Source organism: Piliocolobus tephrosceles, chromosome X, assembly GCF_002776525.5.
Source record: "Piliocolobus tephrosceles isolate RC106 chromosome X, ASM277652v3, whole genome shotgun sequence".
NCBI lineage: Eukaryota > Metazoa > Chordata > Mammalia > Primates > Cercopithecidae > Piliocolobus > Piliocolobus tephrosceles.
Window position 1 is genome coordinate 34193686 of NC_045455.1, and position 144179 is coordinate 34337864.

The window sequence follows — 144179 nt, forward strand, 5'->3', positions numbered from 1 at the left end:
TTCTAAACTGAATATTATATTAGAATAGAAATTTGTGTTTTGTGGCATGTATTTCATAGGTATGTATATGAAGATGCACATAAATACACATATATATAAATATATGTGATTATATATAATGTGTGTGATTGTGTGTGTACAATGTCCCAAATTTGTGTCTTTACTATTACAAGGGACTTGTGACTATGAAAGTAAATTTGGTGTGATGCTACATCTCAAACTGCCAAAGTGGCTCTGAAAGTAGGGGAGGTCAACAACCACAGAATGTGAGCAACCTGTAGGATCTGGAAGGGGCAAGTAAACAGATTTTCTTCTACAGCTTCCAGAAGGGACATAACCCGGCTGATATCCTCGTTTTAGCGCACTGAGAAACATTTTGGACTTCTAACATCCAACAGTGTAAGGTTAAAAAGCTGTATTATTTTAAGCCCCTATATGTGTAGTGATTGTTACAGTAGAAACAGAAAACTAAACAAACTAAATCAAAACAAAACAAAAGAATGTATTGTCATCTGAAATTAAAATTTAATTGGGTGTCCTGTATTTTTATTTACTAAGTCTGGCAACCTAATATTTGTAAATACATTAGAAATTTAAAAGTGAAAAAAAGTGAATTTCTGAGCGCTGAAAGGTTAGTTAAGACTTTTTAGATAAAAACATATTTGGGATGGACTTTTTATTTTTAACATATAAATGTTATTAATTAGTGGATTAATTTTTGAAGTATGCCTCTATGTATGATAATTTAATACCAGGATTACATCCCAAACTCTTATTTCAGTATAGGGTAGGAATTAGGTCAATATGTTTTAAAAGATATGAAATAATTCTTATACACTGGTAACAGACAAACAGAGAGCCAAATCATGAATGAACTCTCATTCACAATAGCTTCAAAGAGAATAAAATATCTAGGAATCTAACTTACAAGGGATGTAAAGGATCTCTTCAAGGAGAACTACAAACCACTGCTCAGTGAAATAAAAGAGGACACAAAAAATGGAAGAACATACCATGCTCGTGGATAGGAAGAATCAATACTGTGAAAATGGCCATACTGCCCAAGGTAATTTATAGATTCAATGCCATCCCCATTAAGCTACCAATGAGTTTCTTCACAGAATTGGAAAAAACTGCTTTAAAGTTCAAATGGAACCAAAAAAGACCGCACATTGCCAAGACAATCCTAAGCCAAAAGAACAAAGCTGGAGGCATCATGTTACCTGACCTCAAACTATACTACAAGGCTACAGTAACCAAAACAGCATGGTACTGGTACCAAAACAGAGATATAGACCAATGGAACAGAACGGAGCCCTCAGACATAATACCACACATCTACAGCCATCTGATCTTTGACAAACCTGACAAAAACAAGAAATGGGGAAAGGATTCCCTATTTAATAAATGGTGCTGGGAAAATTGGCTAGCCATAAGTAGAAAGCTGAAACTGGATCCTTTCCTTACTCCTTATATGAAAATTAATTCCAGATGGATTAGAGACTTAAATGTTAGACCGAAAACCATAAAAACCCTAGAAAACCTAGGTAATACCATTCAGGACATAGGCATGGGCAAGGACTTCATGTCTAAAACACCAAAAGCAACAGTGACAAAAGCCAAAATTGACAAATGGGATCTAATTAAATTAAAGAGCTTCTGCACAGCAAAGAAACTACCAGCAGAGTGAACACACAACCTATACAATGGAAGAAAATTTTTGTAATCTACTCATCTGACAAAGGGCTAATATCCAGAACCTATAAAGAACTCAATAAAATTTACAAGAAAAAAAACAAAAAATACCATCAAACAGCAGGCAAAGGATATGAACAGACACTTCTCAAAAGAAGACATTCATACGGCCAACAGACACATGAAAAAATGCTCATTATCACTCGCCATCAGAGAAATGCAAATCAAAACCACAATGAGATAATATCTCACACCAGATAGAATGGCAATCATTAAAAAGTCAGGAAACAACAGGTGCTGGAGAGGATGTGGAGAAATAGGAACAATGGGACTGTAAACTAGTTCAACCATTGTGGAAGACAGTGTGGCGATTCCTCAAGGATCTAGAACTAGAAATACCATTTGACCCAGCCATCCCATTACTGGGGATATACCCAAAGGATTATAAGTCATGCTGCTATAAAGACACATGCACACATATGTTTATTACGGCACTATTCACAATAGCAAAGACTTGGAATCAACCCAAATGTCCATCAATGACAGACTGGATTAAGAAAATGTGGCACATATACACCATGGAATACTATGCAGCCATAAAAAAGGATGAGTTCGTGTCCTTTGTAGGGACATGGATGCAGCTGGAAACCATCATTCTCAGAAAACTATCGCAAGAACAGAAAACCAAATACCGCATGTTCTCACTCATAGGTGGGAATTGAACAATGAGCTCACTTGGACACAGAAAGGGGAGCATCACACACCAGGTCCTATTGTGGGGAGGGAGTAGGGGAGAGGAATAGCATTAGTAGATATACCTAATGTAAATGATGAGTTAATGGGTGCAGCACACCAATATGGCACATGTATATATATGTAACAAACCTGCACGTTGTGCACATGTACCCTAGAACTTAAAGTATAATTAAAAAAAGATATGAAATAACTATTGAAATAATATACCTTAAATAGCACATAGCAATTTATTAAAATTTATTTTATAGTGTAAACTGTTTCCTAGCAAAAAATGCGAGAAGGGAACAATGTTAAGACACATTCAAATAAACTATGGTTAACTAAGTGTCTAGAATAGACTCAGCTCTGAAGTATAAAGATGCATATAGGACATTGTCTCATTTGGCAGTTGGCTATTAAAACAAGTGCACGCAATTAATTGCTTTAGGCGTTATATAATAACTCCCTAACTGAATTGTAGTTTATTAATTGTTATTTAATTTAATTTTGAAGAATTTAAATCACAGTACACTTGAAAGTCATTCCTGCTCAAAACAAGAAAGGGGGAAAAGTAGCACTTTAACTTAGTAAAGACATCAAGCAATTGACATTAGAATGTAGATTTCAGCAATGATAGATTAGAAAAGATAAAAGATAATGAGAAAAATATTTCTATCCTTCATTAGAAAACAATAGAGAAGAGTCTGGTAGCCTGCACGAAGTGTCATGAGTCTTCTGAAATGTTTCCTAAATTATAAGACTTGAAAGTCAACATTACTCTTTGATCCATGGACTGCAGAATGGAAATTATGTTAGCAGGCATGAAAACAACATTAATCTCCTTGTATATCTCCATCAGAGCTCCTGGATGACCAGGTACATTATTGATTCACAATAATATTTTGAAAGGAATTTTTTTTTCTTAGCAGTAGGTCTCAACAGTAGGCTTAAAGTATTCAGTAAACTGTGATCTAAATAAATAAGATGTTTTTCAGGCTTTGTTGTTCCATTTATAGAACATAGGCAGAGTAGATTTCACACAATTCTTAAAAGTTCCCGGATTTTCAGAATAGTAAATGAACACTGACTTGAAATTAAAGTCACCAGCTGCAATAGCTCCCAATGAGAGAATCAATCTGCCCACTGAAGCTTTGAAGTCAGGTATTGACTTTGTCTATCTAGCTCTGAAAGTTCTAGATGACATCTATTTCCAAAAGAAGGCTGTTTTGTCTACATTGAAAATATGTTGTTAAACGTAGCCACCTTCACCAATTATCTTGGGTAGATCTTCTGGATAACTTGCTATGGCATCTACATCAGCACTTACAGCTTCAACTTTTATGTCATGGAGATGGCTTATTTTCTTACACCTCCCAACCCACCCTCTTCTATTTTCAAACTTTTCTTCTGTGGCTTTCTTAATTCTCTCTGCCTTCATAGAATTGAATGAAGAGAGATAAGCCCTTGCTCTAGATGAAGCTTTGATTTAAGGCAATGTTGGGGCTGACTTGATCTTCTATCTTGCTCAAACTTTCTCCATATGAGCAATAAGGCTATTTTTGCATTCTTTTCATTCTTGTAATTTCAAGAACTTATCTTTTGCATTCACAACTTGGCTGTTTGGCACATAAGACCTAGCTTTCTCCCTAAGCTTTCCTCAGTGAGCTTAATTATTTCTAGCTTTTGGTTTAAAGTGAGGGATGTGCAACACTTTGTTTTACTTGAACACTTAAAGGTCATTGTAGGGTTATTGATTAGCAGAATTTTAATAATGTACATCTCAAAGAATAGGGAAGCCTGAGGAGAGGGAGAGGGAAGTGGGAACCAGTGATCAGTAGAGCAGTCAGTACATACAAATCATTAAGTGATCTGTATATCCATTAAGTTTGCCATCATATATGAACACATTTTGTAGTGCTCCAAAACAGTGATAATAGTACATCAAAGATCACTAATTACATGACAGACATAATGATAATAATAAAGTTTGAAACATTGCAAGAATTACCAAAATGTGACACAAAGACATGAATTGAGAACATGCAATTGGAAAAATGGCACTGATAAAGTTGCTCAACACAGGGCTGCCACAAATCTTCAATTTGTAAAAAGCTCAATGTCTGTGTAGTACAATAGCATGAAGCACAATAAACTGAGATACGCTTCTAATTGATGTTCTACTTTTTGAAGAATACTCTCTTTACTGTTTTGTTTAACTAAACTCAACAGAGACAGACATCATCAAAGCCATGGTTTTATATAATGGGTAGCTGAATCTTGTATGCTGTAGTTTCATGTGAAATCAGACTTTTTTTTTTTTTTTTTAAAGTAGCCTAATTGTAGCTTTAGTAATGACATGTCTTCATTTCCTATATCAAGATATCCACCTATGTGATTTCTTAAATAGGAGATTCTCTAGGATTGGCAGAAAACTTAAGCTCGTAATTATGTTAGATAAATTGAAATATATTGACTAAACATATTTCTTTTAGATGAAAAACATAGTAGAACTTTAAATGGATATATGCAAATTGCTTAACTGAATCAGGGTAATATCTTTATTTTTAGCAAATACAACCACCTCTCATTAGAAAGTGCATGGATTTGGATAATCTCCATAAAGCCATTCATGTCAATAAGAGAAAATTTACTCAAAAAATTAGGGAAATATCACTACCAAAATAATGCAAGATGTAATTCTCTTTTGAGAGTTGTAATTTTTATGAAAATTTTCACTTTTAAAATTTTGTTTGTTTCCATGTGATTATGTCCTATTTGTCATTGTTATTATGTTTTGCTTTGTTTTCAGAGGATTTGAATGTTACCTAATCCAAAACCAGGCTAATCCAAAACCCAGGAAAAATATCTACTTTAAGCATATACATTAGTGACTATGGCTTCAATTAAGATTTATCTGAAGTCAAATCTAATTATATAGTAAGCAAATTACTGTTTGTTTCCTGATTGTCCTGTGATGACTGATTTTTAGATACATATCATCTTTTTATTTATTTATTTTTTTCTGAGATGGAGTCTTATTCTGTCATCAGGCTGGAGTGCAGTGATGTGACGTCCACTCACTGCAAACTCTGCATCCGGGGTTCAAGTGATTCTCCTGCCTCAGCCTCCCAAGTAGCTGGGACTACAGGTGCATCCCACTATGCTCAGCTAATTTTTGTATTTTTAGTAGAGACGTGGTTTCAAGAGATACATGATATCTTAACTTTAGTAAGATAATCCAAAAAATGCTATTTTTCTGTAGCATAACTTTATGCCAGCAGTGAAAATATTCACTCTCTGGAGCAATATTACTAGATCAGAAACACATCATATTTATCAGACATGAGGCACCATTGATGGACCAGGTAATATTATGTAATTTCAGAAGGAAGAAAGAGAACATAATCTTCATGCTGAAATTAGAAATTTTTCTCCAAAACCCTTTTTCTTTTTGATTTTACAAAACATCTTACACAGTTTCTTCTCCATATTAATTTAACTACTCTGTATTCCTTCATATTTCTTACTTTTCAAGCATATATTTATACAGATGGCTACATACAAACCCTCATATACAGGTAACTAAGTCTAGGATAGGAAGAGGTTAAGACCTTGGCTTTTAAAAGTTTAGCAACTCAATTTTGATTCAGAAAGCAACAATGACTTAAAATACTTTACTTTTTTTAAGAAAGACACCTTCAATCAACATTCAACTGTAAGCAGCAACCCTTCTAATTTGCTAAGCCAGAAAACCATTACTTCTTCCCCTTAAAAGTTATTCTCATTTTTTTCATATTTACCTAATTATCATTTATAAAGCACATAACATTTCTTATAGGGCTGATTCACATTAGGAAGAGATGAAGTGGTTATAACTTCACAATAAAAATCAGTCCTGATAATTACAGTATTCAGTCTGGATACATGGGTATTCATGCATAGCTTGTGAATAATTGGGGACAATTCAAAGAGTTTGCAGAATTTACAAAGACTTACAAGTGAAAAAAGTTCAGGAAATAGGAAGAGCCCAAGTTATTTGAATAATTCTATCTGCGTGATTTTTCAAATTCATATCATTTCTGCAAACATCACAGCTTTCAGGATGTATGTATGCTTTGGTTTATCTTCTTTGAGGCACAGACTCTATATCAAAGCAAGAAAGAATTGATAATCATTTACATTCTGTTTAGTAAAGAGCTTTACCAAATGATATGTAGAAAAGAAAATTGAATTTTTATATGAGTACTGCAATTATTAACAACAATATTAAACAACTCATGAATATGTATGACTCTTCTCCATGTACTTTAACAGTCTTTGAGAAGTTTCATTATTTAAATGATTTGTAGAGGGTAAAGTTCAAGTCAATTATTTGTTCTCATATGTATATAGATGCTGAGGCTAGAAGCTACATAGTTTGTCACAAATATAAAAAACATGGCTGCCAATGTTCAATTCATTGAAATATTTATTAAGTTTCTGGTGTATTCTGATAACTGCTTTAAGTCTGGGTGAAAATGGGAAAAATCAAAAGAATATGGGATCCAAAATATGAGTCAACATGTTCCCTACAAAAGAGAAACACAAACATGTTGACAAAAAGAAGATATGTTAGCAAACACATAACTAGAAAAAAAATTTTTTTCAATCTCTAAAGAAGGAAAGTATATAAAATTTGTGACGTTCAGGTTGTATTCATGAAGGGTTAAGAGTACTCATTTTTCCTGAATACTTTTATTCTGAGAAGTCTGCAAACTTTCGTTACAGATAGGCAAATTATTTCCTGGAACAGGTAAATGTATTTATCACAGCCTTTCTTTCTAATAATTTAGGAGTTCCTTGTAGGAATCTGACTTTAAAAAGCAAAGCAGGGGAGCTGATTTTCTGAGAATTTCACCTTGTGTTGTTTCTTTGGTTGTTTTATCAGCATTAATATCTGCTTAAATTGTCTGGTTAATCTCACTTTTAGTTTTTTAGCCTAGTCACATCAGATTTGCTTTCCACAATTCACCCTACCTATTATTTGCAATAGTGGTACAGGAAGATCTCACACCAAAGACCATAATTGCTTTTATTCATTTTCACAGCTTTTGCCACCTAGCTTATTTACAGCATTCATAGAAATTTTCCATAGTTTTCACCAGGACTCCATTTAAATATTAAAATTTCCTTTAAACGTGAAAACACACTCACACTAACAGACAAATTCTGTTCTATATACATATTAATTAACCAAAGCATCAAGTACTGGCATAGAATACCTGGACCTTGAATTTTTATAATCAAAGTATTAATTGCCTCTAGCATGACTTTCTGTAACTGATTCTTATATGCCACAGAATTTGTTATATGAAAACATATGTATGCACACACACATATGTATAATATGCAAATATGCATATACACACAAAGAATTACAAAACATTGAATTATGAAAATTGACTTTATATTAGTAAAATGACCTGCAAAACTACATTTTTAAGCCAATAAACAGTCTTTCTTCCTTGAAAAGTGAGATAGCTAATGAAGACTCAAAATGCCTATGATTTACATATCTGATCTTATGAAAATATTTTGAAATACAATGTCTGGAAATATTTACTTATCTTTCTGTCTAATGGAATGTGATGTTTTAAGAAAGATCAGCAACACAATTTTATATGAATCTTTTGAAATTAGAATATTGTGCTTTCTCAGTGTTCAAATTGATTAGGATTTTTTAAAAAATTACATATTGAGATCATGGGTGCATCTTCTGTGTTATGGTGTCTCCCAGATTTAACAAAATAACTGATACATAGAACATACCATGTAAAAAAAAAGGTTGTCAAATTGAATTTATTAACACTAATAATACATGAATACATTGGTATAAAATAAAATGATAACTTCATGAGATAGTTTTGAGTTTTCTTCAGATAAACTTAGATATAGTGAGATACCACTTTTTGCTACAACAAATAATAAATTTGATTCTTAGAGCTGGAAAACATCTAAAAGTTCATGAGTATACCATCCTCTCTAAAGTCACAATTCTGGTTTAAAAAAAAACTATCTGCTGTACAGGCTATATTGAATTCTGTAAATAATAGGAAATATGTTGCTGTGTTGAGAAGTCATAAATTATTAGACATCTAGTGTTACAGAGGAACTTATTCACACCTTGATACTAAAAGCCACTACCTAGGATAGGCTCCCTTTAGTTATTTCCCTGCCTTATTAATTGTGATTGTTAATTATTATGTCAACTTAGCTAAGCTGCAGCCACAATGCTTGGAATTTTTTTTTTACCATACGGCCCCCAGTTAATGTTGACCAGCAGCCAAATTTTTTTGAGACTTTGAGGTAGAAATAAAGGCAGTCTTATTTTTCTACTGTGAATATTAAAGGAGGGTGTTATCCACTATGGTAGCTTGCACATGTTGTCACTAATGTGTTTGGTCACCTTGTTGAAGTGGGGCATCAGCTGAACCTGCAGCAACTCCAGCTCCCACCATACCTATTCCTTCATCTTCTCTGATGCTGGGCCAGGTATATGTAGAGCTACACAGCAGCAGATATTGACCTCTCCTGCAGAGCCTCCACAGCCATAGTTGCAGACAGTGAGATAGAGGCACAGATTTTATTTTGTCCCCAAAATTTTTTGTTTGTATTTTCAAGCTTGAGTTTGTCCTTGTTCTCATCCACATCTATTGGGTTGATGTTTTCTGAATTCACTGGGTGTCATAAGCAAAATTCAAAGACAATCCCTCAAATTCCTGCCCCCGGCGTTCAAAACTTGTATAGCCTCCTCTCCCGATAGGTGTGCAGAAGTTGTAACTGTGATGAGATATCATTCCCACGATAGATAGACTTTTAAGCAATCAAAAGTAGATTATACTGGTGGGCTTGCCTAATTTGATGATTCCCTAAAAGAAGGTGAAACATAGACATTTTGCCTGCTGACCTTGAACAAGCAAACTGCAATCTTGTAGAGAGGGTCACAGAGCAGGGAACTGAAAACTGGAAACAGCTACAGCTCCTGGTTGACAGCCAGCAGAAAATTGCGAAGCTCAGGTCTACAACCACAGTGAAGTTAATTTTGACAATCCAAATAGGTTTAGGAGAAGGCTCCAGTCCTCGGATGAGAATGTGGACCCAACTGAGACCTTGATTTCAGCCTGATGAGACCCTGGGCAAAGGACCCAGATAATCTGTGCCCAGAGTCCTGGACCCACAGAAACTTTTTGATAATAAATTGTTATCGCATTAAGCCACTAACATTGTGGTAATTTGTTAGGAAACAACACAAAATTAGTAGAGTTTGTGTTACCTGGAAGTGGGGATGTTGCTATAATAAATGCCTATACATGTAGGAAAGGTTTTGGAATTAGTCCATGAGCAGAGGCTAAAATGATTTTCAAGAGTCTAAGTGAGAAATGCTAAATTTACTTGAAGAGACTGTTAGTGGAAACTTAGACTTGCAAGATGTTGCCCATGAGGGCTCTGGAAGGAAGTGAGGAAGTGAAGAAGAGGTAACATTGTAAACTGGAGAAAGGAAGATCCTTGTTATGTAGGGATAAAAAAATGTTTAGGAAGGAATAGGACACTGAAAATTGTAAAAGTCATATATTTTCAGATCTTGAATCCGTAAAATTTTGTTGAATCCCCTTTACCAGTGGAAGGACCTTTTCGTCTCTGTCTGAAGACTTTGCCTACTTTTGCCTGAAGAAACTTCGGTGTGCTCCCCCGTGGTCCTGCTATTACAAGGAAATGCTGATCCTTCTAAGATGTACCCCTTCATCCCTTATTATTCCTCAATATATAACTAGACTTAGGTCTCAAGAAATCCCAGAAAATAAGGTACACAGTACGATCCATGGAAAGGTGTGATACACACAAAAAAATTACATGATTTAAAAAAATTTATATAGAAACTTGGGGATCATATATTGTTAATTAATACTAAAGTTCTTAGAACAGGGTTAACAAATATTTTGTTTGATCAGGCTGAACTGACACTCCATAAATAAGTATTTCACATTCAATATTTATATCAATATTCAATAGATACAAACAGGCAATGTCTTAATTCAATTAGATGTGAGTGGCTATATTTTTATTGGTAGATTGATTTGGGCCTCAATGTGCATTACACTAAATGAAGGGGAAATACCAGAACTTTATTATGCAGAAGGCATAATGAATGCCTGTAGATGAAGACATCCAAATGTTGATGGAGATTGGAATGCATTAGTAGATTTATCATATAAAACGAACTGCATCTTATGGAAGTTATGAAGGACAGTCCTTCATAAGTTTAGAGAAATACATTTATGAGTGGAATCTCTCTATGTTTTAAAAGTCCTGTGATGACTATTCTTTACAAGCCAGGAATGATAGTCAGAACTACTTCTATTAAACTGAGCTCTCCTAATCCTCAAGGGAGTAAAGGGATCTGGTGTAAATTGTGACTCTTAATTGCCAAAGAGAAAAGATGCATGATTGCCATAATCAGTGACAGAGCCAACACAGCAATCAGAATAGTCTGACCTGCAGAGATTTTTGGCATTGACCAGTTGATTACTGCATCTCTAAAATGAAATATATGGATATCCTACTAAGCTTTTATGAGTAATTCAACTCCAGATTTGTTGAATGAAATTATTTAAATCACTATAATACAAAATCACAACCCCTGTACCAATTCCCAGACTTCAGTGGGTTCAACCCACAGTCTTTTGATCAAATAAGAGGCAAGGTTCATTCAAGGAAGAATCCTTCCATATATCCAAAAATGACTACTCAAAATTTCTTTCTACTTTCCTCCAAATTACCTGTGGCCATTTACCGCAGTGATTTTGCAATGGAAAAGAGGAAATGATTAGATACTTATGGGGTTACTGAACTCTGTCTCTGAAATGACCTTAATGCTTGAGACCTGAAATGCCATTTTGCTGTTCACCAAGATTGGAGGTTATGGAGGTCAAATGAGCAATGGAGTTTTGGCTTGTGTCCATTTCACAAAGAGCTTAGTGAGATAAACATCCCTTGTGGTTATTTCCTATAATTGGAATAGTCATACTTAGCCACTGGCAGAGTTCCCACATTCATTACCTGGGCTCTTATAATAAGAAAGGTCAATTGAAAGCCACTAGAATTGGCTCTATCTACCAATAGAGTACTTCAAACTAAATCATGAGAGAACTGTAGAGATTTGTGCCACTCTGAAAGACTTGAAAAATGCAAGGATATTGATTCATGCTACATTGTTATTCATCTTGCCTATTCGGGTCATACACAATCCAGATAGATTTGGAGAATAAGGATGGATTGTCATCATCTCAATTACATGTTGACTCCCAGTTGCAGCTGTTTTTATAGATGAAGTTTCATAGTTGGAAGAAATTAACATATCCCTCAGCCAGCACCTTGTATGTGCCCATTGATCTTGAAAATATTTTTTCTTGTCTATATTTATAGTAAATGCCATAAAAGCACTTTACTTTCAGCTGAACTTGCTAGTAATATGTGTTCTCTGCCCTAGCTATGAAACTGTCTAATCCTACATCATTTGGAGCAAACATAATCATCCCTTCATTCCCCCAGAATGGTATATTATATTGATTTATTTCATCAGTAATAATCATGCTGATTAGGCCTGATTATTCAGATGTAACCACTATTATAGACATCTTGTTAAAATATATACATATCAAAAACAAATTTCTCAAAAATTATAGGTTTGAAAAATGTTTTGAAATCATTTTCAAATTGAAGGACAACATACTTCAGGCATCTCCAACCACTAAGAAAGAGGACCTGTTTGGAACTTGGAGGCAATATGTACCCCCATCTGTGCATGCTATCCTGACTAGTTTGCTGAGTAATCAAAACAAAGCTCACAATTTTGAGTGGGTCACAAAACAAGATGACACTTTGCAATATGTCCAGGTTGTCATACTTGTGTCATGTAACTTAGCAAATTACATGGTATTTCTAGTATCTATGGCGGAATGGTATTACATTGCCCCCTCTCCCTCAACCCACATGTATGGTCTTTTAGGGGAATTCCCTATATATAGCAGCTAATGAAAAGCAATGGGGGCTGTTTACAGATGTTTTTGCACAATACACTGGCACTATACACAGGTGCAGCATTACAATGGAGTTACTCTGGGATCACCTCCAGGAAGGTGATACTGAAAGGTTATTACGTTAATTAAGGAAAATGCTCACCTTCAAACAGTATACCTGGTTTTCAATGTTGTGTAGTAGGAGAGATAGTCAGAAGCATGGATCTTTATTGATTCATGGACAGTGGTTGCTGATTTGGCTGAATGTTGTCGATTTGAAAAGAAGAAAAGGGAAAAACTGTGACAAAGAAATGTGGTGCATGGGAAAACATTTCTGAATAGCCTTGGATATGAAGACATTTGTTTCCCATAAGAAACTTCATCAAAATGCAACTTAGAAAAGAAGAATTATAATAATTAGATGGGAAAGGTGACCCATTCTAAGGATACCAGGAAATATTTCCCTTTAGCTATATCTACACTTTCCTGTTGGGCTCATAAACTAAGTGCTCATAGCAATAGTGATGAGAATGCCTGGGGTCAGCAACCTGGACTTTGACTCACCAAAACTGATTTGAATCCAGCTACACGTAGCGTCCACGTGCCTAAAGCGAGACCAACAGTAAGCTCTCCAGATGATATAATATCTTGGGTTAACCAGTTGCCTGGCGGTGGGTAAATTGAATGAGATGCCCATCACAGAATGGGCAGTACATTAGTCTCCCTGAAATAGAGCCTCATGCTGCATATAGGTTTATTTTTCTTGTACACAATGTTTATGCTGCAATCACCTCACGCATATGCACTTTACTGGTCTTTCTTTGTACTCCATGACCTGAAACAGCTGGCTTGAATAATGGTATGACTTTTAGAAGATTTATAGATGAATGCACCAGGCAATAACAACTCTGCAAAAAAGCAAGATAATATTGTTTATTTTAAAATGTCAGAAACCAAAAATGATAAATTAAGAATCTTCCAAAAGGCACACAGTTATTAATATTTGAGGTGGGTATAGAAATAAATATCTGTAACCCAAGCACATTTTCTTTTCCATTTACTATATCCCTTCTCTTATGACCAGAATTAAAATAACATTATTTTCTATGTACCTATATGCTTCATCTAGAAGAGAACTAACATATATTTTTGTTAATTACTTCATCTTTCCAAGGTGAATTAAATTTGTTTCTATTATCTGTATTTTCCTCTACTTTATGTACTTTACGTAGAAAAAAAATTAAACTACTTATAAGAACATCTGCTTTGAACAATTCAGTATATTTTAGCATTTCCTCTTTCTCCTCTTGGATATCATACAAAAGCAAAAAAAAATTTTAAATAATTCAGAAAATACATTTTTAGAGAATCTTGGACATAAATATAATCCAAAACCTCAAAAATACATTTCTGGCTGCCAACAGCACTGATGCTGAGCATAAGTCATGTGAAAAGGAGTGAAGACAAGAAGCATAGCAAATGATGAGAGAACTATCCTTGACATAGCTTAAAAAAAAAAGCTGCAGACAAAAAATATCTACAGTTGAAGTGCTCATTCTGAAGCTTAAAGGAATACTGGATAGAGTAACTAGTTTGACTCAAAGAAGCAAAGAACATACCACCACACAAATAATTACAGAGATGGACCATATTTTCAGGAAACAGTCTGTCTCTGTGGCAGCAAATAGTCTCCCAAATTATTGTCTCTGCACACTACTGCCTATAATAAAGACTAGCCTTCTCTGAATCATATTGCATGACCAAATGAAGAAATGCTGAATGAGAAAATGTAAGCTGAACTTCCTGGAAACTTCAAAACATGACTCAAGGGCTCCATTTGTGCCTTTCCTTACCCATTCCTCCTGTTTGAGATTCAGACATAGTGCCAGAGTAGTAGAACAGCAAGATAAGATCTTCCTAAGAGATAAATAAGCTTGTCACTTGTTTAAGCCAATTTCATTTTGGATTTTCTTTTGGACAGCAGCTAACCTTATCAAAATATATTTTTCCAAATATACATGGGTTTTAATTTCATTTGATGTCTTTTTTTCCAGAGAGAAAAGTAACAATTCTGACAACACTTAAAGAAGAAAAGCTTTATGTAAAAGGATAACTAAAAAAATATATGTAACCAAGGATATCATAAGCAGTGTCTAAGATAGGTCCCAAACTGTGTTGGCTTTAAAATCCTCTCATTGTCTGGTAAAGTATCACCATCTTCTTGAAAATCTACCACAACATCTAGATTTTAGAAAAGACAGACAGAGAAAGAGAGAGAAAAAATGTGATATCCTTTTGAAGAAGTGGCACGTAGACATCCAATGACATCAAGAATTTCTTTGAGTCAGTTAGTTTCTGCAGAATTGAAATGCTGTCTCTGATCATGACTGCTGTCATCTCCTTATTCATAAATTCAATAAGGCGATCGTACTGCTCTCCAAGTAACAAGCAAAGGAGAAATGGACAATGAAATCCAGTATTCACTTGAGTTTTTATGTAGGATTTGAAGGCTGTTGGCAACCAGGAATAAACACAGTAAAACAAAATGGAGTAGAATTTTTTAACAGAATGCCATGCATGTATGCATTGCTCTTAATACACACTACTGAGCAAGAAAAATTAAAATTCAATGAGGCTTATAGAAAAATATAACTTGTGTAATAAAAACAGATACATTCCTGAAACCATATTGTACAATTTCAGAGAAGCATACACACACACACACACACAATTAAAGCGAATGTCTCTGATGTATGGTGTGTTTGAAGAAGGTCATGGTGGGGATAGGGCTAAAGAAGTGGACGCCTGTAATCCCAGCACTTTGGGAGGCTGAAGCGGGTGGATCACAAGGTCAGGAGATCGAGACCATCCTAGCTAACACAGTGAAACCCCGTCTCTACTAAAAATACAAAAAAAAAAAAAAGTAGCCGGGTGTGGTGGCAGGCGCCTGTAGTTCCACGTTCTCGGGAGGCTGAGGCAGGAAAATGGTGTGAACCCAGGAGGCGGAGCTTGCAGTGAGCCGAGATAGTGCCACTGCACTCCAGCCTGGGCATCAGAGCCAGACTCCATGTTAAAAAAAAAAAAAAAAAAAAAAAAAGAAGTGGGCCAGAAAGGGAGAGGTATCTTGTTTAGTTTGTTAGTTCTTATGAGGTATGAGATGAGGGATGGATCAAATAATATAATTAATTTAATTTTGCCTTTGAATTATAGAATTAGAAATATACATATTTAAAAGGTTTTGTTTGTTTTGTAGAGACATCTGCCCAATACCACACAGGACTGAGAAACAGGAACATCTCCCTGGATTACAATGTCAGGGTTACTTAGGTATACATTTTAAATGGCAGATGCCAATCATTTGTGTGTGGGAGGAGGTGTGCATGTATACTTTGCATGAAAGTGGGCACATCAAAGGCTTTAAGAAGCATCTAAGTCTTGGTTTCTGATGGTAGACATGTATTCTGAACTCTTTACATCTCTGGAATTTTTTTTCTTTTGTTTCCTGTGATCCTAAATCATTTTTTTCTTTCTTTTCCTTCCTTCCTTCCTTCCTCCCTCCCTCCTCCCCTTCCCTTACCTCCCCTCCCCCCTCCCCTCCCTTCCCCTCTCCCCTCCCCTCCCCTCCCTTCCTCTTCCTTCCTTCCATCCTTCTCTCTCTCTTTCTTTTCTTTCTTTCTTTCTTTTGAGACAGAGTTTTGCTCGTTACCCAGGCTGGAGTGCAGTGGCATGATCTCGGCTCACCGCAACCTCCGCCTCCTGGATTCGAGTGATTCTCCTGCCTCATCCTCCTGAGTAGCTGGGATTACAGGCATGTGCCACCACACTCAGCTAATTTTGTATTTTTGGTAGAGACAGGGTTTCTCCATGTTGGTCAGGCTGGTCTCAAACTCCCGACCTCAGGTGACCCACCTGCCTCGGCCTCCCAAAGTGCCGGGATTACGGGCGTGAGTCACCGTGACTGGCCGATCCTAAATCATTCTTAAAGTCTAGGTTTTGTCCCAGATTATTCTACATCAATTACTGATCCTAAAATATAGATCCATGCACCTGTACTGTGTATTGTCCTGCTGCCTGTCTCACTATTATAATAATTTTTCTAATCAGACTTTTCATTACTGGTTTTCAAGGCAACTGAAACTAATGATGCAAATTAGTTATGTATTCAATTTAATAAAATTGTACTATATACCTACATTTGCAGTGTTTCTATCACGCCTGGATAATTATCCCTTCTTTATTTATTTAAATATTTTTTATCTTGAATGGTGGGTATTTTGTAAAGCTTAATAAAATTGGCTTCAGAATAAAGATAAATGATAAAAGAAACATGTATGTTGATTAAAATAGTTTGAAAAACATATAACAAATAAGAAAATATTAACATATGTTGTAATTTTAACAAAAGAAAACCTTCCCTACCCATTTTCCTTTGATATAAAGCAGAAAAAAATAAAGCTTAGGAAGTAGCGATTAATCAGAATTAGATAGGTTCTCAATTGGAAGAAATAGCTATGTCTATTTTATTCACCCTTCTATGCAACGCATGGATTGCCTTTCTAAAGTTTGGTGTCCAAACAAGATAAAATTCAGACAAGTCTCAGATAAAACCCTAAATGAGCTGAAGAAGAGTTATGCTTAACTTTTATAAGAACATTTCCTGGAAATCTACAGTGAAGACAAATAACAAAAGCATTGAGAATGCAGTAAAGCTTGCTGCACATCAACGATGGTGTCAGCAACTAGTGCAACAGAAATGAGGCACTGGAGCAGAATGCACAATGAAGCCTGAGGTGTCAGGCAGCAGGCAAAATAGGTACAAGTTAAACTGAGATCACCTCTGTGCATCTAGGGAATACTTCAGTGATAGTTTTAGCAGCAGTTGATTTAGAAAATGCATAGCAATTGTGTGATCAATTTTAGAACAAGTGTGATGTGGTGATGAGAAGAATGTATATTCTGTTGATTTGGGGTGGAGAGTTCTGTAGATGTCTACTAGGTCTGCTTGGTCCAGAGCTGAGTTCAAGGCCTGAATATCCTTGTTAATTTTCTGTCTCGTTGATCTGTCTAGTATTGACAGTGGGGGGGTTAAAGTCTCCCACTATTATTGTGTTGGGGTCTAAGTCTCTTTGTAGGTCTCTAAGAACTTGCTTTCTGAATCTGGGTGCTCCTGTATTGGGTGCATATATATTTAGGATAGTTAGCTCTTCTTGTGGCATTGATTCCTTTACCATTATGTAAGGCCTTCTTTGTCTTTTTTGATCTTTGTTGGTTTAAAGTCTGTTTTATCAGAGACTAAGATTGCAATCCCTGCTTTTTTTTTTTTTTGCTTTCCATTTGCTTGGTAAACATTCCTCCATCCCTTCATTTTGAGCCTATGTGTGTCTTTGCACATTAGATGGATTTCCTGAATACAGCAAACCGATGGGTCTTGACTCTTTATCCAGTTTGCCAGTCTGTGTCTTTTAATTGGGGCATTTAGCTCGTTTACATTTAAGGTTAATATTGTTATGTGTGAATTTGGTCCTGTCATGATGCTAGCTGGTTATTTCGCATGTCAATTGATGGAGTTTCTTCATAGTGTCAATGGTCTTTACAATTTGGTATGTTTTTTCAGTGGCTGGTACCGGTTTTTCCTTTCCATATTTAGTGCTTCCATCAGGAGCTCTTGTAAGGCAGGCCTGGTGGTGACAAAATCTCTCAGGATTTGCTTGTCTGTAAAGGATTTTATGTCTCCTTTGCTTATAATGTTTAGTTTGGCTGGATATGAAATTCTGGGTTGAAAATTATTTTCTTTAAGAATGCTGAATATTGGTCCCCACTCTCTTCTGGCTCGTAGGGTTTCAGCAGAGAGATTTGCTCTTAGTCTGATGGGCTTCCCTTTGTGGGTAACCCAACCTTTCTTTCTGGCTGCCCTTAACAATTTTTCCTTCTTTTCAACCTTGGTGAATCTGACGATTATGTGTCCTGGGGTTGCACTTCTCCAGGAGTATCTTTGTGGTGTTCTCTGTATTTCCTGAATTTGAATGTTGACCTGTCTTGCTAGGCTGGGGAAGTTCTTCTGGATAATATCCTGAAAAGTGTTTTCCAACTTGGTTCCATTGTCCCCATCACTTTGAGGAACACCCATCAAACGTACGTTTGGTCTTTTCACATAGCCCCATATTTCCTGGAGGCTTTGTTAATTACTTTTTATTCTTTTTTTCTCTAATTTTGTCTTCACCCTTTATTTCATTAAGCTGATCTTCAATCTCTTATATCCTTTCTTCTGCTGGACCGATTCAACTATTCATACTTGTGTATGCTTCACAAAGTTCTCGTGCTGTGTTTTTCAGCTCCATCAGGTCATTTATGTTCTTCTCGAAACTGGTTACTTTAGTTAGTAATTCCTCTAACCTTTCTTCAAGGTTCTTAGCTTCCTTGCATTGGGTCCGAACATGCCCCTTTAGCTTGAGGAGTTGGTTATAACCCACCTTCTGAAGCCTACTTCTGTCGATTCATCAAACTCATTCTCAGTCCAGTTTCGTTCCTTTGCTGGCAAGCAGTTGTGATCTTCTGGAGGAAAAGAAAAGAGGCTTTTGGAATTTTCAGGTTTTTTTGTGCTGGTTTTTCCTGATCTTTATGGATTTATCCACCTTTGATCTTTGATGCTGGTGACCTTTGGATGGGGTTTTTCGTGTGGACATCCTTTTTGTTGATGTTAATGCTATTCCTTTCTGTTTGTTAGTCAGGCCTCTCTGCTGGAGGTCTGCTGGAGTTTTCTGGAGGTCCACTCCAGACCCTGTTTGCCTGGGTATTATCGACAGAGCCTGCAGAACAACAAAGATTGCTGCCTGTTCTCCTCAGCAAATGCAAAAGAACAGAAATAATAACAAACAGTCTCTCAGATCATAGTGCAATCGAATTAGAACTCAGGATTAAGAAACTCATTCAAAACTGTACAACTGCATGGAAACTGAACAACCTGCTCCTGAATGACTAGTCAGTAACTAACTAAATTAAGGCAGAAATTAAGAAGATCTCTGAAACCAATGAGAACAAAGACACAATGTACCAGAATCACTGGGAAACAGCTAAAGCAGTGTTTAGAGGGAAATTTATAGCATGAAATACCCAAAGGAGAAAGTGAGAAAGATCTAAACTCAACACCCTAACATCACAATTAAAAGAAGTACAGAAGCAAGAGCAAACAAATTCAAAAGCTAGCTGAAGACAAGAAATAACTAGGATCAGAGCAGAACTGAAGGAGACAGAGACACGAAAAACCCTTCAAAAAAATCAACGAATTCAAGAGCTGGTTTTTTGAAAAGGTTAACAAAATAGATAGAAAGCAAGTCAGACTCATAAAGAAGAAAAGACAGAAGAATAAAATAGACACAATAAAAAATGACAAAGGGGAGATCACCACTGATACCACAGAAATACAAACTACCAACAGAGAATACTATAAACACCTCTATGCAAATAAACTAGAAAATCTAGAAGAAATGGATAAATTCCTGGACACATACGCCCTCCCAAGACTAAACCAGGAAGAAGTCAAATCCCTGGATAGCCCAATAACAAGTTCTGAAATTGAGGGAGTAATTAATAGCCTACCAACCAAAAAAAGAGTCCAGGACCAGATGCATTCACAGTCAAATTCTAGCAGAGGTACAAAGAGGAGCTGGTACCATTCCTTCTGAAAGTATTCCAAACAATAGAAAAAGAAGGACTTCTCCCTAACTAATTTTATGAAACCAGCAACATCCTGATACCAAAACCTGGCAGACACACAACAACAACAAAAAATTTCAGGCCAATATCACTGACGAACATTGAGGTGAAAATCCTCAATAAAATACTGGCAAACCGAATCTAGCAGCACATCAAAGAGCTTATCCACCACGATCAAGTCAGCTTCATCCCTAGGATGCAAGGCTGGTTCAACACACACAAATCAATAAACGTAATCCATCACACAAACAGAAGCAATGACAAAAACCACATGATTATTTCAATAGATGCTAAAAAGGCTTTTGATAAACTTCAACACCCTTCATGCTAAAAACTCTCAATAAACTAGGTATTGATGGAACGTATCTCTAAATAATGAGAGCTATTTATGACAAACACACAGCCAATATCATAATGAATGGGCAAAAGCTGGAAGTATTTCCTTTGAAAACCAGCACAAGACAAGAATGTCCTGTTTCACCACTCCTATTCAACGTAGTATTGGAAGTTCTTGCCAGGGCAATCAGGCAAGAGAAACAAATAAAGGATATTCAAATAGGAAGAGAGGAAGTCAAATTGCCTCAGTTTGCATTTGACATGACTGTATATTTAGCAAACCCCATCGTCTCAGCACAAAATCTCCTTATGCTGATAAGCAACTTCAGCAAAGTGTCAGGACACAAAATCAATGTGCAAAAATCATAAGCATTCCTATACACCAATAATAGACAAACAGAGATTCAATCATGAGTGAACTTCCATTCACAATTGCTACAAAGAGACTAAAATACCTAGGAATACAACTTACAAGGAATGTGAAGGACCTCTTCAAGGAGACCTACAAACCACTGCTCAAGGAAATAAAGACACAAACAATGGAAAAACATTCCATGTTCATGGATAGGAAGAATCAATAACATGAAAATGGCCATACTGCCCAAAGTTATTTATAGATTCAATGCTATCTTCATCAAGCTACCAATGACTTTCTTCATAGAATTAGAAAAAACTACTTTAAATGTCATATGGAAACAAAATGAGCTCATGTAGTTAAGACAATCCTAAGCAAAACTAACAAAGTTGGAGGCATTATGCTACCTGACTTCATACTACACTACAAGGCTACTATAATCAAAACAGCATGGTACTGGTACCAAAGCAGATATATAGACCAATGGAACAGAACAGAGTCCTCAGAAATAAAACTACACATCTACAACCATCTGATCTTTGACAAACCTGACAAAAACAAGCAATGGGAAAAGGTTCCCTATTTATTAAATGGTGTTGTAGAAACTGGTTAGCCATATGCAGAAAACTGAAACTGGATCCCTTCCTTACACGTTATACACAAATTAACTCAAGATAGATTAAAGACTTAAACGTAAGACATAAAATCATAAAAACTCTAGAAGAAAACCTAGGCAATACCATTCAGGACATAGGCATGGGCAAAGACTTCATGACTAAAACACCAAAAGCAACGGCAACAAAGGCCAAAATTGACAAATGGGATCTAATTCAACTTAAGAGCTTCTGCACAGCAAAAGAAACTATCATCAGCATAAACAGGCAACCTACAGAATGGTAGAAAAATTTTGCAATCTATCTATCTGACAAAGGGCTAATATCTAGAATCTATAAGGAACTTAAACAAAGTTACAAAACCAAAACAACCCCATCAAAAAGTGGACAAAGGATATGAACAAACACTTCTCAAAAGAAGACATTTATGTGGCCAAAAAACATATGAAAAAAAGCTCATCATCACTGGTCATTAGAGAAATGCAAATCAAAACCATAATGAGATACCATCTCACACCAGTTAGAATGGTGATCATTAAAAAGTCAGGAAATGGCAGGGTGCGGTGGCTTACACCTGTAATCCCAGCACTTTGGGAGGCCAAGGCAGGTGGATCCCAAGGTCAGGAGATCGAGACCATCCTGGCTAACACGGTGAAACCCCGTCTCTACTAAAAATGCAAAAAATTAGCCGGGAGTGGCAGCGGGAGCCTGTAGTCCCAGCTACTTGGGAGGCTGAGGCAGGAGAACGGCGTGAACTCGGGAGGCGGAGCTTGCAGTGACCCGAGATCTCGCCACTGCACTCCAGCCTGGGTGACTGAGCGAGACTCCGTCTCAAAAAATAATAATAATAAAATAAAATAAAATAATTAAGTAAACAACATATGCTGGAGAGGATGTGGAGAAATAGGAATGCTTTTATACTGTTGGTGGGAGTGTAAATTAGTTCAACCATCGTGGAAGACAGTGTGGTGATTCCTCTAGGATCTAGAATCAGAAATACCATTTGACCCAGCAATCCCATTATCGGGTATATACCCAAAGGATTATAAATCATTCTACTCTAAAGACACATGCACACATAGGTTTTTTTGCAGCACCATTCACAACAGCAAAGACTTGGAATCAACCCAAATGCCCATCAGTGACAGGCTGGATAAAGAAAACGTGACACATATACACCATGGAATACTATGCAACCATAAAAAAGGATGAGTTCATGTCCTTTCCAGGGACATGGATGAAGCTGGAAACCACCATTCTCAGCAGAGTAACACAGGAATAGGAAACCAAACACCACATGTCTGACTCATATGCGGGAGTAGAACAATGAGAACACATGGACACAGGGCGGGTAACATCACACACCAGGGCCAGGGCCTGTCAGGGGGTTGGGGGTTAGTGGAGGAACAGCATTAGGAGAAACACCTAATGTAGATGATGGGTTAATGGGGGGAGCAAACCACCATGGCATGTGCATACCTATGTAACAAACCTGCAGGTTCTGCACATGTATCCCAGAGCTTAAAGTATATTAAAAAATGTAAAATTCCAAATATATAAAAAATAAAAAATAAAATGCATAGTAAGTACATGAAGCAAAGAAGAACAGTAGAGAAAAAAATGGCAATGATATTGAGCAGCAAATTTTCATTCTCACTAAGCATGCTGTAAGGCTGTATAGCAAAGTTATTGATGGTGTTTACACTGTGCTTATTTTAAAATCACAAATAAAGTTGAAAATATGAGTGATTTATTGGTTTGGAGTTAAAAATGTAATGTAATCTGAGAGTCTCACATACATTCTTTCAAGGGTCCTAATAAAGAGGTCTGAAGAATACAAAAGAGAGGAGTTCACCCTCTGTTTTAAATGGTTGCAGTTGTGGAGGAAGCAAGCCACAAGTTTGATGTGAAATGCATATGTGATTAGGTCTTTTGTCATACTCTCAAATGTCATTTTTCCTAAACCATTTCCTTTTTTGGCCTTTGGCAAGGAAAGTATATATAACATTTCAGTAAAAATAGCTAACAGATATGCATCAGCAACAATTAATTACTGAGAGAATATAAATATGCTTTAACTATTTTACAGGTGTAATTGTGTGGGATAGGTAACAAGCTAATACAATGTTTTACACACTGATTTCTTTATCCCTAAAGCATTGACAATTATTTTACAGTACAGACAAGGACAAAGCATCAATTGTATGATAAGAAATAATTACTCTAGTATGTATAACTTGTTACAAATACATTATAAATCATTTCATTAAATTCTGAAGTATGAAAATAGCAATACAATATAATACTTATTTGCTTTCCATATTTAATAAGTACTTTCCTCTTATCTTCCATACCAAAGGAAGCATCAGGCTTTCATATGTCCTTTCCTAAAATGCTTTAGCAAGACAGATAGAGGAAACTATTGAAAACAAACCTCATTTTTGCATGCGTATGAAAGCTTGAGATTATTTATAAGCCTTTGCTTGGTGTCCCATTAGGGAAGTGCCTTACACTTTGGAATTCATTTGACTGTGAATTAATTCACCTAAAACAACCCATTATGCTTGCCGAGTTCCAGGTTATCAAAAACATGTTCTTGTTAAATATTTACAAAGTTTTTAAGCAAATTGTACACCATGCGATGGTTTCAACCACCTTTGAATATTTTTGAAGTTTTAATTCAATTCAGTTTTAATTTTAATGTGATTCTTTAAAAATCCCAGGCCTTTGATTTAGCTAATTAGCTGTGGTTTTGAGGGATAGCTGAATTGTATGCCAGTGTATATTCACATTTCAGACACTGAACATCTCATTTTTTTTTCCCAAAATACACAAAATGAACATCTGATCAAGTTACTTACATTTCTGGACTGAGACTGAAAATGTGTTTAAATTAGTAGCATTTCATATTTATAAAAGCATTGACATCCAACCATGGGAAACACTTGAAAATCAAAACATACAACAAATGCATTCCCAAATATCATCAAACCAATGTCTAGAAAAACTCAGAAGTGTACTATATTTTGTCCACAGTGAAATTAGTGTCATAAAACTGCTTCAGGCAAATTTTTAAAATTACAGTTAAAATTAAACTACACTGAAACTCTAAATTGACCAACTGTAATTCAGGAGGAAGACTCAGAAGCTACTAAAATTACCTCATTCTATATAATGTGTTGTGAACCGTATAAATACTTAAAATATGTATTGTGTAAGTAGGTAAACCTTTAAATTTAATAATCATGCAACTTAACAAATTATCTTTTAGCCAGTTACATTTTATTACAAATTTTCACAAGATATTTGGCCACACATTATATTGGCAATTGCACCTGGCAGGTGGTATATCCTAGGAAGGAATATATTCACTTATTGCCTAGGGAGACTGGACATTGGGCAGGTTCCTGTTCTCTCAAGAAGATCATAGAAACTGAAAACTTGGCACTGACTTTCAAAGAAGTAATTAGCATCCCATGTGTAAACAGCAATACAGGACATTCTCTGGAGCTTTGATAGATTATAAGCACTCCAGGATCTCTGTAGGAATCTGAAAACGTGGTATGACTTTTTTAAAAGCTGAAGTTATTTACTGAAATGAATTTTCCCTGTACATCAAGTAAATTTCTCTAGGAAACCAACTTAATATGGATCTGTAATTTGTTTTATATTTTTTCAAACACTATAGACCAAAGTGGCATTTCCTCCACATCTAGTTCTATGATTGTAACTTATACTTTCCAAATGATTTTTGCAGATGAGAGGAACCTAACATGACAGGAATTCTAAGTGATAACTCATTAATACTTGACTAATTTGTCCTATATAAAAAGAGACTCTTGATAGAAAGCAATGTTGCATCTGATTACTTACAACTATAGTTTTGTTAGTTTGAGTTTAATTTTATAAGCATATTCTAAATATTTTGTTGATTATTTTACTGTGTATTATGAACAGAGGCAAAATTGTGATATTTATATGCAAGAATTACTTTACTAAGTGCAAAAATAATGACCCATTACATGTTATAAAAGCCATGCTTGTTTTACTAATTTTATTTCTAGGGTTAATAAACTTTCACTACAGAAGCACTGTAAGGCAGTTTAATGACTAATAATTAGTAGTTTTGTTGACTACAACAACCTACGAGTAGATAGGGTAGCTATAACTCCTATGATGGGGGAGAGAGGCAAACTATAAAGGCACCAAGTCCTGGTCATAAGGTACAACTGGTGTACTTGTATACCAATTCCCTCAAAGTTCAGTGATGTCTTGAGCCTCATATAAATGTTTTAACTTGAACCAAGGTGTAGGTATTGTCAGAATTTCTGCACAATCTTCTTTTCGAAAAGACTTACTAGCATTCTATACAATTTGAAGTACATCTCTCCTAAGGAATACTGTATAGGCCTTTCGGGTCAGAGCGAAAGAATGGAGAAACAGGAAATTATTTCTATTCATTTTCTTGTCCATGGTACTAAACGATTACCTGTAATTAACTGCATGATGCTATTGGGCCACAATCATGATAAACCATTTTTTAATGACCCTAAGTTTCTTCATTTAGTCATAGTCTTTCTCGAGAAAATACACACATACTACACAGAGGATGCTGTACCCAACCTCTCTAAGTTTTCTAAGATTGAATTTCATGAAAGCAGCACCCAGATTCATTTATTTATTTATTTTCATTTGAGACAGGTTCTATGCTCTCTCACCCAGGCTGGAGTGCAGTGGCACAATCAGGGCTTACTGCAGCCTCTACCTTCCGGGCTGAAGTGATGTTTTTGCCTGAACCTCCCTAGTAGCTGGGACCACAGGCATGCACCAACACGCTCCGCTTAATGATTTTGCATTTTTTTGTAGAGACATGGTCCTACTACATTGTCCATATTCTGGACTCAAGTGTCTGCACACCTTGGCCTTTCAAAGAGCTATTTTCAGGGTGAACCAGTGCAGCTGGCCCAAGGTGCACCTGAGCCAGTTCACCTTGCTGGGTCTCATATCATATGACTTCAACTTCTTAAACACCGGTATACTTAGCATCTAGTATGGGCAAGGAATCCTTACAGACTCACCAACTGAGTGTTTTGAGATATATTTTTTCCTACCTGATAGGTAAGAAATTGAATTTCAGTGTTGTGGCCCTCTCATCACAGGCATTTGTCCTAAAGTTTTTTTTTTTTTTTTCGTTTGTTTGTTTAGCTTGCTAGGTTCCTTTGTTTTAGATTGCAATGTCTTAGCTGATGATATTTTTGTTTATGTTGGGGATGGGTGCTGTTTCTTCTACTTCAGTGACAGTTGTTTCTTTATGACTCTTGAATTCCAAGATTTGTTTCCGTTTCCTTCTTTTCAACATCAAGATTCTAAGGGATGCCTCATTTGTTCCAACACACTATCCTTAGAAAAGAAAACTTTCCAAGACTGTCACCTGTTTTGACACATTTTAGCTATTTCCCTACAAAAGTCTGGTCGCCAATGCTATAATAATAAACAAAAAAGCTTCAATACTGTTTCAGTATTCTATTCAGAATGGGATACTGAAATGATTAGAAAAACAGTGTAAACTTTAGAAGAGTAACACGGCAACAATTCATAGTGGCGGGGGGAGCAATATTGGCAAAATATTACTAAAATTTGTTGCTAAATATCTTAGAAAATAAAGCTAAAAAAGCATTTCCAAAACTGTTGACCTCCCTGGTTTTGCTACCCTTATTAAACACATGTAAACGATGTATTACTAAAGTATTTCTAGCCTAAGCAGATTTAGAAATGCCTCAGAAGAAAGTAAATATTCTATAAGTTTCATGTTAGTCTGAGAAACTATCTACCACTGGTAAGTTGGTGGTCTATACAGGATGCTGCTAAAACGTGTGTTGAGTGTTACAAGTTAAGAGAAGAACCGAAAACATAACAGAATGTTACAAGGGCTAGCTACCAGAGTGTCATAATATATGGTTTCTAGCAACAAGAAATAAATGCATAAATTTCAAAAAATGACTGAGGCTACATGTGGTATATTGTGTTTAGTTTGAAACTTTTAATTATGTGTTAAGTATAAAGAAACCAGAGACAGTTTAGAAGAGAGTGCCAATACTAAAAAAAAAAATGAAGAGCTTGTTCAAAGAAGATACATTATAAATATAAAAATTGATTAGTTGCTTTTCAAAGTCATAACTTAATATCTTAGTTTCAAAAGAAATTGACATTAAAATCTGAATAATTTAGAGATAATATTTGTGGCATAAGAGATAATTCTTTTTGGCTGAAGGATAATGAAGTAACTGAAATGGAAATAATAACATATTACAGGATACATAGCAAGAAGGCTGTACATATCATAAAAGAGTCTTTAACTTTCCATTTTGTTGTTTTAAAAATGCTTACATTTCTAAGACTATATTCATAATTATTGCACAGAAAGCAATTGCTTTACAGGTACTTTCTCAGATATGAACTAAATGGTCAATTCTTAGATATAGTAAGATCAACAACTACAATTAATTGCAACAAGGCAACTGGTTATTCTTCTAAACTTAGTTCCAATAATACCAACATTTTTTCCATGTGACATTTACAAAGCATCACAAACATAAGAGAGCATGGAAACGTACCTACATGGAAACAAAACATTTAATGCACTTCCTGGAGCCATACACAAGTCTATAATAATAAGTCCTGTTAACATAAAAATGCCTGAATGAGAAAATACTCAAGTTGCAGGCATAAAGGAACATATTTCACGTAAGTTTTGATACCTGCAAAATACTGTTAGTTTTTTTAAAACAATATTAATTATATAGTGCATTTCTATGAAATTTTATTTTCAGTAGTTTTATCAAATGCAATCAGTAGGCAGATGAAACAATTGAAACACATAGAAATAAACATTTTCTTTTCTCTTCAATTCCTATCTTTTTTTCCCTTATTTTCATAGTATTGAAATTGAACCAGGAATGCCCCAAAGCAAGTTAATTCTGTTTTCATGTTGACGATAGAACAAAAATTTGTAGAAGCATTTGTATAAGTTCTTGCACATACAAGAGAGAGTTAGGGACATAGTGATGATTGTTTATAGATGGAAAATATATATTATTACCATAACATTTTATGCAAATGCATGGAAGATCAGTTTGCAGAGCAAGAACAATAATAATTCTCAACAATAACTCTCAGAAAACTGTACACTGGTTTTGATGAGATTCCACATACATTTTATTAACTTTTTGTGTTGAGATTTTTTAAATTACATTCTGTTTCAAGCATTGTTATGAGCTTTCCTTTATTTTTCAAAGCTTATTTGTAGAAGGAAAACACCATTACCATATTTATATAAAAATCAGAACTTCCTGCTCTCATTTACTTCTCTACATCTTGGACTTTACCCTATTTTAAAATTTTCCTTTGAACTTGGCTTCTTCAAATTTGTCTGTATTTCTTAAGACATCATATATTTCATGTAAGGTTTCTTAATGTTACCTTTGTAACAAAGCTAAAAATAGAATTTTTATGTCATATTTAATATTAAAAATACCTTATAAAAATGTAATAATCCACTTTGCAACCAGTAAGTGAGTTCAGTGCACATGATAACTAAATTTTTTAAAGGTTATTTCAAATTGTATTTGAATTATAAAAACAAAAGATAAAATAGGACAAAGTAACTTTTATCAAAACCATTTTCTGCTGACAGGTTTTCTAAGTTATTGATTATCAACATGGGTAATTTGCATGCCCTACAGGGTTCATTTGGCAAGGTCTGCAGTTTGAGAGGGTAGCTGAAGTTATTTGAATGTAGCGGGTGGTGGCCAGGAATGTTACTAACCATCCTACGATGCACAGGACAGACTCCCACAATGAAGAGTCATCCAGTCCAAAATGTTAATAGTGCTGAATTTCTCTGCTTCCAAGTAGTCTTGAGATTAGTCAGTATTTAGAAAACATAAATTAGGAGGTTTACTGCACCTATTTGTCCTCCTCATTCAATTCCCACTTATAAGTGAGAACATGCAGTGTTTGGTTTTGCGTTCCTCTGTTAGTATGCTGAGGATAATGGCTTCCAGCTCATCCATGTTCTTGCAAAGGACATGATCTCATTCCTTTTTATGGCTGCATAGTATTCCATTGTGTATATGTACCACATTTTCTTCATTTAGCCTACCATTAATGGACATTTGAGTTGATTCTGTCTTTGCCCTTGTGAATAGTGCTGCAATGAACGTATGCATACATGCATCTTTATAATAGAATGATTTATATTATTTTGGGTATATACCCAGTAATGGGATTGCTGGGTCAAATTGGTATTTCTGGGTCTAGCTCTTTGAGGCATTGCCACACTATCTTCCACAATTGTTAAACTAATTTACACTCCCACCAACAGTGTAAAAGGGTTCCTATTTCTCCACAGCCTCATTAGCATCTGTTGTTTCCCGACTTTTTAATAATCACCATATGACTGGCATGACACGGTATCTTATTGTGGTTTTGATTTGCATTTCTCTAACGATCAGTGATGTTGAGCTTTTTTTCATATTTGTTGGCACAGCTTTACCTATGTAAGAAACCTGCACATCCTGCACATGCATCTCGGAACTTAAAATAAATTTTTTTAAGAAAGAAAATGTAAATTAGGAAATAAATTGATTTATTTTCTTTTCAAGCTGAGAAAATTTCAGGTATGATAACTAAATAATCAACACTTTCCTGAATAGACTTTGCCTATTTTGCTCTCCACTCATCAATTATATTTTAATAATTTTGTGAAGGACATAAAATATATATAAATCAATTTTAAAAGCTCTTACTAATATGATATAAACTGAATTCACTTTTTACAATTTTCCAGGTTCTCATATGCAAAATTACACATACACACGCATACACACACACACAAAGAAAAAATACTACCTAACATGTGTATAACCCCTGAAAATTTACTAAATTATTTCAGTGTCCTCATTATGCCTATGAATTCAGTTACCTCCAATGTGCTGATTATTTTCCAAATTGCCTCTAATGATAATCTTTCTTCTTTTATCTTCAGAAGTACTCAAGGACTATTGGTGCTTTCTCATAGACACACTTAGTACACTGTCCAGTGTAAAGTAAATTACACAGTAAACGCTATTGACAAGACCATAAATAGCATGAGATTATGAATAAGTCTACCTAATTCACCAATGTATCCAAATACCTTGCATAATACTCACCATATGTAGCTTACTCTCAATCAATATTTATTAAATGAATAAATGAATTAAATGGAAAGCATGTTGATTCATTTTTAATTCCATACAATATCTCTATTTTTTTGAGACTAATGACACTAGAGAAGCCAAAAGATACAAAGTACTTTGTATACAAAGTATTTTGTATACTTTGGAATGCAGGAAATATTTAAGGTGGAAAATAGTTGAAGTAGTTGGCCATGTGTGTTGATGTTACTTTAATTGTTGAGTCACACAATGTAAAAGTAGAGTAGCAAAGTTAATACAATGACAAGCAGATTATAGCACAACAACCTGTGATAAACAGTGAGAGACTGAAGGAGAACCTACTGACTTCTCAGGTTGTAAACTGCTGAGATAGCATCCTTTGTTAGAACATTTCTTTGACTTTAGAAAAAAAAATATTTCAATCTCTCACAGTATATGTGTGCTTTTTTGAGGGAAAAAAACATATTATTTTACATTTGTTTACTTAGTAAACGGAAACAGATTCAAATCAGACTTATATGATGCACCAAAACTTAGATGCCACCAAAGTCTATCCACAAAGTTAAGAACAAACATAAAAGGAACCTTCTATTTTTATTTACGTCTTGCAGTATTAACCATATTATGATACTAAGTAATACTGATTATACTTAAAACTAAAATAAAAAGGAAACTATACTTTACTACCATCAGAGTGAACAGGCAACCTACAGAATGGGAGAAAATTTTTGCAATCTACTCATCTGACAAAGGGCTAATATCCATATTCTACAAAGAACTCAAACAAATTTGCAAGAAACAAACAAACAACCCCATCAAAAAGTGGGCAAAGGATGTGAACAGACACTTCTCAAAAGAAGACATTTATGCAGCCAACAGACACATGAAAAAATGCTCATCATTCCTAGCCATCAGAGAAATGCAAATCAAAACCACAATGAGACACCATCTCACACCAGTTAGAATGGGGATCATTAAAAAGTCAGGAAACAACAGGTGCTGGAGAGGATGTAGAGAAATAGGAATACTTTTACACTGTTGGTGGGACTGTAAACTAGTTCAACCATTGTGGAAGACAGTGTGGCAATTCCTCAAGGATCTAGAACCAGAAATACGATTTGACCCCAGCCATCCCATTGCTGGGTATATACCCAAAGGATTATAAATCATGCTGCTATAAAGACACATGCACACGTATGTTTACTGCAGCACTATTCACAATGGCAAAGACTTGGAACCAACCCAAATATCCATCAATGATAGACTGGATTAAGAAAACATGGCACATATACACCATGGAACACTATGCAGCCATAAAAAAGGATGAGTTCATGTACTTTGTAGGGACATGGATGAAGCTGGAAATCATCATTCTGAGCAAAGTATTGCAAGGACAGAAAACCAAACACCACATGTTCTCACTCATACATGGGAATTGAACAATGAGAACACTTGGACACAGGGTGGGGAACATCATACACCAGGGCCTGTTGTGGGGCAGGGGGAGGGGGGAGAGATACCATTAGGAGATATACCTAATGTAAATGACAAGTTAATGGGTGCAGCACACCAACATGGCACATGTATACACATATAACAAACCTGCACGTTGTGCACATGTACCCTAGAACTTAAAGTATAATAATAATAATAATAATAATAGATCTTCACAAAAAAAAAGAAAGAAAGGCTTTCAGGCATTGCATGCTGTAACTCATTCTAACTAGAACATAATAAAATATAATAAAATGCTAACCTCGAAGACAGAGGGAGGATTCTCTTCCTCCAGGATGTGACAGCACCCTCCAGGTCTGATAAGGTAGAGGGTGGGAAAAAAAAAAAGAGAAAAGAATTCCGCATTCAAAGTATTAATTAAACCAATAATAAAAACAAAATAAAAATTCCGTAATTTTGTATTGGAAATTATACTTTCATGTTCTTTCACACTTGGGGGTTATAATGAGGATGTGTTGGAGATGGCATAGGCATGGAATTTATTCTTGTTTTAATTAGTTACTGGACTTATGACTTCATATTTGATAGGAATTAATTGTCATTTGAAAGCTACAGAGATATAGAAAATGTGCAGTGTATATTTACTGTTCTTTTTAAGAATATATACTTATTTTTCAGACACTCAGGGAAACATATAGTAGATTCTTTCTAAAATTTTCTTTAAAACATATTGTTCAATATTATCACATTTTCTCTCTAACAGTGGTATATTAGAACAGAAGAGCTATGCTATTTGTAATATCTACTTTACAAATGTAGATTTTTAACCACTTTTTCTAACTACACAATATTTATTTCAGATTGTATTATATAATGTGATTTTAAAATTATCCTTATTTTCATTAAATGTTTTAGCTGAATTTTTTTGTGCTTGTGTATGTAAGAGGATAAAGCTTATTTTATCAGGATTTGTCTTTTGGAAATAACTTGTCTTGGTTTAGGAGAATAATTTTATATACCACTTGTAAGTACGGAGTGCATGTTTTAGAAAGAAATAGCCTGAAGAGAGGTAAAAATCACTGTTAATAGATTACGGAGAATCGAGACAGGGATAGACAATTAAGTGGAACTTGTATTAGGGATTTACCACCACAAATGGTTTTCATAATTACATGTAATAAAAGTTTAACTGTGAGTGCCCCCAATATCCTATTCACAATCCATTCTTACCAACACACAAGAAGATGCAGTATCTCCAAGAAACTAGAAAGGCAACATGTCCCTGCCCACAATTACAAATCATTTCACCTATTAAAATACCCATTTGCCAAATTTGATAAAATCTTCACATTCATCAAGTTGCTCAGATTCATCAAGCAGTGTATTTAAAAAGATAGCATATACAGTTAGCCTGTTCTTTTCAGTACTTTAATTAAAATGTAATTCAGATTAGATTCCAGCTCTGCTCAAACTACTGGATGCTTCCAATTTCCATCTGAAGATATTCCAGTATCTTTACACAGAATATAAGATCCTGCACTGTCTTGGATATCTGCTCTTCTCTCAGACCTCATCTCACCATTCTGCCTCTTTCTAAATGGACTCCAAGCACAGAGGTACCTCCGCAATTAACAGCCTACCAGGATTTACACTTGTTCCTGCTGTCTGGGACACCCATTTCAGATATTTCCATGAATACTTTCAAGGAGCACTTGAAAACTTGAATAACTGTAGGTTTGACAAGTTAATAAGTACTTTGTTAAACTTATTTTGGAGTTTGGGAAGTCTTCATTTAGACAACTACTTCAATTGCACTGATTCAGTCAAAGGTTTATTTCCTTTTCCAGGAGAGAGTGGATATTTTAAACCATGAATCTGTTTCCTTAGAAAGATATCCATTAGCATACAGTTTGAAAAAATCCTCTGAAATATAGTTATTTAAAATGGAGAATTTAACAATTCTCTAGATGTATGATTTCATTTCCTGCAGTCAGATAGTGTAAAAGGGTGTTCTAAAAAGTAAAAAAACAAAATAAAAAGCTAAATGAAAATTCCAATGTAAGTATCAACAGTAGTTACCAATTTTTAGAAGAAATATGCTCTGAACTTCCTCTAAGAGACTTTTTTTAAAAAATTACTTCTTGGTAAAACCATATTTCCTATTCTTCTATCTTTAAATGCATATTAATTCCAGACTACTATATTAATATTGAAAATGTGATAGTTTTTCTTCTAAGTAGATTAATATTTGATTGCATACAATCATACATAGCTTTTTATATCTCATTACATACTGTTTTATATCTCACTTATTGTTTTTTGAAAAACAGTGGATAATTCAATTACATATTCAGCAACACTTTTGCAACAAGCAAACTGAAAAAATATCTTTTGCTCATTTAAATATATTAGCTCATTCTAGTGTATCAGGAATGTGAAAAGAGCTAAATTATTAGTGTTTCTTTATTTTTGTGGATATATGAGGTTTCACACATTATATATTCTTTACAAAAATAATGTGTTCATGCAAATACTTTGTTAGTCTTAAATTTTATTACCACTGATTTACTAAAAGAAAAACTACACTACTTCAAAACTAATTTTGAGTAACTATGATGGCATAATTTACACTCTATAAAAAAGGTTGACACCATGTAGAGATTTTAAAATTGTTTATTTTTGTTTTTAAATGTATGTATTTATTTATTTAAATTGACAAATTTGCATGTATTTATGTTATACAACATGATGTTTTGAAGTGTATATACACTGTGGAATGGTTAATCTAGCTAATTAAGATAAGCATTTACCTCACATAGTTATTATTTTTTTGGCGAGAACACAATATCCATTCTCAGCATTTTCCAAAAATATACCATACTGTCAGTGACTAATCACCATGCATTACATAAAGGGGTGTAATTCTCAGGTACAGTCTATGACAGCTGGATAACTGAGAAAGAAAAAATAAGTAATAAGCAACATTTTGTTTTAAGAAATTTTGAATACTGAATGTGCTGTCAATTTATCAATACTTAAAAATCAATAATTTAATTATTTTATTCAGTTACTTATCTGGAGTAAACTAGATTAGTCCTAATTTCCATCTTTGTGTTTTGTAGATATTGTTAGGACAAAAAATAATTAAGTAATATAGATATAAATTTTCAGTAAATATGTTTTTGACCCAGACGCATACCTTTCAAGCTCTTAAATCTTTTTATTGTGAAATTTTATTTTAAAAAGTGTATCATATATTCTTCAACCATAAAGACATTCTTTGCTATGAAATATGGGGGTTTTCCTGTAATTTGAATCACTGTAACTCTTGCTTAGATTCTGCTATAACCAATAGGTCACAAACAGCTAGGAACTTGCACTTAGGTCAGATAGAATATAAGATTTTAATATTTCTACAAATAGCAACTATTGTCTTTTAGATGCTCAGGTCAAAATATATGGTGACATTTATCACTCCTCTCATATTTTACATCCAATTCAACAATAAATTTCTGTTGACACTACTTTCAAAACAAATGCAAAATCTTATCACTTACTATTATCTCTACCACTACTCCTTTGGTTCAGGATACTATTTTCTCTTACCTGGTCTATTTAAAATGTGAACTATGCAAAACACTTAACAACTAGCCTGCCTGAGCAATGATTTCTTGGAAAGTGCAATTATCATAAACAACAAGTATGGTGACACTGGTAAATGGTAATGACATAAAATGAAGAGAAGTAATTAAAGTTTAAGAGAAAGTGACAACTGGATTTGGGAGTGTATTCTCCGTAGAGAGGAAGGAAGAGAGTTTGATGAAGAAGAAAGATCTTGGAATATTTGAATTCTAATAGACACTGCTTAAAAGTAAATTGTAGCTAATGCAGTTTTCCAGTGAATTCTATTTTATACTTTGAACATAAGTCTGATGGAAAAAAGGTCCCTGAATGTATTTAACAAATTTATGAACAGCACCAAATAACCCCTATTGCTAAGCAGTTGACTTTCAGTAGTAAATATACTAATCTTTCTTATGCATTAAAAATAGTACTGGTATAGTTGTCAAAACTCTGATAATACAAATAGAAATAAATTATAGAAATGTATATAAGACGTATCATTATTTCACTCATTCTTCACTCCATTTACTTTTTGTAAAACTCTCCTGGGTGCCAAGGTCCTGTTATATAGCAAATGTGATGTATGAAGTTAGTGCATATACAATGTAGGTGAAAATGTTTCCTGCTCTGCCTTTTAAAAAGTAGCAGTATCTTGAGGGAGACAGAAATGGTTTCATGTAATTTCAAAATTTTAGTAAATACCAAAATAGAACATAAAGAAGCTCAAAGTTCTGACAAGACAAAGTTAGTAACAGCCCAGAGAAATACGGGAGATGCCAACTAAGGGTAATATCTACTCTCAGTGTGGAAGGTACTCAGCGTGCAGGAAAATTTGATGTGAGGGGTATAGTAACTGTATCTGGTGAAGAAAATGTCAAAAGAATGTCAATAAAATTCTCACAGCCTTAATAGTATTTTAATGGAAATTTCAAAATAGGTATCAATATTTAAAAGCTAAAATAAATACATGATTTAAACGTTCTTTTTTAATTCTTTTCCAGACTTTGCATTTTCTAACCATTTACACTCAAAGGAGAAAGTAGGTAATAATATTTGCCTGTCTAATATTCACATGCTTATTTTATAGTAGTATGTATTTAATTATTCATATTCACTTATACCCGAGACTAGTATTTACTAGGCAAAATTTCCTTTCTTCTTGAAAAATTTCATTTCTGTATATTCACCAAAGTTTTTATAAATAAAATAAACATTTCAGACTTATCCTCATGAATAAATAATATTTTTTTCACTTGAAAAATTAGGATTTCCTTCTATAGATCACACTGAGTTTGGCAATAAAGCTCATTGCTACAGCTGCACTCACTTCAGTGAATTACTTTTTAATTACCAACAATTCTTTTCATTTGGCTTGGATGACCAGACTAGCATCTGGGACTTAAGGGAAAAAAAAATGGCTTCTCAAAACAACAAATTTTCTTAGCTGTACCAATCCTTTTTTGTTGTTATTCTTATTTTTAACTCAGATTTTAGTGTTATTACTTTTTCTTTCAATACTACTAATTTTAGGCAAAATACCAACAAAAAGCTAAAAACTTAAGTGCTGGCAAAACCTTGTAATTAAATCAGCAGTTTGAGATTTCTCCCCAATAGAATTTTCAAACTTCAATGCCAATTGGCACAACCTATTTTAGAAAAGTGTAAACCCAACTTTAGAGAAGAGTACTTTTCAGGTGAAATTATTTCTGTCATAGAGGTCTGGGTCACCTTTCAAGCTATAACATTTCTACTTCCTTTAGTCTCTTCCAAAATTCTGGGAAATAAGTTCCCTAGATCATCTACTAGACTGGAAATAACTAAACTAGCCAGCCTGAATAAAGAAGAGCTTCAAAACAGTGTTTTCCATATGAGAATCACGAAAAAGAGAGACAATCTCCCAGAGAGGTTTTAACATCTTTGGATACTCTGCTTATAGAAAAGTCTCACACAGAGTCTGTTGGTTAGTTCCCAAATCACACTCTGCTATAAGAGCTTTGCACTTCTCTGCTGTTCATAGAGGAGTCATTATGTTCAACCATTATGTTCAGCATCTGCCTGGGCTTCTCTCCCCTCTTTTATATATCTTCTGACTGCATTAAAAAAATCTTTCTAAAAGAAATCACGCCATTCTCTCTAGTATTTTCGAAATAATACATTTGATAAATCAAGTTCTAGCACAACATACAATATTTTCGTCAGTTCAATTTAGAAGGCAAAACAGCATTTACTATTTCACAACCAGGTAGAGGTATTTAACATTCAGGATTATTTACTGAATGGTGTCCTTCAGCCTCAAAAAAATTCTTGACAATGGAAGTTAAAAACCGTGTGTATTAGCAAAGATCTTAGTTCTTATAGATTCTACATTCTAGAGGGAAGCATTCAAAGCCAACAGAAAGAGAAAGAACAGCTTTGGAGACATGTATAATCAGAAAAATAGAATTAGGTTAAGGTTTAGAGAGGACATTCCAGAAAAGTCACCAAGAAGGAACTTCTGGTGTATTCAAAGAAACTGAAAGAATGTAAATATGGTGGAAGCCGAGGGAAGGTAAAATGTTACACTACCAGAGAAACAGCTAGTGGCAAGTCATAATGGGCCTTGTAGGCAAGGGATAAGGATTTGGTTTTTCTTTTAAGGGCACTGGAATTCAATAATTCTACACCCGAGAATAAGAAAACGTAAGTTTTATTAAGAAACATCAATGTATCTTCAGAGCAAGGATTGAAGCAAGAAGGTCATATAAATGCCAATATCAGTAGTCACCATAAGAAATGATGTTGGATTGCATTAGATTAAATTGAATTAGGATGGAAGCAATAAATTTGAATAAAAGTAAATGGAAAATTGGGTGTTTTGTTTGTTTGTTTTGCCTTTTGCTTTGAAAGTAAAGCTATCAAAATTATCTGATGGTTTATATGTAGGGGGATCAGTTAGGAGAGATCCATATTGAATTCTAGTTTTGCCTTTAATAGTTGTCTGGATGATAGCTGTCTTTACTGAGGTGAAAAATGCTTAGGTGGGAGCACATTCAGTTGAGGACAAGGTTCTGTTTTGAACATATTAATTCTAAGGTGGCTAATAGACTTGAAAATGAAAGTATTGACTAGTATTAGGAAATTTTGACTTGAATTCACAGGTGAGGCCAGACCAGAACATTTAAATTTGGGAGTAATTAATAAACGGATAACATTTAAGCTGTAAGATTGGATAAGTATACATATTTCAAACTATATTGTGTCATATAAACATATACAACTATGATATGTCAATTAAAATAATAAAGAAAGCAAAAGGCTGCATGAGTTAATCTAGGATAAGTTACAGAAAATAAGGGGCTAACAAGGCTCAAGCACAGCACATTCTATAATGTAGGATCCAGCAAAGAAGGTTTAGAACTAATAGTCAATGAGATAGATGTGAACTTTTAGAAACAAAGAGAAGGAATGATTAAAGGAGAGAATAGTACAGAGAGTTAAATGCTGCTGCATTTATTTATATATATTTATATATATTTAATCATATATTTATTTATTTATATATATATATATATATGTGTGAAGTGGCTAATAGATCAGGCAAACAAAGTTGACAAGAGTAGTTTTAATGGAATAGGGAATAGGGCTGGTATTCAGATGTGGTAGAATGAACACATAGAGAAAGTTTCAAAGATAACACTTTACAGGGGGCTTTATTCTGTTTTTGTTTATTTGTTTGTTTGTTTTTATAAGGAGAACACAGAAATAGAGATGGAAGGACCCAGAAAGAAACGTAGATATCAACACTTCTTACTGATGATTTCTGATAATATTTAAAATTAAAACATAACCTCAATTTTTCATATAAGAAAGTAACATTAATAGATATAAAAATAACTTTAGGAATAAGTATCCATTCTCTTCCAGAATAGCCCTATTATAATGAAACTCGATAATACTTATTAACCATGACCTCAATTCAATATAGAAAGTTACGCACTAGACTTAAAATGTAGGAACTATCATTCATACCCTTTAAAGACCTGCTTCTGTATATAGTACTGCACTTTAATAAAGTTAATGTTGTAACTTTTGCTATTCATGGAGAACACCAAAGTTTCAAGTGCAGATCTTTTCTTCCCCTTAATTTCTCAGGTTTTGATCCCAGTTAGCATGTTGCACCCAAATTCCATCTTAGCCAGTCTCTATTTTCAGAAGGCCCAGCCTGAGAAAAGAGTCTTGAACATAATATTTATTCTGTAATGTCAACACTATAGCTATTTTCTGCCTATGTGTTACTTTTAAAAGAAAATTAGAGTATAAATTATTATTCTTAAATATATATCATTTCCTGCAGAGTTAAATAAGTTCTTTTTATTATATTTTATTCTCCACAGCCCTACGTATCATGCCTATTGAATGATGGTATTCCTGGCATAAATTCAAAAGGAATTTTCCTTACATTTATTTATCTAAGCCACAATACATATTGACTTGTTTTATATTGAAAGTAGGTCTTTCCTATACAGTTTGTGATTTTATCTGAATTTTCTTACTGATGTTGTTTTATTATTGGGAGAATAAATAGGTTATTTGCCTAATTTCTAATATTACTCACCTTTATTCTAGCTATTGCTTGAAACCATTCTTTTATATTGAAATCATTTGTTTTATTTTTCAGTATGAAAGATTTGCTTCATGTTAGGTTCATGTATTTGCCCCCTGGAATATTCAAGTGCTGTGTATATACATGTGTGGATGAATGTGTACATATATGCACACATGTCTTATTTATTTTCTCATACTCTCTATTATATCTTACACATTTTTTCCAAATTGACTCCCATACTACCCAGTCTATGGCATCCTTACTACTTGATATGGTTTGGCTGTGTCCCCCGCCCATATCTCATCTTGAATTGAGACTCCCACAAATCCCACGTGTCATGGGAGGAACCCAGTGGGAAGTGATTGAATTATGGGGGCTAGTCTTTCCTGTGCTGTTCTCATCATAGTGAATGAGTCTCACAAGATCTGATGGTTTTAAAAAGAGGACTTCCCCTGCACAAGCTCTTTTTGCCTGTTGCTATCCATGTAAGATGTGACTTGCTCCTCCTTGCCTTCTGCCATGATTGGGAGGCTTCCCTAGCCATGTAAAACTGTAAGTCCAATTAGACTTCCTTCTTTTGTAAATTGTCCACTCTTGGGTGTGTTTTTATCAACAAGCATGAAAGCAACTAATATGCTACTCTATTTCCCCTTTAAAAGCAAAGCAAAACAAACAAAACCCACCTCTTTCCTGGAATTTTAATTTTTTTTTGCTTTAATCTGTGCTGAATTATTATCAGGTTCCTGCAAACCCTCATTGTTTCCTTCATTGGATACTTGTTTCCTTTACCCTTTACCTTATCTTGCTTCATTTGATCCCTCAGTTGTCTATGTATACTCCCTTTAATATATTTTTAATAATAGGTATTCAAAGTTAAATTTCTAATTCCCTTCAGCTCTGAAAATGTATGTCTAATCAGCCTGTTATCACTACTTGATATGTAATTTGGTAGGAGAAAGAATTTGAAGTGAAAAAGTGTATCTCCTTCAGTATTTGAGAACCAATCTCAACTGTCCTCTAGGATTTAGTACTATTAATGAGAAATCTAATACAGTAAGTCTTCACTTAATGTGATTGATAGGTTCTTGGAAACTCCGACTTTAAATGTAATGTTATATAAGGACACCAGTTTTATGTCCTTATATCAATTAAGCCTGATACACAGGCTAATTGACATAAACAAGAGTTAACCTCAGAGGGCATATTTCTGATCACAAAAGCATCACCAAAACACTCTCAATAAAGAGTCAAAAGTACTTTTAATATTAAATATTTGGATAAATGTGAGCTATACATTCATTTAAGAGAAATTAATAGAAACTAGTAAGATAATTATGTACCAAATTTTTTGGTGAATCAGTGAGTGATGGCAGTCATAGAAGTGTGGGGGTAAAACAAGGGATATGTTTGGAAAGTGAGCATTGCTAGGAGCAGCTCCTCCCACTATACAGTTCAAAAACAATCAACTATCCAAGGCTTGCTGAGCCTTGTCAGAGCACATTTATTAATTTATGTATTTATTTAGGCAAATACATGCACGTTAATAAACAAATAACATTCTAGAGGTGGCTGCATGCAAACATTTAAAACTTTTGAGAGATTACAGCACACCAGGGAAACTATTTCTATGACTATTGGAAGGATAATATCAAGAGTTTGGAGTATGCTCCTTACCCAGAATTCCCATAAACCAAGTGATCTAAAATCAAGTAGATCAAAGAATAAGCTAGATAAACAGTTTACTCACTTAAAGCAGTTTCTTTGTTAATTCCCTACAACTGAATCCCTATAATCTTCATTTGATGTATTTATCTACAGGCCACAAGGGCCAGCAGCTGCACAGATACTTCTTTGTTTAGCCAATTCTATTATTTAGCATAACTTTCCCAAGAAAATTTAAAGTCTGCTGTGTAACTAAAACCTTCACATTAGAATCTGCTATATAGCTTATCATGAGGAATACCTTTCTGATCATTGCTTATTTTACTCCAAACCATGGAAAAAGGACCTAACAAATGATGCCCTTCTAGAAAATTGAAGGCCTCCTGGAAATGTTCTCTTTAACCCATGATGTAGACCACATCATTTATTGTCATGAATTTGTATGATTATTGCCTACAAATTTTTGTTTTAAAATGATTAGAATTTATTCATTCACACATTTCTAATCTGCTTATTTCGTTTTAGGGTTGCAGGTGGTTGGAGGCAATCCAGGTAGCTCAGAGCACCAGGTGGGAACCAGCCTGGACAGAAATAATGTAAATACACCAACTTGCCTAACAGGCACAACTTTGAGATGTGGGAGGAAACCAGACACCCAGAGAAAACCCACACAGACATAAGAGAACGTGCCAACTCCACAGAGGCAGTGGCCCCAGCCAGAAATAATTTTCTTTTCTCATGAAAGTTACAACAAAACTACTTTATTTGACAACCTGCTTTATTACTAAATTATTGCAACTTTGTAGATTACCTATTTTCTCTATAAAACTCAAAACTTCTACAGGTTTATTTGTTGTTCTGGTTGTTCACAATGATTTTTATAGGTATTGGTATAGGCTATTATATTTATCCCATTTGGCAATTCTAATATAAAGATTGCTTTTTTATGATCTTTTAAAAAATTTCCTCTGAAAAATGTTTCCATTTTTTGGTTTTTCATTTTTACTTTGAAAAATATGTTCTCGTCAAGATATTGAAGCAATGGTGGAGTCTTCATCTTCTATTCATTTTGGCACATAGTAAGGACTTGATATTTTCAATCAGTATCTTCATCTTTTTGTTATTTTATGAGCAATTTCCTTGATGTTATTTAGCCCTTCTATTGATTTTTTAAAAAAGTTTTCTGATGAGCAAAGAAAATCTAGCAACTTCATTTTTTAAAATAATTGATTTAATTCTCAGAAACTCTTAAGGAATAGGTAAGGAGGGAAATCAACGGTGTAGAATGTAAAACAGAAATTCTCAGTTTTAGGACAGCTACCTTTAAATGTTCAGTTACTTTAATGGTTAATTCTATTATTGGCTGATTCTATTTCTTTCTCTTTCTCATTCTCTTTTACTTTCTCTTTCTCTTAGCCCAGATGGTGTGTGAGCACAGGGGTGTGTAGGAAATAAGCTTGAATGATCTCATACCAGCCATGAGAAGAGTCTGTAGAGCAGCATGTGTGCTCTGGCCCCACATTGTTTCCCACTGTGGTAGGGGTGGGGATAGATATGACTAGTCTGTTCCCCAAGGATGGTATCTGGCAACAATATATGTGGCTGATGACCTCCTTGTTTCTTACTCTAGCATGGTCAGAGCCTACCTAGATCCCACAAACTATCTTATTTTTACACCGTGCTGTGTGCACTCTCCTGTGGGATGACTGTGCTTCCTAAGAGGTCTCTGTATTGCTGCTGTAATGAAGTACCACAAGCTTACTGGCTTACTACAATAAAAAATTATGATTTCACAAATCTGGGGCTCTAAAACAAAGTTTAAACTTAACAGTGTTGGGTGGGCTATGTCCCTTCTGGGGGCTTTACGGGAGAACTGGTTCCCTTGCCTTTTCCAGTTAAAAGTTCCTTGCATTCTTTGATTTGTGGCCAGCAGGAGTGTATTATTTTACAGTCTCTCTCTGTCTCTCTCTCTGCCCTGTTTCTGTTGTCCTACATTTTTTTCTGACTCTGACTTACCCTTTTCTAATCAAGACTCCTGTGATTACATTGGCCCCCAACTAGATAATGCAGGAGAATTTCCACACCTCAGGAACCTTAACTTAATCACAGCCCCGAATTCCCTTTGCCATGCCATGTGGTACAGACTCACAAATTCCAGGCAATAAGTATCCTTGGAGAAAGTTGGGGAGCACATTTTCTATTTACCATTTACCATGGTCTTTGAGCTACTGGTAACCTTGCCGCACCAATAATGATTACTTCATCAGTTTTGCCAGGCAAAATTAGGAGTCACATGTCATATACCTCTATGGGGTACTGGAAACTGAAGCCATAAGCTTGGATGGCTCAATTTCTGTCCTGTTATCATTTATTATCATGTTCATTTTGTTCCATTTACTCAATGATTGCATGTATCATCTCCTGGAAAAATATGCTCTGAGTATCTAAACTGGGATCATGAATCAGATACAATCTTATTTCCTTTTAAATTACTTTATTTTATATTTTTAGAGACATGGTTTTGCTCTGTCACCTAGGCTGCAGTGCAGTGGTGCAATCATAGTTCACTGCAGATTCGAGCTTCTGGGCTCAAGCGATCCTCCTACCTCAGCCTCCCAGGTAGCTAGGACCATACACCACCAAACCAGACTAATTTTTAAAATTTCTCTTTTGTAGAGACAGGATCTTGCTATGTTGCTCAGGATGGTCTCAAACTCCTAGCCTCAAGCTATCCTTCTGCCTTGGCCTCCCAAAGTGCTGGGATAACAGGCATGAGCCACTACACCCAGCCTACAATCTGATTTTGATTGTCCCTTCACTACATCTAGAAGCCTGTTGCTTCCTACTCTAGGTGAAGGAATTATATAAGAACAAATGCATATTTCTAACAATTTGATTCCAGTTGCTCCCCACCCCAAAACTCAGGCTAATTCCTTTCCTTATTTTTGTTTCATTTTCTCAAGATGGCCTTCTTTTATATAATAACTTCTTTTGCCAGTGAGTTTGTGATCAGCTTTTTGGATGCATATCACTTGGTATTTCATAATCTCTCCTTTAAAGGACCTCAAATATTAATCCTGAGTTAATTGCCATTAATGTTTTTATGCATTTGCCAAAATTTCAAGATCAATTCTCATTTTATGTTACCCACACTGTGGAAATATCACAGCATTGGCAATCATATGATTTGTGTTCAGAGTCTAGTTTCAAATGTGTTATCTGACATTGGGAAAATCAATACATTTTTAGAGCTTTGTTTTTCTTTGGTATCAAATGAGGTTATCTAACTAAATATTATTTGAGATGCAAAGTTTTGATTCTCTGATCCTGAGAAATCCACTATATGTTTATTTGTAGCTAGATGTATGGAACTACTCAAATTAGAAAGAAATTGTGAGTAACCTTGGGGTATGTCAAAGAGAACCAGAGCTGAACACTAAAGTGATACTGATAGATTTTTTTTTAGAAACTATTGCAATAGAGGAAAATAGACTTCAGTATTTAACTGAGTTAAATCTCAATATAGCAAGGGCAAATAGGAATTGATAGCCAACAGGAGGGAGGCAATGGATAGAAAATTACCAAGAATAAATATTAAGGGGATTCTTGATAAACTGACTTAAGCAGGATTCTTGCTACAACTGGGCTATGTAGGCTTGAGGTCAATGGCCAAGGACAAGACCTAGTGCAAGAAAGGGCTCAGAGGAACCTGTGGAAAGTTCAGTCCCAGAGTCTTACTAACAACACCCACCAATGCTGTGCCTGGGAGAGAATGAAACAGTGTATTGGTAAAAAGTGATATTGGGAACCAAATATAAATACATAGCAGTACAATGTTTCTCAAATTGTCTTGGTTACAAACAGCAGAGAAGCTTAATAAGTATGAGTGCCTTGGCCTCCTATGAGAAATTAGCTTATGGCTAGAATTGAGAACTATTAATATTTGTGTAGATTATCATCAACATATTTTTAGCTCGTTTTAAATTACTGTACCCTATTGATTACAATGGCAACATATGCTTTTCTTTGTTGGGGGAGGGTAGAGAACATTAAAATAATACAAAATATAGAATATATAATTATCATTACCTTAATCTTATATCCCAATCCAGAAAATATTGCCCTTAGGGCATTCTGGTGATGAAGAGCATGTTTGAAAGAGAAATTACCAAGAGCATATAAAACTAACAGCATAGGGATTATACCCATAGATAAAAGGAAGTCCCATATTTTTTGCTAATCTTGGGTCCTAAGTTGCTCAATAGGTTCATTGTGGAAATTTGAAATTAAAGTTTTAAAAAGCATGTGATGATTATTTTATGTGTCTCTACCAATTATAGTTTAAATTATGACATCTCCGTGCATGGAAATAGCGTCCCTATCTTCTATGGATCATTGAACAGGTTACAGAAATGAACATAGAACTGTTATTCATGTGTTTGGAAAAAAAACTATCTGCATTGTCATGGTATACTTCTTTTTATTTTTTCTTTTTATTTTTTTTTGAGAGGGAGTCTCGCTCTGCGGCCCAGGCTGGAGTGCAGTGGTGAGATCTCGGCTCACTGCAAGCTCCGCCTCCTAGGTTCAGGCCATTTTCCTGCCTCAGCCTCCCAAGTAGCTGGGACTACAGGCGCCCGCCACCATGCCTGGCCAAGTTTTTGTATTTTTAGTGGAGATGGGGTTTCACCATGTTAGCCAAGATGGTCTCAATCTCCTGACCTGGTGATCCGCCCGCCTCAGCCTCCCAAAGTACTGGAATTACAGGTGTGAGCCACCAAGCCCGGCTGTCATATGGTATACTTCTAATGTGCTTAGAGCTAACTTTGGGATGTGATAATTCTTCCTAAGACTTAACTATAATAAAAGTACATACATGTGGTACCTAAAGCCATCACAAAAGCTTAAAAAGAAACAATTCATACCATTAATTTTGGGCTATAATTTTAGTGAGAACTAACGCATTAATTGATTCCTAAAATTGCATATTTTATACTTGACTATTAATGATGTATTATTTATATTTAGATATTCTGAATTACAAATTAAAAGCATGATTTGCTAGCATTTTTTTTACAATATTGTGTTGTATGAGTGTAATAAGCTATGACATACTTGTGTGATGTAGATCCAGTTTCATGTCAATTACATGAAAAGTAAAGCTGTTTCCAAGCCAAATGATTGCCTTTGAGTTCAAGCTCTCAAACTGTGAATACCCTGGGTGGTTTCTTGGCATGCAGATTTCTTCCACCTGTTCTTAGATGAAACATAAATGTGAACCATAGGAGATGTGATTTTCAGTGCTAAATAGAAACCATTTACTTTATAACTTTGCAATGGAAAACTACCAGTATGGCCAATTAGGTGTTGAATATTTTAAATATTTTTCTCTACCAACATGAGATTTTTGCCTAGAAAATGTCTTCACCAAAACAAACAAGAAAACAAATCAGTTGTTTAATTGGCATAATCAAGTTAGACAAATACAATAGAAAAAACTGAGGCAATAACAGAAAATTCAGGTTAAATAACATTCTATTGGGTATAGTGTTTAATCTTGTTGAGTTTTATTAAACTTTAATTTGAATGATTGGAATCTTCTGATGTGCATTTCAGTTCATCTATAGAAGCAGGTTTAAGGAAATAGTCAAGTAGATCCATGGTAACCTGAAGGAGTTCCTTTACCTTTCTCTTGTATATTATTTATAAGTAAAGATAATAATAAGAAGCGGTAGAATGAATTGTATCCCATCTTAAATTGTTAATGTAAAAATCAGAACATTCAGTGCTGAGTGCTTTGAATTGTCCTCATTTCTTTCATATGTGTAATGAGAGAATTGCCTTGTTGCTAGAATTGCTTGGACCAAGGGTGGTACCTGACTCAACTGGACTCAGAACTGCTAAGCACATTAATATCAAAAGTAATACTTTTCACTGGGAAAAGAAACTAAAAATAAAACTTGGAATTTTTGGTATCTCTCTTAGCCTGAGCATAAATCATACCTCAACAAAGGAAAAGCAGAAACTGATTCAACAGAAAAAATATATATATTTGGGAAAGAGTCCTTGGGAGCACACAGGTCATGGTTTCTCAGATGCATTGGCCCCCTTTCTCTTGTTAAAATGTTCTTTGAAGTGTAGGATTTGTATATGTCCATACTTTTTTTTTTTTTTTTAACAGTCTCACCTCTGTCACCCACGCTGGAGTGCAATGGCGCAATCTTGGCTCACTGCAACCTCTGTCTCCCAGGTTCATGTGATTCTCCTGCCTCAGACTCATGAGTAGCTGGTATTAAATGTGCGTGCTACCATGCCTGGCTAATTTTTGTATTTTTAGTAGAGACGGGGTTTCACCATGTTGGTCAGGCTGGTCTCAAACTCCTGACCTCATGATCCACCTGCCTCAGCTTCCCAAAGTGCTGAGATTACAGGTGTGAGCCACCGCGCCCGGCCTACCTCCATGATTTCTTAAGCTACCTTAAGGATTTCTATCAATTGAAATCAAGAGTACTAATATAATTAGCTTAAGATTAAACAAGGCTCAGTTCCCTTTGTTTTAATAAGAAATTATCTTTAGATTTGAAATGCACATCTTATCAAAACTAAGCATGTACCTAAATAATAAATAAACCTCATTATATTTACATTTGAAAATATTAATATTCTTAACAAATAAAGACACATCTTTAGGAACCATATTGGCAAAGTAAAAGAATAGGCAACACCAGACCATTATGAGGCTACAGAACTACTAAAACGAACAAAAAATAGCATAATTATATGAAAACATTATACTTTTTTCAATTTGGATGTGATAAAGATAATATGTCCAAATATCTAGTAAAAAATAAACCAAAAAACCTGTGATTAGCAGTATTACCACTGGAAATGGGTGGAAACATGAGGGAATCATTTTTAAGATAAGCATTTTAGTCATTAATTGCAAGAGTTTGGAAACATTTATTCTGAAAGCCCTTTTAAATAAAATGAACTGCTCAACCATGGAATATATATTTTTTTGAGGATGGAGTGAAAGAAGTAAGTAGACTCAGCTATTACTACTGGTAATGAAGACAGTATGGCACGGGTACTCTCGCAAAATTGTAATCAACTTCCTTGTGCATTTTTAGACCACTTCATCATGGTTTAGTTGACATAATAATCAATTGTCATATTGAAAACACTACACAACTACCTAACTAAATTCTGGAATAAATTTGTAAACACAATAATAGGTTTTGTGGGTTTTCCTACACATCCAATGAACTTCTTTATTTTTTTCTAATAATGGAACCCCATATTTACTTTACTTTACCATTGCTCCCAATTGTTTCCATGTTTTTTTCAAGCAAAGTCAATTTGATCTGTAACTCCAGAGACAGGGATATGGCCTGGTGTTGATAACTCAAATTAGCTGACCATGAAAGAGGTCAGGTAACCGAATCAGAGCCTTTGAGACACTGTTTCTGGATTTTCCTCGGTCTATGCATAGAGGGTGGCTCCACTTTTTATATAAGCTTGGAGTCTGGAGGCCATGAGTGGGAACTACATTGGTGTGACGGCCTGTGGTTACTGCATGGTAATGCCCTGTCTGAATGAAATGACTGCAATAAAACCAAACAGTGGGGCCTAGGGTCACATTGTAGCACCTAGATTCAGCTTCACTAAACTCTGGCTTTTGAGCAGCATAACTTCCAAGTTACATTTTACTTAAATAAATTTATATTGGCTTTTCCTTGACTTGAAACTCAAGAAAGAATTAATTGGAAACTTGAGATTCTGAAAACAGTGTGGAATCTAGGGGATAAATACGTAGAATTAAGAGCTATAACTACCCTTTGGAGTACTGACATCTCTTGCAACTCTCTCACTCTCTCTCTTTTTTCTTTTGTCAATTCCTGCTCCCAAAGGTCAGACCCTCAAAATCATATGTGTGTAAAATCTCCAGCTTCCTCAATGGAACTGGTTATATGACCCAAGCTGTTCCAAACATATTCAAATTAAGGAAAAAGCATATAATATTGAGAGATTTTGGATTATCTTCTGTTTGCAATATTGCTTAAGAAACATAAGCAAAAATGAAGGAAATGCGTAGAACTGTGTGGTTATAATAAGCTTATATCCTCCTTTTTACATATATGTACACTAAAACAATTTGGTACTAAATACTTATTCTGTCCTATCAAATATTTTACCAACTTAAATGCAATTTCCACAACTTTTGTGAATATGCTGGAAGAAGCAGAAACCATAGGATGTGGAGAATCTGTTTTTTATTGCTACATGATGACACATAACCTCCAAGTTCATTTTCTCTATTTTCCTGCCTTTATTTCCTTTGTTTTATTTTTCTTAGACTCCTATCCCATGCTGGGTTTGATCTATGATCTTCTAGCAGCATCAGAGGGAGTTGGAATAAAAATAAAAATTTTATAGTGTAGTAATTAGAGTAACAGGTAGAGAGATCAGTAAATACATGGCTCAGTGCTAAATTCTTGCAGATGTTTCTGACTGAATTCTTGCCAGGAATTTGAAAGCAATGTATGATTGTTTCTGGGAGCTGCAGACAATCAACTCTCCCTTTCTGCACTTTTAAGTACAAGGTACTTACACGCAACATAATGAAATAACTTACATCTCTCTAGTTTGTTCAGCCAGAGACAACATCTGAATCTTGATTTTTTTCAAATCTCCTTTATGAAACTTTTTCAAAAGCACCATTGTGTTACTGTTGTAAACAAAAGTTCTTTTAAATCATAATTATCTGAGTTTCAAACATCTGTTGATAGTTAGTACTCTTATTCATACAAAATTATTTTTAGTCCGGAATTGTCAGAGTCATTTTTGATTGTGAGATTATCTAGGGACTTTGGCAGAATTATGGCTATCTTTGGACCTGTCCCAACTCTAATATCTCCCAGAGATATTAGAATCTGGAGGGTCTTGTAGCCATAATTTGAATATGGCCTCCACACAATTCTTACATTCAGAAAATATTGTTAAACACTGACTTAGTCTTGACATAAATTTAAACCATATCGCTCCACTTATGCTGTACCTTCTATATCTAGTCAGTAATTAAATGCTCCTGTGTCTTTTGTTCCTCAATCTACTCCAAAGCCAACATCTTCCCCGATGTCCTTCACATAAATCCTTCTTCCTAAAATTGTACTCTTCCCCCATGACTTAGTTTGTGCTGACGTATCATAGCATAGACTGGGCAGCCTAAACAGCGAACTTTTATTTTTTTCAGTTTTGGAAGCTGCGAAGTCCAAGGTCAAAGGGCTGGCAGATCCACTGTCTATTGAGTGTCTTCTTACTGCTGTGTCTCTTCACATAGTAGAGAGAGAAGAAGCAAGCTATGTCCTCTTTTTTTATATAAGGGTATTAATCTCTTCACAAGGGCTTACCTCTTATGGAGTAGTTACCTTCCAAAAGCCATTATTTCCGAATACCATAACATTGGGTATTAGAGTTTCAACACAAGAATTTTGGGGAACACACATTTTTGTTTTCTTTATATATGATATATAGTTAACTTTGTGAAATTACATTCTATTCTTGTGTGCTACATAATATGAGATTAAATCAGTTTCTGACTTTTATATATTGACTTTTACTTCAGTTTTGCAGCAACTCACATTCTTTATTCTCCAAAGCAGTTTGGCTTCTGGTTTTGGAATAAGAGAAACCAACAGTAGCTAACTTAAGCAGAAAAGAAATTTATTGGAAGGATATCTAGCTGCTAAAGAATCATCAGAAAGACCAGAGGGACAAAGTTGAGAAAATTAGCAGAAAAAAGGAAAGCTAGGCCATGTAAGCTTGACAGTGTATCACAGAAACAGACTTTTTTTTTTTTCCTTTTTCTGGGATTCTCCCAATGGACACACTTTACTGGCTACCAATATTACATCTACCCTAATTTCCACACCACTGCCATTGGACGTATTTTCTCAATTGGCCATTTACTTTTCAGCTATTTCCTTAATGTCCAAGTAGCAAATAGGAGCATTTGAATGGGTGATTATTGGTCATGTGCTCATTTTCAACACTAGAGGAAATAAAAATAGATAATATTTGAACTCTTCTTCTCTCATAGTACAGGTAGAATTCAGAATCACATAATGGGAAATTAAAATAGGTAGTGTTTTCACATACTAACTGTTGATTCTAATAGTACACATGAGTAACTCTTCCAATACACAAATTTTCAAACTAAAAAATTGCCCCAACAAACATAAAACAACTATCCTCTGTTCAATGTAAAATTCATACACATCTGACAAAGTGACCTAAAGGGAGGCAACCCACAACATTTTTACAAACAATGCTAAGGCCCACATATCTTGGTGTTGTCTATTTTTTTCTCTAGTTCTGACCTGTTGTTATCTAAATATTGTCTCATGTACATAATTAAATTGCAAAGCTTGCCACAATCGATACACTCAATATATGGTTTGGGGAAAAGAAGTAGTAAAGACTATATATATATACACACACATATACACACACACACAGATATGAAGGAGCACAAATAATTTTAGAAAATAAATTTTCTCATTTTACAACTAATTTTAGGGGGAATTCATGACCTTTCTTCTCCATTAACCATACCATCTTCCCTATGATTTCAATAAAGTGCTCAAGTGGTCAGGTTCTAAGTCTTCTCTTGTAATAAAAACTTTCCTTTCTGAAAGACCTGTGTCCACGGTGGCCCTGCTTTTATACTGTTGCAATAGTCTTCCATTAACATTTACCATTAGATACAAAAAAAAATAGAGTCTGCCCAGAGAGAATTTGGACTCCCTTTGAACTCTCCTTGCTTCTAAACTTTGGAAATCACCCTAACCAAAATCAGAATTTCCATTTTTCCCCAAATGGTATCAGAAACTACAGAAGACAAGCTGCTGTTTCAGCTTTCAATTCAATGGAATCACGGAATAGGGGAAGTCTATCTGAGTTAGAAAAATCTCTAAATTGCACAAGATGATAGTCATGGAAATAGTAAGCAATTTTTTTTTTTGAATGGATACTTAAGGGTAGCCATGGGAAGTACCACTCCTTACTTCTGCTTATGGACTTCCAGATCCATGCAGAATTTATTCTATACCTTACATTGTGTTGCTTATAACTGACACCTGACTGGGGAAACTAGTGATCCCCATTGACTACTTCCTTTCTTATTTTGCTGTATAATGTATTTCTCTGTCAGAAGCAATGCTTTACAAAAGACTAAAGTGGTTTGTCATCACTTACTAAGTGCATAGATAGTAGTACTAGCAGAGGCATAAAGAGGCAGAGAAAGAATTTTTAAAACCCAAATGAGTAACTGAGTTATCACAAATTACTACCCTCTCCAAGGTAAAATGAATAAATAAAATTGAACCTTTTCAAGGTTATTCTAAGGATGTAATACAATATTAGGGGCTTCAGTCTTCTTACTTCTGCTAAGTTGAGCACCTGGTGGCAGCAATCATTAAAATAGCTTTAGTCGGCCAGGCGCGGTGGCTCACGCCTGTAATCCCAGCATTTTGGGAGGCTGAGGTGGGTGGATCATGAGGTCAGAAGATCGAGACCATCCTTGCTAACACAGTGAAACCCTATCTCTAAAAAATAATTAGCCAGGGGTGGTGGCGTGTGTCTGTAGTCCCAGCTACTTGGGAGGCTGAGGCAGGAGAATGGTGTGAACCCGGAAGGCAGAGCTTGCAATGAGCAGAGATTGCGCCACTGCACTCCAGCCTGGGTGACAGAGCGAGACTCCATCTCAAAAAAAAAAAAAAAAAAATACCTTTAGTTATGGGAAGACTATGCCATTGATTTTATGCATAGCCTCCTATTTACAAAATAATCTCCTTATGAGGTCTTTGTGAAAGTACTTCAGTGGCAGATGAAGGAGACATACTTACTTCCTTAGCTTAAGTAATCTTGCCATGTTGATTATTAACATTTCTTCTGTCATAATTGTTTTTAGGTGAGCATTCACATATGACCCAAATATGTTTATAGACGGGACCATTGTACAATATCTCTCTAAAAAAATCCTCCTCGTTGTTTAATAATATCTTTTACTTTCTTGACCACCCAACAAAATTGATTACTCGTGCTATGAATTGTAAGATACCCCTATCTCACACCATTTTCTTTCCAAGCAAAGTGGGCCAAACATATACTACTCTAAAAAATATCTCTGGCAAAACATTGCTTGCTCTCATGGCCTTCAGAACCACTCCTGAGAAAACTATACTGCTATCACAGTTCATTTTTCATTATTTTACTGGTATATAAGGTAAACTCATCTATAAAATGTTATATTCTGTTTCAAATTATCAAGGAAATCTCCTTATAGAAAAATTGTTAATTGAGAAAGGGGAGGTTATAAAGTTGGATAATTATAGTGGGAGATTAATGACTCAATCTATGATGTGCATCCAAAGTTATGTCAATTCAACAAAAACAATTCATAAAGAATATTTAGCATCATATAAAAATGTGGTAACCATTTGTATTAGTCCATCTGTGTTGCTATAAAAGAATATCTGAAGTTGAGTAATTTATAAAGAAAATATGTTTATTTGGCTCATGGTTCTGCAGGCTGTATAAGAATCACAGCACAAACATCTGCATCTGGTATTCGCCTCAAACGGTTGCCACTCATGGTGGAAGGGGAAGGGATGCCAGCACGTACAGAGATCACAAGGCAATAGAGGAGACAGGGACAGAGAAGTGCCAGGCTGTTTTTATCTACCAGTTCTTGTGAGGACGGAGTGAGAACTCACTCATTATCTTGAGGACAGCACCAAACCATTTATGAGCGATCTGCTCCATAATCCAAATACCTCCCATTAGACCCTATATCCAATAATGGGGCTCAAATTTCAACATGAGCTTCAAATGGGTCAATGAAACCAAACCATAGTACCATTCAAGGTTTCAGCTGTTGTACTCCTTCATGGCCTATCACCAATCTAAAATCTATGTCTGAAAATGATAATGGTTACATAAGAAAGGTGACAGTCTGGCTTCAAAACTAAAAAGTTTCTACTATGCTTTCAAATTGCAGGTTATTGTAGCCTCCACAGAACATTCTGAAACGTCACAAATGTTTGAGTTATACTAGATTTTCTGTTTCAAAGAGTCAAGTGGCAGAAGAACTTACTTGTCATGAAGGGTTAACTGGAGAAAATTCTCTTGCCTTGACATGAGTCTCATTCAATTTTGGTTGCCTTTCAGATCGCAAAATAAACAGACTGAGCCAAATCTCTCGTTCTTGTTTTTGTTTTTTCCATTTTTGGTGGTTGTAAGCAAAAAGGTAGAGACTTTTTTTTTCATGATGCGCAGAAATCATATAAGCCTCCCTAAAATGAAAGTTTTACATGTTCTGTGGGATATGTGTCTTTGTCTCTGCCAAATGTATTACCATATTATTTAGATTGTTTATTAATTTGAAGTGAAGTCAGCATGATGCATACAGTGGGTCCACTGAAATGGGAAGACATTAAAGATCACTAAAAATAAGAAGTGATACCAAGTTTGAGAAACAATCTAGCCCAGGAAAAATATTGAATGTATGTTTTCTTCTACTAGGTAAAAGAAAACTGATTGTGATGTTCTATGTTTATTAGGATAAAGGCAAAAACGTTGCCATATCAATAGTGTTGAACAGGAAATGAACTGATTTGCTATGAAACAAAACAAAAACTAAAACAAAAGCTGTAACCATTGGTCAATGTACTACCATTCTACAAGACTTCTAAGCTTTCATTTCAGACCAAACAAGGACATGTAATTGCTTTTAATGGACTATTCTGATACTGAGAAGGAACTGTTATTATTTTAGGGTCCTCTCTTAAATATATATGTATACCACATAAATTAAATATATAAATATACCACACTTATATTTATATATTATTTACATATTTTATACACACACACACACACATATGCATACACACACATAATGTTTCATAATTGATATAAAGTCGTATGTCCTGCTTGGAAACACATACTATATGCACTAGGAATCATATATGACAAGATGTAACTTTAGGACAGATGGAATATAATCAAAATAAATTTATATTATTGACAGACTGAGGGTCTATTAGGAATATTTCATCTTTAAGAAAAATTAAAGTGACATAAATAAGTTGGTTTAAAAAGTCAATGCATATATGCTTTCATATGCACTAAACGTTTTGGAATAATATTGTATTGAGAAAAACGACTTTCAAACCAAGTGAAAATGCATCAGAGAAGAACAAGGTAGTGAGAAACTGTGAAATCAGAGTTTGGGCAAGGAGAGAAGACTAAATGGGATAAAATGGACATTTGGGATATTTTCTCTTGTAGAAGAATTTAATAATGTTGGACACAACAGCTGAGAGTTTGAGAAGCTGAACAAAGCTTTCTGCAGAATCATGGACCTAGAGGGACAAACTTGGACTTCAAAAACACCTGAAAAATCCACAGGACTTGGAAAAGGGCCCACAAACAGCTACAATGAAGCAATAAAAGTGAACTAGAAAGAAACAAGATTTTCACCAAAACTGAAGACAGTTTCAGATTATCTCAATTTCATAATTATGCCAGAAGCAAGATAAAGTTACTATCATTGTTTAATGTATTACCAGAAGAAGATAAATACTCTCTAAATGAAGATTACATAATACAGAGCCTCAAATTGTTTTCATAAAGTGTAATATAATATGGCAAATGCTCAATCAAAAGGAGCATGAGGAATAAAATGTGAATGAAAGCCAACAGTAGCAACTGGAAAGAGACACTGACCTACAGAAGACACATATAATAGAGTTGTCAGTCACAGACTAAGCAATGTATGTTTAAGAAGAATTTATTGACAATAAATGGCAGTATTATCAGAAGACCAGAAATTATAATAAGTAAATGTGTAATATGTAACACTAAAAATTATAATAAATGAAATCAAGAACTCAGTAAATGCAGTAAGATGAAATTAGATGCCAGTGAAAAAGAATTATTAAACTAGAAGGTAAGCCAGAAAAAGAAATATTCAAACTGAAACACAGAGATACATGTCAAAAATTGTGAAAAATCTGAGATTATACTCTGCTTACAAGTTAACAAATTAGTCTTCCAGAATGTCATCGATGCTACCAGAAAGCACAACATTTTGGAATCAGACAAATAACTTCGATAGCATGACAGCAGAATGAACATCATGTTCATATCTAATCTGCCTTCCTCTATACACCCCACAAATTCCATGGGGATGAGGCTCACGTTGGGCCCAGGGAGATGCTGCACATAAAATATGTTTGTTCCACAAAACTGAAGAACACCAAGCTTAGAAAATCTCCAGTCTCATAAGGAAGCTGCAAGCAAACCTACCTACCTTTTTCTCAGGAAGGATATGTTATCTTTATTTTTCTGAACAGAAAACAAATCTTGTCCCAGTGTGAGACACTATCTTTATCTTTCAAGTTTATTTACTATGTAAATAAATCTCTTTGAAAATATAGTCTGAAACAAAATCTACTCCAAGCTATGTAGAAATACTATGGAGAATTGCTCACTAACAATACATATCTCTGTTTGCATCATCATGTTTTCTGAAAGATTTTTCAATGAATATGCTGATCCATCATCCACTTTGATTAATCTGGGATAAAGGACTTCATTCAATGAAGATACCATCAATAGAATTCTAAGCATCAGGCCACCCAATAGTATTTATAGTGATAGTATTATTTATAATAATCCCCAAATTGGAAATGGCTCAAATGACCATCAACAATAGAGACAATAATAAACTGGCCAGACCCGGTGGCTCATGCCTGTAATCCTAGCACTTTGGGAGGCCAAGGCCGGCGGACCACAAGGTCAGGAGTTTGAGACCAGCCTGGCCAACATAGTGAAACCCCGTCTCTACTAAAAATACAAAAAAAATTTGCTAGGCATGGTATCAGGCACCTGTAATCCAAGCTGCTTGGGAGGCTGAGGCAGGAGAATCCTTGAACCTGGGAGGCGGAGGTTGCAGTGACCCGAGATCACGCCACTGCACTCCAGCCCAGGTGACAGTGCGAGATTCTGTCTTAAGCAAAGAAAAAGAAAAAAGAAAATATAATAAATTATGGTGTATTAACCACAGAATACTTCTGTACTTGTAAAAATTGCAACTTTATGAGCCAATGGAGAGGAACCTCATAAAATAGTTTTGAGACAGAAGAAAAAAGGCAGAAACCAAAGGACGCATCCTATATGGTTCAGTTTACACAAAATCCTCAAACAGAATTGATGTGTTGAGTTATAAATTAGCATAGTTTGGTTAGTCAGTGGGAGGAAGGACCAGGTGGGACACAGGCCCAGTATACTTCTTCTTAATCTGTATACTGGTAACAGAGAGTCGCTAGTATGCAAATATTTCATTGAGTTTTACATCTAGGATTCATGCATTTCCTTGAAGGTTCAAAACCCTGATCATGGTATAATATTATATTAACAAAGTGAAGAGACTCCGTCTCTACAAAAAAAAAAAGAAAGAAAGAAAGAAAAGAAATCCTAAATAAAGCTTAGAAAGTTATACACATTAAGAGAAAGAAAAATATTGACATTTGGTTTCATACATTGGAATGATTAACTTATTTTCATTAAAAGATGGAAACAAATGCATGAAGAAGCAAGGCAAAGAGCTGTTTCCAACACATGTAATTGAAGAGAGGCTTATATCAAGAATTTAGCACAAATTCCTGCAAATCGATAATATAATGACAGACAACTTTAAAAATTACACAGGTTCTTCAGAAAAATAGGATATAGAAATGTTCAAAGTGGTTCGTTTTCAAGGAAATGCAAACGAAAGGGGCCCTATCACCAACACTGGCAGGACTGTTACCAGCAGACTCTGTACAAACTAGACCAAGAGCTTGGCTTTACAAAGAAACATTATCCTCAGGGAAGGAATCAGCAGAAAAATATGTTCTTGTCATGGGATTTGTCTGCAAAAGTTATAAAGTTTTCATTGACATAACACAGTTACTTATCCAAGCAAGCCAGAGTAATTGAAAAAAGAAAAAAAAAAAAACATTTTATGGAGCAACAAGAGAATTATAGTAGACTTGGGAATGATCCAGAGAAGGTCCAGAACACTCCAAGCCCAACAAGACAGGACTTTTATTGGAACACAATTTTCGAAAGAGGTGGAGGAGGTGGCACCATGGATGTGACCTGTGAATATCCTATAAGACTGCTATAGTGACTCTCTTTTATTATCACACTGGAATGGCAGCAAAATATTTATACATGTAAATAGATATCAATCAAGTCATATTGACTATAATTCTGAGAAAATTCATGAGTTCTAACTCATTATGAAAATTCTTACTATTTCTTTGCTCCTAAGCTTTGCTTTCATTTAGCCAGCTGACTCTAATTTGAAAGGAGCCCTTGGGAAAATCCGCACTCCTCAGGGTAAACCAGACTCACATTATGAGACATATTTCTTGCTTACTATGACGCTTTTCTGCAAAGGCCTTTGGCTGTTTAATGAACGAAGTCACGAAGACTGAATCACCCACAGTTTCTTAATCACCTTATTTGGACTTTCCTTCAGAAAAGCTAGTTAATTAATTTTGGAAAAGCAGCTGTTTATTTAAAACCAAATAAATTAACACTGTAAACCTTTTAGGAAAAGCTTTTTCTTTCTTTCTTTTTTTCTTTCTTATAAATGAAGCAAGAATTATTTTCTAGGATAAGTTTATCTCATGTCAATTTAAATATGTGACCTTAGTCTGTACTGAACCTAAAGAATACCATTTCAAGTATATGATTTCATGAGGAAGAATATTTTTAAAATTCAAAGGACAAGAATGGTTAAGAGTTGAAAAAGGTACTTTGGAAAACTGGGAGATGATGTGATTCTAAAATCAGACATTCTAAATCAACTCATACAATTGGAAAGGGATCATAAAAAATTCACACTAAAAAATCATGTATTTGCAGGATTTTAACAAAATCATTTTAGAAACTGAAAGTGGGACCAATTTTATACAGGACTGAAAGCCCCGAAACCTGAGTCTGTAACAGAATGTTTTAGGGATGATTTCTGGCTTCCACTTTATATTTTTCCATAAGCCCAAACCGATGTGAAAATAACTAAACCTAGGTTTACTCTGTGATTTATAACCTCTCCCCAGCGGAACACCACTCTTGTCCTGAATCTGAATTTCTTCTCCTCAGCTGTTGAACCTAATCTACTACTCTCTTAGTCTCCTTCAACAGATGACAATTTCTCTATCATGGGATTTCTGATTTCTAGTCCATCACGTACCTCAAGAGAGGTTTTTAGTCAGTTCCTAAGTCTCAGGACTTCCTCCAAAGGCAAAAAGTCAGGTGTGAATATTAAGTTAGAAAAGAAAAGCCTGGTGTGAATATTAAGATAGAAAAGAAAACAAGTATCTGAACTTAAAATAGTTTAGAATCCAGTATAGGGTGCCTTGCAAATATAAATAAATAAAATGTTTTTCATTTGTATTTAAATACAAATCTCATTATACTATTGAAACTCATTTCTGGAAAACTAGTTTTGGAATATTTATACATTTTAATCAATATGAATGAAATAAATGCTGAAATGAAGTTTCTGCCCATCTGAGCAAATTAATGTTGAGGTAATTGAATAAATAATGAATTAATATTGAAATGAGTTTTCTGCCAATTTAAGTAAAACCACAAGTCATTATAAATAATTCCAGCCATCCTGCACGAATCTCATAAACATGTCCAATTGACTAATTTAATGATATCATTTATGCTCCCATTTCTAAAATGTTTAATTTTAATGGAAAATAAATTAAGTGGCTCACTGAAACATCTATCTACCAGGTTAGAACAGGGTGGCATATTTTTCTTCAGTTGAAAGATATAGAAATAAGTGAAGACCACTCAAATGAGAACAAGCAAGGGCAATTTATGCAGAGCTTGCCATGGGTGACAAAGAGCCAAGCACCATCACTTGCATGTGGCAGCAATTCAAAGGCAGGCAGGTAGGTGTAAAAGCTTTATAGAGAAAAAAGAGAAAATTTTTAGTATGACCTGATAGGAGGCTGTTGGCAAGGGGAAGCTGTAGATGGACTTATTAGAAGTGGGGCACCCTGTCTGACTGGTTGGTGGCACAAACTTGGCTTTCTCTGCTTGGTCCAAAGTTGGAAATGGGAGTAAAAAGGGGAGAAAAAATAACAAAGCTGGCAGGTATCAATTTAGCCCTGACTATTTCAAGTGCTGCAGTGCTACAGAGCGTGAGGCTTGGCTTTCTGGTCTGCAGACTGTAGGACAAAATTCTATGGGTCAGATTTTTATTTTTATATGTGGTCTGGCCACTCTCCTTGTCCATTTGCACATTCAATCTCTAAGAGACAAGTGCAACTATACTAAAACTCAAGTTTTCTTCGATTAGATATTTTAATGCTACAAATATATGTATCGCTTTTTGAGATATTTAATCCCCCATATATAGATAACACTTATTAATGTAGAGAAAGCTGTTGAACTTCCACACATAGTTGAAAATGTCATACAAAATTGCATTCATTTTAAAGTCCTTAAAATATGAGGAGAAATATATATCATTTGTTTCAAATAGAATGAAATCATTTTTGACAGTGGATACACAGTCTTGGCAGACCTTTAAGTAGAAACTTGATTTCTAGAGAAATTAACATCTGTGAGACTGCAGTATGCTCTCATTGCTTATAACACGTATAGTTAATAAGCCTTCAGGAATCACCTTCAGTTCCCTCTCCCCAGTGCTAATGTTGGTGGCATTTTCCAAATTTAAAGGTACTCAGGCATAACTACTCAGAAAATACAGAGCAAACTACAAAATTTGTTTGGTATCAAAACAAATCTTCTGGGAAGTGGACTATGAAGGTTGTGCAGCTTCAATTCAGACTTAGACATGGAATAATAGACAAGATCCTTCTAGAGGGTGGTGGATCCACAGAGCAGAGAGAATAATAGTCAATGAAGGAGTTTTGTGAAAGAGCTTAATGAAAGTCTATCTCTGGTCTACGGTGGAGTGCTGGGGGATAGACTTTACCCATAGACTTTGGTAAAGGCCCTTTCCTGAGAAAGTTCCTCTCTATTCCTATTTTGCTTTGTGTTTTAGTCATTGACTTTTTCTGTGCTTTTCCAGCATCTATTAAAACGACCATATATTTTTTCATCTTTATAAAATGAGTTGGAAAGTGTTCCTCCTCATTAGTTTTGAAAATTTTTTAGAATTGGTGTTCTGGAATTCTGTTTAAGGTAAAGCTTTTGAAAATGAATTCAATCTTTTAATAGATACAGGACTAGTTAATTTTTTCCTTTGCATCTTAGGTTAGTTCAGGTAAGTTGTATTTTTCATGAGATTGGTTTATTTAATAAAAATTTTTGAGTTTATTGCCATAATGTTTATACATATACACAGTTTTATATATATATATATATATATATACACACACACACACAGTTTTTTATACACACACACACACACACGTTTATATAGGTAATTGCCTTAACATATGTAGAATTTGTAAGTATAGTTTTTTCCTTTTTTCTTTTTTTAAATCACCCAACTCGGGGCTTCTCAACTTTGTTGATCAGTGCAAAGACCTAACATTTGGCTCTGTTAGTTGTCATAATGGTTTGCCTCTTTTCTATATTGATTTCTCTTCCTGCCTTTCCTTTTTATCTCTCTTACAGTTTATTAAATTTGTTTTTTTCCCTTAGCTATTAGAGCAGATTTTAGATCACTTATTTCATAAATTTTTGTTTCTTCCCTAATACAAAAGTATTATGACCTATACAATTTTCCAGGTTTTGTTTTTGCTACTTCTAATATAATTTGTTGTATACAAAAATCACATAAGAAAAATAATAATTTACTAATGTTAAAATAAGGGAAGATACTCCATCCCCCCAACTTTAGGAAGTTCTTCTTTTGTCTCTTTGAAATGTATGTGAAATTTTATAAAAGTTAAATAAGCCTCTTGCTAGCTTTAGGAGCCAAAAATGTCTTTGTTAAGTACCTACAAACCATCTCCTTGAAATGCCATCATTAAAGAAGACAGCCCAGTCTTCAAGTTTCTGTGAGAGAATAAGCACATGACTTCAGTGGGCACCTTGTTCCAAGTTTTAGAACCATTTTCTGTTACAAAGATCTAATTTTATTTTTTCTTTAAGTAAAGTCAATTAACAGATGGCTACTCTAATTACTGAGTAAACTTAGGATAAATACGTGTGACAAATAATGTTACACATGCTCTTACTTGAGGACTGCATATTGTTTATTTTGAGAACACATATGTAACAGGTTGTATCTGCTTGGCTATATAAAAGGGTGAAATTTCTTTATGACTTTGCAATCTTTTTAGTGCATTGTCTGTGATATGTGTCATTAGTACTTATTCAATAAACTGTTTTTTTTTCTTTTCTACCTTTGTGGATAATTTTTCTAGATTGGAAGATTTTATTTTTAATTGCATTTCCCCAACAATCGTATGTTGGTTAACATTCATTTTGAATTTTTTAAGTCCCTTTAAAACATTATTTTAAAGTTTCATTCTTTAATGCATGCATTATTTAGAGGTATGTTTCTTACTTTGTAAATATTTGAGCTCAGTTATTTTATTCTGCTTCTTTATATATTAATGATTAAAATTCTGTCGTTATTTAAGATATTAAAATTGTAAATATATTGGATAAGATAGGATATAAAGTCAATAATTCTTGACTTCGAAATGCAGTTTTGCCAATTAACATGTGTGACTTTTGAAATGTTAGTATCTCTAAGCCTTAGTTTCTTACCTATAATATAAAATAATACAAAATTGATCAGTTTGATTGAAGATATAAATGTGTGTATGTTTGTATGTGTACTGTAGGTTAAAGCAAGTTAAATTACTAGTATTATTATATTGACATGGGAGACTCATCAGCCTTCCACTCTAAAACTAGTCATTGTTATTATTCAAAATTACCTTGCATCTTTGATGAAATCAGTGAACTCACATTAGTAAAGATGGTGGAAAACAACAGTGATAACATTATTCCTAAAGAAAAGAAAGTAACATCACAAACATCAGAGAAACAAGATTATATCTAGTAGGCATTTTCCTTAATTGAAATAACAAATTATAGTTTATACCACTGATCAGAAAAGAAGTTGGGGTATTCTCTTTAAATACTTTAATGATGACTAGATGGGTTAATGTATTTAAAGCTATCTGAGAGTGACTGAAAAGATGTGCTTTTCAAATGAATCAATAAATAAATGCATATGTACTACCATCACACCCAATGGCTTAAAAGTAAAGGAGTCATTGCTATAGCATAGGCATAAAGCTACTTTGCATTGTTACTGTAATATCTATATTTGCTTTTAGATATCATATGCATATAATCTGAAAAACACTGCTCTAGAGAAGGCGTAAGTTATTAGTCTAAGTTAAAATCTTCTGACCTAATAGTTAGATATCAAGGAAAAAGCACATAAAATCATCAATAAATAATTTATTATTAAAGGGCATGTATATGAGATAATTATACCTAATTTCTAGTCTCACTATTTACTAATGAATCAATATTGTTGGAATGATAATATATGAAAGATTGTAGAAATATTAGAAAATATTTTATCAGCAAAACCTTTCACTATTATGGTAGCAATGATATCATGCACTGGATTCTGGAAGAAGCTATACATACTACAACAAATATTTTCATTTTGTTGGTTAAACGAGTTACTTTTTTGCTGTATTCCATTGGTAATCTTAAAAACAAATTCAAACAACAAATAACATTGTACATCAGTTAACAGTTTAAAATGCAGTTTCTCTTTGTTCATCAAAAATCCCTATGAAAGAGATGAGTCTACATTGTTAGGTACAAGTAAAAAAATGACCAAAGTTTGTATAACTTGTATATAAAAGGCATTACTTATCTTTGTAGTCAGATAACTTCAAAAGTTTGCTACCTCTTTAATCTGCAATTCTCAAATTTTAATATTCTTAGGAATCTCTGAAATCCTTGAGAAATAAAATTTTGATCCCAGATTCTATTTATATTCTGTTAAGATTCATAAATCATCTTTTTAAATAGGCACCCAATATTATTTATAATTCGGTTGTCTATTGACCATACTTTGAGAAAAAACACTTTCTAGCCTACATTTTTGTATATGTCTAACTGGCATGATTGGCATCATGCATACACAATCTCCTATTAGTCTCCACCTTTGGAAAGAAACGAATAAAATACACATATTTTTCTTAGGTAATTGTTGAGTGTACCTGGAATACCCAACAAGGCCTTCTGAATGGCATATATTTGCTATCAAAACTTATTTTCTACACAAATAAATGGGTTATGCAAGTTCTTAAGTACTCTTTAATTAGACCTACAGCCTAAACTCCAATTATTTCTCTCAAATCTTGTTTGTATTTGATTAACATCTATTCTAATCCTACAAAGTAATTTCCACGCTCTGCTAAATGATTGCACTATAAATAAGAAATAATCGTTTAAACTTCAACCTTCTCTTCTCAAAGATTATGACACTCAGGTTTGATGGTATTATCACAGAAAATGTCAGCTCAATTATTTTTAGAATAATTAGCTTCATTATATATGGAAGGTACACAGATATAAAACTCAGTTTCTTGATTCTGAAGTACCTTCAATAGCAATCAAATCCTAATTGAAAGAAGCTCACACCTGCTACCTTCATCCTTTGTCACTCTCTTATGGAAAGATTTACTGTCACAGAATCTAAATAATTATTAACTATTCCCATAGAAATGATTGTTAAATATCAACACATATATCCTTAAGTTACTAGATTGAAATTACCTAAAATTATTTCTTATGATTGGAAAATTTAGTCTTATATAGGGTTGCTGTGTAGCTAAAGTATTAGAGGCACAGAGAGGCCATGCAATTTGATGAGGAAAAAGCTTGAAATAGGACTCAGGTGCTCAGACATAATCACTCCTGTTACATGAGTTCACTGCATTCATAGAACATAGGTGTTTACTTTGTCAACTGAAAATGCTTCTGGGATCAATGGAAATATTACTCTAGACCAAAAAACATTCTAATTTTTTCATGTGATTTTCCAGGTATACAATTTTTAAAGAACATGCAGTGACTAATATACAGTTTAGGGAAAAATAAGAAAGATTCGGTTTAGTTGCCAGGAAGATCAAGAAAAAGGATGACGACATGAAGACGGTCATGTGCAGAAAAAGTCAGGGGAAAAGAATAGCAGCTGAAAGCTATGAGAATGTACACATTAATTGAGAGGACAACTTGGGGCTCAGGTTTGGTACATCATTAGTTAAACAGGTTATGTTTCACATATGAGTAAACGATATGAAGATACACAATAGTTTTAAAGGTTAAACTTAGGTGTATACTCCACTCTTCACAAATATGCTCATAAAATAATGATTTTGTATGATGAATCAATTTTTGAAATATTTTACATCAAAAAAGTTGACAGTTTTTCCTTTTAAAATCTGGTTTGTTTCATAATTATACAATAATCTAAATTTGGATTTATACCAGGTTCAAATTATTTATTACATAATTATCAGACAATAATGTTAAATAATTTCTTTTTAAATTTTTAGTCTATTTATTTATTTGGAAACCAAGTTATGAGACTGGCTAATTTTTGCATTTTTGGTAGAGACAAGGTTTCATTATGTTGCCAAGGCTGGTCTCGAACTCCTAGGCTCCAGCAATCCACCCACCTTGGCCTCCCAAAGTACTAGAAATACAGGCATGAGCCACCGCCCTTGGCCAATAATTTCTTTACCTAAGAAATATTAGATACAACACTACATGCACTTTGATTTCTTTTCAATTGTGGTAAGAACACATGAGATCTACCATCTTAACAAATGCTTTAAGTGTTTAATACAGTATTGTTAACAATGAGCACAATGTTGCACAGCAGAGCTGTAGAACTTATTCATCCTAAGTAAAATTTTATACCCATTAGCTATTCCTTATGTTCTCCTCCCCTCACACCCTGAAAAATCACTACTTTATTCTTCGCTACTATAAATTTGACTATTTTAGATATCTCTTATAAGTGGAATGATGCAGTATATTTCCTTTTGTGACTTTCTTATTTCACTTAGCTTAATATCCTCAAGGTTCATACATGCTGTATCATATGACAGGATTCCTTTCCTTTTCAAGGCTTAATAATATTCTACAATGAGAAACCATGTCATCCCTGTTAGTATGAATATTATCATAAACACAAAAGTATTGATGAAGAGGTAGAACAATTAGAATCCTAGTACACCGTGAGAAATGCAAAATGGTGCAGCCACTATGAAAAACAGTATATGTTTCCCCACAAATTAAAAATAGTACTACAATATGATCCCCTCATCTCACTTCTGAATATTTATCCAAAAGAATAGGAACCAGGATCTCAAACAGATATTTACACTCCCTTGTGCACTGCAGCATTATTCCTAATAGTTAAGATGTGGAAACAAACTAAATGTGCATCGATGGATGAATGAATAAAGAAAGTAGTTTGTAACTTAATAAGCATAGTTACTATGAATATTGGAAAGATATTTATATTTTTATAAACCATTTAAAAAGCAATTAAATTACATTTAACTCTAATTTTTATATACTCTTGAAACTGATGAATACAAAGTATATGTAAAATGCATGTTTTCTGAATAAATGCATGTATGTTGTCCTCAAAGCATTATTATTATTAAGATCTCTGTGTGATTTATGAATGAACCAGTGGAGTTACTCAGCCTTAAAGGAAGGGCTTTTAAATTTTAATTGTATATCTGTTAAGTACAGTTATCATCCGCCTCAGACTTTAAACTTTTGTTCAATAGAAAAAAGTTGATCATTAAACAACTTAGGAAAGCTTATCTATATAGGTTTTTTCCCAGCAGGTTTCTGTTGTCAAAGATCTAGTTCAACCATCTGATGAAACGTGGTAGCAGAGGATATTTGTCTAATGGTACAAGCATTCAGGATTATTGAGAGGAATTTCTCTACAAATAAAATTTTTTTAAAGATTAATGTTTGAAACAGGCTATAAATCCAGTTTCCAAATTCAGAAAGCAGTCAGGTTTTTTAGATGTTGGACTCAAGGCATCTTTAGATGGTGGAGTGAGTGAGTGAGAATGGTAGTGGCAATCAGATAAATATCCCAGTTACTATTCTGAATGTTTCTTGTGATGGCATAGACATCCGAGAGGATTTGAGACAATGATGATAACACTTAACTTTTTGTGAGAATATGATGTTAAAGAATAAAGATAAAATGTTTTTTGGACATAACAAGGACTATGTCAAATGTATCATTTCATAAATGATTAGTATTTTGTTTATATTATTAATAAACTAAATGGTAAACAACATAATCATAAAACTATAATGTGATTTACAACAGCTCTCCCTAAACTTCTAATTTAAATAGGAGCTTTATAACAGGATATCCTGACTTGTAAACTTTTTCCACAAATTGACATTTCTTAGGTAGCAGGAATATATTTCTACATCTCTATAAAGGCTTGCATATAAGCAAGGAATTTATAGTCTCCCATAAGAGTATCAGCCTATAAACTGCATGGAGCGTCACACTCCTGAACTACTTTGTTCCTTCTCCATCGTTCCAGCAGTGAGCATAGTCAGAGAAGAAAATATAGTCTCCATAAACTAAGGTCAAATTGTTAATTTTTCATTCAGCTCTTATTGACATAAATGGCATAGTAAATGCTTAGAACACTGACTGAAAATAAAAAGAACTGTTTAGTAAATTTAAAAAGTGTTGAGAGATTTACTAGAAGCCTGGTAAGAATAATTTTTCTTGAAGTGAATTTCAGAACAAGATATAAATCACTGGATCTTATTTAGAGTAGTTTATCACAGATGCCACGAGGTCCTTTTGTAAGATGACCTAACCTCAAATTTCAGTGCCTGTTTTCTAATAGCATTACATAACCATATCTGGGGTAGTATTTATTAGATAGTAATTCTCTGAAATAAACCTCCAGCTCTGTGTGCTTATTTACCGCATTTATAAGATTAAGGCGTGAGCTTAAATAAAGCAGGTTGGATCAGTGCTTACAGACTTGTGCCCTCATGTCTCACGAAAGGATGAAGACAGGAAGATAAACATGGACTGGTTTACCAAGAGGACATCCTGACTCTTCGTAAGTCACTTTGGAATTTTTCTGACCACTTGATGTCTAACACTTTGCCACCTGTAAACCAATGACTGTTAGGTTCCCAAGACAACAAGATTTGTCCAAAACTTGTAACCAGGAAAAGTATTGCATCCCATGGAAGGAGCTTAAAAAATATAGTGCTCTCTTTATCCAGAAAAACTAAGAATTATTTTAAAACTTTTATTTTAAAAGTGCTTACAGTGATCAGTATGTGAGGAATGTTTAGGGAGAAATTAACTATATATTCCTCTTATTTTTTTTTTTTTTTTTTTGGTAAAGAATTTCCCAAGTCAACTTAATAATAAGAATCATAAGGGGCACCAATTTAAAATGAAAATAACTAATAAAAGTAATAAAGCACGTATCTGACAACTTCTCCTTTATTCTAATTCATTAAATCTGGGGCTCACCAAAGAATCTATCTTTTTATGAAATAGTTTTAATAAGATTTTGAGAAACATAAGTAATAACTGAAAAGCTATTTAAAATGCCTCTTCATAGCATATATTTCAATACAGGTATTAATACAGTTCAAAAGAAGAAAACACAGCATCAAATCATGGGGGTAAAAATGTAAAGCAAATATAAGAGAAGAAAAATATATTTGAAAATAATGTAAAAATAAAATTTAGAATAAATGGCAAATATATATAGATTGTGTTAAGCAACAAAAGAGAATTTATGATATAAAAATGATGTATATCACTTAGCATTTGTAGATGGTCTGGACTATAGTCTGTCTTTCTGGTGCTGGCCTAAAGATCTAGAACTTATTTCTTTCCTATGTTTTAGTTCTGGGGATATTATTCACACCCAATTAATGCTCTCTTCACTCTTATTTTAAAAACCACCTAAGTGTATATAGCACAGTCACAAATTTTAACCCACACAATAATTTCTATATCTAGAAAATTGTAATTGCTTTTGACCTACGTTGAGCTTTCTCAATGACAGCATGCACTCCAACATACACACATAATCTAATTGAAAATGTATTCCGATGCAATAATTTAAACTTTAATTTCTGTTTGTCCTAGAGAAAATTCTCAGTTCTCCGTGAAGAAGCATGACCCCTGCTTCTTTGTTCAAGAAGGTGCCTATATGTTTGAAAGAAGGAATGTGGAAAGTTCTGGGCATAATGACCTCCATCTTCTGGGATGCTATCTTTTTTCCATGTGAAAGCTATTTGTCCTCCAAATCCCTTTTGTCTAAAACATGAGCATATGGTGCTCTTTGCTCCCTGGCTTAGTATCCATCTCTTGTTCCTGCCAATCCTATGTTCCCTTTGGGGTCTGGGTACCATTTTGGCACAGCTCTGAAAGTCTGCTCTGCAGGCACATTATAGAAACTAGCTTTCTAAGGCAAACTCCTTAGGCACAGTGTCAGCAATATCTGGATCATGTCATTGGTACACAAGAAGTAAAGGCAATATTAAAGCCTCAAAAACTGTCCGCTGCTTGAGCATTAAGTCCCGTCAGATGTACTTTGATATGACCCAACCTCGATTTAGCATGGAATAGCTTGCAAAGCAACCTTTTCCTAATGTCTCTAATGTAAGAGTCCAACCCTCAGTCACCCGCAATTACTAAGTCAACCTCACTTACTAAAAGACTTCCTCATCAATGAGTCAAAGCCTAGAATAAGAAAAATCCAGATCTCATTGCTTTGCTTTCCTTCTTATAATCCTCTCTGCCTAAAAGTAGGTTTTTTAAAATATATCTTATTTTGTATACATCTTTGTTATAGCCTTCACAGAACTGTCACAGATGTTAAAAGTTTTATTTAGCACTTTGCAGGAGAACATTATGAGTTGGTCCTTTCTGTCTTGAACCTTGATTTGCTTAAAAGGAGGAAATGATAATCCGGAAAAATGATCTCTCTACCAAATCCCTGAATCTAAATGCTACTGTCTAAATCTATAATCCCATTGTTAAGTCGTTATTATCATAGTCTTACCTTGTAGTTTCTATCATAATCAATACTAATGTGGTTTGACTCTGTTTCCACACCCAAATTTCAACTTGAATTGTAATCTCCACATATTGAGGGAGGAACCTGGTGGGAGGTGATCAGATCATGGGGACCATTTCCCTCATGTGGTTCTCATAATAGTGAGTGAGTTCTCACAAGATCTTGATGGTTTAAAAGTGGCAGTTTCCCCTGTGCCCTCTCTCGCTCTCTTGCTGCCTTATGAAAGATGCTTGCTTCCCCTTTGCCTTCTGCCATGATTGGAAGTTTCTTGAGGTCTCCCTAGCCATGCAGAACTGTGAGTCAATTAAACCTCTTTTGTTTATACCCAGTCTCAGGTATTACCTTCCTAGCAGTGTGAAAACAGAATAACACAAATACCAATATTTCTACCATCACATAAATATCTTTAGTGAACTAGTATGTACATTTTATGCTTACAGATGCAAAAAGAAAAAGCATATTAGTAATTTTAAAAAATGTTTTCAATAAAAAATTTATATTAATGCTTATTTGACAAAAAAATATAAATTATACATGAAACCTGAGAAATACTCTAGCTCCTTCTTCAAGCTGCAATATTCTTCTGAAATAAGTGCTTCCTTTAGAAACAATTACTTAAATAAACTACGTTTTTCACTACAGGTTTTTTTCTTTTTGTTTTTTGTTGTTTTTTTTTGCAACTCAAGTGCAAAAATGCTTTTGGCTGACCATTTTCAGTTATATTTTGTGTTCTCTGCTCTCATTCAAAACCTTCTCCATTAAGAGATAAAGAAAAGCTGGTTTTATTCTTTCACTGAATGTATCAGTTTCCTTTTCCATTCAATTACTCCAAAAAGTCAACAATACTTCCACTTACCATCTCCTTTATTTGTTCCTAATAAAACCTCAAATGGCTCTCCCCAGTCCTTCAAATTCCACCTTTTTCTAGAATGTATCCATGTACCATTCAGTTACTTTTTTGGAGGCTAACCTATTTCTTTTTTATTCTCTAAGTCCTAGACAAGAAAAGGAATTTCCAAATTGAGAATATTCTGTATAATATGGTGAAAATAGACTGATATCACTATTATCCTTGCTTCAGATTTCTAAAACTCAAAAGCATACTAAAATACTGTGTTTGAGAAGGTATAATTTGTAGTATTTACAGCTATTCTTAGAGGTAACCAAAAAATTGAAAAAAATTATTTAAATTTAAAACTCACCTGAACAGACTACAAATGTGTGTGTGTGTGTGTGTGTGTATGTATGTGTGTATATATATGCTATATACATATATATGTTGAGTTTCAAATGTTGGCTTAACCTTTATTTCTCCTTCATTCTTTGATAAACACAGCTCTGAATATTGAAAACGTTTATAAAATAGTGAGGAAACAGCTATTTACTTATTATTCATCAGTCTTATAATTAGCTATTCCTACCTTGAATGCTTTTGGCACAATCCACATAACTGCAGATGTTTTGAACCATTTTACAGTAACATCATTTCTAGTAAAGAATGATCAAATTCTGCATTACAAGTTTAAAAGGACTGTTTTGTTTTGATTGAGAAAAAAAGGTATGATCCTTTTAATTTTAGTTATAAAAAAATAAAGATGTCATTACAAAATTTTAGAGTTAAGAGTAATAAAATAATTTAAATGTGCTATAACAACTGTCACCTATTTTTTCACATACTTAACTAAAGTTGGTTGCTTCTGAGAGATGACTTTTCTCTTTTATGGAGCTTAACCGAGTCCTTCATTTTTTGTTCTGGCCACATAATGTATTATTTACATTACCCTAAATCATTTTGTTTTCACTTTACAATTATTCCAAAGTCTTTTACTTTATAAGCTTTGCAAAGCAGGTTTAGGGTCTAAAAAGAAGACTATAGCAATTTCCCTTCAGGGATTTTGCATTGACTAAAAGAGAGCAATCAAACTTATCAGCTGAAAACAGTTTTTGGCTGCAAGCAAACAAACCAGTTCATTTACTGCATTTAGAGTCTTACTGGGGCAGTCCAACTCCACTGTGAAGAAACTACTACCACAGCATAATTAAAGAATCTGTAATTCTGACTGGAGTACTGTGCATCTTAACCAGGACCTGAGGTTAGGATGGCTAAGGCCCAAACAATATGGAACAAAAGAAATAGTATTTTATAACTGGTGATTTATGATAAACCTGAACTTTTAAAACAAGTCTGCATTGTAAAAAGCCAAAATCTTTCTATTTGTAACACATTGTTATTGTAATATATTGAAGGAATGCGTTGGAATTACGCTCATATTTTAACTCAGTACATATCCTGTAACAGGTTATAGGAATAACAGAAGTGCAGAGTTAAGTTCATTTCTCTGAGAACTTAGTAAATTTTCTTTAAAATATCATTTTCAATATAATTAAGAGAAATAAAAATAATTATGAACAAGGGCTTAAAGAACAAGCATGAAAGCCCTGGTAGCTACAGAGAATAATTACAAATATAAGAGGGAGTGGGGCAGAAAGATGAGAAAGCAAGGCATACTGCTCTACAATTATGCTTAAGGGGATATATACTAAATAAAGGAGTTCTTCAAAATATATAGTATCAACCTAAGAACAGAAAAAAGTGAAAATACATTCTTTTTTTTCTGCATAGAATAGACTTCTACTGTAAAGAGGAAGAAACTAGCTTCGCACAACCATATCATACTTCAAATAGGATTAAGTATGCTGATTCCACACCAAATGGTCACATCCAACATTGCTGCCAGAAGGGAAGAGAAACCATGTGCTAGTATTTTCATCAAGGATCTCACAAAGTAATATTTCGAACAAAAAAATCAGATTATAAATTGGGACTACCTATGATATATCTGAGACAAAACTGTGACTTCTTCAGTAGCTTTCTAAGACTAACATAGGCAAGTCAATTCATCTTTCTCAATTCCTTCTTAGATAAACTGAGACAGTGGAATAAGCTGAATTACAGAGCACTTTGATGCTGTATCTTAAATATTTTCTTTCCTCCAAAATTCATGTGTTAAAAATTTAGTCACCAACCTACAGGCTTGGGCAATGGAGCCTGTGACAAGTGTTTAGGTCATAAGGACTTCACCATCATGAATGGATTAATGACATTATAAAAAGGGATATTGGGAATGAGTCTTTTCTGCTTCTCTGCCATGTGCAGGCACAGAGTCCCTTTCTTGGCCTTTCTATCTTCTATGTGAAGAAGAAACAAGAAGGTCCTGGACAGATGATGGCAACTTGATCTTGAATTTTCCAGCCTCCAGACTTTGAAAAAATATATTTCTGTTCTTTATAAATTACCTAGTCTCAGATATTCTGTTATAGCATCCAAAATAGAGTAAGACATTTAAAATGAACCATGCCAGTGATTTCATATATCAGTAATTAGTGACTTTTCAATAAATAATAGTAGTTTGTTCATCTGTACTTCAATGGCAGCAAATAATATTTTTTAATGTAAGTGTGGTGTTGTCACAATTGAAAATATACAGATATGGTTGCTTAAAAGTTACATATCTCCTAAATACTAAAGACAAAAATAAATAAATAGCAATAGAACTCTAAATAGTTCCAAATTTGAGAGTTTAATCTTAAATAACACATAAACATTCCTTTATTATTCAATAATTTAATTGATTTAGTCATTTGATTCTTTCAAGCAAAAATAATTAAAGGTTTATTTGCCACATTTTATCTTGTAAATCTGAAAATAAATCAATACCACTCAATAATTGTTCACTAGTCACTGCCTTTTTGCTTTCATTGCCATGGTTTTGAACTTTAAAGTTATTGTTAAAATTTGTAAAAGTCTGTGATCAAGAAATATCACTTCCAGATGTAAATTAGAAACTATCCATTGAGGTTTCTCTATATGTCACAGTATGATTTCAGCCTTTTTCCTAGGGGAATTTATTTTTGAAGTGCCTGTGTTTCATTTTTACCATTTCCAGCCTTTTGTTTTGTTTCCTTCTTCTGGGTTTCAAAGTTTATTTTTGATATTTCCAATTAAGATTGAAGTTTGCTGTGGGTTTTTGTTTTTTTTTCTTTTTGGAACATTGCCATTTTCCTAACCCACAAAGCTGTTACTGTGAGTAGGCCTGCTCTTAGATAACTCCTCCGGTAAGGCTCTGTTCACGATTAATTAGCATTTCTAAAGAAGTAAATGAGCATCTTGCTTTTCACATTCTTTGCAAATGTTTGACATATTGTGAATGTTTGATTTTGCTGTATTACTCTTAATATATGCTAATACATGCTTGCAATAGGATAAAATAGTATAGTGATTAGGCAAGTTTAAGAATCTCAGTGAGGTGATTAAATGCTTTTCTTCTTTAATAGTATGGTGACATAGTAGCTTGTCTATTATTGATAATGATACCATTAAAATAATCTTACAAATGGAAAATAAACTGATGGGTTTACTTTCTCTTCTCTTGGAAAGTATGAGTTTTGGAACTCCTCTATATTCTTAACCATTCTTAATCCAGGAAGGTATCCAGATATACCAAAATAAAATTGTTAGATAATTTATGTGCATTTGATTCAGCTTCAAGAAACACAGTTTTTCATTTCTTAATTGCCATATCTCCAATTTCTAGAGGAAAATTACTTTTGAGCTTGAATATCAGCATTATATTTTTACAGATATTGTCAAAGTTACGTAAGAATACACAGATACCAAGGTAAAAGGTAAGAAGCAACCTATAAAATTATATTCAGCTGATCTTTGACAAAGAAGCAAAGCCATGCAATGGAAAAAGGATAGTGACAAATTAAAAAAAAAAAAAATCAATCTAGACACAGACCTTAGAACCTTTACAAAAATTAACTCAAGATAAATCATAGACCTAAGTGTAGAATGCAAAAAGTACAGTATAAAACTCTTAGAAGGCCAAGCACTGTGGTTCATGTCTGTAATCCTACATTTTTCTGGTCCATGATCCCTTCAAGGATCATGGGAGATGGGAGGTTAAGGCAGAAGGATTAAGAAAAAAAAAAATTATTAAATAGAAGAAAATCTACATAACCTTGTTTTTTTTTTTTTTTTTCTTTCTTTAGGTGTTTTTTTTTTTTTTTTTTTTTTAAGCATCTCACTCTGTCACCCACACTTCTGTACAGTGACACAATCACAGCTCACTGCAGCCTGGACCTCCAGAGCTCAACTGATCCTCCCACCTCAGCCCCATAATTACCTGGGACTACTGGCATGCACCACCACACATGACTAACATTTTTCTTTTTTTGTAGATATGGGTGGTCTCCTTATGTTGTCCAGGATGAACTCCTGAACTCAAGTGATGCTTCTGCCTGGGGCCTTCCAAGTGCTGGGATTGCAGGAGGGAGCCACCACACCCAGCCTGACCTTGGTTTTGCCCATGAATTTTTAGATACAACGCCAAAGGCATGCTCCATGAAATAAATAATTGATAAGTAGAACTTCATCAACATTAAAAAAAAAAAAAAAAAAACCTGCTCTGTGAAAAACACCATCAAGAAAATGCAAAGACAAACCAAAGACTGGAAGAAACTATTTGCAACAGACACATCTGATAAAGGACTGCTATCCTAAATACAAAAAGAAAACTTGAAACTCAACAATAAGCAAACAACTTCATTTAAAAATGGGCAAAAGATGTATAGACATTTAACTGAAGAAGACATACAGATGGCAAATAAGTGTATTAAAAATGATCAATATCCTGTTATTAGAGAATTGCAATATAAAACAGTAAGATACCACTACACACAACAAGGTGACATTTGAACTAAAGGGATGTCCAAAACAAAAAATACTCAACACCACATTCTGGCAAAGATGTGGAGCAACAGAAACTCTCATTCCAGGTGAGAATGCAAAATAGTACAGTCACTCTGAAAGACAAATTGGATTTTTTTTTAACAAAACTAAATATATTTTTAATATCCAGAATTACATTCCTTGACATTTGTCCAAAAGAAAAAAATTCTTGTGTCCACATAAAAACCTGGACAAGGATGTTTATAGCAGACTTTTTCATGATTGCCAAAACTTGAAAGCAAACCAAGATATATTTTAGCAGATGAATAGACAGATAAACCTTGCTACATCCAGACAAAGGAATATTATTCAGAGCTAAAAAGAAATGAGCTATCAAGTCATAAAAAGACATGATGGAACCTTAAATATGTATTACTAAGCGAATTAACTAAATCTGAAAACCCTACCCCTTGCATGATTTCAACTATATGACATTCTGGAAAAGGCAAAACTATAAAGGAAGTAAAAAGATCAGTAGTTGCTAGGGAAGAAATGAACAGAATATTAGGGCAGTGAAAGTATTCTGTATGATACTAAAATGGTAGACAACTGTATTATACATTTGCCAAAACCCATATATTTTACAACACTAAGACTGAACCTAATGTAAACTATGGCCTTTTAGTGATACTGATATATCAATATAGGTTCATCAATTGTAAGAAATACACCATTTTGGTGGGGGAAGTCTATAGTGAGGGAGACTGTGCATACTGGGGTGCAGGTGGCCAGAGAGTATATGAGAACTCCTTATACTTTCTACTCAATCTTGCTGTGAACCTAAAGTATCTATAAAAATAAATTCTATTTTAAAAAGCAGAAAATATTAGAACTTAAAATATCTGTAAGTTACTCCTCACATGTAAAGGAGAGGAAGTAGACTATAAAGTGCTAGGTGACTTGCTCAAGGATGAACAAGTAAATAAAGACAAATTATTGAATAGAAACTTGACTATTTACTGTCCTCAAAGTGTCTGCTCATCACTAATACGGGACAGACATGTCATTAAATATCTTTTAAACAGTGTCTGAATTATGTTGACCTTTTAGGCCAATGTCTCCATGGTTCTAGTATACTTCCCAAGATAATACTATCCAACATTGATTTCTGTTGTTCTTGATCACTATAACGTTTACACTGGGTATCATACAACCTAGGAAACAAATTTAATTCAATTGTATGCTGTCTGTGATACAGTCTTTTCATTCTTCAATAGCCCGATTGTAGTATAAACTCTTTTTAAAATAAGTAAGCTATTTTAAAAGTTGATCGATGGCTTACATATACTCGATATGCTTTAGAACCTAATCTCATGCACTGAATCTTATGTGGCTTAAGAAATATTTATATAATCTGAAAAATCTACAGAATGAGACTTTTACTAAAAGGAATTATTTTTTGCTAAAGTTGAACATGGTCTGATAACATGATTTAGCATCCAACAAGAAAAATGTACTGCTTATTTAAAACCAGTGTTGGGATATTAAATATCACAGTATTTAGTACTGTGTGCTAGGTATGACAGGAATAAAATTACCTTATTATAAATAATGTTTTCTTTGTATGAGATAAGCAAAATTGATATTTATTGCTTAGATAGCACTTTCAAAAATGATGACTTTTTAAATCATTTATTCAATATTATTTCTAAAGAGATGGACAACCAAAAATACAAACATATATAAAAGAGCTACTAAGTTAATTCAATTTCTAAAGGCATCTTAACAATTCATATCTACACTTAACTCTTTACTTGAATTTGATTTTTATTGTCTCTGTTAAAATGACTAGAAAATTACTCTTTAGCTGAAGAAAATACAGAAAAGAAATATAAGTGAAGAAGAACATAATTTTTTATTTGTCACCTTTTTATTTGGATTACACTGAGACTTACAGAAAAGGTTAAAAAAAAAAAAAAAGTAGCATACAGATTCCCAATGAGCCCTTAACTTGTTTAAACAAATGTAAACATCTTGCATAAATAGTTTTTATGTAAGGAAAAACTATAATCAAACCAGGAAACATTGCTGTAGTACTAATAACTAATCCATAAACTTTACTCAAATTCCCAATTCATGTGCCTTTTTCTGGTCCATGATTCCTTCAAGTATTCTGTATTAAATTTGTTGCCATGTTACCTTAATTTCTGCTTATCTGTTCCCCACTTCATCCCTATCAGTCATATTGAAGACATTTCCTCAATTTGGGTTTGTCTGATGATTTATCATGCATTTGGGGCATGTCAATATATGTGTTTACATACATAATATATAGTTTTGTGTATATCATTGTGTGTGTTCATTAACAGTGTTTATACTTAACTGCATACACATTTTATACAATTCAAAATGTACTGTGGTTTGTGTTCTTAACAATGTATATTGAAAATCCTTCCTCTTTAGTAAAGTTCTTCATATATTTTCTATGGCATTCAAAAATTATATTAATTATAAAAGTCTGACAAATCAGAGAATTTGTCTTTTTAATGAAATACAATCAATATTCAATAATATATTTTCTTACTCATTGTGATGTATAAAACCAACTTTACTTTTACCTATTTGCTGATAATATCCCCAAGATATTTACAATTAAATACTTTCTCTTGTCCCTGAGCATAACTCAAAAATTTTTCATTGATGATTTGTTAAGGAGATATTCTATTTTTTTCTAAATACACACACACACACACACACACACACAAACACGTATGTCATGGGTCTAACACTTCTTTCACATCTCTTATTTTTACCTTTATTTGGGGTAAGTCTCCTGATTTTCTGCTTTAAAAAAATATGTTTAATGTCCATACCAAATGCACACCTGATAAAAAGCAGGGCAGTGATACTGAGTTTATGAAATAATGCCCTGCTTTGGTCAGACCACACAGACCAACTTAGGAACTCCAGGAGCCAGTGTTTGTTCTCTTTGACTTGTCCTCAAATCACAGCGGAGTTAATCAGTTTCTCTCCTGTAGCTTTGAAACGTGGAACAGAGAGACACAGATATTAATTATTATCTTTGAGTCACATTAATTGGGAAGTGGCTCTCAAACTTTAATGTGCCTATGGATAACCAAACGACTTGCTAAAATGCAGATTCAGGTCTGGGATACAGAGAGCAGTTCTGCCTTTCTTGTAAGCTCTTAAGCAGTGTTGAGGCTGCTTTTAGGTGGACCCCATTGTTAACAGCAACGATATATGTTAACCAGAAATTTGATGAAATTCTTTGCTGATACTCTTCAAGTGTCCAGGTTTTTCCCCTTCCTTTGGTTATTTTCTCTTCTAATTGCTCGAGACGGCTCACCGTCTTTTCAATAAATTCATCTTTTTTTCTACGATACTTAAGTTTTACCTAAAGGTACAGTTCATTCATTTGTAATTCATTTAATTATATGGGCTCCTATAATTATTTTTTAGGAATACAAAAGGAGTATATCTAAAGAAAAAATATATTTAAAAAACTAATTTTAAAAAATGTGAAATATAAACTCAAATTCATTTTTCTTCACGTTAACCAGAGTCAACTCATTGTGATTAAAACAAAAATATGTCAAAACCAAGAATACTAACTAGTGCCACTGTGTATGTTCATTTATGTCATAGGTATTCAGAATGAGCTTTATTTAAAAGAAAGAAATTACAACTCTGGCTTCCCCTGAAAGTACTTGTTCTGTTGTGGATGGTTAATAGTAATTTCTGAGTGTACATTAAATTAAGGTAAACCAATTTATTTCCCTTCCTATGTGATTTGTTGCACCCAGACTCAGTTTCTCTAATACTTGTAGTCCTATTTACAACATGATGTCTCACAATGGTATCTGAGATTTTTGAGGCTTAAGTATCAAATAATCAAGTACAGTAGTAATTATAAAAAATCCATACCACACTTTGGGAGGCCGAGGCAAGCGGATCACTTGAGGTCAGGAGTTCAAGGCCAGCCTGGCCAACATGGTGAAACCTCTCCTCTACTAAAAACATAAAAGTTAGCCAGGCGTGGTGGTAGGCCCCTGTTTCCCCAGCTATTCGGGAGGCTGAGACAGGAGAATTGCTTGAACCTGGGAAGCGGAGGTTGCAGTGAGCCAAGATCACGCCATTGCACTCCAGCCTGGGCAACAGAGCAAGACTCCATCTCGAAAAAAAAAAAAAAAACAAAAAACAAACAAACAAACAAAAAATCCATACCATAAATCTTGATGTAGGGAAATGAAGAATATATAATGGATAACATTCTAATATGCATGTCACTGAGTCTTTCCCTGATTGCTTAAATTCAGGAGGAAATAATTTGGACACAATTTTTAATCTTATTCAGAAAAAAAAAATCTATAAAACACAATTTTTAGTTGTAAAATAACTTTCACACAATGGGGGAAAAGTTTTTAAGTATTGTAACAAAATTAATAATAGCTCAAAGTACATAGAAAACACATATTTATGTTTATATATTTTAACATCTCTAGAATCTACATAACACAACGGAAATATCTTCTTATAATTTAAAGTGAAATGTAATGTTTACAGTTTTTGCATTCTAATTCCTTGTTATGACTATCCAAGAATTTAAAAAATAACTCTCAGAAGTGTCCATTTTTTATCTGGATAACTGCCGCTTTTGCTATCAGGAAATCTTTCATCTTTCTGGCAAAATATTATAGTAACTTTGCTTAAGTACAATGCAACACAACTCTCTCCCTATACAAGGTTTGGATGTAGTTACCATAATTACTAGCTAATTGGTGAGCTCTGATTGGCCTAAATCACGCAGAGTGACGTAAAAAGACTGGTTCAAGTGTGGCCTACTGATCTATTAGGGGTCTATGAGATCTGCACCCAGGACTGTTATTCCTCTGTTGAGTGAAGAGAAGGGTTCTTTGCGTTACTGACACTTAAGGAGCTTTTAAAAATAGGGATGTACAGGCCCCCCGCCAGACACAGAATCTAAGGAGCTAGGTTTAGGTAGGAGCTTATTCTATATTCAACTGTATGTTATTTTTAAAAGCAACTTCAGTAAGTCTAATAAGCATTCCAGTTTCACTCACTCACTGATTCATGGTATAGATTAACTCACAGCATCTTTCCATGATGTAAAACTTGAGTGTGAAAACAATGTAGATGAAGACAGAACCAAGACATAAAGGGAAATGGAGTCTTGACGACGAGATTTGAATCCATGTCTGAATTCAACATTACTGCGAAAACTTTGCTGCTACTTTACAATCAATTCTTTTCTGATGTAAATGAGTTCAAGTTGGATTTTCTGTTGCTTTCAACAAATAGGCCAAATATATAAATAAAGAACATTTTAAGTACTTGATTTTATCACTGGTTTCTTAAGATATTTTATATTCATTTACAAATATGAATATAGTAATTTTCAATAAGTAATGCTATAAAATAAAATCCAGAGTTACTATATACATACTTTTATGGTCCCATCAATTACCCCACACAATTGAAGTCATCATTGATCCCAAGAATTGCAACTCATTTAGAGCCTAATTATATTTCTCTTCTAAGTCTCACAAAATAAATGATTTTGCATGTTCTGATATTAGATAAATAAAAAAAGAGCTTAATATAAAAGGAAACAGGTTAAACTCATTTTGTTTATTCTTTTAATTAATTTTGAGTTTCAAAGCCATATTACATTATCAAAATTTTAAATATATTTATGATAGACTCATAGCAACTATAAAAGTCATCTTCATATGACAAGTATTTCTTCTATGCCATATATATTTCAGCAAATCAAAGAGGCCTGCAACTATATGAACAGCTTTATCATACCTACTAATAATTAATCATGAGACTAAATAAGCACATGACTAAATTAATGCAATTCTAAAATTTACAATGGGATTTTTCCTTTTGTCTCCCTCATGCATTCATTCCATATTGTTGTTTTGTGTCCAGAATACTTGTTTGTACCAAGAACACTAGGTAAACTGAGAAATATGTGTATTTTTATGTAAATAAAAGGATAAAAATTACGCCATGCAAAGATCTTTTTTAGGCCCAATATATTGCTCTAATTTGTTCCCAAACCTGAGGTTAAATGGAAATTTTACCAAGTTATTTACAATGCAATTATTTTATCTTTAAAACATAATTCTGTCATTTTTTAATTGATTCATAATTTGTGACAATGATTAGTATATATCTATGATACCTAATCATTCTAGAGCTGTTTATGGTTATCACAAATGCTAAAAAAATGATAAATGTTATTCTTGCTCTGTTTCAGTTATTCATTCCTACATTTGAAAAAGTTCTACTAGTTTGTAGTTTAGGACAACAATGAGTTATTATTTTTCATGTTTCTGTAGGTCAGAAATTTAAGCAGTGGTGGGTTGGGCAGTTCTGTTCAACTTAATGTCAGTTAGAGCTTATTCTATATTCAACTGTATTCCAGTGGTATTCAACTGGTGACTGAAATGAGCTAGTCTAGAAATATGCAAAGCATACACATTCCTCATATCACTAATCTATCCAAAAAACAATATTAGCAAAAAGCCAAGAATTACATCATGCAAATTAGGACCAGGTACAGAAACGCCTCCCTAGGCAAAATTACTCAGTTGTAGCTTCTCAGTTTAGCTCTTCTTGTTCCAGAGCTAAAAACACAAATTACTTGAAGTTTCTGTAAATCTAACTATCTGCGTAAAAAAAGAAATTATTTTTCTCCCTTACCCTACCAGATAACATATAATAATGAAGCAGAAATGAGGAAAAAAAAAAAAATCACAGAAATTCCAAAAAAGAGGTGAATGGAAGTACATAGCAGTCAATGGTTCACACCTGTTTTGAAATCCAATTGTGCATATAACGTTAGCAATTTCTACATTCAGGGCAGGGAGCAGTTTTCAATTAATGCCCCATTTTCTCTCTGGAAATGCACTTCCACAGCCATTAGCACTACTTTCTGGGAGTTGGTTTCTGCTCTTGGAGTTCACTCTTAAGTTTTAATGAAACACAGTCTATGTTTACAACTATCTTTCTCAGCTAGTTTCTGCCCTTAAAAGACAGGAGGCCCAGATTTCTTCCTCTTTGTTTTTCAGTTAACTCTTTTAACTCCGCTTTTATTCCAAGCTGTTGATTCTTGGGTATGAAATATTTCCTCCAAATTTTGCTTAAAGCTGAACAGCTTTGTCTTTTATTAATCTCTCTTGCAATATCTTATCATAAATGTCATATATAAACCAATTGGCACTTTGAACATTATGCCTTGAAATATATTTAGTAGTCCTCAAATTCAACGGGTGTATTTTCTATTATCCATGTAATGCAGTCAACTGTCCTACTGGTTTTTCCATCAGAATATAATGTGCCTACTTTTCTTCAGTCTCCAATAGCAATAGCTTCATTGAATTTACAGTTTCCACTAACAATCTTCTCCCTGTCTTCCTAGACTTTTCTTACTGCTTGATGCCACAGACAATGCCACACGTATTAGGTCTTAATTAGAGCAACAACCACTTTCAAAGGCAGTGGAAACAAATTCACCTCTTAGGAGAACTGGTATGTACATAGAGATAGAGAAAAAAGTTAAAGGCTGTCTTTCCGAACTACCACATGATCTACGGTAATTGATTATGGTGGTTACAGAACTTCACCCTTCTACATAGTGCCAATTTCAGACTACTACATGATCTACGTCTATATCAATTTCAGACCACTACATGATCTATATCTTTACATATCTACAGATAGACATAGATCATGTAGTACTCTGAAACAGACACCATGTAGAAGAGTTCTACAACTGAAAGCTAAAAACCGAATATTTGAAGTCATTAGTGTTTGGAATGGGAACGCAAGGATAATTTAGGCTTTCTTTCCAATATGATTTTATATATTTTAATATATTGAATGTTATGTGTATATATTTATACATTCAAACATATATATATATATTATGGCATGAATAAACAGTAATATTTAATAACTATTTTCTCTCTATTTCTTCTTATTGTAGAATTCTGAAGGCTATGGTGCTCAAACAGATGAAAGTAGTTGTTTAGGTTGTGAAAATAAATATCTTCCTTTTAAAATTTTGGAAATTGTATTGGGATATCTATTATCAGTCTCACACACACTAGTTAGCATGATACACATTTCAAAGCCAAAATAAATACTGATTGAGAAGCAATATGGTGCAACAATGAAGACAGACCTAATTATTGTGAATTCCACTTTCTCAATTTCCTATTGCTGTTGCATTAGTCAGCTTGTCAGTGCTATAATAACACCTTATATTTTTTTTAAATGAAGCAAAATGCTTGACACTTAATAATTTAGCTATTGAATAAAATAAGATATTTTTACTGAAAATGGGGAAAGCACCAAATCACTACAATCTATAGTATCACCTCTGAGAAGTAAGCAGACCTTCCTTGATAAAACCCTATTTTAATTCTCTATAAGGTCACATTTCACAAAAATACATCAAAGTATTTTATAGAAATACTGGTTTAAATAATGAAAAAGGAAGTGCTTGCATTCATAGCATATTGTTAATGACATTTCAAAATATATCTAATATTTTATAGAGTATTTAATAGTATGGATTTATTTTAAAATATTTTCAAAGTACAAATGTGCTTTCTCATAAACAGATGTTGACAACACTTTAAACCAAAATTTGTCAAAATTTGAGTATATATTTTTCCAATGCAGAGATTGAAAAAATGAATCTAATATTTTCATTTCTGCCCTCAAACAACTTATTAAAAAGGTCAAAACAGTAGCTACCCGTTGGAGTTTCACCACTTTTGAAAATTTACCATGATTTTTCAGCATATCTAATCTTAATGGGAAGTGACAGCATGGCAACCAAGTAATTTCAACATATTTTCATGGTATCAGTGGCACACACTATTACTTGTGATCCCTACGAGTCATATTTGGCTGAATTTCCCTTGACGTTTTAAAAGCCATTTTTTTCTTGATATAATCATTGTACTAAAAAAAAAAAAAAAAAAAAAAAAAAAAAAAACCTCTTATTATCTCAAAGCTTTTATGCACTACTTAAAGACCCAACTAAACTGCCAGAAGTTACAACTTCTCCTTTGAAAATTTTTAATAGATCTGCTAACTTATTAACTAGTCCAATCAGCAAAATTTTGGACTGCAATATATCCAGTCAGTATTTGAAATGAATAAATCAAGAGCTAAAATTCCAGCATTCTACGAAACAATACAGAATCAAAGTATATTAAATAATAAATCTAAAACTTACTTTAGATAGTCTGAATTTTAATTTTTGTGTTTTTCTTCTCAATTTGTATTTTATGACAGAGCTCCAACTAACTTTAATTCCCATGACAATGTTCCATGTTATGAAGTCTATGTGATTTGAAAGAAGTTAGTCAGAACCAAGTATTTGGTTTGGTATATTTAGCTGCAATTGCATGAATGGAATTTTACTAACATAAATTGGATTAGTTTTCATTATTAATAAGTGCACACTACAGTTTCTAGTTTATTTTATATGTGTGTGTGTATATATATACACACACACACACACACACACACACACACACACACTAAATTTTCTAGATCAAATAAACATAGATCCATGAAAGAAAGGTAACACAAGAAACCCCAAACTCATGGTAATAGTTTAACTGGCACTCGCTTAAAGTAGGTATTGTATTTTATTGAATGGATTAATCAATTTTTCAGATAATACAGCTTGTGCTTAGCGATCAAAAATATAACAGGAAGTATTTCTGAAGAAAGAAATCCAGAAAAAAATGGGAGAATGCATAACAATTATTTGGAGTAAATATATTTAATCAATCCAATTGCTTCAAAATTATATTCTGGATCAAATTTGTTTGAACATATCTTGTGGATAATACTAAATTTGACTAATGCTATTTCGAAACCAATTTGTGCAAGGCAGTATGCTAGAAAAGCATATTAATTCAATCAACTCTACACAGCACCCAAGGTAAAAATTATCATCCTCTTTTGGTAGATGAGAAAGCTGAGGTGTAAGTTGGCAGAGAATAAATTCAAGTTTAAAAATTTCTGTTCAGGATTTATTGAGTAACGTTAGATTCAATCTTTTCAGTAAGTCTTTTTAATAAAGTGAGATACAAAAAAAAGGAAGAAATTGAATTCTCTATAAGTTGATGCTATAGCTTTCCACTTTCAGGTTGATGGCTAGTAATTTTCCCTACTGGATATTCTCTAATTGATTCATGTAAAATTTAGTTATTAAAGTGAAATGCAGAGACCACATAAAATCTTCCAAATACATATTTTATAGCAGCTTTGATTCAAAATTGCAAATACTTGTAAGCAAACAAAATGACCTTCATCAGGTGAATGGATAAATAAACCATGGTACCTCCAGACAAAGGTATTTCCTTTCATTCTGAGCTAAAAAACGAGTTATCAAGTCATAAAAAGACATGGAGGAACCATAAACGGATATCACTAAGTGAGTAAGGACAATTTGAAAAGGCTATATACTGTAAAATTGCAACTATATGACATTCCAGAAAAGTCAAAACTAGAAATCCAGTAAAAGAATCAGTGGTTACCAAGGGCTTAAGCCAAGAGAGTGGGATGAATAGGTGGAAAGCAGGATTTTTAGATTAGTGAAAATACCTGTAGGATACTAAAATGATGGATACAAGTCATTACACATTTGTCAAAACCCACAGAGTGTGCAACACCAAGAACGAACCCTAATGTAAACTATGGACTCTGGGTGATAATGACGTGTCAGTGTTGGTTCATTAATTATGACACATATACCACTCTCGTCGGGGAGGCTATTCCTGCGAGGAAAAGGAGGTTTATGAAATGGCTGTAACTTTCCATTCAGTTTTGCTGTGAACCACAAATCATTCTAAAAAAATAAATCTATACGAAAATGAAATGCAGAAACAGAAGCCTCTGATAATAATACAAAAACCTGTCCCTCTCTTTCAAAAATTAAAACCTGGAAGCAGGTGTCCAAAAATGAGCTTAGTAAGTGTTTTACACTTTTGGTAGCTTTCAATGTGAATTGAAAGACCAATTGCAGCACAACTATTTTGAATGATGATGCTTATCTTGACTTCTAATTTTTTTTTTTTTTTTTTTTTTTTTTGAGACGGAGTCTGGCTCTGTCACCCAGGCTGGAGTGCAGTGGCCAGATCTCAGTTCACTGCAAAGCTCCGCCTCCCAGGTTCAGACCATTCTCCTGCCTCAGTCTCCCAAGTAGCTGGGACTACAGGCGCCCGCCACCACGTCCGGCTAATTTTTTTGTACTTTTAGTAGAGATGGGGTTTCACCATGTTAGCCAGGATGGTCTCGATCTCCTGACCTCATGATCCGCCTGTCTCGGCCTCCCAAAGTGCTGAGATTACAGGCGTGAGCCACTGCGCCCCGCTGACTTCTAATAGTTTTTTTATTGGTAAACCAAGCACAGAATAAAAAACAACTTCTGTTTTGACTTTCAACATGTAAAACAAGTGTCTAAGCCATGGAATACTGGAAACCCTTCAGAAAAATCTATCCTTTATAGGAGTTAACATTTCTCTCCTGAAATTCAATTATGTTCTTTACTTGTCTATTTTTTAAATGGAATCAGCTTCATAAGAAATCGGCACTTATAGTTCTATAGTTTTTTATATACCACTTCAAGAAATTCCAATTAAAGTTGTTAAAATTTACATATTAATATTTGTCAGAGACAAAACAGAGACGCTAAGCTATTTGCATTATTGTTTGTAAAATCCCCACCTCTCCCAATCTTGCCTTCATAAATGAAAAAGTACCATTATCATTTTCAAACAGTGTATCATTTGATTACAGTATGCATGACAATGTGAGTTCACCTAGTCCAGGGCCACAGGGACACCATGGTATAGCAGAAGGGCTCCATCTCCTGGCCGAAGACCAGAGTCTCAAATTGAAAATTTACATGTGTTTATTACAATTAGGTCAGGTATTGAGGCTTACATAACTTTTTGTCCTAAAACATTGACATTCCTCCTTGCTGTTTTTTCTTTCACATATGCAAGTACACAAAGCATATTTCTGAGAGATTAATTATTAAAACCTAGGTAGTAATTGCAATCAAAGCAATGTTTTCACATTTAGATTATCTTCGGTTGATAAACTGTTTTGACTCCAAACCCCAATGATTTAGTCACTGATGAGGATTGTTTTCTCTCTGAGGGCTGTAAGCTTAAGTATGTCTTTATGTAGCTGATTTTTTTCCCTCTGTCTTAAAGCTCATTAATTAGAAGCTAACTTCCCCCAGTTGTAGCTTTTTAATGTGTTGCTTTAGAAGAGCTTTCACTGCTTAGCATTAAAATGTCACTGAATTCAAACAGCTCTTACATTCTCTCAAAGAAAGCATTTTATACCAAGTGCAATAATACAGTTAGCAAAGAACCAAAAGAATAAATTTGTGTTTTTGAATGCATATGCAGCTTGCTTTCTTTTTTTTTTTTTTTTTCTTTCTAATTCCATTGAAGACATGTAGAAACTATTTTTGCAATTCAGGACTTTTCTGCATAGCATAACCCTAGACCCAAGATGGTATGCCCTGGGCAAGGTGCACCCTAAATTATCAGCAATTACAGAGTTATGTTGTATGATTTCCATAACAGTTAACTTAAGCCTGCCAACAGCTCCCAATGAGTGCTTCTCATCACCATCCATCATAATCTAATTTCCTTTTTAAAGTTTATCTTAAACATGCTATTTTCAGACCTTGGGCATGTGCATACAATCCTATGTTTATGCTCACAGTCAGATGTTACTGATATCCTTTGTTCCCTCCATGTTTTCTTTCACTCTCATTTTTCACCCCCATCTCTGTTTCCATGTCATAGGCAACAATTTAAAACGTGTTTGACGTGTGTTATTTTACTCTTGTTTTCGTTTTAAAAATGTAGTGTAGTTTTCTGTCCATATATTTTAAATGTTTCTAACTATATTATTTTTAACACTATATTCTTGTTGCTATGTGTACACTTCATTATTTCATTCCCTGCAAAATCATCCTTCACATTTGGCTTTTGTATTTGACAGTACTGGATATAATTATTATCTCCTACTCCCTGCAGTCACACACATACTCACACACACATCTGTCATAAATGTTCATAAATATAATCTCTTATGAAGCACTATGAAAATTTCTCTGTGGTTCATGTCCAAGAGTGGGTGGGTTGGTTCTTATGGTTAGAGTTTTACCAATTTGAATAAGCCTTGCTCTCCAGAATGCCTGGAGTAGTCTATATTCACAAGAATAGTACATTGGGCTCATATCTACAACACTAATTATTATCCAGTTTCATAATTTGCTAAACTGTCTTAAAATATGTATCTTTCTTTCTTGTTTTGTTTTGTTTTAGACAGTGTCTTGCCCTGTTGCCCAGTCTGGAACAGTGGCATAATCACAGATCACTACAGCCTTAAACTCCCCAGCTCAAGCAATTCTCTCACCTCAGCCTCCCAAGTAGCTGGGACCACAGGTGTGCACCACTATGCCTGGCTTTGTTTTTGTTTTTGCTTCTGTTTTTGTTTTTGTAGAGATGAGGTCTTCTTATGTTGCCCAAGCTGGTCTTGAACCCCAAGGTTCAAGAGATCCTTCTGCCTCAGCCTTGCAAAATGCTGGGATTACAGGCATGAGCAACCATGCCCAGCCAAAATACATATTTCTAATTATAAAACAGCTCTTCATATTTATCCAGTGAATTGGATTTCTTCTCAAGTTACTTGATTACACCTTTGGTTTACTTATTGAATAAGCTGTTGGTTTGTAGGACTCTCTTGTGTTTTCTTGATTTTAATCTTTTAACATCATTAGACATTTTACATATTTTCTTCCAACAGAGCATCTTTGTTATATTTGCTCCAGATATTGTCCTTTTAACTGAATTGTTTTCATTTTAATGTATTAAACATGCCAATTTACTATGATGTAGCTTTCCTTAAAAAGACTTAAGTCTACTTTAATATGTTCCTCTGTGAGGATCCAGATTTTATATAAACAATGAGGCATCATGTAGTTAAATTTCTCAAAGAACAAGTTGTAAGTAGAAATCTGTATCTATTAGAGGGTCTTGGACTAGACCAGGTAGCCAGCATTCACCTGCTTTTGTTTATTTGTCTGTTTTGTTTTGTTTTTAAGACAGGGTCTTGCTCTGTTGCCTAGGCTGGAGTGCAATCATGCTACTACATCTCATTGCAACCTCAAAATCTCGCGCTTAAGTAATCCTACCACCTCTCAGCCTCCCAAGTAGCTGGAACTACAGGCATGCACCACCACACCTGGCTAATTTTTGTATTTTTTGTAGAGATGGAATTTCACCATGTTGCCCAGGCTGATCCCAAACTCCTGGGCTCAGGCCATCTCCCTTTCTTGGCCTCTCAAAGTGCTGAGATTATTGGTATGAGTCAATGTGGCCAGCCTTGACCATTTATTTATTTGTTATAAAATGTATCATTAGTTTATTAAAAACCCCTTGCTAGCCTACAGAATTTTTTAGAAGAGTTGAGGCAAGTATTAATTTTGAAACTAAACTGAGAGCTAGTTTAAAATAATACAAATTAACATGAATATCCATAATACCCAAAAATTCTGTATCATTTTTAAACTAGAAAATTAAATGCTCCAGCTGGTTACTAACATTGTACAATTTCCTAAGTTAAAAAAAAACCCTTAACTATAAGTGTCAAAATTATAGAACATTACAATATCCATGCAACTACTTCTAACTTCATCTAACTTTCAATAAAACTGATGATTTGAGTGTATACATGTTTAAGATGGAAGTTCCCATCTAATATAAATTTGAGATAATTTTGAGAATTTGATGACAGGTGGAAGAGCATATTTGTATTTTAAAAGTCTAAAACAAAATTATAGATGGTATGGGAAAGTTATGTGTTACTCATCAGTGAGAACATAAGAAGCATATTTGTTAGATTGTTTTGCATGTTGCCACTCCAAGTTGTTTAGACTGTTTTAGATGGTGAGCTGAAAACTATTAAAGATTGTAGCAGCATTTGAACCCAAAAATGTGAGAATTAGTCTGTCAGCCAGTAGAAAAAGGTTTACATGGACCACTTAAAACAGCATGGCAAGATAAATATATACATAAATAAATGTTATCTACTTATCAATATTTCTTATTAAAAGTATGACATGCCAGGGAAACTTTTAGATAATAGGGAAACAGAATTTTATGAACACATACAATTCTTATCACAAAAAAATGTATCTTCTTCTACTTTGGAAGAAATAGGCAATAGATACATAGTCATATGCTAGTCACCTAGTCATGATTTTTGCAAAACAAAATGAGGGTATATACCACAAAGACTTAGAAAACATTCACTGATAAAATATAGTTCTAAACCAGTTGAAACCACCACCTTTGTTTCTGAAATCCACAACTTTATAAAAGCCTATTTGTTAATTTTTGATAGCTAGTTTATATGTGAAGCAATTTCTTCTTTGCCTTAGATTCCGTTCAAAACTTGTTAAGAAGAAAAAAAACTTGACAGAAATAAAGGATGGGGTTCAGAGTCAGACTGTTCAATGACTGAAAATTAGCAAGACTTGAATCCTTACAAAGTCCAAAGACTATCTTACTAATTCAGCAGCCACATTTGCAATATAGACATCTCAGTTGGTCCAACTGATATTAATTCAAAATTGCTGATATCTCAGACAGATATTTTCTCGATCTACAGTGAAAAGGCTAATAAATTGAGAATTAATTTATAGCCTTAATATCTTTAACTTTCACTGATTCAATGGTAGATCTTATCACTGTTTAGGAAAGCTCAAATCAAAACACAACCACCAAAGTCAGTGAAAACAAGTTTGGACAAAAAGAATATCTTTAACTCTGATGCCTCTTGCTGAACTAGATGAATTATCCAATCCAAAATTGTCACATATTTCTGAGCTTTATTTATTCAATGATTCCAATGTGATAGAACAAGTTTGTTTTTATTGTATGACCACAGTAAATTGTTTAATTGATATTTCCCTTCTTTGCATTAGCTGCTATACAGAACACACTCAAATTTGCAGCAAGAGTAAATAGAAGAAAGAAAAGCAAATTACAGCATATTTTTCTGTACTAATCTCAAATTAGCCTTGTTTTTTATTTTCTAATTTTGCAATACATGTCTCAATTTTCAAAATAATGTATAATGCAATCATCTATTTATTTTTTTTAAATAGTTCTGGAAAGAGTACCAGATGAAGAAGTAAAGAAAGACAGGTTGAAATTGTGGTATTCTAAATCATAGTAAATGATATTTAAGGTCAGCCTTAAGAATGATCTGTAAAATTATTTTAGAAGATTTTTTTCTGGGGTGAAATTTCCTACGAAAAGGCTGTATTAAATATGTCTATAATTTTTCTGCCAGAGAAGCTGATTTAATTGAGGTCTCATTTTAAAAGTAACTGATGGTACAAATGTATTTTCCTTTATCCCTATTCTTATTTGACTAATTAGCACAGTTCTTAGTTTTTACACTAATTAAAAACAGTTCGTATTAAGAGCCAAAAAACGAATATAGATAAAATTCTTTTTTCTCAGACTATAAAGAAATTTTAACATTAATAAAAATATGCAAAAGTTAGTGATTTCTTCAATATTATGCTTATAACCGAACAAATGTTTCTACTGTTTACTTTGTAATGTTATCACCAACAGCCTTATTGATAAGCTGATCTATCACATTTCTGTCTCTTAATCCCTCAAATCTAATTTTGGAGCTATCAGTATTTGAGTTAATTTTAGAAAGGATACATAAAGCCGATTTCAGTTTTTCCTATAAGACAAAACTTTTTCTAAGAGATGAGGCAATTTAATTAATTCCCAACTGAAATCATTTTTCTGAGTCTTCTTAAAACCTTGAGAATGTGTTATGCTAAGTTTGGTGGGGTTTTTTAGCTTGGAATTGATCATTATCATGAAACAGAATGTGAATCTCATCAACACAAGTAATTGAAGAGACTAGTTGGTAAATAAATGAAGAAATTACTTAGGTTGATTTGCAAAATGATCATTATTTGGCTCTCTTGGATATTTTATAAATAAATGGCTAGGTTTCTGACTTTTTTTTTAAAGGTCTTCTTTAGATGTCTGATTTTATGTAAAAATGCCTGTAAGCTAGGAGGTTTGCACAGTTCACAAAAGGGGCTAAAGATTTCTTTGTGATAAAAGAAAACCCATCATATTTCTTAATGCTACATATTCCCTTTTAATTCTGCTTCTAGTATACATGATAGCATAAGAGGATCTACCCTTAACCTCCTGCTTTAAAAAAAAAAAATTGGTCTTGGCCAGGCACGGTGGCTCATGCCTATAATCTCAGCACTTTGGGTGGCCGAGGCAGGTGGATGGCTGAGGTCAGGAGTCTGAGACCAGCCTGACCAACATGGAGAAATTCCGTCTCCACTAAAAATACAAAATTAGCCGGGCGTGGTGGCGCATGTCTGTAATCCCAGCTTCTCAAGAGGCTGAGGCAAGAGAATCGCTTGAACCCAGGAGGCAGAGGTTGCAGGGAGCCAAGATCGTGCCATTGCACTCCAGCCTGGGTAACAACAACAAAAAAGATTGGTCTCTTTCTTTTTTTAACCTTTCTATCATGATCTGACATATTTAGTATCTTGTCTTTAATGCGTTAACAGTTTAGGTTGAATCACTTCTGAAATTTACGGGATACGTACAATGTTATGTTCTAAAGCACTGGTATACCAAAATTTTCACACTTGCTATGAGAGTGGTATTATTATTAGCCACATTTTTTAGGTGAGGAAACTGAACATGCCAAAGGGTGACAGAGATTTGGTTCCAGTCTACAGGGGGATACACTATTTTATCATCTCTCTTTTGATTTCTAGCCCCCGCAGAATACATTGCCATTTTGGTCATTCACTTGGTCATTCACTCTACAATCTGTAGCCAGAAGATAAGTACTGCAGAGCCTCCTCCCTTAAACCTGCTTCCATGAGCCTTGGATTCTCTATCCTATTTCTTATTTATATTAAAGAATGATTAAGAACTTTTAGTGAAATCAAATGAGAAAAAGCACAAAAGTTCCTAACTCTGTCAGCTTCCCTTTCAAAATTGATAGATATGAAATTATCGCATATGCAGGGAGGCTGTTTCAAATCAAACCTAAGTAAGTATATATGAGATGCATACCAGAGATAGAAAATGAACAAGCCTCTATCTGAAGATGTAAAAAGGTAAAAGCAATTTGTTCAAAATTACTAAAACTTTCAGTGGTTTAGCCAGACTATTTCTGTTTATGTGAATTTCACACACATACTTCTTTGTTCTGTTCTTTATCCATCATACTAAAGCCATTCTCTTTCTGACTGTACTCAGGTGTATTTGTCAAAGTGGACTTGGATAACTTTGAAATTACTGGTATAAAGATTTTGCTTTGCTGTGAGTAAAAGAATAACAGAAACTAGGCAACCTTCTTTTTGGTTCTACATGAAGTAATTTAAAATATCCCCAAAAGTAACGCTATTAAAAGGGAAACGATATTCAAGTAACATGCATGTAATTCTAGGCAGTTATTAGCCCCTAGAGGACACAAACCATGGCTTCTGAATCTATCTATAAGTGGTGGTATCTTGCATAATACCCAGACCACTATTGACCATTTAATAGATAGTTGTGGATTAGGTGAATTTAATAACCTTACAATTACCTAGCTGTGATAATTGTTGCCCTAATTTAAACTCCAAAAAGATATATTGCTAATGAGAATTTACACTGTGCAAAATTAGGATGGCTAGTGATGATGTGTAATTGTTATGAATCTTAGTTTGCATACTTGGTTGGATACAACACACATTAAAAAAAAAAAAACTCTACATTTTAAGGCCTCATCTAATGTTCTGTAGAAAACAAAACCTAAAAGAAACTTATGTGGTATTATTTCACTGAGAAGTACAATCCCATGGACACGGAAATGGGAGGGGGATGGAAAACAAAGTGTGGTCAGAAAGGATAGAGACCACACAGAAAAGAATGTATTAAGAAGCTGATTGTTCTTCATATCAAGCACAACTGATCACTTGGCCTTCAATGATGTCTTCATTGAGACATTATTAACTGCTGCTTTGTAGAATTTTCTCTCAGTTGGGAGTTTAATGATAGTTAGGCCATGCTTTCCAAGTTGTGTCATTAAGGCAGTTTCTTTAGCCAAAAGCATAGATTTTCTCCAAGTTCAGAAATGATGGGAAGAACCAATAACATGGCGGTTTAGTTTATCAGTCTGGTGCTTGTCCCTGAGTCTGTGGGTCTTGAACTGTTGTGCCTCAGAGTTCTCAGAAGTCACATACAAATGGTCACCTATTACTTGTTGCATTAATTTATGAAATACTGGCTACATGGTTCAGGACTCAGGAATTATTGTAGCAATATTAAAGATAGCAGTCTTAGGAGTAAGGAGGGAAGTGAAACACATAGGGAAGATGGCAGCGCTGAGAGAATCAAGAGAGACACATAAGATATGCCTAATACACGCAACTTAACTTTAGTTTGAGTCAGAATATTATGTATCTATTGCTGAATAACTATTAGCTTAGAGGATGCCAGCAAAAGTGGTAGAGTATGCAGCTTCAGTGGCCCATCACTCCACAGAAACTTCAAAAAAATCAAGCAAAAAGGATCAGAATCAACTTTATCAGAACTCTGAAAAACAAAGGATTACGGCCAACAAACAAATGCTTAATAAATAAAAAGGCAACATAAAAATGATAAGAAAGCTATGTGGCACTTTTATTTTCCCTTGTTCTTCTTCTTGACAGCTTGGTGATGGTCTTGAAGATGGCAGCCAATGTTCCCAGTGTAAACTCTGGTAGTTGGTTTCAGAGAGAAGAGAGGAGAACTCAAGGACAAATAATTGTATTTATCTGTTCTAACTAGCCTGGTGCTAGCCAAAAATTACTCAGGCATTTGTCTTTATTTCACCGAACATGAAATTTACTCAGTGTGGAAAAGCAGCAGGTATTCCTTCAAAATTTCTTAAGGCAAACAAACAACCCTCAGATCAAGGAGGAAAAGGTTATGGTTGAGATACACAACAGACCTCCTCAAGCCTCACAGGAAAATCTGGGGAGAGAGTTTCTTTGGAAAATCAGAACATTAAAAGTACTTTTTGTATTCTGGGGAACTTAGGAAGCCACATATATACCCACGGCAAGAGGCAAGCTTAGAAAAAACGGAGAAGATCCCAAACTTTCAAGTCTGTCTGATCTCTAAGACTTACTGAAGGACAAAGTGAAAGATAAGACACAGTTGAAAATGGACTGGCTAAGTGTTGAAAAAGTGTGCAAACACCATGCCAATCTAGAAAGGAAAGGAGATATTTTTATTTTACTTATTTATATTTTTAAATAATTCGCTCTCTCATCTCTCTCTCTCTGGCATTTAAGGAAATCCTTGTCAAAATGTTAATTGATTATATGATAAGGAGCAGAGACTCTAGAGATCATGAAAATAATACAATTCTTTAGAAACGGTTTGGAAACGTCACTAAGCAAATAGCTACAGCCCATGACAGGCAAATCAAAAGACAAAGCTGAAGAGAAAAATCTGAATTTCAGAACCATATTGAAATATTCAGCATCCAAGTTATGAACAAAAAATATGAAGCATGCAAAGGAATAACAAAATATATTCCATTCAAAGAAGAAATTTAAGAAACTGTCCCTGTGGAGGCACAGACATTGTTAGTACTAGACAGAGTTTAAAGAGCTGAAGGAAAGCATGGACAAAGAGCTCAAAGAGATTAAAGAAACCAGGAGAAAAATATGTGAGCAAAGAAAAAATATAAAAGATAAATTATTAAAAGGAACCAACAGAAAGACCAGTCTTATTTCAATGAGAAGACTACGAAGGCTTGAAAAATCATATGTAAGGATTTATTTTAGAGGTGACTACTCAGTCATCACTTTTCTGAAAGATTAGAAATTAAGTCCCAGCAAATTTGAGGTTGCTTCCTCTTTCACCCAGGTTGTGGCTAAATTTCATGGAGCCAAGCTATACAGTGGATTTGGCCCCTGATATGGTTGGGCTCTGTGTCCCCATCTAAATCTTTTATGTAATCCCCATATGTCAAGAGAGGTACCTGATGGGAAGTGACTGGGATGATGGTGATGGTTTCTTCCATGCTGTTCTTATAATAGTGAGCTCTCACAAGATCTTATGGTTTAAAAGTGTTACAATTACCCCCCTCCTGTCTCCATGTAAGACATGCTTACTTCCCCTTCATGTTCCATCATGATTGTAAGTTTCCTAAACCTCCTAGCCATGCTTCCTGTTAAGCCTGGGAAACTGTGAGTCAATTAAACCTGTTTTCTTTAAAAATCACCCAATTTCAGATATTTATTTGTAGTAATGTGAGAACAAACTAATAGAGACAATTGGTATTGAGAAAAGGGGGCATTGCTAGAAAGATACCGGAAAATGTACAACTGACTTTGGAACTGGGTAACGGGCAGAGGTTGAAACAGTTTGGAGGGCTCAGAAGAAGACAGGAAGATGAAAGATTGGAACTTCCTAGAAACTTGTTGAATGATTGTGACCAAAATGCTGATAGTGACATGAACAATGAAGTCTAGGCTCAGGTGGTCTCAGATGGAGGTGAGGAACTTTTTGGGAAGTGAAGCAAAGGTAATTCTAACTGTGCTTTAGCAAAGAGAATGACAGCATTTTGCTCCTGCCTTTGAGATCTGTGGAACTTTGAACTAGAGAAAAATGATTTAGGGTATCTGGTGTAAGAAATTTCTAAGCAGCAAAGCATTCAAGATTAAATCTGTTTTTTCTAAATGTGCACTTTTACATGTATGAAGAAAGAAATGGCCTGAAATTGGAACTTATGTTTAAAAAGGAAGAACAGCATAAAGGTTTGGCAATTTTGCAGCCTGATCATGTGATAGAAAAGAGAAACCCATTTTCCAGTGAGAAATTCAAGCCAGCTGCAGAAATTTGCATAAGTAACAAGGAGCTGAATATTAATAAATGAGACAATGGGGAAAATGTCTCTAGGGCATTTCAGAGATCTTTGTGGCAGCCCCTCCCATCACAGACCCAGAGGCCTAGGAGAGAAAAATGGTTTCATGGGCTATGCCCAGGGCCCAGCTGCTCCCTGCACACTAACAACATGGTACCCTGTGTCCCAGTCACTCTAGCCATTGCTAATAGGAGCCAAGGTATAGCTCAGGCTGTTGCTTCAGAGGGGGCAAGCTGCAAAAATTGGCAGCTTCCACATGGTGTCTGGCCTGTGGGTGTATTGAAGATAAGAGTTGAGGTTTGGATACCTCTACCTAGTTTTCAAAGCATGTGTGGAAACACCTGGATGTCCAGGCAGAAGTCTGCTGCAGGGGCAGAGGCTTCAAGAAGAACCTCTACTAGGGCAATGCAAAGGGGAAATGTGGGGTTGGAAGCCCCCCACCTCCAGAGTCCCCAGTGGGGCACTGCCTAGTGGAGCTGTGAAAAGATGCCCACCATCCTCCAGACCCCAGAATGGTAGACTCACTGACAGCTTACACCACGTACCTGGAAAAGCTTCAGGTACTAACACCAGCCTGTGAAAGCAGCCACAGAAGCTGTATCCTGCAGAACCACAGGGAGGAGCTGCCGCAAGCCTTGGGAGTCCACCCTTGCATCTGTGTGCCTTAAATGTCAGACTTGGAGTCAAAGGATATTATTTTAGAGCTTTAACATTTAAAGACTTCCCTGTTGGGTTTCAGACTTGCACGGGGCCTGTAACCCCTTTGTTTTGGCTAATTTCTCCCATTTGGAATGGGTGTATTTACCCAATGCCTGTATCCCTATGGTATCTAGGAAGTAACTAACTTGCTTTTGATTTTACAGGCTCAAAGCAGAAGGGACTTGCCTTATTTCAGATGAGACTTTGTACTTGGATTTTTGAGTTAATGCTAAAATGAGTTAAGACAATGAGGGACTGTTGAGAAGGCATGATTGTATTGTGAAATGTGAGAAGGACATGAGATTTGGGAGGGGCTGGGGCAAAATCATATGGTTTGGCTGTGTAATCCCACTCAAACTTCACCCTGAATTGTAATCCCCATGTGTTGAGGGAGGGCTCTGGTGGGAGGTGATTGGACTGGGGGCAAGGTTTCCTCTATGCTGTTCTCATGATAGTAAGTTCTCATGAGATCCGATGTTTTAAAAGTGTGGCACTTCCCCCCATCACTCTTTCTCCTGCCACTTGTAAGATGTGTTTGCTTCCTTTTCCTCTTCTGCCATGACTAAGTTTTCTGAGACCTCCTTAGCCATGCTTTTTGTTAATCCTGCAGAACTGTGAGTCAGTTATACACCTCTTCAAAATAAATAAATAAATAAATAAATAAATTACCCAGTCTCAGTTAGTTCTTTATAGAAGTATGAGAATGGAGTAATACAACCCATTCCCTTGTTTGTTGATGCCTCCTGGCCACTGCAGAGATAGACTTCAGGAACTCCACTTGGCTTCTTTGGGTGCTGCTCTACTCTTCTACTACTTATAGGCTACCATTGTTCATTGCAATTGTCCTATTCTTTTAAGCTACACTAGATTATGCAGAACATTCTGAGATTCCTTAGGCTCCATCTGGATACAACATCTAGTGATAGTCTCTCAAAAATCTTACACCTTCCTAACTGCAAGGCATAGATGACCTCTGCATTCAAATAATATGATTACTTGTCTTCTTCCTAAGGACTTGGTCCAAAAATGAGCAAGTATTCTCTCTCTGGGAACAACCAATTCTACTTCCCCATCCTTTGCCTGGCAAGTTTCATGTTCCTTAAAAATACACTATCCACTACTAAGTTGGTGAGAGGAAACCTTTTTTTTTTTTTTTTTTTTGAGACAGGGTCTCACTGTCAGCCAGGCTGGAGTGCAGTGGCATGATCTCGGCTCACTGTAAGCTCCACCTCCCAGATTCACGCCATTCTCCTGCCTCAACCTCCCAAGTAGCTGGGACTACAGGCATCCGCCACCATGCCCAGCGAATTTTTGTACTTTTAGTAGAGACGGGGTTTCACCATCTTAGCCAGGATGATCTTGATCTCCTGACCTCATGATCCACCTGCCTCGGCCTCCCAAAGTGCTGGGATTACAGGTGTGAGCCACTGCGCCCAGCCAAGGAAATCTTTTTTAACTTATTTTATCCCCCAAATATTTTGACATGAGCAATTTTATACTCCTTAATGGATAAAGTTTTTTTTTTAATTATGAAGTCAATATTTTAAATATGTATGTACTTTGTAAACATTTCATTTTTCGCTGAATTGTTTACCCCAATTATAAGACCAAGTTACTGCTTACGAAGGAAGAGATTTAGTTATATATTGTTGTGTAATAAATTATTATACAATTTAGTGCTTTATTAGACTGCCTGTGAATGAGGAATCTGGGCTCATTTTTGGCAGGTCTCCTAAATCAGTGTCTTTCATAAGGCTACAGCAAGTCAATCTGAACATCTGACTGGGGAAAGACATTTCCAAGATTACTTAAGTGGTTGCTGGTAGCATATACTCTCTTAAGAACAATTTGACTCCAGGCTTCAGTTTCTTACTAGTTATTGGTCAGGGGCACCCTCAGTTCCTTGCCACATGGGCCTACCCATCATGATCACATTTTCCATCACAGCCAGCAAAAGAGATAATTTGCTACCAAGATAAAAATTACAATTTCTGTAGTCTAATTATAAAGTTACATTTCACCACTTTGCCATATTCTACTTGTTAAAATCTATTCAATAGACTATACTCAAATAAAGAAAATGTCACAGGAGTATGAATACCAGGATCTGGATATCATTGGGAGCCACCTTGAAGTCTGCTGCCACAGTAGTGAATAGGCTTCATAAAAAAAATAAAAAGAAAGAAATCCACAAATATTGCTATAGGACCAACAGGTTCATATGCCTGCTACACAATAACAGAGACAGCAGGGTTTGTAGCAGAGAAAAAGTTTAATGATGGTAGGGGGGCTGAGAGAGGAGATGGGAAGGGCACTCTAATCCATCTCCCCAAGGAGTGCTGCAATGGGCTTTAGGGGAGATTTACACGGTTTGGCTACATCCCTACCCAAATCTAATCTTAAATTATTGTTCTCATAATCCCAACGTGTTTGTGGGAGGGACCTGCTGGGAGGTAATAGAATCATGGGGGCAGTTACTTCCATGCTGCTCTTCTTACAATAGTAAGTGAGTTCTCACAAAATCTTATCATTCTATAAGGGGCTTTTTCCTCTTTGCTTGGCACTTCTTCTTTCTACCATGTGAAGAAGGACATCTTTGCTTCCCATTCCACCATGATTGTAAGTTTGCTGAGGCCTCACCAACCATGCTGAACTGTGAGTCACTTAAACCTCTTTCCTTTATAAATTACCCAGTTTGGGGTATGCCTTTATTAGCAGCATGAGAACAGACTAATACACTAAATTGGCCATGAGAGAGTGAGTTGTTGCTATAAGGCTACCCACAAATGTGGAAACAACTTTGGATCTGCATAACAGGAAGAGGTTGGAACAGTTTGTAGGGCATAGAAGCAGACAGGAAAATGTAGGAAAGTTTGGAACTTCTTAGAAACTTGTTGAATGGCTTGGCAATGCTAATAGTCCAGGCTGAGGTGGTCTCAGATGGAGATGATGAACTTGTTGAAAACTGAAGTAATGGTCACTCTTGCTATGCTTTAGGAGATCTATGGAACTTTGGACTTAGAAGATTTAGGGTATCTGGCAGAAGAAACTTCTAAGTGGCAAAGTATTCAAGAGGAAACAGAGCATAAAAATGTGGAAAATTGTACCCTGACCAGTGCAATGGAAAGGAAATACACATTTTGTGGGGATAAATTCAAGCCTGCTACAGAAATTTGCATAAGGAATGATGAATGGAATATTATTCACCAGACAATGGGAAAAATGTCTCCAGGGCAAGTCAGATAACTTCATGGCAGCCTCTCCCATCAGAGGTCTGGAGGCCTAGATGGGAAAATGGCTTTCTGAACTGGGCCTGGGGCCCTCCTGCTCTGTGCAGCCTCACGAAATGGTGCCTTGCATTCCAGCTGCTTCAGCTTTAGCCATGGCTAAAAGCGGCCAAGGTATGGCTCAAGACATTGGTTTGGAGGATGTAAGTTGCAAGCCTTGGCAGCTTCCATGAGGTGTTGAGCCTGTGGGTGCACAGACATCAAGATTTGAGGTTTGGAAACCTCCACCTAGATTTCAGAGAATGTATGGAAATGCTTTGATGTCCAGGCAGAAGTTTGCTGCAGGGGCAGAGCCCTCATGGAGAACCTCTGCTAGGGCAATATGGAAGGCAAATGCGGAGTTGGAGCCCACACAGAGTATTCACTGGGGCACTGCCTAGTGGAGCCGTGAGAAGAGGTCCAACACCCTTCAGAACCCAAAATGGTAGATCCATCAGCAGCTTGCATCACGCACCTGGAAAAGATGCAGGCACTCAACACTAGCCTGTGAAAGCATCCAGGAGGAGGCTGTATCCTGCAAAACCACAGGGGCAGAGCTGCCCAAGTCCACGAGAGCCCACCTCTTACATCAGCATTATCTTGATGTGCCACATGGAACCAAAGGAGATAATTTGGAACTTTAAGGTTTAACTGCCCTATTGGATATCAGACTAGCATGAGGCCTGTAGCTCCTTTGTTTTGGCAAATTTGTCCCACTTGGAACAGTTGTATTTACCCAAAGCCTATACCTCCATTTTATCTAGGAAGTAACTAACTTGCTTTTGATTTTATAGGCTCATAGGTGGACTTTGAAATGTTGAAATGAGCTAAGACTTGGGGTTTTGAAATGTGAGCACATGAGATTTGGGAGGGGCCAGGAGTATACTGATATGTTTTGGCTATGTCTCCACCCAAATTTAATTTTGAATTGTAGTTCCTACAGTCCCCACATGTCATGGGAGGGATCCAGTGGGAAGTAATTGAATTATGGAGACGGTTACTCCCATGCTGTTCTCATGATAGTAAATGAGTTGTCATGAGAGCTGTTGGTTTTATAAGGGGCTGTTCCCACTTTGCTTGGTATTTCTTTCCTTCTACCATGTGAAGAAGGACATGTTTGCTTCCCCACCCACCATGATTGTAAATTTCCTGAAGTCTCCGCAGCCCTGAAGAACTGAGTTAATGAAAGCTCTTTCCTTTTTTAAATTATCCAGGCTCCAGTATGTCCTTATTAGCAGTGTGAGAACAGACTAATACAGGGATCATGGAGGGAAAGAGTCTGGAAAATTGGGGTTCCTGATTGGTGGAGTTAAGGGGGATGAAATTATTAGGATGTGGAAACTGTATTTTTTAGTGAATGAATGAGCTTCTTATCAGGTCCTTCAGATCAGCAGATGTCAGTAATTTAACTAAGAGACAGGACCTTAAAGAATATTTTAAATGTGAAACTTAGCATTTCACAATATTTAAGTCATTATGTATAGGACAGTTAAAGAAAACTATAATCTTGTGACAAGAATGATATGATTCTGAAGCAATAGGAAGCAAATAACTATGAGGAAGCAGGTCAGAGAGCAAGCCGGCCTAATGAGTAATGCTGAATGTGCTTCAAGCTTGGTTTATTTTTCTCTGCCTCCCTTCTTCACTAATTAATTTTACAAAGTTTATAAGGATTATTTCAACATTTGAAAATTATTTTTCACAATGAATATGTTAAAGGTGGAAGGTTGTGGTGAGAAGAATAACAGTTCGTCAAATATTTCCACATCCTAATCCCTGAAACCTGTGAATATATCACTTAATAAGGGAGAATTTAGATTGCAGAAAAAATTAAGGTGGCTTGGCCGGGCGCAGTGGCTCACGCCTGTAATCCCAGCACTTTGGGAGGCCAAGGTGGGCAGATCACAAGGGCAAGAGATAAAAACCATCCTGACCAACATAGTGAAACTCCGACTCTAATAAAAAAAAACAAAAATTATCTGAGTGTGGTGGTGTCTGCCTGTAGTCCCAGCTACTAAGGAGGCTGAGTGAGGAGAATCACTTGAACCTGGGAGGCAGATGTTGCAGTGAGCTGAGATCGTGCCACTGTACTCCAGACTGGTGACAGAGCAAGACTCTGTCTCCAAAAAAAAAAAAAAAAAAAAAAAAAAAAATATTAAAGTGACTATAAAATGAAGTTAAGACAGATTATCCTGGGCCAGCGCAGTGGCTCACGCCTATAATCCCAGCACTTTGGGAGGCTGAGGCAGGTGGATCACGAAGTCAGGAGATTGAGACAATCCTGGCTAACATAGTAAAACCCCATCTCTACTCAAAAAATACAAAAAAATTAGTGGGGCGTGGTGGCGGGCACCTGCAGTCCCAGCTACTCGGGAGGCTGAGGCAGGAGAATGGCATGAACCCAGGAGGCGGATCTTACAGTGAGCTGAGATCGCGCCACTGCACTCCAGCCTGGGTGACAGAGCGAGACTCCTTCTCAAAAAAATTTAAATAATAAACAATAATAATAATAATAAAAGATAGATTATCCTGGATAATCTAAATGAGCCCAATGCAATCAGAAGGGTATTTAAAAGATGGTAGAGGCAGAAGAGTCCATGTCAGAGTGGTATAGTGTGAGAAAGACTTGCTCATCCATAAATGGCTTTGAAAATTGAATGGGGCCACAAGAAAAGAAAAGTGGGCAGTCTTTTGGAGCTATAAAAGGTGAGAAAATGTGTTTTTCCCCAAAAGCCTTTGGAAGAAATTCAGTTCTTCCACTACTTTGATTTTATCCCAGTGGAACTCATCCTAAATTCCTGACCTCCAGAAAGGTAAGATAAGAAACTTGTGTTGTTTTAAGCCTTAAGTTTTAACGCACCAAATGTATGGTAATTTGTTATTTCAGCAAATGGGAAAAAGACACAGAGGTGATTTGCCAGTATTCTAATGGGGGGAAAAAAAAATAAGAAAATGCTAACTGAAGTAATATAGACATAGATTTAAATATTTCAATTTATGATTAGATAAGAATATATATGCATATATGAGTATGTGTATGTATGTGTGAATGATGAGTGATTAAGGTTAGATTAGACAAATACAAAGTTTGTGTAGATGTTATAATTTAATATTTTTAAGTGGCAGGTTCTCACTCTGATGCTTAGGGTAGAAGGAGGGTGCATCGGCATGATCATAGTTCACTGGAGCCTTGACCTTCTGGGCAAAACGGGTCCGCTTACCTTAGCCTCCTAACTAGCTAGGACTACAGGTGTGCACCACCAGGTCTGGCTTTATAAAAGAAATTAAGTCACATTAAATAGTCCCAACATAAGCCACAGAGCCTAATTTTAAATCATTACAATTAATTAACATTTACTTTAGCATTTCTGAAATAAGTTTGAAATAGTAGAAATTATGTTTATTAAATAAATCAAAATAATGCCTTTAAAATGTGATCAAAATTTGTTCTAACCTTATCTGTTTTTAATCACAGGTTTTTAATTACTGCTTCAGCCACTCGGGGAAATTTTCACTTCAATGAGGTTACTATGGTAAGTGACTTTGGCTTAGCACCAATTAACAAACGAGCCTACTTTCTAGTACATTTCTAATTTTCTGAATTTTCCTGTATTTTAAAAATTTCTATTAACTTATTTATAATCATCATCCCCATTCAGCTTCAAAAACTTGGAAATGTCATGCCTCGATGTTAGAGAATAATATCTTACGCTTGTTTTAAGAGGAAAACCACATGTTATTAACAGCAACTGGAAGCTGACAACATATATTGTACATTGGGGATTAGACTTGATTTACAAACCTCAGGAACTCCAAAGAAAATGTGTGAATTTATACCATTTGTGTATTGAGCTATATTTCTAAATTTTATGATATTCCAAGGGGACTTCCTTTTTTCTAATATAAAACATCTGTGAAATTTTTAAGAAAACTTTTAGCATAGTCTGAGCAACACTCCTTTGGTATATGATAAAAATTAGTTATAATGTACCATAGTTAAGAATACAATAAATTTATTGCAATTAAATTGACTGAAGAAAATTTACCTGTATGCTACTGTACAGATGACAAAAAGTCTGTCTTTCTATATATTATTTTTATGTCATAGAATCTAAAATTGTTAATTCATGATAAAGATGCAGTTTTCTAAAACAATACTTGTGTTATTAGCCATACTGATGTGTTTATACTGCTTTTGATAAAGTAAAGTAAATAATATTCAATGGTACTTGTTAAAACATGGTAAGGAAGATTTTTCTCAGAACCACTGAGACAGGTGGAGGACCACTTAGAGTCTTGCAGTGTCGGAGAGAGATTGGGCCCAACTGCAAAACAGCATAAGCAAATGGAAATTTATAGCTAACTAACACTGTGGAAATCAACAGATGGAAAATTACTAAGACCAAACCGAAGTAAGCGGGATTTTGCCTAAACTCACCTAACAGGATTCTTGCTGAAGGTAGGCCAGGGTGATCAGACATCGCCTGAGAAATGGAGGATTAGAATCCCATTCAGATATTGAGGGTAATCAAGTATCAAGTGTGGAGAGTTCTTGTCAAACTACCTTAGCAGCATTCTTTACCGAAACTGAATTTTGTAAGGAAGTACATAGACGGTTAGAAAAAGGTTCAGAAGCTTGACTAACCTATGGCCATGCAAGGAATCTTTGTCACTTTGAGATCTGTAGGATATTTATGTACACAGGGAATTACAGAATGTCAGATTTAGAAGAATATTTAATGATCATGCAGGACAATGTACTCATTTTCCAGTTAAGAAACCAAATCCTATGGAGATTATAAAAGGTACATAAATATACAGAGTGAATTTTTAGTAGGCTGAATATGCAATACAGCTACTAATCACCAAGCTAAGTCCTTTTTCGTTCTCTATACCATTTTTTAAAACCATTCACCTATCTCAAGACATTAATGAAGATGCTGGCACACCGACCTAGAATATTATCTATCAGAAACAAATACTTAAAAACTTTATTGTTTGTAATGCAATCCTGTTACAGAAAAAACTCACTAACATATTTCATATTTTGTAAAGGAAACCCACAAGTATGTTGTACCCTGGTTTGCTTGGGGCGATTCTAACTTGCTCCCATTATTCCAGCCTAAATATTAGAGACTTTTATTTTCTCAGTCAAGTGGGATATAAAGCCATCAGCTGAGTGTCAAAATCGCATTGTGAGGATGATAAAGGAGGCATGATAAAATAGTATTTATACAAAGTAAGAAAATAAATTTTCTAAAGACACAGCATAAGATCAACAGGCAAGTGCAAGTACTTATTTGAGGTATGTTATTAATTTAAAATTAAACCAGTGAGACTGCGTTTGTTTTTGTCTCTAGCAAAATTCACCTGCTTGGGTAAAGCACATAGAGAATAGTTGGTTTTGCTTTTGATTGTGGTCCACCAGTTAAGTGTGATGGTAGGAGAGAGGGTGTTGTCGTTTGAAGACATCTGCAATAGTTTAACTATAAAGAACAATCCACAGAATCAAATGTGAGAAAAAGAGAAAATGTATAAGGTCAGTGCAGAGGATATTTAGATGCCAGAATGATGACCAAGGAGTGTTGCAGAAGTGAAGGGAAGGGATGGCAGGCCGAGATCAGTCCTGTACAGGAGCAGGTAAAACTCCTGAGAGTAATAAAAATGTTCTATATTTTAACTTCGTTTCTAGTTGCACACATTAAACTATGTTCTCTAAATTCACGAATACTTTGGTTTGTGATTTATCAATCAATTTAGTTGATGAAAAGCATTAACACCTGGATACCAACTTGAAGTTTCTAATTTAAATTATCCTGGGTACCAGCTGAGCATCAGCTGTGTTAAAAGTCCCAGGTGATTGTAATTGGGAACCACTCCACTCAATGATCTTCCCCAACAACCTGCCACAGGAATGGAAGTCTCAGGATGTTTCTATTTGAAAGTACTTATCAAATGTAGCATTACTAGGCATGGACAAATCTGGGAGATTCATAAACAGTGAAGTTACCTGTGATCACAGAAGCATGGCTATAGGAATTAATAAATATGAACCAGGAGCTTAAGTGAGAAGCATGGGTGACACTGAAGAAATAGGAGGGGTTAAGAAGTCTACACATGACAGCAGAGCAGAGAGGATTTGAAAGCACTATTGAGACAGAACACCAGGTCCACACCACACAGCCCCTTCCTTCTGGCTCTGAGGATAAGTAACAGTAAAAACAGGTTCCTCTGAGAATGCTACAGACAGGAGATATCATGAGGAGCAGCTGTTAACAAAGGCTGGAAAGTGTAGCGAATATTCAGAAAAGAGGTTAACACTGTAGGAATCACTGCTAGCAGTTATGGGTTCTCAATGGCAGAAAGGAAAGTAGGGGTTGGTCGGATTTCGGGGATTATAAAAATCATGATAATAATATGTAATAATTCTGCAACTATAAAAATCTCAGTGAAATGGGATATTCCCACATAGAACACTGTATTTAGTTAGGCAAGAACTATATAATTATGTCGAACACTAAACATCATGTAGTTTATCTGTAGAATAGCACACCCCCCCGCTGGCTCTCAAGGGTATCCAATTTACATTGTTTTTCAGCTAAAATACAGATTAAAATCAGTAAATTGACAGGGGAAAAAGGCAGGAGTTTTTTTGTTGTTGTTGTTGTTTTTGTTTGTTTATTTAAGGCAAAGACAGTAATAAAATAGCTGGCAAACAGAGAGTTCAGAAAAAAAGAAAGAACAAAGTCAGGAGGAAGTGAGAGAGACAGGAGGAAGGGAGGGTGAGAAGAAAAAAGTGAGGGAAAGAGACAGAAGGGATGGAGAAGACAAAGAACAAGAATAACAAACATATATATTGCAAACTGCTATGCTAGTTAAAGTTCCTTTCTACACCTGTCCACAGTTCTTAAGGGTAGTGTGGTAGTATTCATATGGCTTTATCTTACAACACTTCCGCTCTTTGTAACACTCTTATAAACTTCAAGGTGCTATATTGATACAGAATTACTAGTAGACATCCAAATCACCGAGATCAGTCCTGTACAGGAGCAGGTAAAACTCCTGAGAGTAATAAAAATGTTCTATATTTTAACTTCGTTTCTAGTTGCACACATTAAACTATGTTCTCTAAATTCACGAATACTTTGGTTTGTGATTTATCAATCAATTTAGTTGATGAAAAGCATTAACACCTGGATACCAACTTGAAGTTTCTAATTTAAATTATCCTGGGTACCAGCTGAGCATCAGCTGTGTTAAAAGTCCCAGGTGATTGTAATTGGGAACCACTCCACTCAATGATCTTCCCCAACAACCTGCCACAGGAATGGAAGTCTCAGGCTGTTTCTATTTGAAAGTACTTATCAAATGTAGCATTACTAGGCATGGACAAATTGATATTATGGGCTATATTACTCATCTAGGGCTGCCGTAACAAAACACCACACACTGGGCGCCTTAAACAATAGAAACTTATTTGCTCACAGTTCTGAAGCGGTGGAAGTCCAAGATCATGGAGTCAACAGGCTTGGTTGGTTTCTTCTGAGGCCTCACTCCTTGGCTTGCAGACAACAGCCTTTTTATTGCATCTTCTTATGGCCTTTCCTCTGCGCATGAGCACTCCCAATGTCAGGCTCTCTCCTGTTGTAAGAATACCAATCTTATTGGATGCTATAGGCCTCCACCCTTATGACGTCACTAAATTGTAAATACCTGTTTAAAGGGCTTCTATCTAAATACAGTTTACGTTGGGATGTAATATAAGCTGCTGAAGGCTGTCTCCCTACTTTGAGTTCCTCCATAACCAATTGGAATCTAACTTAGTATGTTAAAAAAAAAAAAAGAATAAGAAGAAGCTAATTTAAAAGTATAGTTTTGTAACAAATAACGGGGGCTTCAGCCAATCACAAATAGTTAAGCTTAACTAATCACAGCTAGTCAGTGAACACACTATATCCAAATAAGGCAGATGCCTGGCTGTAGTCAATCAGATGATTTCTCTATTTTGCATCCCTGTTTGACCTATACGAGCTGACTGTTCACACGGCTGGGTGGACCTCTCTAACTTCTTCTGGTTCTGAGTGTTTCTAAACCATTCTTTGCTCAAATAAACTCTGCTAAATTTGTTTTGTCTTAAGGTTTCTTTTAATAGTGGGTTAGGGCTTTGACATATCTATTTTGGGGACATATAATTTAATCCACCATATGTACCTCATGTATTAATAAGGCAGAATCACCTCTTAAGTAGTCTTGCTAATAAATTGAACCTAGAGCTAATCAAAATTTTATATCTACCAATTTACAGGAAACACAGAGACTAAATAAAACCTCTGTGACAAGGAATTACAAAGATGACTTTGGAGGAATGGGCAGGCTTCAAGATGTTAATAGAAAATTGAACTGGACAAGTTAAACAGGTAAGGAAGACCTTATACAAGACTACTGCAATAGGAAAGGGATGTTGAATTCAACTGTCCTGAAACAAAAGGCTGGAGAGCTTTAAGCACCAGGACATGCTAGTGGAATAGTACTGGAAACTTTACAGCATAGCTTGGTAAATAGGATTAGATCATCTATGTTTCCTAATTGGTACCTAATTGGCACCTCCCCTCTCACAGAGACTGAAAGAGAGGTGCTATCACTCTTGATAATTGCATTTCAATGGGATGGCTCCCAGATCCTTGAGAAAGAGATTCCTAAGTTGTAAATTTGGCAAGAGGCTTCATGATTTGCATCTCAAAGAAGCAGATAAATGATTTAAAATTGCATACTTTATAAAGCAAATGCTATAAGAAAAGGTAGCTCAGAAACCTATGAGTAAAATATAACTTGTCTAATGTTTACTCCAGCTGATGGGGAAATTAACATCTTTTTGATAAAGGACAACTGATTCTGTTTCTTCAAGAGTTAATGGAATAAAAATGTTAGAGGGAAGACCTCTCTAATTTAAAAAAATACTTAAATACAACACAATGCAAGACATGGACATTTATTAGAGACTGAACTGAATAGACCAACTTTAAGACTTTTTTGGGGGACATATCATAAATATTTTAAATCTTTTTTTAATTGACAAGCATCTATGAAGGACAATGTGATGTGATAGATGTATAGACTGTGAAATAAATGAAGGTAATTTATATCCCCATTACCTCACATATTAATTTTTTGCTGTAAGAACATCTGAAATGTATTCCCTTAGCAATTTTGAAATATGTTATTATTAACTATACTCTGTTGTGCAATAAACCTCAAAAACGTATTCCTCCTCATTGAAACTTGTACCCTTTAAACAACGTGTCTACACTTAATGCCCCACCCCTAAACCAGCCTTCGATAACCACCATTCTCCTCTCAACTTCTATGAGATCAACGTTTTACATTCCACATACAAGTAAGCTCATGCAGTAACAGTCTTTTTGTGCCTGCTTAATGTCACTTGGCATAAAGTCCTCCAAGTTTTATCCATGTTGTTGCACAAAACAGAATTCCATTCTATTTTTGTAAGAGCGAATGGTATTCCCTTGTACATATAATCACACTTTCTTTATTCATTCATCCTTTGATGTATACTTAGGTTGATTCCACATCTTGGCTATTGTGAATAATGCTGCAATGAACATGGAAGTGCACATCTCTCTTCAAACTACTGATTTCAATTTCTTTGGATATATGCCCAGTAGTGGGATTGCTGAATCATATGGTAGTTCCATTTTTAGTTTTTAAAGGAACTTCCAGACTTTTCCATAATGTCTGTACTAAATTGCATTCTTGCCAACAGTGTACAAGGGTTCCTTTTTCTCTATATACTCACCACTTGTGATCTTTCACCTTTCTGAATATATTCATTCTAACATGTATGAGAAAATATTTTATTGTGGTTTTAATGTGCATTTCTCTGATGACTGGTGATGTTAAGCATTTTTTTTTCTCATATGCTTGTTGGCTATTTGTATGTATTATTTTGATAAATGTCAATTCATGTACTTGCCTATTAATTTTTATTTTAGGTTTGGGGTCCATTGCATGTTTGTTATCTAGGTAAAATGCATGTCACAGGGATTTGGTATACAGATTATTTTGTTGTCCAGGTAATGAGCATAGTATCCAATAGGTAGTTGTCTAATCTTCTTTCTCCTCCCAACCTCCATCATCAAGTAGGTCCCGATGTCTGTTGTTTCTTCCTATCCGTGTGCATAAAATGTTTTCCCATTCATTGGTGTTATCTCTGATTTCTTTGAGCAGTGTTCTGGAATTATCATTGTAGAGCTCTTTCACCTTCCTGGTTACCCATATTTCTAGGTATTTTATTCTTTTAATGTCTATTGCGAATGAGCTAGTGTTGTTGATTAGGTTCTCAGCTTGGATGTTGTCGGAGTATAAAAATGCTATAGGTTTGTGTACATTGATTTTTGGATACTGAAACTTTGCCAAAGTTGTTTATCAGATCTGGGAGTTTTTGGACAAAAACTATGGGGTACAGAATCATAAACCTGCAAACAGATATAGTTTGACTTCCTCTCTTCCTATTTGTATGCTTTTATTTCTCTCTCTTGTCTGATTGTTCTGGCTAACACATCTATTACTACGTTGAATAGGAGTGGTGAGAGTGGGCATCCTTGTCTTGTTCCAGGTCTCAAGAGGAATGCTTCCAGCTTTTGCTGGAATAATGTATGCTATTATTGTATGTATAATGTATATAATAATGCATGTAGTATAATGTATGCTATGGGTTTGTCATAGTTGACTCATTATTTTGAGGTATGTTCCATCAATGTCTAGTTTGTTAATGGTTTTTTACATGAAGCAATGTTGAATTTTATTGAAAGTTTTTTCAGCATGTATTGAGATGATCATGTGTTTTTTTTTTTAGTTCTGTTTATGTGGTGAATTACATTTATTGATTTGCATATGTTGAAACAGCTTTGCATCCTAGGGATAAAACCTACTTGATTATGGTGAATTCGATTTTGGATGTGCTGCTGGATTAGGCTTGTTAGTATTTTGTTGAGGATTTTTGTGTCAATTTTCGTCAAAAATATTGGCCTGAAGTTTTCTTTTTTGTTGTATCTCTGCCAGGTTTTAATATCCGAATGATGCTAGCTTCATTCAGTTGGTTAGGGAGGAATCCTTCCACCTCAATTTTTTGAAATAGTTTCAGTAGGAATAACACCAGCTCTTCTTTATACATCTTGTAGAATTCATCTGTGAATCTGTCTGGTCCTGGGCTTTTTTCTAGCTGGTAGGCTTTTTGTTACTGATTCAATTTCAGAACTTGTTATTGATCTGTTCAGGGATTTAGATTCTTTCTAGTTCAATCTTGGGAGGCTGTATGTTTCTAGGAATTCATTTATTTCTTTTCAGTTTTGTAGTTTGTGCGCATAGAGGTGTTCAGAGTAGTTTCAGAAGATTTTGTATTTCTGTGTCACCAGTGGTAATGTCCCCTTTGTCAATTTTTGATTGGGTTTATTTGGATCTTCATTTTTTCTTTATTATTCTTGTTAGCAGTCTATCACTCTTATTATTTCTTTCATTTTGACCTTGTAGAATCTGATGACTGTGTCTTAGGGATGGTCATCTTGTACGGTATCTCACAGGGGTTCTCTGAATGAATGTTGGCCTCTCTAGCAAGGTGGGAAAAATTTTGTGGATGATATCCTCAAATATGTTTTCCAAGTTGCTTGCTTTCTCTCCGTCTCAGAAATGCCAATGAGTCATAGATTTGGTCTCTTTACACAATTCCATATTACTTGAAGGCTTTATTCATTCTTCTTTATTGCTTTTCGTTTATTTTTATCTGAGTTATTTCAGGAAACTGATATTTGAGCTCTGATACTCTTTCTTCAGTTTGGTCAATTTTGCTGTTAATACTTGAGACTGTATTCTGAAATGCTTGAAGTGAGTTTTTCAGCTGTATTAATTCAGTTTGGTCCTTTCTTAAAATGGCCCTTTTATCTTTAATCTCCTGTATCATTTTATTGTATTCTGTAAATTCCTTGGATTGGGTTTTAACTTTCTTCTGAATGTTGATGATCTTCATTCCTATATATTCTGAATTCCATTTCTGACATTTCTCACATTTTAGCCTGGTTAAAAACCAGTGCTTAGGAACTAGTGCAGTTGTTTGGCAGTAAGAAGATATTCTGGGTCTTTGAATTGCCAGAGTTCTTATGCTGGTTCTTTCTCATCTGTGTGGGCTGATGTTTCTTAAATCTTTGAAGTTGCTGTCCCTTGCATTTTTTTATGCCCTTGGGAGTTTTACTGTGGTAAAAGGTAAGTTCACTCAACTGGTTTTGATTCTAGCCTGTTCCTTGGTCTTGGAGAAGCCTCCTCTCATTACTGTTTCCGCAAATGTGTTTCTCTTGTTGGGTGTTCTGGTCAAGATCTTGGAAGTCTGGAATCTTATAAATTAATTAAATCTGTTTCTTCAAAACCTTGGAGTAAAACTGATGCTACAGAAATACGTACCACAGATATTCTCCTCTCGTGTATCATCCCTGCAGAGACTTAAGGTTGTGCCTACTCCAGTTACAGAAGCATGTAGTAGTGGAGTACTTAGAGTTAATCCGAAAAACGGGAGCTTCCTGCCTGGACTCTCAAGAAGCCTGAGAACTGCCAGGACCCAGGGCAGTTAGAACCTAGGCCCGCCCCTACCTACTTTGCCCATTTTTATTGTAAATTGAGTTTTTTTTTTCTTGTTCTTGAGTTGTTTGATTTCCTTATACATTTTGGATATTAATCCCTTATCAGTTTTATGATTTGCAAGTATTTTCTGTTACTCCTAGATTTTCTCTTTACTCTGTTAATTGTTCCCTTTACTGTGCAGAAACTGTTTAGTTTGATGCAATACTATTCATCTATTTTTGCTTTTATTCCCTGTGTTTTGGGGGTCAAATCCAAAAACTTATTGCCCAGTCCAATGTTGTGGAGGTTTCCCCTTATGTTTTTGTTTACTGGTTTTACAATTTCAGGTCTTACATTTAAGTCTTCAATCCATTTTGAGTTGATTTTTGTAGATGGTGTAAGATGAGGGTCCAATCTCATTCTTCTGCACATGGATGTCCAATGTCATTCATATATTTTTTAAAAAACTGTCCTTTTCTCATTTTGTGTTCTTAGAACTTTTGTCAGAAAACAACTGACTGTAAATGCATAGGTTCATTTCTGGGTTCACTATTCTTTTCTGTTGGTTGTTGTGTCTACTTTTTATGCCACTGCCATGCTCTTTTAAGGACTATAGTTTTGTAAAACACATTTCAAAATTAGATAGTTTGATGCCCCTAGTTTTGTTGAAATATACATTTTTTAGTCAATCAGTGGTACAATAGTCACCCTTATCTGTGTATTCACTTTCCATGGCTTCAATTACCATCAGTCATCTACGTTTCAAAAATATTAAGTGAAAAATTCCAGACATGAACAATTGATCAGTTTTAAAGTGCATGTGTTCTGAATACACAATAAAATCTTGCACTGTCCCAACTCTATCCCACCTGGGGTATGAATCATCTGTTTTATGACAGTTATATTACTGTAATTGTTCTAGTTTTTATCCAACATTGTTGCTAATATCTTGCCATCCTAAATTTGTACTTTAAACTTTATAATACAAATGTTTGTGTAGGGGAAAACATAAAATATGTAAATTGGTACTATCCTTAATTTCCTGCATCCACTGAGGAGCATGGAATGTATCCTCAGAGGATTAGAGGAAATTAGTGTATTTTGTTATTAACTGGGTGCTATATAAAATCAATATATTATTTTAAATTTTGGTTAAAAATGATTTTATTTTTATTATGAAATTAGTCATATATTCTTACCATTTGGAGATATATGCTGAAGTATATAAAGGGATGAAATCGCCTGATATCTTTGACATGCTTTAATATACATCCATAAATTGAAGACCTCTTTTTCTCTCTTGTTTTTTCTCCCTTCTTCCCTTCCTTCCAGCCTTCTGTCCTCTGAGCATACTTGGGGGCAATAATAAGGACACTAAGAACTCAGACCTTGATTTTTAAATACCTTAGAAAAATGTTCAATTCTAGGACAAAGGAAGAGAAATCTGACCCCGAAATAATTTTTTGTGTGTAAGCAAAGTAAAAAATTTCTTATCAAATTATAGGGACATATTAAAAGAACCCAGAAGCCAGCTTCAAGGAGCTTTTTCAATTAAATCTAGGGCAATTTGAGCATTAAAAAACTACTAATATTAGATTGTTCTAATTAAAACAGAAATATATGGATCAACACAGATACTAATAGAGAATAAATGGAAGTCAAATACCTTCCTTACCATAGAACACCAACCATAAAGGTAGAATAAAATATTAAATTAGAAAATCACATTTGACACCCATCATATTAATAATTCATTAATTTACCTGAGAAATATCAATGGATGCTAAAACTCATGTGGAAAGAGGCATGAAAATTTGAGATGTATATGGTTTAAAAATATCTTGTCATAAAGGACTCATTAATTGTAATGGGAATAGGATGGGGAAACATCGCTTTACGATGGCAAAATCTGGCTGATCCATCTTGAGTAGCCCGATTTAACACTGCAAGTAATGAGTCCAGTAGACATTGGATGTCACTTGATTGAATGTAATGAAATAGCAGTATTATTTAATAATGTAGCTAATATTAGCTAATTTATAATCTAATTATAAATTATTTTAATTATAATTTAACTTAAACTATAATTTAATTAATAAATAATTTATTATTTAATTAATAATTTAGCTAAACAATGCATCACCTGAATCTACTCATGAAGAAATATCCTATACACACACATGAAAAAATATTCTACAAAACTATTGCTTTGTAATAAAAATTTCATAGTCATGTAAGCCAATAAAGGCTGATAAATTATTCCGGATTGAAGGAAACTAGAAAGATATAAAAGAAAGTCAAAATAAGTGAGTGTGATATATGATCCTAGTTTGGATATTTTTGTTGTTAAAAAAAAGAATACACTATGAAATCAGTTAGAGGTTCTCTATATGATGGATGTATAGATTCTTTGTATTATTTTTGCAAGTTTTCATTGAATATGTTGTCTGAGAATATGAATGCATTTAAACAATATAATGGGTATATAAATACAAGGAATTTCAATGATTTGGAAAATAATCATTCTGAATTGCTCTATTTTCTATATTCTTCATTTGAAATTTTGATCATTTAGGTAATGTAGAAAAAACTTAGAAAACATAAAATATGTTCCTACATTAAAAATGTATATAATAAAAATCTCAAACACATATAAAAGTAGGAAGAATTTAACTCACCTTTTTCTACTCCTATCTTTTTAAAATTACAAAAAAATTAACAGGGCAACTTTGTTTAGTTTTATTTCAGAGCTACTGGTTTGCTTATTTTAAATTTTGAAGCACTTTCAAACTTAGAGAAAATTACTAGAGTGGGAAAAAGAGGGAGTTACTTGTTTTATGCTGAGTTAAATAAACAGCACACTCTTTAAGGACCAAATTCCTCTGTGATAGTGTGCAAGATATGGTGATAACTCCCTTATATTACTAAGTTGCTGTGTATGCTATACTGCGCTAAATGAAATTTTACCAACCTGAGATAGTCTCTGTGTCTTTTTGCATAACTATACTGAAAATAACTTTGTCAAAGTTACACTGAGAATAACTTTGGAGGCGCCATAACTTACATGAGCTCCTCCAAAAGAAAATATGAGACCTAGCCTTTGACAAGGCACTCCTAGTCTTTACCTATTCTAAGTTCATTCCACGTGCCCCTGAAATTGAAATGGTAATTTTGTATGACTTTCTATGATGGTGTTCAATCTGACTATTACCTCAAAGTCATACTGCTTAGAAACTTAAGAGTCGAAAGCACATTCTCTTTTAGTACAGCAATAATTATCACATACATTTATTAAGGGTCTAGTGTGTATTGCATAATGTTGACACTGGTGTTCTTGTTTTTTCTCTACGGTAAAGTATTTGGAGTACAGGACTGCTTTGTTGTAAATAAACATTATTTCCACATATATGGCTAACCAGGTAATCTTTCAAAACCAAATGTTTTTCCTGAGCAATGATATAAAAGCAGTTAGAACCCGTAACAAATCCAGATTACATAGTTCAATAATTAATACCCTGTTTATTGTATTTTTTTAAAAATGCAGACCTATTGTTTGTTTTTACTACACTATTTTTTATGGTTAGCATAACCTAGTACTACTTATTCCAAACCAGAAATCTGCAAGCCTCTGAAAACTAATCTTCCTCCGTTGCCCACCTGATTCAATTAATTATTGTTTCTCAATACTGTTGCTTCAATATCTCTGTAATAGGATTACATCATTATGCTTCATGAGACATTCAATGGTTTTCCATAATTTAGTAGATAAGCATTAAATGTTTTTAAATGATGATGCAAGGCCTTTTATGATCTGCATTCACAACTTTTCTCATTTGCACCCCTATCACGAACACTTGTTAATTCTTGCAGTTTTACAATGGAGTCTTTCCTGTTGCCTCCCTTGGCATAATTTGCTTCATATGCCTGGAACTCAGGACTTTAAATAGTTCCTTTCTCTTGGTGTCTGTCCTTTATCCAGTGAAGTGTTTCCACAGCAATCAAAACAGAATATTCTTAAGCATCTAGCCTTACTAATTGCTAGCCTTACCAAATGGACTCTTGAAATACAACCCTCTTTCCTTTTATATGCCTCTATTTAATGATTGTCCAGGGTATTGAAATTTTACATGTATGTACATGTTTCTCTCCTCCTACTATACCTCTAAGCTCCTTGAGGACAAAAATTATTTCCAATTTACCTTTTGTCTTTCCAGGAAAAAAAAAAAAAAAGGAATTACTTTACCCAGAATGTATATTCAGAAAATATTTGACCACATTAATTTACAAAATGCTAATCAGAAAAATGAAGAAGGGAAAGAAAAGGAATATTTGAAGCCCTATTAAAACAGAATCTAAAAGAAAGGTAAACTCAGTTGGTTCTTTAGGTTTTTCTTAGTGTAATTTTAATGCTGATCCCAGGGTTTTTTGTTTAATTCTTCTTTAAAGAAATTTAGAAAATTAAACTCACATCAGTGATAATTCAATACTGGAAAAAATTGATCATCAGGATAAGATCCTGCAGGTGACCATCAGTTCTATATGAGTATTATATAAAAAAACATTGTTTTCTTGAAGAGCATTGTAATATGATGTAAAAGAAAAATTTTCAGTAATTAAAACTCCACTTAAACTTACTTACTTTTAAAACACTCACTGCAGTTTTTTCTTGTTCAAGAAGATGCCAATATGAATAATTAAAACTTGCTGCACAATTGTAACAGCCCAACAGTTCATCTTGCCCACTGCCGAGATAGAATGAATATATCAAGACAGGGGACTGTGATAGAAAAAGTTTAATATATTCAGAGCTAGCGACCTGGGAGACTAGAGTTGTATTATTTACTCAAATCAGCTTCCCTCAAAATTCAGAGGCTAGAGTTTTTTCAAGGTGGTTTGGTGGGCAGGGAGGGGTCTAGGGCATGGGGAATAATGATTGCTTAGGCCAGGGATTACATCACAGAATCAAACTGTCCTCTTACGCTGAGTCACTTCCTGGAAGGAGAAACAAGACCAGATAAGCCACTTTACTGATTTGGGTGGTACCAGCTAATTTTTCAGGATACAGGGTCTGAAAAATATCTAAAGCACAAATGCTAGGTTTTACAATTGTAATGTTATCCATAGGAGCAATTGGGGATGTTAGGAATCTTGTGGTCTCTGGATGCATGAATCCTAAACCATAATTTCTAATCTTCTGGCTAATCTGTCAGTTTTACAAAGGTAGTCTGGTCTCCAGGAAAGGAAAGAGTTTGTTCCTGGGAGGGGCTGTTATCATCTTTGTTTCAAAGTTAAACTGTAAAAAATTCCTCCCAAAGTTCAGCCTTTCCCCAGGAGTGAACAAAGGCAGCTTGGAGGATAAAGGCAAGATGGAGTTGGGTACTTCAGATCTCTTTCACTGTCATTATTTTGTCACTATTACAATATTTTGGCAAAAGAAGTTTCACAATTGCCCTGTGCTAGGGTTATACCTTGTCTCAGTTAACTTAATCCTAAAAGTAGCCATATGGAATGGGTACTGTAATTATTCCCATTCAACATACAAGGAAACCCAGGAATAGGGATGTGAAATACACTTCTCCAGGTCATACAGCTGACAAGTAGTGCTGTAGCATTTTAACCAGGCTAACTAGCTCCAGAGCACTTTCCTGCAAGCATAAAAACTAGAATTTTGTATAAGCATGCTTGCAGCTTAAGGAAATATGTCTAAATCAAATATTAACTTCATTACATGTTAGTTATTTAGCTCATTTATAGTAATTTCATTTTTTTAGTATTGAAATTAAATGACCTAATAAGTTTGCCACATATTGCTAACTTTCCTTAAAATTTTTGGAATAGATTTACACACATCTTCATTTTAAGTCTGTGTGTGTGTGTATGTGTGTGTAATTTTTACATGATGGATGAGGTAATATAACTTTGCAAATTACATTTTTAAATGTTTACTGATCTATATAAAATAAAGGAAATTTCAGTCAACATATAGCATTTTATCTCATTTTTCTTTTCCTTTACTTTCTCTGGTTTTTAGCCTCTTTTATGCTTACACCTTTCCCTGTTACAAAACCTCAAGGAATTTGAGTATATAAAAAATGAATAACTATAGTTTCTGATTTTACCTTATTGATGAAAAGGCTTCCCAAATATTTGACTCAACCTAAGATCTGTGAACTGTAAACAAGATTTATGATTCACCTTGCTAGTTATTAGAGGATGTCTAAGATGTGTCATTCTATTTTATGATTTTCCACAATTTAATAAGTTTCTCTCATGTAATAAATGGGTAAGCAAATGAAGGTGAAATGGTGACATATGACGTCAGTTATAAATTGCTTTGGTCAGCACTGGCTTCTTTGTGGAAATGATTGAGATTGTTTATTTCATATAGCTTTTACATCAGATATTATCAATTCAAAAATAAGAGATTCTATGGAAGTTCTATACAATTTCCTCTCTCTCAAGTTTATTATTTGACTGATTTAATGTCATTGCCTTTATATTTTATACATAGATATCAGGTTCAAAAAACAGGTAAAGCAGTAAAAAATACATATTCTTCCCTTACCAAAGTGCTGAAAAGTAGACTTCAGGGTGCTATATCAGGTTGCAGTAACTCTAAAACATCAATATTGTCAAGACATTACGTTCTACTCTTTTCTCACTCTATGCACATGTCTATCATTGGAATCATTGGAACTGCCTCTTAAATGCGTCTACCTAAAAGTGGTATATATCACTGCTACTCAGGTTTCATTGAGCAGAGCACATCACTTGGTCATACTTTATCAAGGTACCTGTTACGTTCCAATACGCCCGGAAATAGAGGAGAACAAGACATTAGCAAACAGTGGTGATATCTACCATAGGTATCAAGATGATAAGGAAAGACATCTGTCCTATGCTCGGATGGTTGCTTCTATTAGCTTTTTTCTGCTATTTTTGGTATTTTCATATTTTGTTCTAACATATTTTTTTTCTTTCTGAAATAGGTATTATTGTTAATAACATGTTATTGCAATGTACTATTGCAGATCCCTTTCTTCTCTTTAATTTTTGGTCTGCTTAGTACTTATTGAAGACCTAGGAGAAACACAGAAGTGTTATATATATACACAGATACATGTTTGTAAAAGATAATTTTATTTAATAATATTTGTAAAGGTTCATTTGCTGTTCAACATGGATTGAAATGCATTTAATGAAAACAATATTTTAATAAAAATTACTTGCTGGTAATGATTCTTTGGAAGGAAGAGATATTAAAGACCAGAAAATCAGCTTAAGATTTCTAGCAATACAAAAATACTCATAAGAACAATATAAGGGTTTTGACAATGGGAAGAAGCAAACATGAGATTAAAGGATGATCAGAACAAGAGAATAAATTTCCTGCTATAGTCAAATTTCGAGATTAAAATAGAAGAAAGAAAAATCCAAGAAGCACCCAACAGTATCCAAAACGTCTAAGTAAATGTGAGGAGGTACATTTGAGCATCATCTGCCCCTTACTCTATTCTCTGTGGAACTTGAGGACTTGAGGCTTTTTTGCTTAGTACTACTCTCACATAAGCAAAAATATGTAGAAATTATTAAATAATAAAATTTTATGTTTATATGCTTTACTGTTAGATACAAGGACTGGAAACTAAATTCAATTATATAAAAGAAGTTACACATTATTTCAACTAAATCAAGCCACTTCATTGCTTTTTATAGTGAGGCCTGTGACAAGGCACTCTTTGCAAAATGTATATTTGACTTACCTGTGTACACAGTAACAAGATTACTTGCCCAGCTGGAGCAGAGTCTTTGCAGAATGCTGAGTTGCTACAAACTAAAGGCTGAAACAAAAATAAAATAAAACAAACTTTCATTTCTGAGAAGATAGATATCAATGTCCCTATGAGGCTCTTAAACACACTCACCATTTCAAATGTGTTTTGCCTTATTCCCCATATAACATGAAAATTATATTAATAGCTACAGGGTTGTAAATGTATCATGCAGGGCCAAGAATACAAATTTAAAAGAATAAAAACGCAGACATTAAAAAAATACATTTAAATCCTTTTTAGCGCAATATTACTTTGCTTAATTTTACTAAGACTCAAGCCATGCTCCTTACTAAAGGCCAAATACATTATTATTTTTTAAAATATGACAGTGTGTCATTTAAATAAAATTGTATTGACAAACAATACAATTGTTTTACAAAAGTAAAGCATACCTTTACCTGTTTACAAGAATGAAACTGCTTTTGAGCTATAGTGGTAGCACTATTAGATACAAAAGAAAGTGCTTAGCAAATTAAAATGCATTATAAAGTTGCAGCATATTTTTTTTTTATTATTATACTTTAAGTTCTAGGGTACATGTGCATAACGTGCAGGTTTGTTACATATGTATACATGTGCCATGTTGGTGTGTTGCACCCATCAACTCGTCAGCACCCATCAATTCATCATTTATATCAGGTATAACTCCCCAATGCAATCCCTCCCCCTTCCCCCCTCCCCATGATAGGCCCCAGTGTGTGATGTTCCCCTTCCCGAGTCCAAGTGAGCTCATTGTTCAGTTCCCACCTATGAGTGAGAACATGCGGTGTTTGGTTTTCTCTTCTTGTGATAGTTTGCTAAGAATGATGGTTTCCAGCTGCATCCATGTCCCTACAAAGGACGCAAACTCATCCTTTTTTATGGCAGTTGCAGCATATTATTACTCAAGAGGTTGATTGTACATGTACCCAGAATTAAGCCCATCAAATTTTGCTTTACAGTCCATGCCATAGATCCCAATTCTTAATGATAATTAGCAATATCACCTATAACAAAAACATTGGATATTTCAGGAGTTTTTCCCCCTATGAAGATCCAAACACATCTTTTTTATTGAAATGTCTTAAGTGTCAAAGTAAGAATTTAGTGTATTTAGGTAATAAGTTATTACTATTTATAAACAGTTACCAAATATTAACTATATGGAACACCTTAAATAAATATATTAGTTTTTCAATATTTGTATTTCCTGTGTAACTCTCTTCTCATTTCTGCTTGTTTCAAAGTGTATGAATATATATACTGACAGTTTATTTCAGAAAACATTCTGGAAGATTTTAAATAACCAACTTGAAGTTTAGGAGTTCTTATAAATTGTCAAAAGTCACAATATCACATGGACAGCCTAAGTAAATTATATTTGCATATATGTAGGTTTCATTAATAAAGAAAGGCATGAGTTTTAAAAACATAATAACTATGATATTAATTTTGGGTTAAAATAAAACAAAGCAAAACCAAATCAATTCCCAAAATAGCCCTTCTACTGAAATCTACTTAATTTTGTATGTTGAAAAAATAAAATCTCCTTTTTTATAGTCTTTTTACCTGGATCTTGAGATGTTATTCAGTAAGAAATGGAATAACCATCAAAATCTGTCGGGTGAACCCACCCCCAATAGTTCAACGTAGGTTCTTTCTATTTTCCCTAAGGGTAGGCTGGTCTGAGAAATAAAGAGAAAGAGTACAAAGAGGGGAGTTTTACAGCTGGGCTGCTGGGGGTGACATCACATATCTGTAGGTCCGTGATGCCCACCTGAGCCACAAAACCAGCAAGTTTTTATTGAGGACTTCAAAAGGGGAGGGGGTGTAAGAACAGGGAGTAGGTCACAAAGATCACACGCTTCAAAGAGCAAAAAGGAGAAAAGATCACATGCTTCTGAGGCAAATAAAGATCACAAGGCAAAGGGCAAAGCAACATCAGAAGGCAAAGGGCAAAATCAAAAACTCCTGATAAGGGTCTATGTTCAGCTGTGCACATATTGTCTTGATAAACATCTTAAACAACAGAAAACAGGGTTTGAGAGCAGAGAACCAGTCTGACCTCAAATTTACCAGGGTGGAGTTCCCAATCCTAGTAAGCCTGAGGGTACTGCAGGAGGCCAGGGTGTATTTCAGTCCTTACCTCAACTGCGTAAGACAGACAATCCCAGAGCAGCCATTTACAGACCTCCCCACAGGAATACAATTATTTTCCTAGGATCTTAATATTCCTTGCTAGGAAAATAATTTAGCGATATCTCTCCTACTTCCACATCCATTTATAGGCTCTCTGCAAGAAGAAAACTATGGCTCTTTTTGCCCGACTCCCGAGGCAGTCAGACCTTATGGTTGTTTTCCGTTGTTCCCTAAAATCACTGTTATTCTGTTCATTTTCAAGGTGCACTTATTTCATATTGTTCACACACACGTTTTACAATCAGTTTGTACAGTTAACATAATCATCACAGGGTCCTGATGTGACGTACACCCTCAGCTTATGAAGATAACAGGATTAAGAGATGAAAGTAAGACAGGTGTAAGAAATTATAAGAGTATTATCAGGGAAGTGATAATAAAAGTCCATGAAATCTTCATGATTTATGTTTCCCCTGCCGTGGCTCCAGCCGGTCCCTCCATTTGGGGTCCCTGACTTCCCGCAACAAAAATCTGAGATTAAAAAAAAATCAAAAGTTTTAGTATGAAAGACAATTGTGTTATGAGAGAAATGCCACATTTGTGGGGACTAGAATAGAAATTAGACTGATTTTATTCAAAGGAGAGACATGATCTGGAAATTAACTTTAAAACACATACTTTTTTTTTCTATTACAATATTAAGACCATTTATTTACAATTCATTACAACTATGAATTGTAACCATTTCCATATAACTATTTCCTTTTATGGTCTCCAATTTGTTGCTACAAATTAGGCTCCAAACTCAGGGCTACTAAGGCCCGGGGTCAAATCTTAAACACCACTGTATTGCTACTGCCTAGAACAATGATGGCACAATCAGGGGCTCCAACAGCATATACTGAATGGAGTAACCCCAAGTCCATTCACTTTTGTTCCTTTCTATTCACTTTGGAACTTTTCCCTTCTCTTATTTTCTAGGTTATTTTTAGAGTCCTCAGGATATCACAGATGCTGAAGATATTCTCCAGGTTCAAATGGAGCAACCCATTTGTACGTTGTTGAATGTTGTCTCTTCAATTCTAAACCACCATTTCATCACCCACTCTGAAAGACATCACTTCTACCACTTTGCAAAGACCAGAATCTTCCATTAGTTACCTGATCATCAACAGATATTGTCACCACTGATAGAACACTCTTACCTAGGAACAACATCAAAGCATGCAGATGCTTAGATAAATTACAGCTTTCATTTCATTAACCAGATGTCCCTATTCTTCAGCTCTTTTCCTCCTCATAAAACCCATAACCCTTAATAAATACAGTTGGCCCTTGAACAATGCAGGCGTCGGAGTGCTGACCACCTGCACAGTTGAAAATCCATGTACAATTTTTGACTCCCCAAATATTTAACTACTGATAGCCTACTGTTGACCAGAAGCCTTACTGACAGCATGGACAGTCAATTAATACAAAATTTGTATATGTAGTACATACTGTATTCTTATAATAAAGTAAGCTAGAGAAAAATAAAATGGTATAAAGAAAATTATAAGGAAGAGAAACTATATTGACTATTCATTAAATAGATGTGGATCCTCACAACAGTAAGCATCCTCATCATCTTCACGTTGAGTAGGCACAGAAAGAGGAGGAATAGGAGGGGTTGATCTTTCTACCTCGAGTGGTAGCAGAGGTGGAATAAAATCCACATATAAGTGGGGGAGCATAGTTCAAATTTATGTTGTTCAAGGGTGAATCGTAAGATCATCAAGAATGGCAAGAGGAATATCTTCTAACCACTTCCAAAACATGAAGGTGATTGATATTTGGCATTATTTTCTATTAATTTTATCCTTTTGTGGAAGCATAGCTTTACATGACATATAGTATTCATTAACTGAATTAGCCTAGAAAATACCTTCTGACAGTTTAGAAACAAGGTTGAAAATTAGATCAACATTTTCAAAACTGGTATTGATTTGATAGATGATAATAGTTGCCAGGCTGAGGAGGACAGATCACCTGAGGTCAGGAGTCCAAGACCAGCCTAGCCAACATGATGAAACCGTGTCTCTGCTAAAAATATAAAACAGAGCTGGGCATGGTGGTGCGTGCCTGTAATCCCAGCTACTCGGGAGGCTAAGGCACGAGAACTGCTTTGAACCCAGAGGTGGAGATTGCAGTGAGTCGAGATCATGCCACTGCACTCCAGGCTATATGACAGAGCAAGACTGTCAAAAAAAAAAAAAAAAAAAGTTTTCAGGCATTCATTTCATATAAGGTAATATTTGCCATTAAAAAATACCTTGGTCAGGGGACTTCCTCTTTCAGTTTTGGAGCACCCCTCCCTCTGTCTCTGTACGGGGGAGCGTCTACCTTCTGTCTTCTCCCTTCAGTCTTGCATATTAAACTCCTTAAAACCAGTCCACGTGTGTCTATGTCATTTTATCTAAACCCGCATGAGGACCAACAGCCCTGGTGTTCCTCCACTCATCAGAGTTGTATCATTCTGGGGCATTGGCAGGGAAAGGAAATTCAATCATCCTCTGGTGAGTATGGAGTGGATTTCAACTTTAAATCTGTTCTTTAATCTCAAGGTTCTCTTACAGCTACCGTATCGCCAAACTTTCTCTCCCTTTTTATCCACAGTCTCTTACCCTCTCTCTGTGTGTCTAATGCACAAGAATCTTTACAGTTCAGGGAAATAGGTCCGTTAGAAAAGATCACGAATCACGGCAGGCAGTAACTCAATAAATGTCTCTCTCGCTGTTTTCTCTGACAAGCACATTGTATTTCTAAGCCACCTAGTAGAAATAAGGCTCTAGGCCTCTTCTGGGAATGGAAAGTTTCTGCCTTTAGTAGTTAGGAGTAAGAGATCTTCCATAGCTCAATTTTAGTCTCGATATTGTCTCACCGGCAGGAAAATGGCCATTCAATTCCTATGTTCTTTTAAGGCATCTACTCTGTCTCTTAATAAGACTGTACTTAATTAGTAAGGGGATTTTAAGTCCGGAAGTTAACCGGAACCATTTTTCTATGGGTAAATGCTTTAGCATGGACTATAATAGCAGGATATAGAGTTCAATCTAGCACACCCCGTCCCTTAAAGAGGCCTTGCCCAATTACATAGCATTTCTTTGAAATCCACCTTTTTGGAAGGCACACAGGCCACACAAGTCTAGGAGGTCAAAGGGAAAGGAAAGGCAGAGGACTGATTGTTTGGGGACAGTGTGATTAGGGCCTAAAAATCAGTTCCTCTGGTGCAATGGCTTGGAGGGTCATACCTGCAGTCACGGGTGGCACATTTAAGCAGGTGCCAGGAATCCAGGAGTGATGGAGAAGAAATAGCTGGGGGGACACCCTCTGTGTTTTCATCTCCATCCTAGATCACATACCAAATGGAAAGAGACTAAAAGGATGCTTTCATTCTCACTTCTCTTTCTATATGGGTAATGTAATCTTTAACATGCACTCCCCTGGAGTGTATTTTGAAGCACTGGGACTCCTTCAACCTTGAAACTTCGAAGAAAAAGTGGTTTATTTTCTTTTGCAGCCATATCAAACAGGCCCAGGGAAAACAGTTCCCCAAAATTAAAAAAGTGACTTTCAAGGAAGTCATCTCAGGTCCCCCTTATTTGGGGCCCCTTCAAGTTCCCTTCTCATTCCACTACCTTAGACAAGTAAAAGGAAACTGAGGCTGACTTTCTGACCACCCTGATAGGTATACAGAAGCTTTCCAAAATTTAATTCAGTTATTTGACCTCACATGGAGGGATGTTATGTTGCTGCTAAGTCCAACCCTCACTACAGCTAAAACAGGCAGCTCTGCAAGCAGAAGAAAATTCTGGAGATCAGCAATATGTCTCCTACAGTAGGCCAGAAGGAAAAAGAGAAAATAGGGAAGGAAAAGAAATAGGGGAAACACCATTCCCAATAGGAAAAGAGGTATTACCTCTTAACAACCCTAATTGGTACTCCTTTGTATGGTGTTTTTTTCTTCTTTTGTGGTTTAAAATGGCTTCTTTCTCTTTTGTAATGTTCTCCTAACCTGGGAAAAGTTAATTTTCCAAACCTTAAAATGCTTGGCGTACAGTTGAGCTAGGGGAAAGGGAACACAGAAGCCTGATATGCTGGCAAAAGGGTAAAAATTTCTTACCAGTTGTTTCATGTCCTTGGGAATATAATCTGTAACCACGTGGCAATACTTTGTTTTAGTCTCTGCCATTTTACAACAGTGGCTGTGTTCTTGTGCTAAATCAGATAAGCCAGTCCGTCAATCCGGGTGGCGCCAGCTGATGCATCAAGGGCAGAGTTTACAAAATATCTTAAGCACTGATCATGACAGCAATTTAGGGAGGGTCAAAATCTTGTAGCCTCCAGCTGCATGGCTCCTGGGCCATGGTTTCTAATCCTGTGGCTACTCTCTTGCTCTGGTCCCCAGGCAAAAGGGAAGTATGTCTTGGGAAGCGGCTGATATCATCTTTATTTTAAACTATAAACTGTAAACCAGGCTCCTCCCGAAGTTGGTTCAGCCTATGCCCAGGGATGGGCAAGGACAGCTTAGGGGCTGGAAACAAAATGACATTGTTTGGGTCAGGTCTCTTTCACTGTCTCAGTCACAATTTTGCAATGACAGTTTCAAAAGCTGCCCATAACTCCACTGAAAATTTCTTGTACACTCACCATTAAGTCATATCCTAATGAAGGCTTGTTAGTTTCACCAGTGAGGTTACTTTTTGTAAAGTTTAAAAGCTGCAAATCTTAAGTGCTTGGCATGGCTAAAGTCAAATAACAAGGAACTTAAAAGGATTTTCTTAAAGAGTGCTCAGCTTAATTAAGAGTGAATATTCAAGTTATAGGTATATTTAAAAGGTCTTTATGTTTTTCTCTTCTTAGATCTTGTTTTCTGGAAAAAGGTTCTTCTCAGTTGACAGAATTATTTTTCTCCGTTTTTTTTTTTTTTTTTTTTTGTCCTGTTACTCTTAATGCATGCATAAGAGGCCCTAAGATAACTTCTGGTAGCATAGGACTCCTTGGGAAAAATAGAGGAGGCGCCACAAACCCCGTTTTGGGAGAAAAAAGAAACCCTCTGTTTTCCTCATGAAACCCCAGGAATTAAAAGCCAATAGTTCCCTCTCAAAAATCAAAGGCTCTGTTCTGTTCTGCATTGTGTTATCTAACAGTTTTAAGTTTTGAGGGTATCAAAAATTACTTCGCATTATGAGAATGCTTTGGTGTGTAATAACTAGGTAGAAAATACACTGTAAGTAATGGCTAATAGTAGTTAGAAATCAGAGAAGCATGCTCTTAGCCATCTGGAAAATAAGAAAACATCCCCATCCCACAATGGGAGATGAGACTCCCATCGGGGATGGACTTATTTTATTTTACTTTTTTTTGAGACAGAGTTTCACTCTTGTTGCCCAGGCTGGAGTGCAATGGTGCGATCTCGGCTCACTGCAACCTCCGGCTCCTGGGTTCAAGCAATTCTCCTGCCTCATCCTCCCAAGTAGCTGGGATTACAGGCATGTGCCACCACACCCAGCTAATTTTGTATTTTTAGTAGAGACCATGTTGGTCAGGCTGGTCTCAAACTCCGGACCTCAGGTGATCCACCTGCCTTGGCCTCCCAAAATGTTGGGATTACAGGCATTAACCACCACACCTGGTCAAGGGCTAGGCTTATTACAAAATAAGCCAATTGGCTTTGGGTTGCCTTGCAATTAAATGCATGGTAGAAGCACTACACTGTCTTCTATAATACCTATATGGTCTTTTCATAAATTAAGCATTGAAATAAAAGCATAGCAAGGAGGTCTTAAGACACTAATCTGCCCTTTAGTAAAAGGGTTATAAAAGGTTTGTAGAAATTTCACCTCATAGTCAGGTTGGTTAGGATTAGATGGAATGATCTATAAGGTTTCATTTAAACAAATTAGGGTTAACATTAACAGACTAATACAAGGGTAAAATTTGGCTTTAAACAGGATTTTCATGTCATAATAAAGGCTAATAAACAGTTTTTGCCTTTTGAGTCATCATTTTGGCAAAATAATTTATGGCAATCTGGGAATTGTTCTTCCTAATGCCTGACCCTTTGGATGGTTCAGAGGACCCCTGAAACATTCAGAAAAGAGGTAAACAGGATGATTTGACATGTTTAGTCACATGAGATTGCAAAAATGATGTCCAATCTTCTTTAAGTTATATTTTGGTGAATAACACTAATATATGTTCCAAAATTATATGGGATTTCTAAAATTCTAATGTCTTAGTACATGCTATCAATCATAATTAAGGATAAAGTTATTGTAAACCATGGAGATAAACCAATTTCTTTGTCAGTCATATTTTTAACTGTACCTATCCTGGAGATGTTGCCATTCACAGATAATTGTTGTCTTGCTTTGTTCCTTCTCAAAAGATAATTTATAATCAAACTATATTAAGGACTCTAACAGGTGTTCTCAAATTCAGGTTTTCAATGGAATAGAGAAAGAATGTATGGGACTCCTAAAGAACTGACATGTTCATAAAATATCAAGCAAAACAAAAGTTAAGTGAGCTGCACTCAGAAAGTTTAAGCAACCTTTTTAACTTGTGCTTGGAATATTGCTGATACTTGTTTTGTTTTTCAGAGTCAGGGAAACTTATTTTAAACTATTTATGGCCTTTAATAATTAAGTAAGGTATATTACTGTGAACAAAATCTGCAGCATATTCATTTTCCTCTGCCTGGTTCCTCTAAAATTTGAAGACTATCTGTGAGTACTCTCATGGCAACACAGTTATTAGCATCAGTGCAATAAGAATCCATTTTTCTTTGTCAACAGAACACAATTGGAAAAACTGGTTATTTTACTAAGGCTTTGACTGAAAGGGTGCGTTTTCCTTTAAGAAATCAAGCTTGACATGTGGATCCAATAAAAGCTCCTTGGGGAGAATGGCCTTATAACTTGTCTACATTGTCCCCACACAGGCACAGGGCTCCTACCCTGTGGTCAGTAAAGAATGTCACTTTCTAACAGGTCTGGAAGCTCCGAGTTTATCTTGGGACCTCAAGAGGAGAGATCGCCCAACTCACAGGTATCAGAGGATACAAAGTCATGGCTGGACTCGGCTTTAAAAGTCTTATCTGAAATTCCTTGTGGAACAGCGTTTTATCAAAGCCAATCCAAAAGGCCTATGTAAAAATAAACATTCTTGCTGCGCTTTATGCACATAATCAGGCCAACTATAAGAGTAAGTTTATTCATAATTAGTTTTTGCCAAAAATGAGGACAGGAGAGAAAAATTTTGCTCCAAAGCTTATCATACATCTGTCATTAAATCCTAGTCTCATTAACTATTTTTAAGCTTTTTGACTACATTTTAGACTAACCCTGCTTTTTCCTGTGAGTCAAGTAGTGATCTTCTGCAGCTTGGAGGAAAAAAAAAAAAAAAAAAGGATGGGTAACGAACAGATGTGAATCAATATGCTAGTCCTGGGCAATTATCTTGCAAATTCTGCCAGGTAATGAAAGTCAGTAAGGTGCCCGTAACGCAGAGGTTTCTTTGTTTGGGAAAATAAAACCAAGGAACTTTATAGACCTTCAAAGGAGACTTCTACATCTTGGCAAGTAAAATTTTAGATGGAAATTACCTACCACACTACATATGTGGGAACTGCTGTCCTACTATTTGCAATAGGGTTATACACAGTAGCACCTTCTAACTGAAATACTGAACAGAAAGTTTCTATCACTGGGATATTTTGCTTAATTATTATCCTTACAGCAGGGATAACAGTTACTAACAAAAAGGAAGCATGAACGTTTTACTATCACTGAGTCTGCTAGGACTTTTTATTAGGTCTAGTGATGCACTTTTAAATGAAACATGCTGCTTTTGGATTAACACCTCTAGTATAGCAAAGGAAAATCTAGAGGTACTTAAAGATCAAATCAAAATTATTGGCAGGCTCAGGGAAAAATGCCAGCTTCAGCCCCAGGTGCCTACAATCCCTGTTTAATGAATTCCAGTTTTCTTTATAAAGTTGGTTAGCCCCTGTATTAATCCTTCTCTTGCTCATATGTCTTGTATTAACATTTGGACTCTGTATACTCAATACTGTAACTCAAACTGTCTCTTCTTGCCTAGAAGCAATGAAACTCCATATGGTGCTTCAAACTGAACCACACATGGACGTGCCATTCTTCTGAGGACTCTTAGATCAACCCCAGGAGGAACCCTAGCTGCTGTTCCCCATTCCACACTCCTTTTCAGCAGGAAATAGCCAGAAAGAATCATCATCCAAAACCCACTAACAGCAGTTAGTGTGGCATCTCCACATGGGGGAATGTTATAGGAGATACTGAGAAATTATTTTAGGCAAATAGAGAGGACAGTGGGGTCCTTGAGAATTTTTCATTTTTTAAAGCATCTCCAGAAAAGTTTCTTCTGAAGCCCCAGCTCTTAGACCCAGGCCGGCAACCTTTGATATTCAAATGCCAGCCATTAGAACCTGGATCCAACGTGGCGATTTCTGCTGCCTTCTTGGCGTTTCCCCACATGTTCTGGCAACATGGCTGCTCCCACATATCCCCACGTGTGTAGTACATCCATAGGTCCTGCATTTGCATATTAAAAGGCTAGGGTGGGCTGGGTGCAGTGGCTCATGCCTGTAATCCCAACACTTTGGGAGGCCTAGGCGGGTGGATCGCCTGAGGTCAGGAGTTCAAGAGCAGCCTGGCCAACACGGCGAAACCCTGCCTCTACTAAAAAAATACAAAAATTAGCCAGGCCTGGTGGTGGGCACCTGTAATCCCAGCTACTGAGGAGGCTAAGACTGGAAAATCACTTAAACCCGGAAGGCAGATATTGCAGTGAGTCGAGGTGGCACCACTGCACACCAGCCTGGGCAACAGAGAGAAACTCCATCTCAAAAAAAAAAAAAAAAAAAGAAAAGAAAAGAAAAAGAAAAAAAAGGCTAGGGTAAGAGGGCCAGCTTTTTTGCAGGCTACATGAAAGACATGGCTGGTCAAACCAATCCCCTGAGCCCTATTCAAATCAAACACTGCTTCTTCCAGCCTCTACATATATACCTGGCTGGTATCCTTGGCAGGCGGGTACCTCCTCTCTCGGCTTTGGAGCCCTCCTCCCTCTTTCTTTACATGAGGAAGCTTCTTCCTTCTGTCTTCTCCCTTGCTTCTTGCCTATTAAAACTCTCTCTGCTCCTTAAAACCAAAAAAAAAAAAAAAAAAAAAAAAAACTTTGGTTAAATAAGTTTGTGAATCATTGTATTATTATGTATCTTGCTCTGGAAAATTTAAAGTGCATGGCAGCATTTAATAGCTCAAAGATTCCCTACAGTAAAAACATCTATCAACTTTTACCTTAGCATTTCCCAAGCTTATTTGAAAATGGAAAATGCTTGTAAGCTGTTGCATGAAACAGGTATTTGGAAATTTTTAACTTAGAATGATATAGGTACTCACCAATGCCATTATCTCACCAATAATGGCAATATATGATATAAAATGCTAATTACACAATTTTGACACATCACACGGAAAATTGATATCCCCATGAAAATATTTTTCAGCATTTACAAATACAACATGAAGACTCTTTTCACAAAATAGATAATTATAAAAGTCTAAGTATATATATTAGAAGAAAATAATATAAGTATAAATAAAACTCATGGCAACTTTAATACAGATCTTTGACCTTTAATTTGGGTGATTAAAACATACATATTTCATCTGAACAACCTTTCCTAGAGATGAATAGAAGACACAGGAAAAAAGGGGGTAATAAGTGCCTTAGCACTTATGGGAGGATAAGAAAAATAAATATATATACTTACATTAGCTTTCTACAAGAATTTTTGTTTTTTGGGAACAACACTGAAGATGAATTGAAAACTGTGAATAAAAACTGAAGGCCAGGATAAAACAAATTATATGGCCTTTGTCAAAAGGATATAACAAAAAATGGAATTAGCAGCAGATAACTGGAGAATTAGTGAAGCTTAGATCATGTAAGTTTTTTTTTTTTTTTTTTTTTGAGACAGAGTCTCGCTCTGTCACCCAGGCTGGAGTGCAGTGGCACAATCTCGGCTCACTGCAAGCTCTGCCTCCCGGGTTCACGCCATCCTCCTGCCTCAGCCGCCCAAGTAGCTGGGACTATAGGCACCCACCACTATGCTCGGCTAATTTTTTTTTTTTTTGTATTTTTAGTAGAGACAGGGTTTCACCGTGTTGACCAGGATAGTCTCGATCTCCTGATCTTGTGATCTGCCCGTCTCGGCCTCCCAAAGTGCTGGGATTACAGGCGTGAGCCACTGTGCCCGGCCATGTAAGGTCTTATCTACCTTCCAAGGGTATCTATTCTTCATCTTCAAGGCCACAGGGAAAATCTCAGAGGATTAGTAGAAGGCCATGAATGGACTGACTTGTAAAAGGAGCACACTAAAAGCATCAGGTACTGTAGAGCAGCAAGGTAACTGTTGAGACAGGAATTGGGGTTTGTGTGTCTATTGAAATAGTGAAGCCAAGTTTGAGGGCCTGAGGGAAAGGGAAAAGTTCTGGATCTCTGAGTTAGGTGACTGGATGGAACTCAGTACAATTGATAAAGTTAGGATGTGGAACAGATTTAAAGTGAGGGGAATAATTTAAAGTGAAGGGATATCTAGTTAGATTAAATTTAACTTTTAGTATGTTATGAGAAATGTAGATTTACTTGCCATTAGATAGAAGTATCTTGAGAGCAAGATGAGAAATGGATGAAGACATTAACGGTGGAGGAGATTAGAGTTATCCTGAGTTACTGGTGGCCTATCCTTACGGGTTCGTAGCAACTTCAGTTCATGCCTCCTCAGAAGAAAGAATTCGACTAAGGGGCCTAAAGGAGAAAAAGCGACCTATGGAAATTTCAGAGCAGGAGTGGAAGTTTATTTTAAAAGGCCTTAGAACAGGAAAGAAAGGAAGGTGCGCTTGGAAAAGACCCAATCAGGCACGTGAGAGTTAAAGAGAGAAGGTCAAATGCCTGGTTTTACTCTAATTTTAAGGTATTTCTAAGCTTGCCTTTTTCCTGTGATTCACCCCTTAGCGTGGTTTGCCCGCATGTGCTGAACGCTCCTGACCCTTTGAAAGTAAGAATGCTGGTGTGTTCAGGGAGCTATAGGTATGCCAACCTGAGGCTTTCTTCCTTTTTCTGGTGGAGTGTACCCTGAAGATTATACTCTGCCATCTTTGTGTTTTAATATGCATTCCCAGAAAGTTGTTTTTCCCTGGGGCCTGCATTCCATTAACATTTTGATGGTAACAGATGTGGACCATCGGGAAATGCCTCTCCCTGGCATTGCCTAATTATCACTTTTAGAGAGGCAATGCGATAACTGCCGAACCATCACCAGATATTTCTAGTGGGTTGAGGGACAGCCCTCTTCTGCCCCATTCATGCCTAACTACCTGTAATAGAGAGATAACATAAGACACACCAATATATAAATTATGACTGCATAGATAAAATGTTAGTAGAGCTGGATGGTGACATTGAAAATACCCTGTCGCAAAGAGAGGAGGAGGAGAGTGAAGAAATAACAAGAATGGAGAAGTGTTATGTGTTGTGAAGCCATTGCAAAAAAAGGGGGTCAAGTATAATAGGTTTCAGAAAGAGATAGCTGAATCTGGCAATTAGAAACATTGCTATGTTTCATAAAGAGCTTTGATTTTAAAGCAAAGATGTGTCTAAATAAATGTAAATGTTAACCTTTCAGATTAATGTACTTTTCATGAAAATTTTCTTTGATAAACTTTCTATAGCATTAAATATTTATCTATAGGATCGCAAAATCTTCTGACAAGAAAAAAGATCAGAAGATAGTTTTTTTTTTTTTTAATCCCCTGGCTGTTATTTTCACAAACACAACTGAAAGCTATTTTGAAAATTAGTAAAAGAAAAATGGATGTAGAAGAAAATTACCATAGAAAACTCCATTTTCAAGCTTTTGTTTTACAGATGAGAAAACCAATGGCTGGTAATATGGAGAAAATGAAAAAAAGCAAACAACTGTTCTTAAGTTGCCTTATTAGCTCTTATTAACTAATACATTTAACATTGTGAAACAGACTAAAATTTAATACTAAAATATAAGAAATCTATGTTTTAATTATAGTCACTGACACATATAGATTTGCCTCAATTCTGTAATAAAAATTGGACTTAATCATGACAATTTGTTTATATTTACCAAGATGCCTGCCTTCAAATAGGTAACTGAAATTACTCTTTTTATGTTTTAATGTTATGATGACATAGCCTCAGTTGCACAATAAGTAATACAAATTAGAGGTTGTAGCTATTTTTCTGAATCTTTGTTTTTCCCAACTAAATTATATAAAAAACTAAAATAAAAAAGGAAAAAAAATCAGTATTCCTGACTTGTAATAAATCTGGGTTCTACTTTTTTATCACTTTCTACATGGAGTGATTTTTCCTTAGTGGAAACAAGAAATGAAAAAAAGAAGAATAGATCGTCTTTCCCTGGAGTAGCCAAAAAGTGCAATTCAGTAGTGGCCACTGTAAATTGCTTTAGTACAATAAAGGATGTTGATTCATTGGCGCTGCACAAAGACTGAGGACTCACAGCAGTAAAATGCTAGGAAATGTAGGGTGATATGATGTAAAGGGAATAAGTTCAGTAGTAAAATGGAATGAGAAAAAGTACTAACATAATATTCTGTGGTGTAAAACTTCAGACCTGATGCGATATTTAAAAAGTAGTATGCTACAAAAACATGTACTGTAGATGCATCCAAAATCAGCAGACCAAAACTATAAGAGGATTACAGGTATGGGAATTAAGAATGGAGAAAGAAGCTGAACAAGACTGACAGGCAAAGGATAATGAGAGGTGAAAAAGTCAAGGTACAGTGAAGAGGGAAAGCAACAGCTAACAGGACAGAAGGGAGAAAAGTGATTGTAGATTAATCAAACAGTAGCAGCTGCATGATGACAGGGAAAACTGACAGTAACTCATATAAAAGACAAGAGGGGAGGAACCATCAATAGAAGACACTGGTTGGTCTAGGATGAGAGGAAATGTTGGATTTATTTAGAACAAACTTACTTTTCCTCTAGCAGTAGAGCAGAAAAAATTACCACATATTCCTTAAGGGTTTGCTGCATTTATACAATAAACTTGATATCAACTAAAATGCACACTTAGGAAATCTACTTACGAGCATATTTTGCTTTTTGGTGCATGTGCAAGATTTTAATGTGAGTATTACTAACCTCTACTTAGGAAGTCATGAGTTTCAAAGTGGTGTAATAGGGGATTTGAAATTTGTAAGCATGTAAAAATGATTAAGTACAATAAAGAAGGTGCACTTAATCAGGTACATTTTCCTCAAATCAAATAGTTTCTACAGAGGTACCAAATTATATCTGAACCCAGAAAGTCAATTCAATTTGATTTGTCTGTTTCTGGTTCGGACTCGGGGTGAGAGGAGGCTGCCGTTCATATTTTCAGACCTTAAAAAATTCCAATTCATTTGATGGAGTTGACTACTTTCTCCTTGTGAAAATTCTTTTTTCACTGCTTGTATGACACTGTTTGTTTTGCTGTTGTTGTTCTTATTTTTCTTTAGTCCTTTCCATTGCTTTAGTACAATTTTACTTTCGTCTTCTCTCTCTCTCTAAATATACATATAACAGGTATACTGTGTATATATATGTATGTGTGTGTATGTGCATTTTTAAAGCAATAACCTATTATCTTTCTATTTATTCCTTCAAGCCCATCCACTTTCAGAAATGCAACACTTAAGGCAAATACCTCCAAAATCTTTGCTCTGAATTTATTCTAGATTTTCCCAGACTACTGGAAAATTTTACTTTTCTAATTTGCAGTCTTGTTGACTACAACAGAGGTAATTCTGAATTTTTTTTTATTTTAAAATGATTCCACTTTCTATGTTTATTCCCTCTTTTTTTTTTTTTTTTTTTTTTTGCTTTGTTTTTGTTGTCATTGTTATTGTTAATGACACCAGTGTCATCTCAGCTGTCCAGACTTGAAACCTTGGAAAACTTTACTCTTTACCACACACCTCACAAGTAATTGGTTACAAACCCTTTCAATAATCCCCAGTACTGTTCCATATGATTCAGTAATGCATTCACTCCACAAAATTCAAAATTTGACACTAACAAAATATCAAAATTATATATATATATATATACTATTTATTTACTATTTTCCAGGCACTATTGCAACATCTGAGATATGGCAACAAATCTACCAACCATATCTTTTCCCTCATGAATTTTCTAGCTATGGGAGATAAAGAATAACATGTAGTGGCTAAAGTAGTATATACTTCTCTTTAACACAATCCAAACATAAAACACATTTCCTTCATCTCAAATAAAAGAGACACTCATTTCAAAACTTTGTTTATAGAAGTCCCACTTAAAAACAAGTTTTACCTAGAGTTGTAGTCCATTAAAGTTTCTGAATGTACTAATTGACATCATTTTAATATTATTCAATCAATCGTCAATATTTCTGAGCACTTAGAGCATATACTTTACGAAAAGCCTTGTATGGCAGGGATGAGGGGCTGGTACAAATTTGGAGGTTGATTTTACACTACAACGTCTAAAATGAGATTTTTACAGCACCCTTTAAAAATGATTTTGTGTGACACGGTACTTATAGTCAAGTGTGCTTTTTAAACTGTCACTTACTGTATTTTATTTTACTTTCTCTTCAGCAAAAGTAAAAAAAAATAATAATGAAAGAAAAACAAAGCAGTCTTGCAACCTCAATACTCAGGGAGACACTTTGAGTCCTAAATGAGTCATGTTTTTTAGATTAAACCATCTATAACTCCTCTATTCCTTCTGTGTGAGCAGCATTTTTAAAACTCTACATTTGTCTTTCTAACTTCAACTTTCAACTTGCAAGTCTTTCCACTCATAAGTTTTGTGTATGTTGTAAAGGGATACAGAATCCTAATAGAGTTCTGCCCTTCTTTTCTCTGTGTAAATAAACCTGGAATTTATGCATTAACAGGGTCATGGCTAGCTGGAAATTATAACCTAAGTTATTAATGAATTCGGTATGAGAGGAAAATGATCCATAATTGAAATGGCTTTCTCTGTGGAAGTAATGTTTCCTCCTGCATTGACCAGGCATCCTGCACTCAGAGCCAAAACTTGTCCTGGAGTGAAAGACAAACAAAACATCTTTTTTTTTTTTTTTTTTCTCATAATCAGAAGTTACTTCTGTAGATCTTAGACTTCTTCAGTGAAAGCAAGGACTTTTGAATTATTAGTAAGTTAGGGTAATTAGCATTATTCATCACTGCAAACATTTATTATTTCTTTGTAGTCAGAACACTTAAATTCTGTATTGCAGCTATTTTGAAATATACAATATATTATTATCTGTAGTCACGCTACTGTGCAATAGAACACTATAAGTTATTCTTCCTATCTAATTGTATCTTTGTACTTATTGACCAGTATCTCCCCATTCTTCTCTCTCCCAACCCTCCTAGGCTCTGGTAACCACTATACAATTGCTACTGAGTTGAGTTCCTTATATATTATTGACATTAACTCCTTGTCAGATATATAGCTTGCAAATATTTTCTGTCATTTATTTACAAGAGTGATGGGAGAGCATAAACAACTTTGGTAGCATTTTGTATAATAGTAGAAAATATCAAAGAAATTATGCAAATTCAGTACCTTTGACCAACAGAGCAGTATTTAAAAGATTTGAATCAAAAAGCCCTGAGGAGGGTCCCTCTCACTCCCACTTTCCACAGTTCTAAACATTCCATATGGTCTTAAGCATGGCTGTTTCCCACTTACATGTTAACCTTTTGGACTCTGAAGCCATATCCTTTTGAAATACTTTTGAATTTTTTTTTTAAACTGTAATCCACTTCAAGTTGATTTTTGTATATGCGAAAGATAGGGGTCCAGTTTCATTCTTCTACATGTAGATAGCCAATTTTGGAGTATCCACTTCAAAAGCACCATTTTGAAGAGACTGTTCTTTTCCCAATGTGTGTTCTTGGTATATTTGTTAAAAATCTGTAGCCAATAGATGCATGAATTTATTTCTGAGTTCTTCATTGAGACTTAAATATAAAACTCAAAACTAGGAAAGTATCCAAAGAAAACCTAAGGGAAATACTTCATGACATCGTACTGAGCAAGAATTTTTTGTATATGACTGTAAAAGCACAGGCAATAAAATAAAAAAATAGAAAAATGTGATTATATCAAACTACAAAGCTTCTACATAGCAAAAGAAACAACAGAGTGAAGACATTGTGCAGAATGACAAAATATTTGCAAGCTACATACCTGACAAGAAGTTAATATTAGTAATACATAAAGAATTCAACTCAGTAGCAATTGTATAGTGGTTACCAGAGCCTAGGAGGGTTCGGGGGGACAAGAATGCGGAGATATTGGTCAATAGATATAAAGACACAATTAGATAGGACGAGTAACTCACCATGTTCTATTGCACAGTAGGGTGACTATAGATAATAATACATTGTATATTTCAAAATAGCTACAAGAGAATGTAAATGTTCTGACTACAAAGAAATAATAAATGTTTGCAGTGATGAATAATGCCAGTTACCCTAATTTAATCATTACACAATGTATGCATGTATAGAAACATCACAATGTAAATATGTACAATTGTTATGTGTCAATTTTAAAAAATGACAATAAAATAATGCAAAACTCTCTTGCAAAGTTTTTTCTTCTGCTTGTGTTCAGAATATTAAGCTATCTCTTTTTTGTGTTGAAAAGAACATCTTCTCATTTCACTCTTCCTCTAGGCCTAAAAGCTTACTCAAGTTCACTTATTATAAAATAGCCATCCCTTAAAGTTGAAAGTAAAATAAACAGCTAAGAGCAAAGAAACAGACAGTAAAGACAGCTAATTAATGTTTATGATTAGGATCTAAGTCTTCCTGAAATGTTTAATGGATATCCAATATACGCTCCTTAAGAAAGTAGACGACTTCTATTTAAAATAGTAAAACAAAATGAATTATCAGTAATTTAAGACAAAATTAAGAAAATATATTTATATTTTTATGTTTATATAAACATAACTTTTAGTATTTGGAAAGAACATTAATGGTTATTTAGGCCGATTTTTTTTCAGTAACAAAGAAATCAGGGCCCATAATGGGAAAACAAATTGTCCAGCGTTACAAGCTAAGGGGTAGCAGAGCTAATAGTGTAAGTTATGTTTTCTTCTCAAAGATTAATAAGTTTTTAGTGAATACTTATTATGTTTCAGGCAATAGACAACATAATCAAATGCACACAAAAAGGCCAGCCTAATGATTCCTTTCCTTCTGTTGAAATAGTTGTTCTGTACTAAATACTGAAGCAAACTCTGTTTCATTACTCCCTTTATATTTCCTACTGTTCCTAGTCTCAATTTTCAGGTTGAAACTGTTTTATTATTGGCCTTCCTTCCTAATATTTTATATAATAATACCCATTTCCAAAAAGAAATTGATCCATGGATACACTTAGATTAACATAACAATAGAATGACTGCATTTGCCTCATAAAAGCCAGAATTTTAAAAAAGTATACTTTTACAAAAAAAAAGCTTAAGCATATCATGCCTCCTTAGTTTGTTAAAACTGTATTTTGTTACGAATGCACAATAGGTAAGATACCTAATTGTTAATAGCTTAAGTCTGTAAAGAGTGTATTGAATAGAAGTACAACTCGTTTAAGCCTCTTACTATAAATCTGCATAGATTTGTATTTTTAAAATATACCGAAAGAACATCCTTCTGTCCAAAGTGTTTTACATGTTTAAAGTTAAATACTGAAAAAAATTGTAGCTTACTTTTTAAGTAAAATTACTAAAACGTATAACCAATTAACTTTTATTAATGTTACATTTCTCAATAAATCTATATATTACCAACAAGATGAACTGATACTGTGACAGCATTCTCAAAAGGATCAAAAAGAGGAGTTTTTCACTAGACCATCTAGAGGATAAAATCTTGAAGTCCTTCCCTATAGCATCGTCCTCCTCTGGTTAATTTAGTTGGCTTGTAGTAAAAGACTTGAAGGTTGACCTAATCTCTAATATTGCTCTGTGAAATGTTCTGTATTTTGTGTCTTCTATTTACTTTTGTGGAGTCAATATTTTTCTACTCAACTGCAAACCTAGTTTTGTATTCCCTTGCTACTTTCCTTAGCAGAGCAAACACTATATTATATTTTTAAAACTGTAATAGTTGACTGCTGCCCTACAGCCCCTAACCACCTCAATTCCCCTTGGTTTTCAAAGGAAAAGATTGGAAATGCACATAACTGCAACTTTCACAAATTCATTGAACCTGAAAAGCTAAGAAAACCTCGTTAAATGTTGGAGCAGCACACAAGACAAGCTCTAAAGCAGTTCAGGAATAAAACACAAAATTAATGACCCTTCTGAATGAAGAAAAGGATTCAAAGTTGAAGAACTGAAAAGGCACCCGAAATAAAGTGAG